The sequence below is a fragment of the Sphaerodactylus townsendi genome, linkage group LG03, assembly GCF_021028975.2.
Source record: "Sphaerodactylus townsendi isolate TG3544 linkage group LG03, MPM_Stown_v2.3, whole genome shotgun sequence".
In the NCBI taxonomy this organism is placed as follows: Eukaryota; Metazoa; Chordata; class Lepidosauria; order Squamata; family Sphaerodactylidae; genus Sphaerodactylus; species Sphaerodactylus townsendi.
In genome coordinates, this window is record NC_059427.1 from 9465272 (window position 1) to 9579579 (window position 114308).

Here is a 114308-nt window from a genome sequence, read left to right on the forward strand (position 1 = left end):
CCCTAGGTGGCACAGAGGTATGAAAAGTCACAGCTGCTAAAAATTTCTGTGCATCTGTTCATCACCCAAGGAAACTACTTATGTCTTTTGTGTTTGCTTTTGGCGATGTTGTCTGTAATGCATCCCATACATCAATTGTGTATCTTGGTAAGAATCGGATTCCGCCCCCACTCAGCACCATTTCCAACAGCAGGAGCTTGGGACAGAGGAAACGGGTTTCCTGCATCACAATGTACACATGTGGGGTTGAGAAAAGTAGCATGCTTGCTGATCAAGCCTGAGTTGAAAGACAGTCTGGTTTTTAAAATTTGCCAATTATTACACTCCTTAAGCTCCTAAAGGGTAAAATGGGATACAAAAGGGACCAGCGTTTTCATTAATAAAAACAATTCTAAAAACAACAGTATTGAGACCTGCTGAAAAGTCCTTCAGGAATGAAGCAAGCTTCTTAGATCAACAGAATTCTTCATCATGATTTGTGATGGATGCTAAGACAATGCTATTGGGGCATATCACCAAAGAATGTATTTTAAAAATTGGAAGAATTATTCAGATATTTGATGAAAGGCAGCTAGAGTGGTTCTCACAACAAAGTTGAAGGCAGAGGAATGTCCTAGTCTTGAGATTTGGGAAAACAGAACAAGAGAATTCTCAACAATTGCCAAGATAACAAACTCTGTGAACAGAAGAGAAAAATTAACAATTCTAAGAAAAACGGGAAATGTACTTTTTATGTTATTCAGAAAAATAAGATCAACAAGGAAGAAAGATTGGAGAGATTTACCGGTAAGTTATTTAAGTGTGAACAATATTATGGATTTAAAAAATTAAAAGGGAAATGTGTATGAATCATCAGAATAAGCAAAAATATGAAAACTCAGCATTATGATACATAAGGACTGTGACTAGAAACGAATGATAGCAATAATATATTAGTGTTTATTTTGTATTAATTATGTGTTAAAACATTTGATCAGTAGAATTTGCTTATGATTTTGTAGAACATTTATATGCTTAGAGTTGTATGTTAGAAAAGATCCATTTTTTCCCTTTTACTGTTCTACTCTATTGTTTCTATCCTCCCTCTTTATGTTGTTGTTATTTAAAAAAAATTAAAAAAAGAATTCATCATGGTGGATGTTAAACAAAAAAAATGAATAGCAAGAAAAGGAGGAGATATTGAAGCAGAGGCTTTCTGGAAAGTTTGTAGTAGTCTAAAATGGAGTGAAAGAGATAAATGGTCATCACTAAGGCAGTTCCTTGGTTTTGGGTTGCACTAAATCACAGAGAAGCGGCTGTGCGTTCTCTGAAAATATAAAAGCCAACAGTAATTTGGATCTGACCATCTCAGAATACCCAGGCCCCAGATAAGGAAACAGTAAAGCAAACCCCAAAATGAGCAGGTCTCCCACATTAAAACGTGCTCACGCTTGTTTTTGAGGCTTACTAGCATTTTCAGGGAGAATCGTGCACATTTTAAACCTAATTTGTGCATGGCAGAGCTTAGTTCAGCCTTTCCTGCTCCAGGCCAGGCGCCAAAGGGTTACATGCTGGCTTGTGGAGAAATTTGAGAAGGGAAGTGGGGGTGGCAGGAGAGAATCCCCCCCCCCTTCCTTTGGAGGGAGGCATTTGAATGGCTGTGGGAAAGGTGAGCGATTGGGGGAGGGGTGTCTTTGTGCCAAAGAAACATTGTCCAGCGAAGGGAGGCAAATTGTTGCAGGAGGGGGAGAGAGAGGGATAGGAGATGTTCAGCCGCCTGTTCTTGCGTGTGGGAGATTTGGGTGCAGCTTGCCCACCCTCTCCCCCCTTCTGGAAGGAGGCAGAGGACAGAGCTGAAATGGGAGAGGGGTGGTCTTTGCTGCATGCTTGGTTTCTGCAACCCTGATGGCCCCTTGTTGCCCCTTATGCCTAGACCTGCCTCCCGGATCACCTGCCGGATGCCACCCCCCACCCCTAATCCTCCTCCAAACCCACCTTCTCCATGAAACCTTTGGCATACACAGTCCCGCTCCCAGGCTCCAAAATGTGTACCCCATACCCCTCCCTTTCCACACACACACACACCGCTGTTAATCTTCTTTATGGCAGACTTCAGATTGCAAACTCCTCGGGGCAAAGACCTGCCCTCTAGTGCTCTGTGGAGCGCCCATCATTGTAATAGCTTCACGAGGAGAATAAGGGTCATTCCCCTGTTCGCATTATTTCCCTCCTTCCAACACTGCTGAAGGCACATCTCAGTCTCTTCAAAACTGTCCCTATCCCCTGGCAAATCACTGGTCACTTCTATGCTATAGTATAGGGCAGGGGTAGGGAACCTGCGGCTCGAGAGCCGCATGCGGCTCTTCTGCCCTTGCACTGTGGCTCCACGAGCCACCGGCCCCATCCTTGCCTGCCCTGCACACCAACTGCCCACGGTCAGCTGGGCCGTGGGCTTCCCCTCTCACCCGCCCCGTTGGAGCAGGGCGGGTGCTTTCCCGGCGGCCGGCGAGGCCGAGCTGCCGGCTTCATCCTTGCCTGCCCTGCAGGCAGCAGGGCGGGCGCATCCATGCGCTTCTCAGAATGAGCGGAGTAAAAGGTTAAAAAAACCCTATATATATAGTGTTATCTTTATTTTAAATGTCAAAAATTATTTGCGGCTCCAAGTGTTTTCTTTTCCCGTGGAAAACAGGTCCAAATGGCTCTTTGAGTGTTAAAGGTTCCCTACCCCTGGTATAGGGAAATCGCAATGGATTTAGAAAGACGCTTTCAATTGAACTGCAGAATAAATAAATCCCTGTTTGTTTGTCTGGGTGTTTGTGTGCTGCCATGTTTCCAACTCATGGCGACCTTATAAATCAATGTCCACCAAGATGTCCTGTCGTTAGCAACTTTCCTTATATGTGCTGCATATGATTGAAGAGACAGAGAGATAAAATACATCCTTGTCTAACATCTTTGCCAACTGGCAGTTTATTTATGGGTAAACTAAACAGTCAATATACTGATTTTACTTAGACCAGCTGTATGAGCTGCTTCTTTCATTCTTTCCTAGCCTTTGAGAAAAGATCATAATAGATTAAAATTACAAAGTTTATGCTCCTTTATTTGTCATTGTGTCAGTTAAAAGACCTACAGGCAGCTTTTCTTTCAAAAGCATAATGGGTTAAAAGCAGTGGTGGGGTCCAAAAATTTTAGTAACAGGTTCCCATGGTGGTGGGATTCAAACTGTGGCGTAGCGCCAATGGAGCTGGGTGGGGCACGATGGGGGCGTGGCCGGGCATTCCGGGGGCAGGGCATTCCTGGGCGGGGCTGTGGCAAGGACGCAGCCGCTGCGCCGGTCCTTGGGCGGGAAACGAATGCACGCAGGCGCAGGCTGCCATGCACGCCGGTGCACCTCCTGCTAGACCGCTTCAAGTTCTGCGCGCTACTGCTGAGAGGAGGGGCTTAACTAAGGCAAAAATCACGTGGCAAAATCACTAATTAGTAACCCCCTCTTGGCACACACAAATAGTTAGTAACCTACTCTCGGGAACCTGTGAGAACCTGCTGGATCCCACCTCTGGTTAAAAGCCTTTCACGCTACAGAAGAAAGCCAGCTTGTTTATCTGTTGGTTAGAAACATCTACTGATATAAAAATTATACCGTTACCATATGCTTGTTGCAAGACCACAGTTGAGAAATATGCATAGCTAAAAATAAATTTTGCGGTTGCACTTAAGAAACCAGTGACTGGGTGCTACTAAAACCGCTGCATTTGCTATTTTGCAAGAACCAGTAGATGTTTGCTTCTGAGTGCAGGGTCATCAGTAAGTACTGACCCCGTGCATTAAAGTATACAAGGATGGTTCACCCAACTAGTTAGGCTTTTTGCTAATTATACTTACTAAACAAAATTTATATGTAGCCCCATACGTAACTGAGTCAAATGATGCTGATTGTATTGTGTTAATTGTATTAATGACAATGTGCCTAAAAATGTATTTTGCTGATTGTGCTAATCATGTTAAAAGTTAAAATTGTAAGCCTGAGTGGACAGCTGGCTAAAATTGGCAAAAGTAGTCAGAAGGTCTAATAAAAATGTCTTAAAATGAGCTGTACTGCGATACAAGCTTCAGAGAGTTGGTACCATAGTACTGCTCTCTCCATATCCACCTGACATGTCAATAAATCTAGCTTGCTATTAGCCATCCTTGTGTGAAGTTTTTAATAAGTAAAAACTTCCATAACATCTACCATCCCACACTCTTATCTGATCATTCCCAAAGTGCCTTCTAAATCTTCCAAAAAGGCAACTCCATTCTTATTCAAAATAATAAATCATCATAAAAACAGCTCTTATAGATCTGAAAAACATACCCAAGCAGAGAGATGGGGGAAGGCAACATGGCTGGGGGTGGGGAGGAGGAGGGATGTGGGGGTGATTTTCCGCCCCCCATGTGATAAAATTGCTTGCGCTTGGGGACATTTGTTCCCATATTTCCCTCTGGCAGATCCGCCACTAGGCTGAACTGACCCAAGTAACACCCAGTGTATTTTTTGCTGGCTTTTTCATATTGTTTTTTGCATATCTTTTTCACATTGAGAGACGCCTTGAATGCAGGCCACTAATAGTCCCAGGAAATAGTTCTGGCGATCTCTGACAATTCCTCTGTGTTGTCATTCACAGAAATCCATCCATGCTGGCCGATTGAAAGTAACCAAGAGAGTCAAGGTTGAGACGTTCCCATTTCAGGCTTCCGCTGCAAACACTCCATCACCAAGATTGGGGGTGGAAAATACCATCAAGTCACAGCCAATTTCATAAGGTTTTCAATGCAAGAGACATTCAGAGGTGGTTTTCCATTCCTTGCCTCTGAGAAGTGACTCTGAACATGCTTGGAGGTCTCCCATCCAAATACTAACCAGGGTTGACTCTGCTTAGCTTCTGATACCTGGCAAGATTGAGCTAGACCAGGCCATCCAAATTCTAAAGCAGACCGATACCTACAGCCAAGGGTGGAGATGGAAGGGGAAAGCCCCACTGACCTTCCCAAACAGGAAGAGAGCATGGAAGGAGTGGGAAAACATCCCCTGACGGGTCTCACAGAATGCACAGTAGGACAGCCAAAGTGGAGAGTATCAGGCCAAGAATTATGTAAGGGCCAGCAACATCCCTGGGATGCCCGGTATCAGGATTTCCTGACAGGGCTGGAACACCCTCGCAAGGCAAGTGGGAATCTGCTGCTGATGGACTCTACCCCGTGCAATAACATCAAAGCTTTCCTGTCCTCCTTTGAACAAATCGCTGAAGCCTGTCGCTGGCCAAGAGATGAGTGGGTGAGCCGGCTCCTACCTGCGCTTAGTGGAGAAGTCGTGCGTTTCTTTTGCCATTTGGAAGCTGGAGACAGGGAGGACTACGGGAAAGTGAAGGCTGCCATCTTGCGAGGGAACACCATGCGCGTGGAGATGCAGCGCCAGCAATTCAGACAGTTCCGCTGTCAGGAGACGGATGACCCGCGAAAGGTTTACAGCCAGCTGAGAGAACTTTGCCACCAGTGGCTGAGGCCTGAGAGACACACCAAGGAGCAGATTCTGGAGCTACTGATCCTGGAGCAGTTCCTGGCCATCCTGCCTCACGAGCTACAGAGGTGGGTCAGGGAAGGGGGACCAGAGAATGGAACCCAAGCTCTAAGCCTGGTGGAAGATTTCCTGATGAATCAGCAAAAAGCTGAGACGTGGAAGTGGAAGTGGCAGGTCAGGCTGAGTGCTTAACCATTTTTTTTCTCTCTTTAAGAACAAAACGTTTGTGCATGTTCCGTTTCTTGTACCTCCAGTTGCCCTGGAGAAAAATGCCTTCGACCTTTAACAGAGACATAAATGGATGATATTTTCCAGGTGATATTATTGACCCCTATAGGCAGTGGTGGGATTCAGCAGGTTTGCACCACTTCAGCAGAACCAGTTGTTAAAATGCTGCTTGTAAACAACCAGTTGTTAAATGATTTGAATCCCACCGCCGGAACCGGTTGTTAAATTATTTGAATCCCACCACTGCCTATAGGAAATGTTGGGTTTCCAACTCCAAGTTGGAAAATTCCTGGAGATTTGGGAATGGAGCCTGGGGAGGCAAGGTTTGGAGAGAGGAAGGATGCCTTAATATCTGCACTCCAAAGCTGCCATTTTCTCTAAGGAACTGATTTCTGTAGTCTGGAGATCCATTGCAATTTTGGGAGATCTCCCGGCTTCACCTGGACAACCCTAGGGAGGTTGGAGAGTATGGAAAGAAGGCTGGTTAACAACTTGAAATCACAGGAAGGAAAGAGAGCTTTTAATCCTTGGCGCATTATGATGATGTCATCATCACAGCCAAGGCCTGTAGGTATCTCTGCTGTAGGGTTCTGATGTCCAGGCAGCATTTCACAAAACTTACCAACTGAAATGTTTTCATTTAAAAGTAGGGGTTTTAATAGGCTGACCAGACGTTCCGCTTTTGGCGGGACAGTCCCGCCTTCAAACAATTTGTCCCACGTCCCATTTCAATTGTCCCGATTTTTGGAAGGCTGCCGCACTGCCTTCTGGGGCGCAAGGCAGTGTGGCAGCCTCCCGCGCGTGTGGGCGTGTGCGCACGCAGTGCGCTCCTGCAGCTGTGTGCGCGCGCACGCGGCCGGCCGCCAACCCGCCTGTCCCGGTTCACAACGGTGACCATTTGGTCACCTTAGGTTTTAAGTGTGCTGAGACCATGAGTGATTGGGTTCTCGAGTGTCATCTCTGGGTTGCATACTGGATCTAAACAGTCCCATCATTCCACACTAAGGAAGAGGAGGCAGCATGGGCAGTACTAGTCTTAGGGTGTCCAGCTGGGATCTGGGAGGTTTGAATCTCCACTCTGCCATGGAAGCTCCCTGGTTGCCATTGGGCCACCCACACACTCTCTGTCTAACCTACCTCACAGGGTAGCTGTGCGGAAAAAATAGAGAAGACAGTAGTGTAAAGCTGCTTCAGGTCCATATTGGGGATAAAGGCAGAATATAGGTGAAATACATAAAATAGAGTGTTGGTCTAAGGAATCCCAGGTTCAAATTCTGATGTCCTTTCCCGCCTTCTTTATTTGGAAAACTTTCCAGCCAAAAAAAAATCCCTCCTGAACACCACTCTCCTTGGCCTTAAAGCTTGTTTCTTTCTTGCCCTTGAGCTCTTTCTCAGCTCAAATAAATTGAACTTTTGGTTTTGTTAGATTCTTCCCCCTACAACAGTGGTGGCGAACCTATGGCACTCCAGATGTTCATAGACTACAACTCCCATCAGCTCCTACCAGCATGGCCAATTGTACTGAAATGGATTTTCTTCACTGTTTCAGGTACCGATTCCAGAGGTAGCCAGGAGTTCCCTAGAGCTGGATAGGCCTCTGCCAGACTCTATTCAGAGTGTGACCTACACGGACAGAAAGCCAAAAGATGACAGGGACATTGGTTTGCTGGGTAAGAAATCAGTTGATAATGGTTGCTAGGATATTACTTAGCAGGAAAATAATTAGACTCATAGTTTCACAAAGAAACTAGAATGTTTGGAGGTTCTCCAGCATGAGGCAGTGACGAAGGGAGGGGGAACTGCGCCTAGGACAGTGGTGGCGAACCTTTGGCACTCCAGATGTTATGGACTACAATTCCCATCAGCCCCTGCCAGCATGGCCAATTGGAGTGGCTGATGGGAATTGTAGTCCATAACATCTGGAGTGCCAAAGGTTTGCCACCATGGGCCTAGGACATGAACTACCCGCAGACCCCCTCCCGCCCCCTCCCGGAAATGCCCCGCCCCCAGCACGTGACTGCAATGACAATGCCCGGGGCGAGCCATCCTGGATGTCCCCATTGCAGCTATGTGCCTGGCGTGAGGGAATTATATACCAAGAGAGTAGCCACCCAAAACACTTTTCTCTATACTTGGGTTTCCTTGGGATCCACCAAACTTTTCAGAAATGTAGGCAGGGCCCTTATAGTGCAGGGCTTGTTATTGGGTGCCATCATTCAAATGAAAGTGCTTTCTACCTCAGGCTGAGGAAGACGGGTAATCTATGGGGCTTTTCCTTAGTCGGGGTGAGGTTTTATTCCCCCTCCAAGATTTCCTTCTTCCCAGGAGGTGTCAGGTGAGAAGTATTCCCTCTGGCACCACTTCCTGAGGCAGCCATTTTGCATTTGGCTGTATGTCCTGTGGCAGCCATGTTGGTGTGGTTACCATGCAAAATTCCAAAGGTGCCCGGCTTTATAGCATGCTTGGCATCTTGCAGGGTGGGGAGGGGGGAGATGAACAAGTGTGAACGTTTCAGTTTTTCTTGCAGAGATATTATGGGGTTTGTTAACCCGCTCCAAACTTTCTTCTGCCTTCTTCCCTTACAGCCAGCGGAATAACATTCCCAAGTCCTCCCGACCAACAGGAAACAGCAGAAACAGGCCTAACAGAGGTACAGGGAGAGGTGGTCTGTGAGGAACAGGACTGGGGGTGGGGGGGAGGGGTTACAAAAGGAGAATCCAGTAACAAAGGAAGGGGATAAAGGCTCATTCCGCACATGCAGAATAATGCACTTTCAAACTGCTTTCAGTGCTCTTTGAAGCTGTGCAGAATAGCAAAATCCACTTGCAAACAGTTGTGAAAGTGGTTTGAAAACGCATTATTTTGCGTGTGCGGAATGGGCCAAAGTGAACCTCAGAAAAGCCCTGTTGGATCAGGTCAGTGATCCATCTCAGCCAGCATCTTGTTTTCCAAAGTCAGACATGACTGTTCCTTCCCAACAGCTGGTGTGCAGAAGTATAACCCATTTCCCTTGCATGCTAGTTTCCCATGCTTTCCATATGCAGGAGTTTTAAAGAAAAATGCAAAGTATGAAACTTCCCCAATGTGCCATCTGAAGTTGAGTTGGCCATTTTGTTGCTCATAAGGCTTTGGAAGGAGCAATGTTAGAGCAGAACAATGGCCCATCACATCCTGAGTCCTCTTTCCATCTGTAGCCAGTCAGATGCCAAGGAAATCATGCAAGCAAGTCCCACTGGAAACAGCCCTTAGTTGCTGACTTCTTCTCAGCATCTGATCCCTAGGGCCAAATTTGACCTTTGTGCCTGTTAGTCCATGAAAGACCCTATACTCTTTAAATCTATCTAACCCACCTTTATGCCAGTGGCCATCTTGTGGCAGGCATTTCCTCATGTCATCCACGTTTTGTGTGAAGGGGTACTTCTACAAACCCCTGCCAACCAGTCTCATAGGAGTGACTGAAAGGTCTAGTGTTATAGCAGAGGTAGAAAAAGGTGTCTCTGGGCGTTTCTCCACTCTAAAAATTACGTGGAGACTTACCGGTTTCGTCTGCTGCGGGACCTTTTCAGCGCGGGGTCATGTTCCCCACCGCAGCTTCCGCCCCTTCCTAAATGAGTACTGGCAGCCATGCAGCAGCCAGGCAGGACTCCCCACGATCCATTTGGGGGTGTCCTGATTGGCTGCTGCGTTCGCGATTTCCCCGCCGCCTGATGACGTGGACCCTCCCGTCCAATCAGGGCATGGCGGGGCGTTTGCGATGCGGCTGGATTTTTTTTAAAAATTTTCGACTGGATGAATCCACGACTATTTGTGGACACATCTTGTGTCCACAAATAGTCAGGGATTCGTCCAGTTTAAAATTTAAAAAAAATTTCCCACCACATCGCGAACACCCCACAATGCCCTGATTGGACGGGAAGGTCCACATCATCGGGCGGCAGGAAAATGGAACCCCGGGGTAACCACCCGGCCTTCCCCACTGCCCCGCGCTCTGTGCGGGGTTATCCAAAAGACTCTGTTCAAAAGAGGAGCAGAAATGACGCACGCTGAGGGGGCACGAGAGGGGCAGAATCGGGGTGGCTGCATTGTCACCGCCCCTGTAGTGGGGAGTGCCGCTGGACCCCGCGCTAATTGGCAAGAGTAGCGCGCAACAAAAGGTGGGTGGGGAAACCCCCTCTGTTACACAGGCCAGAGAGTTGTTTCTTTGTCCATGGGAGGAGTCTGAATGAAGAACATTTGTCTCTTTCAGGGTCCCACAAGCTTCAAGGAGATAGACTTGTCTTTCGACAAGGATGAGCAGACTCTGGTGATTTTGGGCCAGAGGACCATGTTCTGGCAAGTCAAAGAAGAGATCTCTGAGAACGCAGCATCTTTGGGTAATGATCTCTTCTGCCCATGCCAATAAATCCACCCACTGAAAAGATGTTTTTGTGCTGTGAGCATTACCATTTTGTGGCACAGAACTTGAATACAGTATTCATATTTTAAATACGTAGAAATAAAAATATGTGTCGTGATGTCAGAAGATGGACATGAGCCATTCAAGGTTATTCATGAACACATGAAGCTACCTTATACTGTCTGAGAGGTCCCTCAAGAGCCCGAGGTGCAGAGTGGAAAGCTGCAGTACTAGCTCTGCTCATGACCTGAGTTCAATCCTGACAGAAGTCGGTTTCAGGTAGCCGGCTCCTTCAGCTTTCCATTTTTCTGAGGCCAATAAAATGAGAGACAGGGAGGCCCACAAGCAGGACACTCAGTCCAAAGATCTTGTTGCCCCCAGCAGCTGCTGTTCAGAAGCATACTGCCTCTGAATGCAGAAGTTATATTTAAAAGTTGTGGTTAACAGCTGTTGGCAGATGGATCTTCTGCAAATGTATTTAAATCCGTCTTTGAAGCCAGCAAAATCTTGTGGCAGTGAGCTCCGCATCCTCCGACTGGAGAAGCATTTTTCTTTATTTTTATTTTGTGGTCATGAAACCTGTTGCTATTTATCTGCATTTTATGAGCATGAGGGAAACACCATAGAGCTGCATTGCAAGTCAGTCCAGAAAAGCACGTTTACAATAGAAGAGCTAGACTCTGAGGATGGGTTGTTTTAACTCAGGAAAGCTTATACCTTGGAAATCTTGTTGGCAACTCGAGTCTCACTTCAAAAAGTTTGAGAACCACAAAGTTAATCCACACTCCTGCATTTGCAGAGCCCAGGTAACTAGTGTTTGCTTTGAGACATTATTAATTCCCCCTTCTCTGTAGAAGGAGGGAGGAAATTTTGAACATATCAGCAAGCTAGGTCAGGGCACATCCTTGTTTAATGTGGTATCTGAGAGTAGCCATTTCATGATTCTTCCAAATATTCTGTTTCTCTTCTCATCCAAGAGGGACTTCTGAGTCCAAAGATTGACCCAGTTTTCCAGCCAGGGAAAGGGGAGATATTCTTAAAGGACCCAGATTCAGGTAAGAAATTCCTCAGTTGTCTCAGCATTGAACACTGTTATATTTAAGATAATTTCAGATGGTAGCCATTTTTGTGTAGTAGAACAGTTAAATTCAAGTCCAGCAGCATCTTGGAGACCAGCAAGATTTTCACTACTGATTTTTTTTTTTTGCTGGAAGTAACATAACACCACAGCCAGCAGCGCTTCTACAAAAACCCCAAAAAAACCTCTGCTGCTTCTCTGTGTGGTGATGGATAATGGAATGGGGTGGTGGTGGTAATTCCTCATTCCAACTGGGAATCTGGCAGCTCCGCAGAGAGCATAGGGAAGGAGAGATTTCAAAATCAAACTCCGCATTATACCATTGGGCAGTTCTTGTCCACTATATTTCTTTCTATACCCTGTGTCACAAAAAGATCAAAATGCAATTCTATGTTGTTCAGCCGAAGTGAAAGCATCATGCTTCTGCTGTAGAAAAAAATGTCCATTGTGAATAAAGCCACCTGTATATCTGGAATCCCTTGGACTATCACAGTGGTTTTAATTGCATTCTTCTTGCGGTCACCTAGGGATTCTCCAACTATCTGTTTTTCACAGCTTAAACCTTACCATTTCATCACTTTTTCCCTGGTTCCCTAAGATCTAGGAAGTGGCTTCAACATTGAGATTCTAGCTTTCTGTGAGACAAGGTATAGTATATATGTTTTAATAATCATACAGTAACAAAACTCAACAAAGGCGAAACTCAAAAAGGCAGATGCAGAACAAAATAAGAAGTTAAGCAAAAGGAAGGGAAGATAAAATAAAATGTGCAGAATGAAAACTACCAGACCACAGCCACACAGCCTGGAAAATGCATTACATTTTAGTTTAATTTAATGTATTTGATTTATATCCTACCCTATACCCAAAGGGGACAGTCTCTATATAGCATAATCTTGCTTGTCTTCCAAGGAGCTCAGAGCAGTGTCTGTGGGTCTCCCTTCTTCTGTTTTACTAGGCTGAGAGGGGAAAGGTTTATTTACTTCATTTATACCTTTCCCTTTTCCTCACTGAGGACCCAAAATGGCATTCATCATTCTGTTCGCAGCCATGTATCCTAACTACGACCCTCTGAGGAAGGCGAGGTTGAGACCATGTGGTTCACTTAATGTTTGCAATTATTTTCTTTGCAGGTGAAGGGACAAAGATCAAAGTGGAGAATTCTCATCCAGGAGGGGGTGGTCCAGGGCAAAAACAGACAGCATTACTGGCAAGCCCCCATGGGAATGTTTCCATGGCCACTGACATTCCAGAACTTAGTTTCAAGTCCAAAGAACAGCAAGGAGAAATTGACAGTGTTCTCAGGGATCGCACTGCGGCGCCCATGAATGAAAGTTTGATACACCTTGGGTTAGAACAGCCTTTGTCCTCTAAGGATGGGCAAAAATACTGCTACAAATTGGAACTGGTTAAAACACATGAAGGGGAGAACCTTTATGCATGCTCTGTGTGTGGGGAGAGATTCCAGGAAAAATTCTGCCTTGATGAACACCAGAGAATGCACACAGGCGATAAACCATATGAATGGTCAGAGTGCTCTCAGAGGGAAATCTGGACTAGACATCTGAGCAGTGATATGGAAGAGAAGTCTTGTGAATGCCCTGAGTGTGGCAAAGGTTTTAGCTGCAGAGCAACACTAACAAGGCACCAGAGAATCCACACTGAAGAGAAACCACATGAATGTTCTCACTGTGGTAAAAGCTTCAGCCAGAGAACAAACTTAATGAGCCACCTGAGAATCCATACCGGGGAGAGACCATATCAGTGTCCCCAATGTGGGAAAGGGTTCCGGTGGAAACTACATCTGAAGAGACATCAAAAAATCCATACAGGAGAAAAACCTCACGAATGTTCTGAATGCGGGAAAAGCTTCTCCCGGAGAGATACATTGATCAATCATCAGCGAACACATACAGGAGAGAAGCCCTATGAATGCCCTGAGTGTGGGAAGAACTTCAATCATCCATGTAACTTGATTGAACACAAGAAAACCCACACAGGAGAGAGACCACACGCGTGCTCTGTGTGTGGTAAAAACTTCTTGAGGAGAGATACGTTGATCAAACACCAGAGAACTCATACAGGGGAGAAGCCTTATGAATGTGTCGACTGTGGAAAAACTTTCAATCACCCATGTAATTTAATTGAGCATCAGAAAACTCATACAGGGGAAAAACCACATGAATGCCCTAAGTGTGGGAAAAACTTCTCTCGAAGAGACACGTTGATCAAACATCAAAAAACCCATGCAGAGGAAAAACCTTATGAATGTCTTGAGTGTGGGAAAACCTTCATTCAGAAGAAGGCATTCATTAGGCATCAAATAATTCATTTAGGTCATAACCCATTTTAATGCTTATGACAAGGCCAAATGCTACAGAAAATGCTACAAAAAAAGGGGAAGTTTTGATACCAAATTTATTCTTGTTCCATGTCAGAGAACCTGCACTGTGTCAGTGTTACATGATCAAACAAAAGGAAACAAAAAATGAAACACCATAAAAGTTCAAGAAGCATGAGAGAAACATAGAAACTTAATTTTCATCGGTAAAGAAATCCAGGATGTCTTGATAAAGTGGTTTTTAAAAATGTGATTATGAACTAAAAACATTCAAACAAGAAACTGTAAAGAGGATTGATGGGCAGTGAAGAATTCAGCTTTAAACTAACAACTCTAGCAGAAAAGATAGTGGAAGAAAATGAAGGAAATAAATTGGGGACCAGGATCTAGGTGAAAACCAAATAAGAAAGAGAGAGAAATTAGACACAGTGTTTTGATTATTAGGATAAGATTTTGAAATACAATAAATAGCTAATGAATTAAATTAGTATCTGGAGGTCTATGGCAATCAGGTTGGAAAATGCGATATAGATATCAGAAGAATGAAGGAAGAAGTGGAAGCCAGGAAGATTAAAGACAGAAAGAATTATTTGTGAGTTGCTTTTGTTTCTCATCTACAACTGATACAGAGACAGATTTTCTTTGTGGACTAATATTCAACCAGAGGCATAGCAAGGGGGAAAAGCGCCCAGTGCACTGGTGCATCCTCCACCCACGCTCCTCTCCGCCCCAGAATGCCCCCGCCCACCCCAGAATGCCCTCGCCACACCCCCACAGGGGCACGTGCCCGGTGCGTTGCGCCCTCTCCCCCCTGGAGCTATGCCTCTATATTCAACCCACCATAAGGCTACTTAGAATCATTATATTAAGGTTCATAATTTTCATAGTTCCACACTCTTAGGAAACATGAAGTCTTTATATGGACTATTCAAAAAGTGCCCCCCCTCCAAATCTTTCCGCAATTACAAGACAGAGCTTGACACTTCTAACAAGAAGATTGGATAAAAAGCTTTTTGTTCTAGTGATGTTTTGTATTTAAGCTGTTGACTAATCAAAAAAGAATGGACAGTCATTATCAGAATAGCAGAAGGAAGGGAATGTTGCAGTTTACTAAATTCAGAAGAGAAAGAAGGTGATATTACATAAATTAGGTTAATAAAGCCACGAATTTGGAAAGAGGAATGGTTCATGAGGAAACATTGGCTAGAATGAAATCCTAAATGTGAACTATAAAATTTCTGCCAAATTTATGCTAGTTACTGTTAAGTTCAAAAGGTAGAATATAATTTTATTTATTTGTTGGCTTAGATTCACTTTTATTTTCCTTTGCATGTTGAAGACATTTTAAAGGAAATTTTTGGTGAAATCCCCACTGAGAAATTAAAGCCAGATACAACCAGGTTTCAAAAGAAACAGAACCTTTTCATTGCAGTTTCTCCCTCCCCACTCCCCACTTCTAGTGAAGACCACGATGTCTATCATGGATTCAAACAATGTTACACTCCCCACGAACATGCGATTTAGCAGGTCTGTTCTGATTGGCTGTTGTGTGTGTTGGGGCAGGAATTTTTTAAAAACTTTTTTTGCGCAGCTACGTCACTTCGTGCATGCGTAGATAGAAACACCTCCCCCCCCCCGTTAAGCTACACTTATGCGCGACTTTGAGTTTTTCAGCACTCTTTACCCACACAGCTGTAAACTAATTTTAGTTTACAGTTGGCACTGAAATCACGTCGGTGCAAAACAAAAAAAAGGCTGCGTGCGCACCGCGTACAGCCCGCCGCACTCTGATTGGCTGGAAGGCTCCGTGTCACCCCCTATGGCGGGAAAAAAACAAATCTCGATGAAAACCCCGAATCTCCCCACTAATCTGGATTCAGCATGTGGTTTTTAAAAAGGTGCACTTCCATGCAGGTTCTTAAAAAACATGTGATGAGGGGGAGAGGGAGCGCCAGAACCGGGATGAATCTGTGTTCAGCGGTTCAGCAGTGGGGAGTTGTTGCTGAAACCTTGCTATTTCGCGTGAGTATCCTGCAATTAATTGACCATGAGGATTCCACCATTATCTGCAGTCACAGGACATAACAATCCCCTAAAGAGGAGGAGAACTAAGGAGGGCACAAGAAACTCGAAGTCTTATTTCTCCCAGAAACACAATTGAGAAAAAAATTAAATGGCTTGTCGAAGGCTTTCACAGCCAGAATCACTAGGGTGTTGTGAGTTTTCTGAGTTGTATGACCGTGTTCCAGCAGCAGTTTCTCCTAATGCTACTGAAACATGACCATACAACCCAGAAAACCTACAACACCCTTGTGGACTAAGAATGGGTACTCTAAACCACTGCGTGGATTCTGGATTTGGTTAACACACGGTCGATTCCCCACTGATGATTAGATGCGTGCTCGTCACTCCAAATATCCAGGTTTCCAACAGAACTCCCCACTACACCAGCGCCGAAGACACATTCATCCTGGCGCTCCCCCCTCCCCTTAGCACATGTTATTTTAGAACCTGGAATAAAGTAGACCTTTTCAAAAGCGCTGTGATCAATCCGGGATGGAAGGGAGCAGTGGGGAGGATCGGGGGTCGAATCTCCCACCCTTGCAAGTGATGTGGAGCCTCCCATCCAATCAGGGCACAGTGGGCTGTGTGCAATGTGCACGCAGCCCTTTTAAAAAATTTTTGCGGAGCTAAGATCCACGTCTATATGAAACTACGTGGGGCTGGTTTGAATGCTTCACAGAGTAAAAGGCAATACAAAGTAGTGCTAAACGTCGTATCCACGTGGATATGAGGGGACAAAGCAGCACAGGAACCGGGCTTGACCTTAATCGCCCATTTCTCTGTAGAGTTGCTCTGCACATGCTTGAGCGTCCCTTTTTCATTTCCTGTACCCGAGATCGATGTGGATATGAGGCAATGCGGGGCCGGTTTTGAATATTTCAGAGTAAAAGGCAATACAATGAAGCACTAAACGTCGGATCCACATGGATATGAAGGTACAAAGCAGCACGGAAACGGGGTTTTGTTTTAATCGCCCGTTTCCCTGTTTCCACGTATAGATGTTCTGCGCATGCTCGCGCAGATATGGATCTGCACGGTAAGAATTTTTAAAAATCCCGCCCCAGCACAACGCAGCAGCCAATCAGGAAAGCCCCTGTGCGGATCGCGCGTTAGATGGGAAATTTTGCGTTGCTGCTGCGTTGCTGGGACCGAGGGTCATTTGGGGGCCACAAGCTGCAGTGGGGACCATGAAACTGTAATCAAAAGGTGCCGATTCTTTTCAAACATGGATGTATCTACATTCATTTTTTCAGTGGGGAATCGACCACACGACACTCAGCCAAAAATTCTGATAAAAAGTCTTTTAGTTTATTGAGTGGCAATCTTTCCTCAACAAACAAAACTACATCATCAGTAATCACATGAGGTTAGCTGAAACAAAGCCAGTAACATCAAACTAATAGCTGAAACTAAAAGAATAACATTGAAATAATTCATGGTATAGCATCGCCTTCATTTCAAAGAAGAAAGCAAAGACAAAAAAAATACCTAAAAATGCAAACAGGCTAGAATAACAGCATCATGATGTCAGGTGGTTAGGACCACAATTACAGGAAAATTATAGGGTCAGGTTCAGTGGTGGGATTCAAATAATTTAACAACTGTTTGTTTACAAGCACCATTTTAACAACCGGTTTTGCCGAAGTGGTGTGAACCTGCTGAATCCCACCACTGGTCAGGTGACATATGCAAGCCAATCGCATTACATTGCCAATTAACAGTAACATTCTGCCGCTGGGCCTCTTTGACCTTCAGCTAATCAGCTACAACTTGAGAAGACTGGAAAAGGCCAAAAAACAACACATTATCTTGTGAATCAAAATCCGTCAAACATGGCTACTCCCAGGCAAACTTAGGCAATTTCTTCACAACCCTAATTAAATGGCTGTTTAAGATTAAAAATTAAATGCCTTTATCCAGACTAAAGGCATTTTGATAGGACTTCATTAAAAAGTTTTTGTGAATATAGTTGACATATGTAAAGATCAAGAAGGAAGGTATCGTTTTTTCTTTCTTTGTGAGGGTGATCTGGAATTATGTAGCTTAATATTAGAACGTGCGTGTGCATTGGACCATGAACGACAGGCTTTCTATAATGAGATGAGAGGACCTGTTTTGTGCACAGAAAGTCTGAGGCTGAATTCTCAGCCTCTGCAGTTACCAGTAAAAGGGCCAGATAGTGAGAGATTTCTGAGAACCCTGGAAAACTGCTGCCAGCCAGATTAGACAATACTTACCTCAATACGCTGATGGTCTTACTGAGGATACAGTAGCTTCACGGCTTTGTGAGGCAATCAGATTGCAGGACAAGAAGCTGTACTGTTTGGAATTTGCCAGCAAGACTGCAGCTGACTTCTTCAGTCTTTCTGCCTTCCAGAGGCAGAACTCGTGTTGGGGGGTTATCACTGTTGGGCAGCTACAAGAGCTGAAGACATGATGACATGAAGGTGAACGGCCCTTGGCCTCATGCTTGTGATTGGAATTTTTTTTAGGTCTCTGTAGCTGCCCAGCTGTGGTAACTGTCAATCACAGACCCTGTTTCTGAAAGCCAGAAGAGAGGACCTCTTTACTTCATATGAAATAGCTCAAAATATTCTTCAAAACACTTGCATGAAGTTACAGCTCAGTGGTGAAGCATCTGCTTAGTATGTAGAAGGTTCCGGGTCCAACCCCTAGCACCTCCCAGGAGGTGGAGCCAACATAAGAACATAAGAACAAGCCAGCTGGATCAGACCAGAGTCCATCTAGTCCAGCTCTCTGCTACTCGCAGTGGCCCACCAGGTGCCCTTGGGAGCTCACATGCAGGATGCGAAAGCAATGGCCTTCTGCGGCTGTTGCTCCCGAGCACCTGGTCTGTTAAGGCATTTGCAATCTCAGATCAAAGAGGATCAAGATTGGTAGCCATAAATTGACTTCTCCTCCATAAATCTGTCCAAGCCCCTTTTAAAGCTATCCAGGCTAGTGGCCATCACCACCTCCTGTGGCAGCATATTCCAAACACCAACCACACGTTGCGTGAAGAAGTGTTTCCTTTTATTAGTCCTAATTCTTTCCCCCAGCATTTTCAATGTATGCCCCCTGGTTCTAGTATTGTGAGAAAGAGAAAAAAATTTCTCTCTGTCAACATATTCTACCCCATTTTCTACCCCAACCACAAAATATCGGTGATTAAGGTTATACATAACTCTAACTTTTCCATGTTTCAGACAGAATCTCTGTTTAACAGGATGCCTTTAAAAGCAACCATGTTTTCTAAAATATGTTCTTAACTAGTGGCCAATTTGCTTTTGGTGGGTGATAAGTGGAATTAACTGGCTAGGTCAGCAACATGAGGTTTATATTAGGCGAGATCAATTTCAAGCTGTTGTGCATATTTCCCTGGGTTTTCACAAACTGAGGGATCCTCTTTTCCTTAGCTAGCTAAGCTGCTGTTGTGGGGCTTCCCAGCTGGATGGCCATAGTCTGGTAGCTTTTGCTCCTAACGTTTCATACCTGTCATGCCCTGCCCAGCTACTGCGACAACCCCACCCCACCCCACTCCAGAATGCTCCCAAACTCCCCAGCCATGCCCCCACACCGGGGCATGCCCAGAGCATCGCGCTCCCCGCTCCCCGCCCCCCGCCCCGTTTGTGCTATGCCACTCCTCTAAGGACTCTCTCAGCCCCACCTACCTCCCCAGGTGTCTGGGAAGAGGAAGGGAAGGAGTTTGTAAGTCCCTTTGAAACTTCTTAGAGAAAAGCAGGGTATAAAAACCGACTCTTCTTTTAAATACTGAGATGCAGTAGTTTATAGTTTATAGTAGTTTATAGAATGTGGTACAAACGATATCAGGTCTATAACACAGAGACCTCTCTCTAAAGTAGCAGGTTTGTTCATTCAGAGCCCTGTTTGCATCTCTCGCCTGTTAAAGCTGCCTCCCCTCCCAGTGTAATGACCAGGGTGAATAGACCTTGTTAGAACCAATCACTAACTGTTTGGGTGGAACATGCTATGCAAAGGTGTGATTGAGTGCATTGTATTGCGGGTGGGGTTATCAGTCCATTTTTTAAGTACTGGGAGCCAGGCCCTGCTAATCTTCAAAGTCTCTTCTTTCTTATTGAAGTTGTCCTGGTGTTTGTGAATTTAATGATTGGTTCCCCACCCCGGGACATGGACAATATATCACACTAAACTTTCCCTTCTCACTTAGACACAGTGAGAAACAGACTTTTCTCTGTGATACACCTCTGAAGATGCCAGCCACAGATGCAGGCGAAACGTTAGGAACAAAATCCATTAGACCACGGCCACACAGCCCGGAAAACCCACTAGAACCAGTTGAATCCAGCTGTGAAAGCCTTAGACCAGCCATTCTCAACCAGGGTTCCGTGGTACCCTGGGGTGCCGTGAGCATGTCCCAGGGGTACCATGGCAACACTACGCCCCCCCCCATTTTTGTGGTGTCTCCCACTGGCGCCAGCAAGGACATGGAGCTGGCCCTTGGGGCAGGGCCTGCCACAAGGTCAGCAGCCATCCCCACCCCCAGTGCTTCCCTTCACCCTGGGAGGGGAAGGTGGGGTGTGTGGCAAGCAGGGGCAATGGGAGGGGAAGGTGGAGGGTGGCGGCAGGGGTACCGTGAGATATGAAGAGTGAGGTCAAGAGTACCCTGACCTTGAAAGGGTTGGGACAAAAGAAGGACCATTAAGCAAAGCAAGTTTCGCAAGACCTGCTCCTATGAGATTTCCTTTGGAGGGCAACCTTATCTAGGGTGTGTGTATGAGAGCGTATTGTTTGGTAGCTTGATCCAATCAAGAGTACAATGGGAGCAGTGCAGACTGCAGAGAGCAATTACATGAGGGAGGAAACTAGTTTTTCAGGCTGCAGGAAAACCTTATAGGAAAATACCTTTTACAGAAACAGATTTTTAAAACTTAACAGAATATATCTAACTAAATAACAAGAAGACAAAATAAAATATGATTTTCTTTTGGCCACCGGTAACAATACCACAATGATGTTAAGGTAGAAAATAAAAGACACCACGAGAGAGAATCACAGCTGATGTTCGCAGGCAAAACAGGATGCTGAAAGCTATCCAGGACACCATGGATAAGAACATGAACATCATGCTGTCTGCTGTGAACACTCTAAACGCCACTGCTGAAGTATAGCACAAAGTGTTTCACAGCTGGAATCAGCAGGCTGTTGTGGGTTTTCCGTGCTGTGAACATTTCTGATCCGGCAGTTTTTGCTCCTAACATTCCATGGCTGCCCCCTTCAGAAGCTTGTGATGAGGTTACAGAAATTAACAATAAAATTAAGCATAAGTGTTAACATGGGTTAACCAATAAAGTAAAAGAAGCTCAAGAAAGCTCAAGCCGATACAGAATAAAATCAATTTGAATTTTATTCAGCCAACTGGGGGCAAAATAGTATCAGAGGAGCCTAGCCTAAATGGCAGTGTGTTCTTACTTTTATAACATTATAGCAGGTTACATTCAAAATGGCAGAAAAGAATACACCCAAAATGCCCACATCATCAATCAATCAATCATACAGAGAGGTGGAGATTTTCTTTTTCCCCAAAACATTTGGGGTTGTCTAAGACCCTTATTGGAAGGTGTCGGCACCTGATTCTTTGACGCAAGATGAACTAGGGCCTGCTTCTTTCTTATCTCTATTGTCTTTTGTTGCCCTTCTTCCTAGACAAAGAGCCTAAACATTTTCATGTTTCTTTCTTCTGTCTCCTAGAAGAAGGGCAAATTCAAGGTATCTAGTCGGGAACAGTGAGACCTTGAAACAGTTGAGTTTGCACATTCTGTATGATTCTGAACAAGGGGCCTTCTGTTGGGCTATCAAGCTTGCCTAGTAACAGAAAAAGAATAGATTCTCAGGCCTGCATCTTTACTTTGCTCAGCTGCATCATGGTTGCCAACTCCCCTTTACAGAAAGAAAGTAATGGGGGGGGGGGCAAGAAGAAAACCTTTGCTGTTTAACAGAGTATATCCTTCTTATGCCTTCTGCGCCTACATAAGCACAGTGATTTGCCTGTTTACTTTGCAGCAGAATATTTGTGATGGCACAGACAATGCTTAATGCTTGCCAAGAGAAGATCCATTTTGTTTTCCAAACATGAGCTAACAGAGAAAGCTCAAAACTGCAGAGGTGGCTGATTAATGGTGGGAGCGCTCCATCTCCCAAGGAGGCTGAGTGGGCCATAGAGACAAACATTGCACCTGGAGAAGCCTGAGGTTTTGCTTTTGAAGGAAAGGGGTGGAGGGCACATCTATCCAGAGTGATTCACTGTACGATAGTATTGCTTAAAAAGTGAGATGTATACAAGACCTCTTTGTGAAACCGTTTTGTGACATTAACTCTCGTTTCTCTGCCTGCGTTCTCTTTTTAAATTCAGTTTGCCTTCTTTCACCCCACCTTGCACGGTTGTCATTTATTTGCCACACGTGTGGAAGAATAGGAGCAAAAGCTACCAGACCACAGCCATCCAGCTGGGAAGCTCCACAACAGCCAGGCTTACCATGTTTCCCCGAAAATAAGACAGTGTCTCATATTAATCTTTGCTCCCAAAGATGCGCTATGTCTTATTTTCAGGGGATGTCTTATTTTTCTGTGTTCTGTTCGCCGGGCATGCTTCCAAACAGAAACATTGCTACCTCTTACTTTCGGGGGATGCCTTATATTTCGCACTTCAGCAAAACCTCTACTACGTCTTATTTTCAGGGGATGTCTTATTTTCAGGGAAACAGGGTAGCTAGTTTAGGAAAGGAAGATCCCTCCGCTTGTGAGAACCCAGGGAAATATGCCCAACAGTTTGAAACTGATCTCGCCTGTTATAAACCTCATGTTGCAAGCGGCCCAGCCCTGCCTTTTCCTGGGCGGGGAGAAATGCACGGGTCGGTTTTTTTTCCTTGCCAGAGAGAGATCTTGAGAAACCCGTAACGAGACTCCAGACTCTCTTCTCCTTTCTTTATCCAAGTGGCGGAAGAGGGCAGCTACTGGACATGCCTGCTGCAAAGGTGCGTTGGGGCGAAGGTGCGGGAGAATCAACAGGGAATGCAACCGAGGGAGGGATGCAAAGGAGAAGATGCAGTTTAGTAGCCCGCTTTTCTTGACTCCGAGGAGTTTCAAAGCAGTCGCCTTCCTCGCCCCCCCTTCCCCCCAGCAGGCACCTTGCGAGGCAGGAGGGGCTGGGAGAGTTTGCAGAAAAGTGTGACCGAGCCCAGGGCATGTGGAGGAGAGGGTGAAACAAACCCGGGTCAGCGGACTAGAGGCCGCCACTCATGCGGAGGAGGTGGGAATGGAACCTGGGAGTTCAGATCATCACAGTCCACCCCTCCTAACCATTACACCACGCTGCCTCCCTGGAGGTGCAGAGGCAGAAAGGGGCTGGCCGGAGGGAGCTCCTGGGGACAGGGAGAGAGAAGCCAGATTCCCTTCCTAGGCAAGATGTCCACACGAGGAATGCCTCTTTTTTTGTTTGAAAACGCCCGCTTGCTTGCTGGTTAGGTGGGTCCCCTAAGAGGTACCGGTGGGTTGGGTTTTTTCATGTCGTTTATGAAATGAGGCAGCTCATGAGAGGGAGGGCAGGAAGGGATGTGTCCCTCCCTGCTATGTTACTAGGTATGTTTTGATAACTCTCCAAGCGACATAGATCAGTTCCCCCCTGAGCTTGCTTCCCTCCCCAAACCTCGCCCTGAAGAGGCTCCACCACCAAACTTTGGGAAATCCCCAACCTGAAGCTGGCAGCCATAAGGGCGAAACTGATTTCTGTGGTTGAGAGATCTGTTGTGATTCAAGGAGATCCACAGGCCCCACCTGGAGTTTGGCAACCCCAGAAGGAGAGAAGGAAGCAGGAAAAGGGAAGAGACCAATTTTTAGTCCATAGAAGAACCTATCCTCTTATTTTATTTATTTATTTATTTATTTATTTATTTATTTATATTTGTATACCGCCCTCCCCAAAGGCTCAGGGTGGTGTCCATCAACATTAAAACAATTTAAAACATCAATATATAATTTACAATAAAATAATATATAAAATACTAACTACAGATGGCTGTACTATACTATAAAATACTAAACAACCCCTCCTTCCCCCTTTATGTACCCACGGGAGGCCAGATGTTCTTATGGCGGAGTTGACATCATCCCGTTGAGCTGGCCAAACGCCTGGCAAGGAACAGGTCCCTGCTTTTTACAGGCCCTGCGGAAACTTTGTAAGTCCCGCAGGGCCCTGATCTCACCTGGAAGCCTGTTCCACCAGGTAGGGGCCAGAGCCGTAAAAGCCCTGGCCCTTGTAGAGGCCAGCCGGATCGCCTTGGGGCCAGGGATCACCAGTAGGTCCACCTCTGACGAGTGGAGGGGCCTAGAAGGGCGATATAGGGAGAGACGGTCCCTCAGATAAGCAGGGCCAAGGCCGCGAATGGCTTTGAAGGTCAATACCAAAACTTTAAACATGACCCGGTACTCGATTGGCAGCCAGTGCAGTTGGTATAGGACTGGCGTAATCCGGTCCCTAGCTGTTGCCCCAGAGAGGAGCCTGGCTGCTGCATTTTGTACGAGTTTCAATTTCCGGATCATGGCTAAAGGTAAGCCCGCGTAGAGCGAGTTACAGTAGTCTAATCTAGAGGTGACCGTAGCATGGATCACCGTGGCCAGATCGGAACGGGAGAGATACGGGGCCAGTTGCCGTGCCTGCCATGACTGCTAAGTTTACTCAGGAGTCTTTGGTGAGGGAAGTAAGTTGTTAAAAACCTTTTGCAAGTCCAAATATAAAACGTCCACAGAGTTACCATTGTCTACATGCTTATTCACCTTCTTAAAGAACTCCAAAAGACTGGGAAGGCCGGATTTCCCTTTGAAGAAATCATGCTGATTCTCCCTCAGTTGAGTTTGTTCCTCTGTGTGCCTAACACTTCTATCTTTGATTACAATTTCTACTTTTTTGCCAGAATAGACATTTAGGCTGACTAGCCTATAATTTTCTGGTTCCCCTCTGGACCCCTTTTTTTAAAAAAAACACTGGTGTAACTTCTTGTCTTCTGGTGCAGTGGCTGAATTCAGTGATAGGTTACATGTACAGGTTAGTAGATCAGCTATCTCACATTTGAGTTCCTTACGAATCCTTGGGTGTCTGCCATCAGATCCTGAAGACTTATTGGTTTTTAATGTTCTCAGACTCCCAGATTTGTTTTCAAAGGAAAAGTAAATCTCTGGCGCCTTAATTCTCCATAGCCAAAGAAGCTTGAGACTTTTTAAAAGAGTGAGATCTGGGAATTCAGAGAACCTGGTACACACATTGTGATAATGGCATATTGATAAAATTATATTCAATTGCCTGTTTTTCCTGGTGGTGGGGGTAGGGGGAAGGATTAGGGAAAAAAATTAGGGAAAATGGCTGCCCTGTATGTGGCCAGGAAAATCCATACTTTCTTACACATACAGCAGCCATCCATGGTTTACGATGACTTTCCCCAAAACTTCTGAAAGCAGGTTTGAGAAAGATTGTAAAATAACCAGGGGGACCATGGGAGGTGTACAAATTTGCCATGATGCTCTGGATATGCATGGGGAAAAAACTGATTCTCAATAGCCTCAAGCCCAGGGCAACAAACACATGGAAATATCCAACATAGTAGATACGGAGGGGGTTACATTTAATTTTGCTCATGTTTTCAGTGAATCTGACCAACTGGTTCCCAGTTCTGTGCAATTTTCTGCATATATATTTCAGTAGAGTCTTCTTAGAATACCTTACAGAGCCTAAAACAACAACCCTGATTCATGTTTCCCCTTCCCATTAGCTTGATGTACAAATGATGGACTGATAGTATTCCATGAATGCTGAGAGATAGGAGATTCTCAACTGGGAAATGTTGTCCATTTTCAGAGACCCTCTGTGTCCTTTGAGGAGTTGGCTGTGTTCTTCTCACAGGAGGAATGGGCTCTCTTGGACCCAGGCCAGAGAGCTCTGTACTGGAAGGTCATGCAGGAAAATTTTGAGACTGTGGTCTCCCTTGGTAAGAATCTTTGCCTTTCTATTGTGAATATAGAAGAAAATACAGGAGTTAGCATCTCCATTTACCTCTCTCTGCAGAACATGCTTTCATTTACTAAGGAAAAACAGAATAGTAAAAATCACAAGTTCAAATCAGCATATGCCATTTGAAAATTGGAATTACAGTGCCTGCAAAAGAAAACATGAAATAAACGTATAACATAAAAAGAAATCTGCTGATGAAGAGGGCTCTGATGGGAAGGGGTGGGGACAATATGGTGTGTGCAGCCACAAAATGACTGCTGGAGGTGGAACAAACTACAAAATGGCTGCCACAGCTTACCTTTAGTCACTCAGTAAAGATCCTTGTGCTGTGAAAGCAGCTGCTGCTAAAACATTGCTTTTAAAATTCTGTTCAGCCAGTCAGTAGTCTGACTGGGCAGAAGCCCCACCTGGCCCTGCCCACTTGGTGGGTACCATGGTATCCACAGGCACCAAGTTGGGAACACCTGGGCTAGGATGTGGATGGGCTCAGTGGATATTTATAGGCAAAACCTTGGAGGAAGGAAAGATGGGAGCAGCCTGTGAGCTTTATTTCGTAGGACAGGGAGGGTCAAGAGTGTGTTATGGTGATCGAGTGAGAGAACCTGCAGCTGGGTCCCTAGGCAATGGGTGTGGATTTTTGTGACAAAACACTTCTTTTTGTGGTTGTTACCTCTTCCCTGCCCAGCTGGGACATGGTCCCAGTGGGACTTTGTCAGGCACTGCGGAAGTTGTCATTCACTTTATCCTAGAATGCCAGATACTCTTTGACCATTCAATGGGCTCATGAAATGTGAGGACCCCCCCACCCCCGCCCCAGTTTTGCAGTTCAGGAGATATCTATCTGGAAAGGATGGCAATGGGTGCTTTTGGCTTTTCCAGTTTAAATTTCCTGCCACTACAACAGTGATGGCGAACCTGTTTGAGACCGAGTGCCCAAATTGCAACCCAAACCCCACTTATTTATCGCAAAGTGCCAACCCGATTTTAGTTTAGAAAAACCGGTTGGCTCCCTCTTCCTCCGCCCCACCCTCTCGAGCAGGGGCCAGCCTGCTGTAGCCTCCAGCAAGTCCCGTGCGCACTGCTCCGTGCCTCTCTAGCATCTCTGCCTCCTCTGCCCCCCCGGGCAGCAGCCACCCAGAGCACAGGCACCAAGCCCACCAGCCAAGTCCTCCCTGCTCACCGCGGTGCGCGCACAGAGGCCCAGGCCAGCCTAGATGTGTGCGTGTGTGGGGGGGATTTTCCACCCCCCACATGACGAACTCTGTGTGCCTACTCTGTGTGCCTACAGAGAGGGCTTCGAGTGCCACCTCTGGCACCCGTGCCATAGGTTCGCCATCACTGCACTACGACCACCACCACCTCGGCTACTTCCTACACTCAAACCTCTAAAAAAGCCCCTCTTCCTTAGCTGAAATATCTGAAACCTGTATTGTCATAATCTACTGTCCACCCACCCACCTCACCCCTGGCCTTGTGCTGTGTCTGTTTCCAGCTGGGTGATTTCTGACTCTCGGGAGGAAGATCTTTTAGGCACTTTCCGCCCATGCAGAATAATGCAGTTTCAATCCACTTTCAATGCACTTTGGCTCGTTCCGTACATGCAGAATAATGCACTTTCAAACTGCTTTCAGTGCTCTTTGAAGCTGTGCGGAATGGCAAAATCCACTTGCAAACAGTTGTGAAAGTGGTTTGAAAACGCATTATTTTGCGTGTGCGGAAGGGGCCTTAGTAGCTGGATTTCACTGTGTGAAATAGCAAAATCCACTTTGCAAACCATTGAAATTCTTCGGGTGTGGAAGGGGCCTTGGGCAGATTAAATGGTAGAAATCACTCCCCTCTCTAAACGTTCTTGGCACACAAACATTACTAGAGAGATGAAGACCTTTCTGATAGTTTTTTTGTTCCCCCTTGGAAGGACTTTGGATTCCTGGTTCATTCCTGGGCTCTCAGCTGCATCTGAGGGAAATGTGGTTCCTCCACAGCTCTGAGGAATTAGGAAGATGTGAAGCTGTCATGTCAGGTAAGGATTAGGGTAAGCAAGAGCCGCAGAAGGCCCTTGCTTTCACATCCTGCATGTGAGCTCCCAAAGGCACCTGGTGGGCCACTGCGAGTAGCAGAGAGCTGGACTAGATGGACTCTGGTCTGATCCAGCTGGCTTGTTCTTATGTTCTTATGTTCTTAAGACAACAAAAGTATTGGGTATTTCCCAGTAATTTTTCTGTGGGAACTCTGGAGAGCCCTTTTATCTCCTCACAGGCTTAATCTGTATAAAAAGTGCCCAGTTTTTGAGGGGCCCATCTGATGTGTCTGGATCAAATTAGATAGGACAGCAAATGTACAGCTGCTTCAAATACAACTACCTCAGAACAGGTTTCTTCCTTTTTCTATGTGGTGACCTCCGTGCATCACAACCATATTCTGTGAGGAGTTGTCGCTCAGTGGTTAGAGCCCCTGTTTCGCATGCTGGAAGTCCCGGGCTCAATCTCGAGTGCCTGGATCTCAGGTCAGAGATTTTGGGAGAGACTTTTCCCTGCCTGGCATTTGGAGAACCGCTGGTGGTCAGAGTAAATATCTCTCAGTGGGCTGACTCCCTGGAGGGCAGGCTCACAATTTCAGATCACTCCCTTTGTAAAATGATGGTGTTATCTTAAGATGAGTTGCACTTTTCTATTTGAAGTCTGTGGGGTTAGAAAGATGTAGTTTTGCTGAGGATTCGACTGTAATTGCGGCAAGTGGAAGAAGACATGTTTGGGTTTATACCCCGCCTTTCTCTCCTGAAATGAGACTCAAGGCAGCCTACAAGCCCCTTCTCCTTTCCTCTCCCCACAACAGACACCTTGTGAGGTAGGTGGGGCTGAGAGAGTTCAGAGAGAACTGCGACTGGTTCAAACACATATAACGAACAGTAACATTTCCAAATGCCTAGCCAAAAAAATTCAAAAGCACATAGTATGAACTGTTACCCTAAGTACCAGCAGAACAACTGGAAACTATATAATTACAATTATAATTACAATTGTAATGAACAGAAACCAAGCATTAGTTGTAGTGCACAGAAAGTACAATGATGCTATGCCAGCTAATTTCCTGTTTTGATGTCTCTTCAAACTATGACCTCCTGATTTGAGGCTATCGGCCAGATTGAAAAAAAATTATCCTGTGTGAACTATGAGTAGTATAGATCAATGAAGCCATTCTTTCAAATTAGCGTATGTCATCTGGAAGGCAATATGGCTCAACTTGTACAAATGACACTGTATTAATTATATTAAAATATATTATGCACTTTTGAATTTTGGGCTAGCCATTTAGAAATTTTAATATTCATAATGTTTGTAATGTAACCCAAAAGACAGGACCTCAAGAGAAGAGGAAGGCCTTGCCTCAGAAGAAGCAAATGAGAGCTTATCAGGAGCATCTCAAGAGGATATTTCCTTGCCGAATGAGTTGGCTGAGGGTGAGTATCCTTTGAGGTTCTTTTGGGAAAACATGAGGCAGGTTGTACTTCAGAAGATGTTGCTAAATGTATTCATGTATGGTGAAAATGTGTTCATTACTATATTTGGCAAGACCGTCATAGTGTGGTGCCCAATATTTCTTTACCAAATATCAAGCCAACAGAAGAGAATTTTATTCATTTGCAAAGAAAGGGAAGACACCCGGCTGGGTAGACTCTGCCAAAAAAATATATCCACAGCATGTTTATTCCCTTCTCCCGAATTTGCCACACCCTCTCTGTTCTCCCATTGGCTAAGGGTAGTTGGTCACAACTTTCTGGTCTGTCTATTTACATGTTACTCCTTGATATGTTGCCCCCTCAGAAGCAGGATTTTCCCCTCCTTTTACAAAACCTGTTCCTTTATATCTGAGTGCGTCCTAGTAATGTACTAGGCTGAAGAATTCTGGCTATCACACCCTTAGAAAAAATTATATTTTGACTTTTCTCTCCATTGTTCTTAGCATTTAACTAACTCTAAAGGCAATTCTTTCAACACTCCAGACCAGTTTTTTCTCCGTCCCCTTTAGAGTAGCCAAAAAATCTCCCAACAGAAAAGACTGTTTATCAGTTCAGCTGCTGTTAACAAATCCTGGCTTGAAGCAGCCTGTTGCTCAAGGTTCTCTGTTGCTGTGGGAAATTAACTCTTCCCAGCCCAGTAGCATACTGCACAACCCACCTAAACCCTTTTTAAGAGTTAAGTCTGTCACAGATGGCTTTCCTTTATGCAAAACAAAAACTTGTCCAATAAAATTCAAGCTTAAAAAAAGGAAGCTTTGCTATCCCTCACCCTACTGAATAAACATCAGAAAGCACATTAACCTTGAGGTTTCCCTGCTAGCTGTTCTTTCTCTGAAGTCTGAAGAGCAACTGTGGGCAACGGGCACAACAAATCCTGTTCCCCCAGCTCTGGTTACCATCTTCTATCCATCCAAGACTTCTTGGCTCTGGTTAGAGAATGTAGAGACTTTTCTAGGACACAGGTTCTCATTATATAATGTATCCTTTCCTACAGAGTGTACCTAACAAGTGGTATTTGATACCTTTGATTCTTAGAAGGCTTCTGTCTCTCTTTTCCAGCAGCACACATGTGGGAGATGGCAAGTGAGAAGGAACCAGAAAGGGTGATTGAGGAGAGAGATGAAAATCTCAAGGCAAAAATGGAATCTGGAAATGAAGTGACAACAAAAATGCAGCAGAAGAGGAAAGTGAAGCAGAGGAAGACTTTGATTGCTCGTCAGAGCAGTAGTGCATGTGAGGTCTCTAGCCAAGAACAAATCCATAAGAGAAATATGAATGCAGGTGGACGAATCTGCAAATCCAGTATGAAAACACATCAGAACATTAAAACTAACCAGAAACCATGTAAATGTTTGGAGTGTGGAAAAAGCTTCTCTCACAACAGTAACCTAACTCACCATCAAAGGATTCACACAGGGGAGAAGCCATATAAATGTTTGGAGTGTGGAAAGAACTTCTCTCAGAATAGTGACCTAAGGATTCATCGAAGGATTCACACGGGAGAGAGGCCGTATAAATGTTTGGAGTGTGGGAAGAATTTCTCTCAGAATAGTGACCTAAGGATTCATCGAAGGATTCACACGGGAGAGAGGCCGTATAAATGTTTGGAGTGTGGGAAGAGCTTTTCTGCAGGAAGGCAGCTAACTAACCATCAAAGAGTTCACACAGGAGAGAAGCCATATAAATGCCTTGAATGTGGAAAGAGTTTATCTAGTCATAGCAGCCGAAATGCACATCATAGGGTTCATACAGGAGAGAAGCCGTACAAATGCATGGAGTGTGGAAAGAGCTTTGCTCAAAGGGGCAACCTAACCACACATGAAATGATTCATAATGGGGAGAAGCCATATGAATGCTTTGAGTGTGGAAAGTTCTTCCGTAAGAGGGACAAGCTTAATACACATCAAAGAATTCACACAGGGGAAAAGCCATATAAATGCCTTGAATGTGGAAAGAGTTTCTCTAGTCATAGCAGCCGAAATGCACATCACAGGATTCATACAGGAGAGAAGCCGTACAAATGCATGGAGTGTGGAAAGAGCTTCTCTGAAAGTAGCGACCTAACTAAGCATCGAAGAATTCACACAGGAGAAAAGCCATATAAATGCTTGACGTGTGGCAAAAGCTTCAGTCAGAAGAGCCAGGTAACAGTACACCAAAAGGTTCACACAAGACAGAAGCCATATAAATGCTGAGTGTAGAAAGACCTTCAGTCAAGCAAAAGCTTTAGCTTGCTCCCAAATATTTCCATACAGCATAGAGGACTAGAACCAAGGACTTGAGGGCATTGCTCCATTCTGCCTTCTTTGGGTATCTAAGCACCAACGGCAGTTGTAGTCCCTCCTTGTTTAGTAACATGCTATTTTCCTGCCTTTTCTGATCCCAGAGACTTTTTCTCTCCCCCTTTTGATACCGCTGCCACCAACTGGTCTTTGTGGGGATAACCTGTTGAGAGGACTCCTGCTCCCATCTTTTCTTCCCTGTCTCGTGGCTGCATCTCCCCCTATCCTGACCTGCTAATTACACTGGCAACAGCCTGCACTTGTCTACCACTGAGGGGTTAGCAGTTTGCCAACTGACAGCAAACTTCTCCTACCATCCAGTTTAAATAGTGTGTTTGAAAATTATAACATGTTTACTAAAAAGAAAATGTCCACATGAGGCTCCTCCCCACTCGCTAAAGAGGCATTGACACCTCCTGGACCCACCTAGCCAACCACCTCCTCCTTGTTAGCTTTAATTAGCCGTGATTGGCAAGGATCAAGGGAAAAAGGGGCTCAGCTGCAACCCTGCAAATTACTTGTCCATGTCTTCAGGCTGCCACAACTGAAACTGATGCCATACAACCTGACCAGATAGTTCCACCTCAGGATTATCCAAAACCATGGAGTCCAAATCCCTATGAATCTGAGTTACTTTGTTGCTCTGAAAATGCTTTGAAAAATCATCACAGCTGACTTCCGATGATGGGGCTGACTTCCGATGATGGACGCAATGAAGATGGAGCAGTCGGCTCTCTTCACTGCCATCTGCTAGGCTTGATAGTGAACTCTCACCGATGCCCAGTCAGATTTGCGGTGGGTTTACCTCCATGTGCACTCAAGCTGTCAGCCCAACCGCTTTATGGCCCTAAGTCCCCCAATAAAGCAGGGGGCCATCTGGGTTCTACCAGAGGGACGAGAACACTTTTTACTGACTAGTGATGTAAATAGTGATTTCAACTGATTTGACTTGAATCCATCCTGGCTAATATGCATTAAATGTATGCATTAAATGTATGGTTTAGTTCTCTATTACCTAGCAGAATTTCTACTGCTGTAGACTCACGTTTTATCTATTCATGCTTACGTGTTCCATATTATTAGCTGAAATCATACACATTTTTCTGGTGGTTTTGTATCCCTGCCTTTCGCATATTGATTCCCACACCAAGCATCTGATTCAGTTCACGATTTGCTTCTGTAGATCATTGTGCTGTGATGTCTTCCAATAAACTGTTTAATTCAGACTTTGAATTCTGCATTTTCTGACTCAGCTGCATACCCACAAAGGTGATGAGAACCCGTAAAAACAGAGGCCTCCCGCTGAAGGAGACGAAATGAAAACATTTCAACTGTACTTACTTCTCCATACATTTTTTTAAAATAGTGGACATCATGGATCATTCTTCTGAACATGCCTGGTGACCTGGAGAGGGTTGGCACAGAGCAAGGATACATGTAGAGATGCAACCGCCAACAGCTTTCAGGACAACAAATAATACCATCTTACGTGGAGATATAGTGCTCTAAGTCCACTGTTTAGAGTGGTCTGATTTTACTTAAGAGTAGCATTTTAGCGCTCCCACATCTCTGCATCAACAGTGATTCAATCTTGAAGTGGAAATAGAATTACCCGCCGCCAGATAAAGCTGATTGGAAGGAGGCAAGGCCAGAGCAGAGACTCATGCAGAGATACACAGACACACTCTTGTGCCCAGACAGGTGCTTTGGGATTACTTGAGCCTTTCATTTATATATTTTTCAGGCCACACAAGTTCCCTTCCGGAATGTGCTTTGGTGTATACCATGGAAGGAAAAGGCTTAAATCATGAACCACCATTTCTGAGAGTACTCCTTTTTAACTGTGCAATCCTGAGCAAAGTTATATTTTTCAAAACCGACCACCTTCAGTGGACTTAGAGGGAGATAAGTCCAGCTAGCATAGTGCTGTAATTTCAGAGGGACCTACTTCTGCAGGTCTTGTAATTTGTCATTCCATCTAGGCTTTTCATCATGCAAGTGAAGGCACCAAGAAGCCACAAATCTTTAGGTGAGTTCCGTAGGTGATGATCAGTATAGCAGCTAAGTTACGCAAGTGAAAAGCACCAACAAGCCACAAATCTTAGGTGAGGAGTTCTGCTGGTGGTGATCAGTATAGCAGCTAAGTTATACCAAACAAGAATGGTAAGAACCAAGGCAGGTTGTAAAGAACAACAGGAGGATCGTTCTTAAGTTGGGTGAATGGACACAAACCAAGTTCCATGGTGGCAAGTGTAAGGTAATGCACACTGGAACAAAAAATATGCTGATTGGTTCTGGACCGGGTGAGGCTGAGAGGCAAAGAGATCTGGGTGTTGTAGTGGATGATGATGTTATTCATTCAGTCGTTCTCGACTCTTGGTGACCCGATATGCAAGCTCTTTCCACATTGTATTATCGAAGGCTTTCACGGCCGGATTCAACTGGTTCTGGTGGGTTTTCCGGGCTGTGTGGCCATGGTCTGGTGGATTTTGTTCCTAACATTTTGCCTGCATCTGTGGCTGGCATCTTCAGAGGTGTATCACAGGGGGAAGTCTGTTACACACCATGTCACAGTGTGAAACAGACTTTTCTCTGTGATACACCTCTGAAGATGCCAGCCACAGATGCAGGCAAAATGTGTAGCTAACCTATGGTCCCCCTGCAGGCTTTTCAAGGCAAGAAATGAACAGAGGTGGTTTGCCATAATCTGCCTCTGCAGAGCAACCCTGAACTTGCAACCCTGGACTTGCTTGGCGGCCTCCCCTCCATGTACTCAACAGAGCTGACCCTGCTTAGTTTCTGAGATCTCACAACATCAGGCCAGACTGAGCCATCCACAGCAGGGTGATGTGTGGTTTGGAAGAATTTAACCAAACGTTTGTGTGTACATAACACAATCCTTGCATATGGCTAAAACTTTTTGCGTTATTTATTGCACTAGTTTTAAATACAGAATACTACTGGTCAAAGAACACAGCTCATAATTCAAAGCAATGTGTTGCCTTTAATTCCTTAAAGTATTAGAAGCAATATTATTTTTTAAAGACTGCCCAGGTGTCAGGAAGATAGTATTCCATTTCTCAGCACCCCCTCTCAACATGCCAAAGGTACGCACAGGCTCCAAAAGGTTGGGGACCCCGCCCTGAATTCTGCATGAGAAACCTCCTCCTTTTCTGCAAGCGAGCAATAATTAACAGCTATGTGGGTGGTTTGCCAGTTTCACTTGTGTGATCTCTGGGGCTTGAGGAAAAAAGGGTTTAGGAATTAGGAAGGAAACAGGAAACAGGGGTCTCCCTCCCTGCATCAAAATTTGCCCCCTTATTGTAGGGGTGCGTTAGCGAACCCAGTAGAGCTTCAGAAAGTGCACAGGAATGCCTGCGCCATCTGTCCCCTCCTGGGCTCACACGTACGCACATCATGAGATCCCCCAGACACCCAGGTCACAAGATACCTGAATGTGGATTCAACCCAGACAGGAACGTTTCTCCCTGCATGTATGCAGCCCTCCACTGAGTCATGAATTGCGCAACTTTCTCCCGCTCTCCCGCCTTCCCAAAACCCTTAATAAAGGTGCCAGGGACCCCAGCTCGGCAGACTAGCCAGACTAGCCAGACTAACCAGATCAGCTAGATCCGCCGCTGGCTTCTCTCCACCAGTTTCCTGATATCGCTGCGTCCCGTCTCTTCATTGCGTCACCATAACGACTTCACCTTATCACACTGCTGATGCTAGAACAGGATCGCTGTACAGCAAAGGGGGAAGGCATCCTGCTGCAACGAAATAATCATGGCAAAAGAATACAAACAACTCACAAGACAGCCAGGAAACATTAGCTGTTATTATGCCTAATTCAGCACCGTCATGTATTTGACAGAGTGACGTACTCAGAGAAGAGGGCATGTGCCCCCTTCTTGGAGTTTACAATATAAACTATAAAGCCCAAATGTATTCAGATCTAGTTCCACACAGAGCCAGATGAGTCTTCTCAGGCCTGAGCCTTAACACCTACATGAAACTATCACTGGGTCATGACCCTGGACTTCCTTGATGGTCTCTCACCCATGTACTAACTAGGACTGACCCTACTTAACTTCTGAGATTTGATGAGATCATGCCAGTCTGGGCCATTCAGGTCAAAGCTGGGCTATCCAGATCAGGTAGCTCCTGTTGAAAAGGGTCTTGAATGTTGGGAAGTGCTTCTCTCTACCAGAGAAGCTGGAGAGCAGCTGATAGGCAGAGCAAGCAGTTATGAAAGCAGATGGTCTGACCCTTGGGTATTTCAACTTCACATGTCCCACTAATCCAGTTTACTGCTCTTTTCTCCCCCAGGCTTTTGTAACCCTCAAATAATAACATAGTTTGGAGAATAGAACTATAGTTTATGAAATGGTTTCAAAAGAAGAAGAGTTTGGATTTATACCCCACCTTTCTCTCCTGAAAGAAATCTCTATGTGTGGCTTACAAACGTTTCCTTCTTCTCCCCACAATAGACAAACTTTTCCTTCTTCTCCCCACAAGGTAGGTGAGACTGAGAGAGTCCTGAGAGAACTGTGAGTAGCCCAAGGTAACCCAGCAGGCTTCATTTGTAGGAGTGGGGAGTCAACTCCAGTTTATCAGATCAGGGTCTGCCACTCTATGGGGAGATGGGGAATCAAACCTGACTCTAAGGAGAGTAGCTATGTCAGTCTGCAGTAGAAGAGTAACTCTACAATGATATTTTTGTGGCCGGTGATGTTGTCATTAATTGCATAGTGGTGTTCAAACACTGGACCTGAAATAGAAAGACTCTTTTTCAAATTCTTGTTTAGCAATGAAAATAATTTCAGAGGGTAGCTGTGTTGGTATGCGGTAAAAGAGTTAGATTCAAGTCCAGTAGCTCTGTGGAGGCCAACAAAAATGTTGGGACATGAGCTTTTTTAGAGTCAAAGCGCTTCTTCATCTGGGAGGGACAAAAGGAAAGCTTTCACCCCGGAAATCTTGTTCATCTTTTACGTGCTACTGGACTTGAGTCTCGCTTTAGTTTATAAACCACCAAATATACAAGAGGGAAAAAACTGCTCAAAACGGCCATAAATAAAATCACAATTGAAACCCAATCTTTAAAAATTGTCAGTGTATCTATTGTTGACACTTTTCAAAAATTAAAGTTCTATCAACTTAGCCTATTTAAGTATAAGAACTATTGTAGGCCTTCTGACTATAAGAGGACTCCAGCAAGGGTTGTCTAGTTTAGGTGGTAGTTTCCAGCAGCACCCAAATGGGTGCCTTCTGCAAGCACCCCATCCACCCCCAGTGATAACCCTCCCTCAAAATTTGCTTTCCAGGTCTGCTCTTCAGAGATACACTCCTGCTGAACATGGAGGTTTCCATTTTAGACATGACTTTATCCTCCACAGATTTGACTAACCCCATGTGAAAGATCTCTGAGAATACCTCAAGGAGCTCCATTGGATCAGACTAAAAGTCCGTCTAGTCCAACAAAACTCATTCTCACATTGGCCTGCTGGAATCTTTCTGGAAACCCAAAGCAGGAAGGTGAAGGCCACCAGTCCATTTCTTCCCTTTCCATCCCCACATCCAGGGTATAGTACAGCTTAGCACCAGTGGTGGGATCCAAAAATTTTAGTAACAGGTTCCCATGGTGGTGGGATTCAAACAGTGGCGTAGCGCCAATGGGGCTGGGCGGGGCATGAGGGGGCGGGGGCGGGCATTCCAGGGGTGGGGCATTAATAATTTCTCTGTTACTGTAAAAAACTCTTACTGTAAAAAAAAAGTTCCTAATTTCCAGCTGGTATCTTTCTGTCCATAATTTAAACTCATTATAGCAAGTCCTATCGTATACTGCCAACAGAAACAACTACTTCTCCTCTAATTGACTGCCTGCCAAATACTTAATATTTTCAAATACTTAATTTTGTTTCTAGAAATCAAAAGAAGGATACTTTCCTTAAACAAGGAACTTTACCATATTTCTAAAACATGTTTTTAAAACAGCCCAACAGGGAGAATTATCCCGTTTTCTACCTTCGCTAGCCAACCACATAGGAAACAACAGGACTTTATGATTTTTGGACCTAATGGAATTTCTAACGGAAAAGCAGACCCAATTAGTAACCCACTCTCGGGAACTGGTGAGAACCTGCTGGATCCCACCTCTGCTTAGCACATTGTTTTCCATACTGTGGATATTCCAAAACATTTCCTTCCATGTATATTTCCACATGCAGCATGAACACAGTCCTCACCCAAATCCTGTGTGGTATAGTGGGCAAGTCCTGGTTTCAAATCCTTTCTCAGCCACCAATCACTGGACGAATGCGGAAATCTACATGGCAGGATAGCTGTGAGGATAAAAATGAAGGGGAAATCATACACAAACTCCTTGGAGAATAAGTAGGAGAAGTATGTGATACCCCTGTTTCTCTGAAAATAAGACAGTGTCTTATATTAATTTTTGCTCCCAAAGATGTGCTACGTCTTATTTTCAGGGGATGTCTTATTTTTCCATGAAGAAGAATTCACATTTATTGTTGAACAAAAAAAATGAACATTTATTATATACTGTACAGTAGTTGTCATCACAAACCAGTCTGTTGGGGTGGGGCCAGGCGAGGCAGGAAGGGGGAGGGGTTGGGGGCGCACATGCTTCCAAAACAAAAACTTTGCTACCAGTACGTCTTACTTGCGGGGGATGCCTTATATTTAGCACTTCAACAAAACCTCTGGTATGTTTTATTTTCAGGTGATGTCCTATTTTCGGAGAAACAGGGTAGATGTTCCAAAAAGTTTTTTGCGATTCCTGTATATTTGTTTATTTTATTTATTCTTTTGCCCCAGTGCAGACCCAAAGCACCTACATCATTTCCCATTCTTCTGTTTTATCCTCACAACAACCCTATGAGGTAGGTTAGTCTGAGAATGTGTGACTGTGCTATTGAACGAGCTCTCTCACGTTCAAACCACCCCAGAAACTTTAAAAACAATCAAAGGCCAAGCTATGGAGTTCTACGTAACACCCTCAGCTCAAGTTATTTTAAGTAGAAATCAGCCCCTGAAGTCTGCAATCAAGAGCAGAAGGAAGGCGGGAGGGGAAGAGATTCCTAATCCTCTCTCTGTGCATGTTTGCTGGCTAGCTTCTCTCTCAAAAACCAGTCCACACTCCAACTTCTGTGCAACTCACAGCAAGCCAGCATGTTGTTCAAACCAGGCTTCACATCTGTGCGCAACAGCTACACCTGCAACATGAGCATGCCAGAGGAGCAACCATGGTAGCAAAGGGGTAGCTATGTTAGTTCGCTGTAGCAAAAGAAAATCAAAAAGAAGAGGAGTTTGGATTTATACCCACTTTTCTCTCCTGGAAGGAATCTCAAAATGGCTTACAAATTCCTTCCCTTCCTCTCCCCTTGTGAGAGGTAGGTGTGGTTGAGAGAGTTCTGAGAAAACTGTGACTAGCCCAAGGTCACTCAGCAGGCTTCACGTAGAGGAGTATGGAAACAAATCCAGTTCACCAGTCTCTTGGTTCACTTATGTCTTTACATTAGCTTAGAAAATTATTTTAGCTTAGTACATTGCTCATGTGGAGGCGTGGGGAATAAACCCAGTTCTCCAGATCAGAATCCACCACTCTTAACCACACCACCCAGCAGCACCGTGAAGACCAACAACTTTTGCTTTAAAGATCTACACTCAATCCAGCCAATGGATCTCTGATCACTAAATCAATTTAGTACCACATTTTATCTTGGCTGAAGATGACTTTGCAGAAAAAGCAGCTTATCTAAAAATTGACAACACTTCTGTTTTGTTTCTGCAGGTTAAAATGGCGCGCTTCCTTTCTGTAGTAATAAAAAACACCTTGGGAGAAGTTGACCTGGAAGCTTTTGTAGGGCTCAAGGTTTATCACCAGACACTCTCCAGCCTACTGAGATTAAGGGATGTTTGAACTGGTCTCACTGGTCTTCCCATATTTTTGCCTCTGGCCTGAGTGGAATGGTGATAGTGATTAAAACCAGAAATTTTCTAAGCTAATGTAAAGACATAGGTGAACCAAGAGACTGATGTTGAAGGGTAACACAGTCTATATAAAACCTATGGCAACAAGGAAATTAACATTGGTTTTGGTGGGTTTTCCAGGCTGTGTGGCCATGGTCTGGTAGATATTGTTCCTAACGTTTCGCCTGCATCTGTGGCTGGCATCTTCAGAGGTGTTATCACAGAGAAAAGTCTGTTACACACTGAGTCTAGTGAGAAGGGAAAGTTTAGTGGGGTATATATTGTCCATGTCCCAGGGTGGGGAACCAATCAGTAAGTGTTTGGGTGGAACTTGCTATGCAAAGGTGTGGTTGAGTGCATTGTATCATGGATGGAGTTATCAGTCCATTTTTTAAAGTACTGGCTTGGCTATCACAGCCCGGAAAACCCACCAAAAGCAATTGAATCGGCCGTGAAAGCCTTTGGCAGTAATTAACATTGTTCTTTTGAAACATGTACATATTTTCTAAGACATGTTTATAAAATAACTAGTGGGCCCGGCCACACGTTGCTGTGGCTCAGTCTGGTGAAGTGGAAAAGAAAGAAAAGGGGAAGTGAACAGTTCGAACATGTGTCATTGCACAATGCTTGCAAGGGAGGGGAGGGGCAAGGGGCCCCTCACTCCCCCCCTCTCTCCCGTTCCCTTGCATGGCACCCCGCCCCATCCCTCCCTAACATTCCCCTTCCTCTGCTAGGGTGGGTGGGCCATGTCCAGGTGGCGGACCCTGTCTCTTTCACTCCCTTCCCTTGCAGGCGAATTACACGCTGGGAGGCATGAGCTACGTTGTGTTCAAATTTCAGAGTGTTTGGTCCAGCAAACCCCCGGACCCTCCCTCACCTTCCCTTTCCTCCGCTAGGGTGGGTGGGTCATGTCCAGATGGCAGGCCCCATCTTTTTCACTCCAGATGGCTGCGGTTTTCAAGGAAGGCATGGTTGTTTCCCTTGTATCAGAGGGTGTTGCTTTGACTGCCAGCAGATGGTTCTGTTGCGGAAAAGAACTGCGGTTCCAACTGTCACAGGTATGGCATGTACACAATAACTGGCACAGTTGTGACATGTACACAACAGGAGGTGTGGAAACAGTATGGAAATGTGGCTGCACGTGAATGTGACGTTGTGTGAAAATTTCAAAGCAATCGGTCCAGTAGTTTGGGAGATTACCTGTCAGCAGAAAAACCCACAGATTTTTATATATTTAGATGTCTATAATGTATATTATTATATTTTATTTTTAATAGCCAAGCAGCCAGAAGACTTCTTTACAAGTCATAGTGAAAGCCATCAGGTTACTGACCAGAAGCATATTCCTCTCCTGAAAAAGCTGCCAAGAGAAACAAAGTTTTTCAAACTCTGGGACTTTGTTAAAGGAGAAAATATTTAGCATTGAATTGCAAACATCATGGACTAAGCCACAGACTCTGAATATTAAGGATTTTTACATAATGTTGAGTTGTACACCTGGAGTAAAGATTTTTTATTTTTACATATTAATGAGCCAAACTGTTGCAATTTAAAGTTGGTTTAAGTAGCTAGTAAAATGTCCTAGATTAACATTCCTTGTATTAGTGATACTTTCTTGTTGTTTTTAAGCAGAATGGAATAGTGGCAACAAAGGTTGACAGTCTTGACAGTCAGGACTTACTGTGAGTTCAAGTTCTGACACTGGCACAGATTCTCACATGTTTTACTAAATTTACCGACAGCTTTGCTATGGTTTCTCTCTTACATGAATGTTTTGGTGCTTAATAAAAGTCAATTTCAGACCAAATCCTTTCCCACCCTCAGAGCCTTTATATGGCTTATTTCCAGTGTGATTTTTCTGATGTCTGACAAGGTGATGGTTGTAAATAAAGCCCTTTCCACATTCTGAGCACATGTATGGCTTCTCACCGGTGTGGGTTCTCTCATGGGTTTTAAGCTGTGATGGACGGTTAAAGCTTTTCTCACAGACTAAGCATTTATAGGGTTCCTCCCCTTTGTGGGTCCTCTCATGGTTATGGAGGCTCGATGTCTGGTTGAAGTTTTTTCCACATTCTGAACATTTGTAGGGTTTCTCCCCTGTATGGATTCTCACATGTACAACAAGATTGGACTTCAAACAGAAACTTTTGCCACAGTCTGAGCACTGAAAGGGTTTCTCTCCTGTGTGGATTCTCTGGTGTCTGATGAGGCTTGCTTTCTCACCAAAACTTTTTCCACAGTCCGTGCATTTGTGTGGTTTTTCTTCCATGTGCACATCCTCATCCGCAAGATGTATTTGGTGATGTTTAATAAAGTAAGAGATTTGTCTGAAGCTTTTCCCACATTCTGGGCATTGATATGGTTTCTCGCCAGTGTGAGTTCTCTCATGTTCCTTCAGGTTTCCAGCCTGGCTGAACCTCTTCCCACACTCAGAACATTTATATGGTTTTTCTCCTGTGTGGATTCTTTGATGTGCAATAAGATTAGAGCTGGTAGTAAAGGATTTTTCACAACCCAAACATTTAAATGGTTTCTCTCCTGTATGGAATCTGTGATGCGTCATAAGCTCAGAGATTTTCCGGAAGCTCCTCCCACAGTCTAAACATGTATACGGTCTCTCTCCTGTGTGGGTTTTCTCATGCTCTTTAAGGGACCCTGACCGGCTGAAGCTTTTTCCACAGTTGGGGCAGTTGTAGGGTTTCTCTCCAGTGTGGATTCTCACATGCAAAACAAGGCTTCCTTTATGGCTGAAGCTCTTCCCACAATCAGAACACACATATGGTTTCTCTCCTGTGTGGATTCTTGCATGGGCAATAAGGTTTCCCTTCTGGTCAAAGCTTTTACCACAATCCAAACACTTATATGGTTTCTCTCCCGTGTGGATTCGGTGATGTCTAATGAGTTTAAAGTGAGCATTGAAGGACTTCCCACAATATAAGCATTGGTATATTTTCTCCTCCATCTGAGTCCTGCTAGATGCAGTGAGGTCTGAGCGGTCTCCCAACTGTGTTAACATTTCCTGTCTTTTACCTTCACAAATTCCTCCTTGGCCTGCAATTCCAGTTTCCCAGCAAGCAGTAGAATCAATTTCTCTCTTTTTCAGGCTATTTTCCTCTTTCCTCCATGGCCCATGTGGTCTCCTAGAAGCTGAAAGACTTTTAGAAGAATTTCCTCTGGCTGTTCCATCAGACATACATAGCTTCTCTTGCCTGGAGACTTCCAAGTGACAATTTCCATTTCTGCCATCATTTGCACAACCCCCACCTAACAGGGATAAGAAAATTCCGAAACAAGTTATTAGTAATAAAGCCATTTGTCCGATCAAGTTCAGCAGCACCCAGCAGTTGCTTTCAAGGTCTCAGCAGATAAAGATCTTTCCTGACTACTGACACTTGAAATTATTTTAGGAGGGTTGAATCTGAGACCCTGAGATACAACACTGGTCCATTTAACCCAATACAATCCATTTGCACAGACAACAGATCACCAGAGTTTCAGGTAGAGTTCTGTCATAGCATCTACTGTCCGAGATCAATTTACTAGACGATACCAGGAATTGGTGGAACCTTTTATATTCTAAGCACATCCTCAGCCACTGCATTATAGCTCTTCCCCAAGCTGGCAGCTCCCCAGGGATGTGTTTTCTATAAATCCTCTCTAAAAAAGGATGTCACTGAGCTAATCGTCTTCCCACTCCATTTCATTGGCTGCCACGTGTGATAGAGGGTGGAGAAATGTTAACAGGACGACATCACCATTGTAATGCCACAAAGTATAAGGGAGATGAACATTAAGGTGCACCAATTTGTCTCTCCATATAATTATGTCCAAGTCTTAAAAGCATACCTAAATTGAGAAAAACATGGCAGGATGCAACAAGTTTGTATTCTAGCTTTTATTTTCGGGGTGGGGGGGAGGTTAAAAGATAAACTTGTAAAACATGTGGAAAAGCAAGACCTGCTGAGGAAGAGTCAGCATGGCTTTTGTAGAGGCAAATCCTGCCTCACAAACTTACTAGAGTTCTTTGAGGGTGTAAACTGGCATGTGGATAAGGGGGAACCAGTGGACATTGTCTACTTGGATTTCCAAAAGGCTTTTGACAAAGTTCCTCATCAGAGACTATTGAGAAAACTCAGCAATCAAGGAATAAGAGGGGAAGTCCTCCTATGGATTAAAAACTGGTTGAGGAACAGGAAGCAAAGAGTAGGTGTAAATGGGGAATTCTCACAATGGAGAGATGTAGGAAGTGGTGTCCCCCAAGGATCCGTTTTGGGACCAGTGCTCTTTAACTTATTCATAAATGACCTGGAAGTAGGGGTGGGTAGCGTGGTGGCCAAGTTTGCAGATGATACCAAATTATGTAGGGTGGTAAGAACCGCAAAGGATTGCGAAGAGCTCCAAGGGAACCTTCATAAATTAGGTGAGTGGACTAAGAAATGGCAAATGTAGTTCAATGTAGCAAAATATAAAGTGATGCACATAGGGGCAAAAAATCCAAACTTCACATTCACGCTACAGGGGTCAGTGCTATCAGTCACAGACCAGGAAAGGGATTTGGGCGTCTTAGTTCATAGTTCCATGGAAATGTCAACTCACCTTAACAGACCAGGTGATCGGGAGCAACAGCCGCAGAAGGCCATTGCTTTCACATCCTGCATGTGAGCTCCCAAAGGCACCTGGTGGGCCACTGCGAGTAGCAGAGAGCTGGACTAGATGGACTCTGGTCTGATCCAGCTGGCTTGTTCTTATGTTCTTAATGCATGGCAACTGTGAAAAAGGCAAACTCTATGCTGGGGATAATTAGGAAAGGAATTGATAATAAAACTGCAAAGATTGTCATGCCCTTATATAAAGCAGTGGCGCGACTGCACTTGGAGTACTGTGTTCAGTTCTGGTCGCCGCATCTCAAAAAGGATATCGAAGAGATAGAAAAAGTGCAGAGAAGGGCAATGAGTATATGATTGAGGGATTGGAGCACCTTCCTTATGAGGAGAGGCTGCAGCGTTTGGGACTCTTTAGTTTGGAGAGGAGACGTCTGAGGGGAATATGATTGAAGTCTATAAAATTATGCATGGGGTAGAAAATGTTGACAGAGAGAAATTTTTCTCTCTTTCTCACAATACTAGAACCAGGGGGCATACATTGAAAATGCTGGGGGGGAAGAATTAGGACTAATAAAAGGAAACACTTCTTCACACGTGTGATTGGTGTTTGGAATATGCTGCCACAGGAGGTGGTGATGGCCACTAACCTGGATAGCTTTAAAAGGGGCTTGGACAGATTTATGGAGGAGAAGTCGATTTATGGCTACCAATCTTGATCCTCCTTGATCTGAGATTGCAAATGCCTTAGCAGACCAGGTACTCGGGAGCAACAGCAGCAGAAGGCCATTGCTTTCACATCCTGCATGTGAGCTCCCAAAGGCACCTGGTGGGCCACTGCAAGTAGCTGAATGCTGGACTAGATGGACTCTGGTCTGATCCAGCTGACTTGTTCTTATGTTCTTAACAGGAGCTTTTAGTTTTAGTTTTAGCTTTTAGTTAAAAGCTCATCTTTCCCCTCAAATCTTGCTCGTTTGGCCATGAAAATTCTGGATGGGTATTAGACCAGACACCATCTCATAGCCCAGCCTACCCGAACAAAGCCATTGTGAGGAAAAAACGGAACAAATCAATGTATACTACTCTGAGACTGGCAAAAGGGAAGGACAGGATACATATTTACTGCTGAGGCAGTGCAGGGCTGTGGTTAGAGACACAGCTTTGAACAAAAAGCATCTGGTTTGAATTAAGCTTGTGCCAGGAGCACCCAAGGTTATCTTAGGCAGGTCTCTCTGCCCTCAGCTTCAGCCTCTCTATCAGTTACTAGAATAACCCCATTGACAGGTGCAAATTTTACTGATACAGTGAATATAAATTAGAGCTGTTGCACAACTGAGGAAATCTTAGCTTGGTAATGGTGTTGATATCCAATGAACAGGATCCCACAGAGGGACCCCTAATATTTGGCCTTTTTATACTCTGTTCCACAGAAAGATGATAGTAGGGTTGGATATTCCTCCACCACAGAACAAAGCATGCCAGACCTTCTTTGTGGTAGAATGCTCCGCCTGGGTCCTAGTGCTTACCTAGCCCTGCTCCCCCCCCATCCATTTGAAAGTCATTCAATGAACTATAAATGCTCTAGTATCAAAGTACCATGTTGGATAATGCACAAAAGAATGGTTTTGACAGAGGCAGTGCGGAAAATAAATTATAATTCTCATATTCATTTGGGACTATATTCTAATGCGGAATCATACAATGTTCTCAACTTCTGCACCTCAACTGATTGTACTATCATCTTTCTGTGGAACTGGGTTTAGAAATCTTTCTAGCATGGCTGCCAGAGATGTGCATAAAATATCCCCACGGAAGAGTTTCATCAATGGCTTTTAGCCATGGTGACTAAAAGGAACCTCCACATTCAGAGGCAGTCAACCTCTGAATCTCAGTGCCAACTGGCAATACCAGGGGAAGGTTTAAGCCTCCATGCCCAGTTCCAAGACGCAACACTGGGGAAAGCCTCTGCCTCAGTACCTCAGTGCCTCTACCTCAGCACCAGAAGGTAACATCAGGGAAAGGCCACAACCTCTGTGCCCTGTTCTTAATGCCCCCTGCCCCCGGAACTGGGTGGCCACTGAATGAGACAGGATGCTGGACTAGATGAACCCCTGGTCTGGTCCAATAGGGTTCTTCTCATGCTCTTATATTCAGGTTAGTACCAATTTCAGGTTATATTCAGGTTAGTACCAAATTGAGGTCCCTGGACCGATGCAGAGGTTGCCCCAGGGGTGGAACTAGACTGCCAATCTGGAAGCCCATAGAAGCCCTATCTCGGGCTTCCCATCCCCCCTGGAATCTTTGCCACTATGGACAGGACTTCTCCTGATAGCCTCTCTTCTCTCTGGATCAGGCATCATTTTCTCCAGGACGAGGTGCAGCAGAATCTTCTCGGGCTCATTCCATTTTCTGCTAGTTTACTTTCTCCTCAAATCTCCCTCCAGCAGGAAGAAACTCATAGGTGGGTAGGCGGGCGGGTGGGCAGGCTTATGAAGACTTCCATTGCTTATTGACACACCCGTCCCCTTTTCAGATCCTTCATTCTTTAATGCCAGTAGCAATGGTGTAGTAGGTTTTTCCCCTTGTTTACAGTTTGCAGGAAGCCAGCTTTTCTCGGCAGAGGCATTCCCCATTCAACCTTTCAGGAGAGAAACTGCTTCTTCCAAGGGGACCCCTGCTACCTGCAGTTTTCTAAATGCTTACAGAGGCATTCCTTTCTCACTGGAGGTAATGCCTCTTGTAAGATGGCATCTACCACCTGTCATTAATAGATGTATTCAGAAGAAGCATTCATCCTTCGCTTTCACGTAGGAGGAATTCTCCTTCTAACATGAAGTTCAATACTAAAACCAGGGGGCATACATTGAAAATGCTGGAGGGGCGAGGGGAAGAATTAGGACTAATAAAAGGAAACATTTCTTCACACAAGAAGTGTGATTGGTGTTTGGAATATGCTGCCACAGGAGGTGGTGACAGCCATTAACCTGGATAGCTTCAAAATGATGGCCATTAACCTGGACAGATTTATGGAGAAGTCAATTTATGACTACCAATCATGATCCTCCTTGATCTGAGGTTGCAAAGGCCTTAGCAGACCAGGTGCTCAGGAGAAGCAGAAGGCCATTGCTTTCACATTCTGCATGTGAGCTCCCAAAGGCACCTGGTGGGCCACTGTGAGTAGCAGAGTGCTGGACTAGATGGACTCTGATCTGATCCAGCAGGCTAGTTCTTATGTTCTTAAGTTTGACATCTGCCAGTTTTGTAACTAGGCACCCTGATCAGGTGGAAAGACAGAATGAAAATGTTTAAAATGAATAACACTGGACATTTTAATGAGTCTGCAACACAATTAACTCGGTCCTGCCTTTCAGCTGACCAAAATGTTTTAATCAATTCATCTCAACAAGATGGTTTTAGAGGACAGGCATCTTCGTCTGCCATTAAACAGCTAAATTCTAGTGCAACAGCACCTTAGAGATCAGCAAGATTTTTGGGGTATAAGCTTTTGGGAGTCAAAGCTCCCTTTATCAAGTATCTGACAAAGGATGCCGTGACTCTCAAAAGATTATACTCCAAAAATCTTGTTGGTCTCTGAGGGCTTAAATCTAGCTCATCTAAACAAAGAGCTGGCTAACCATTATATAAACAAGCACCAAATGCAAAGTACCACTAATGAAGTATTTTATTTTATTCATTCACAAGAGAGAAGAAGATGGATCCTTACCCAGAGGCGTCACGTCCTTTGAATTCTCCTGCATACCTTCCCTGTGAAGCAGCTTCTTCCAACAGTGTCTAGTCTCTGGTAGATGGAAGGGGGAAAAATCTTGCACCCTGTTAAGGGTAACGGATACAAGTTATTTCTTTTATTTCAGAGATGCTGCCTTTCCTCCCAATTCAGGGTCCCCAAAGGCAGCAAATGTTAAAAACATTCCAAGCACTGAAACATCTCAGGCACGAAAAGCATCTAAAATATAAGTATATTCAAAATATTTAAAGCAAATAAAATCTAAAAGAAACACAATAAAATACAAACACACCCATACAAACAAACAGGGAGGAGGGCTAAGAAGAGTCAGTAAGGGGCTGTTCGCCTGATCCCCTCAGATCTCAGAAAGAAGCTAAGAAGGGTTGGCCCTGGTTAGTGCTTGGATGGCAGAATATCCAGAAATATTCTTTATTATTCCTTGGTCATTATTTATTTTATTTTATTTATTTATTGTTCCACTTATATACTGCCCTCCCCAGGAAAGCTCAGGGCGGTTTACAACAATAACAAGACAAGTGGATAAATAAAATACCATACAAAGTTAACATACAGCGCTCAATTACCATAAACCGATTAAAATACAGATGGCATCCAACTATTAAAACTCCTCTAAGAGGGGAACAGCAGGCCTTAGATTGTTTTCGGGCACGTATATCAGCAGCTGGTCTCCCCAAAGGCCCGGCGGAATAACTCAGGCCCTGAGGAACTCGTTAAGGTCCCGCAGGGCCCGGACAGATGGAGGGAGAGCATTCCACCAGGCAGGAGCCAGGGCTGTAAAAGCCCTGGCCCTAGTGGAGGCCAGCCGCATCATGGAGGGGGCGGGGATCACCAGCAGATTGGACTCTGCTGAGCGCGGAGACCGACGTGGGACATTATGCCAAGGAAAGCAATGGCAAACCACCTCCGAACACCTTTTGCCATGAAAAACCCTAATGGGTTGCTAATTCAGCTGTAACTGATCCGCACTTTACACACTTTGTTTTCATTTGATGAAATGAAACAAAAAAAGTCTTCACCCGTTGACAGAGGACAATGACCGAGGAAGACAGAGGAAACTCCCTGGGAAGGGAGTACCAAAGTTGGATTCCATCGCAGGAAAGGACCAGAGATCTGTCCCACAAATATTCACAGAGTCTCTCATTGAGAGGGCAGAAATAGGAGCGGAAGTATGTAAGGGCAATGATGCTGTTTTGTTCTTAGGAAGAATTGGTGAGGGAAGTAGTATTAAAACTGCCTCTCCATATCTAGAGGCAGCGAGATGTAGTGGTTAAGAATGGTGGACTATAATCTGGAGAACCAGGTTTGTTTCCCCACTCCTCCACATGAGCAGTGGGCTCTTATCTGGTGAACTAGATTTGTTTCCCCACTCCTCCACATGAAGCCTGCTGGGTGACCTTGGGCTTGTCACGGTCTTTTCAGAAGTCTCTCTGCCACATATATCTCACAAGATGCCTGATGTGGGGAGAGGAAGGGAAGGAGTTTCCTCTTTGAGTCTCCTTACAGGAAGGAAAGGTGAAGCATAAATCCAAACTCTTCTTCTTGTACATTGGTTGGGCCTAGAGAGAACTGAGTAACTCTCCACAGAAGTGACTAAGCTCACTTGATAAAATTGGGCCAGCTGCTTTCTCAAATCGCAGTCTACCCTGAAGGGTTGTTGTGAGAATAAAATGGAGGAGGGAAAAACAAGGAAAGTAAAGGCAGAGAGGGGAAATGGAAGAACAAGGTTTTTTTGTTTCCCCTTAGGTGATTTCCCCCCAGTTTTTTTTAATTAGAAAATTGGAAGGGGGGGGGGGAGGAAAAGCTCTTCACAGGAATACTTTCTCCTTTGAAATGAGTTGAAATGCTTTTCAAGACAAGATTTTACTCACTGAGAATTTTGTACTATGATGTTTTTAAAGAAAGAGACATATAGCATAAGTACAAGCATATATTAAATGTTCAAATGCAAACCAAAATTCAACCAAAACTGACAAAGACTTCAGGGTTTTTGGTCCTATGAAATTTAATTCGGCATCTAACTGGGACCTCTTGCAATTGCACAATACTGTTCCTGTTCCTTTACTACCAAAATTGGTTGTCTCTGTTTCTCAATGTGGGGGGGAGCCTACCACACAACACCCCAGTGATTCCGGCCGTGAAAGCCTTCGACAAAAAATACCACAGTTTACAATTAAAAAATCATTTCCAATTTTTACCCTTTTCTGTCACCAAGCAACGTGGTTCAACAATTATAGCATCACACTGTAAGCTAGGAAACCCCGGTTCAAACCCCCACACTGGGGCCAATCACTCTACCTTTCGAGCTGGTCTACCTCACAAGGTTGTGGTGGTGGTGAGGATAAAACAGAGGCACACAGTCCAAGATGTGCCACTCAAAATTCGCTGGCAAGAGAGCAGGATGAATATACTGAATAAATAAATGCACAGGGACAATGGAGGGTTCAGTAGTTAGGTTCACCTGCTGCTCTGGGTCTCTCATTCATATAACTGAAGAATTTGGGCTTTCCCTGCTAAAGTTACCACCTCTCCCTCTTTCCTCCAGCAAGCTCTTACCTGCTAGGTCTCTCTTGCTGTCAATTTTCTCTTTTATGCAAATTCTCACTTGTCAGTTTCCCACTCTGTCTCTCCCCACAGGTATGCACCCCCCCCCCCACCCCTTTTCTTCCCCCTGGAAGAGAGGAAGGGGACTCAAACAGGAAGGGGCAGTGGCTACATTGTTTCCATTCCCCTTCACACGTCACTCTAGGAGCGAGCACTCAGTCCCCTTAACTCTTAGGTGTCCAGATGGTGGCTTGTTTGTTTAAAGATAGTTTTCGCATCACGCTCAAGGTTGCCTGCCGCCGCTTCTTCCTCGGGTTGGGTGGAGATCTGAGGCTGCCTGCCACTGAATCAAGAAGTCTCTCCAGGTCAGTACTGTCTCCTGTGGCTGGCAGCAGCTCTCGGGTCGAGGTGGTCTTTGAAACCATCTATGACCTGATGCTCCTTTTTTTTTTCAGTAGAGATGCTGCTGGGGATCGAACCTGGAACTTGCTGCATTCCCAGCAACCTCCAGGCTTTGCAACTGATCTCCAGGGGACTGAGGTCGGGAGAAAACAGTCTCTTCAGGGAGAAAACTCGATGGTATATCAATGGTTCTAGGTGCAATCCCTTTCCAGATTCTCCCCTCCACAGGCATTGCCCACAGAGATCCAGGAATTCCTCAGGCTGGAGTTGGCAACCCTGTGTCACTCGGCCTGGCCTCTCCTTTTCCCCATTGCCTTTCATTTGCTCAGTGGACATTAGTGGGAATTAGAGGCTCCATCCTAGTTTGCACGTGAGGAGCAATAAGGTGGAGGAACAGGCAGGCTCTGGGTTCAAGACTGAACTTTGGTGCCCTTCCACTGGATTGAAGACAGACAGCCCTTGCAAGAAGAAAACCAGCCTCGTAAGCCAAGAGAAGGGGAGGGTTCTCCAGGCAACTTTTCTCCCCTGACAAGTTAGCTTTCTGTTTGCAGAGATTTTTAAAATAGAAAAGCAGCATTCAAAGCTAGCGTTCCTTGCCTAAACTTCAAAGGGATGCAGTCTGTTTTTGCCACTTTCATGCTTTGCCATCTGATCAGTGGACCCCTGACCACCCAAGAAAAAGCAGCGTTGGGACCACATACACCCGCAGCACTGCACAAACCAAACACCTCGTTTCCCTAAAGCAGTGGTGGCGAACCTATGGCACGGGTGCCAGAGGTGGCACTCAGAGCCCTCTCTGTGGGCACGCACAAACAGAGTGCCCCCCTCCCCCCATATATAGGCTGGCCTGGGCCACTGGGCTCAATTATTAGCATTAAACCTAAGACCTACTTTTGGGGAAGCAATGTCGGTAACCCTGTAAAGTGCGGTTAAACCCCACTGATTTTCATGCAAAGAACTAAAGTGTGATCCTTTACCTGGGAGTAAGCTCAGTTGCTGGCAATGGGGCTTGCTTCTGAGTAAACCCTCCTAGGGTTGTGATTCACCCATTGGAAGAGTTGCACGGTTGCTTCAAAGCAGAGCCACCGACTACCACCAAGCTTACTCCTGAGTAACCCACGGCTCGGAGCCAACCTTTTTTTCTAAACTAAAACATCAGTACTCGGGTTAAATTGCCGTGTTGGCACTTTGCGATGACTAAGTGGGTTTTGGGTTGCAATTTGGGCACTCGGTCTCGAAAAGGCTCGCTATCACTGCCCTAAAGTTTGGCAGAATTTTAAAAGCCAGAAGGGGGAGCCGAGATCATCATGTGGCCAACCATACCTAGTTCTTCCCTTCTCCAATTTACAGTGCAGTTCTGTAAGGATTAATTCACCCTCAGCCCATCAAAAGCAACAGGCTCCCCAGTTCACAGGTGACAAGGTCCTTGTCCTGTACCCCACCCACACGTGTCCGGCCAGCAGACATGCTCTGGGGAGTTTTCTTCAGAGCTTTCCTCCTGGGAGTGTGAGAGGGGCTTCAGCATCCCGCTTCTCCCACCGTTTTCTCAGGGTTGCCAACTCTGGGTTGGGAAATTCCTGGAGATTTGGGACAGAGCCTGATGAAGGCAGAGTTTGGAAAGGAGCTCAGCAGAGATGTGATGCCATAGAATCTTACCTCAAAATAGGGATGCCGGCCTCCAGGTGGGACTTGGGACCCCCTCCCCAGATTACAGCTCAGTGGCGTAGGAGGTTAAGAGCTCGTGTATCTAATCTGGAGGAACCGGGTTTGATTCCAAGCTCTGCCGCCTGAGCTGTGGAGGCTTATCTGGGGAATTCAGATTAGCCTGTGCACTCCCACACACGCCAGCTGGGTGAGCTTGGGCTAGTCACAGCTTCTCGGAGCTCTCTCAGCCCCACCTACCTCACAGGGTGTTTGTTGTGAGGGGGGAAGGGCAAGGAGATTGTAAACCCCTTTGAGTCTCCTGCAGGAGAGAAAGGGGGGATATAAATCCAAATTCTTCTTCTTCCTGGACAGACTGAATGCTTTGGGTGGGTGGATCCTGTGGAATTGTACCCCACTGAGGTCCCTGTTCTCCCCAGGCTCCACGTCCCAAACTCCAGGGGTTGCCCCACCTGGAGCTGGCAACCCACCCCCACCCAACCCCCTGCCAGTAGCCCGGGGGGGGGGGGGACGACTTGGCAACCATACCTCAAAAACTGACATTTCCTACAAGGAAACTGATCTCCGTGGTTTGGGGACCAGTGTTAATTCTGGGAGAATGGTAGGCCACGCCTGGAGGTTGGCATGGCAACTCTACCCTACATTTTCCTGACCACGAAGACCAGTGGTTCTCAACCTTCCTAATGCCACGACCCTTTAATACAGTTCCTCATGTTGTGGTGACCCCCAACCCTAACATTTATCCATTTTACAGATTGAGAACACTGATGCAGAGAGGTGTCCCCTGTGAAAGGGTCGTTCGAAACCCCCCCCCCCCCCGGACCCTTACCCTACAGGGGATATTTTTGTGCATTTGTGAAGTGTCATCAAGTTGCATCCAATTTATGGCAACCCCTCATGCAGTTTTGAAGGCAAGAGATGTTCAGAGATGACTGCCCAAGTGTGACCACAAATTCCTTGGTGGTCTCTCATTCAGATACCTGACCTCTGACATCTCATTCAGGGCTGACCTCTGACATCTGATTAGATCAGGTTAGTCTGGAATATCCCCATCAGGGCTAAATTTCACACAGGGCACAAACAAACAAACAAAAACAGGCAAACACAAAAAAACAAACAAGCAACCCAAAAGACTGAAAGCAAGGGAAGCTGAGGTAAATACATATGTAAGTATTAAACTATAAATCCAGTCAATTCTAAACTAAATATATAAATGTGCTTTAATAAATAACAGAATAATCATAATATTAAAAATGCTCCGATTTTGTCAGGCAGAAAACTGAAGTTCAACATTTTTAGATAAAAGTTGCCTTCATCTGTGGTCAATTTGTACAATTGTACAGTTTTGTGTGTGCGTATGTAGGGGAGATACAACTAATTCCTATGTGTAAAACTATTGCACACAAAATATGCAGAATTAAAACATCGATTCTATCGGCTGTGTATAACCTGTTGAACATATCCAGTGAATGTTCCTTCAAAAGGACATTTCCAGTAATCTAAAATTTTAAAAATCTTAATTAAAAAAAAATTTATACGTAAAAATAATTGAATAGATATATTTATCAAGGCAAAAAAAAGTTTCACTGCCATAACTTTATTAACATAATTCCTTGGTATTTTATTGAAAGGAGTTAAAGAATTCTCAGGGAACCCTTTGGTAAAACCTGTAAAGAGTCCTGAGCTATAGCAGCAAAAATTAAGCAGGAGTCCAAGAACCCCTGCAAGACTCCAGTCCTACTCTATCTGATGAAGAGAGCTTTGACTCTTGAAAGCTTATACCCCCAAACTATTGTCAGTCTCTAAAGTGCTACTGCACTTATATTTGCTGCTCTGGCTGGAGCAGCAGTGGCGCAGTGGTTAAGAGCAGGTGCATTCTAATCTGGAGGAACCAGGTTTGATTCTCCGCTCTGCCACTTGAGCTGTGGAGGCTTATCTGGGGAATTCAGATTAGCCTGGACACTCCCACACACGCCAGCTGGGTGACCTTGGGCTAGTCACAGCTTTCCGGGGCTCTCTCAGCCCCACCTACCTCACAGGGTGTTTGTTGTGAGGGGGAAAGGGCAAGGAGATTGTAAGCCCCTCTGAGTCTCCTACAGGAGAGAAAGGGGGGATGTAAATCCAAACTCTTCTTCTCTTCTTGTTCTACTGTAGACAAATACTGCTGCTCTCCAAAGCTAAAAGGCTTCTTAGTCTTGTCCTGTTCAGTTTTTCTGAGCCTCTTAAGTCTCCCCAGGACTCCTGTTTTAAATTCATAAATGAGCTAATCACTCCCAGATCCTGCTGAGTCCAAGGCTGATAAGATCAAATCTGCATATGAATTCCAACCCAGCATCTTCTGGATGGGGCCTCCCTTTGAAATTCCACTGGCCCCAGGGTGATCTTTTAATGTGAAAACATGAGTTTTACAACAGTCTCTTTGTTTTTTTTTCCTGTGGAGGATGGGTAAAGTTGACCTGCCCTGCCCTTCCCTTTCCCATCAGCACCTAGCTATTGTTCTGGAGATCTTGATAGGAGGAAGAGACTCAAGTCTTCTCTGGAGGGACTGATTTCTTTTAAACCTTTATTTTCTGACCTTTTCAGGAAGGGCCACCCTTTATGTGGCAAAACAAGAATCGCCCTAGAGGATGGTCTTGGTGGAAGCTCTGCATTGGAGGTGTCTTGGATAAGAGGCCCTGTGGACACTGGGTGAAGCCAGCTTTTTGGACTGATCTGGAGTCATCCGGAGAGGTAGAAGCAGGACCTGTGTCTTGCCACTGCGAGGATTTCAGGGACAATCAGATTTCTCTCAGGAAGATCTCTACTAGAAAGGAACAGGCTACAGGCAAGGGTGAAAATGGAAAGCAGAAATCATGTAGGGGGATCAGAAAAGAGAGTTGAGAGACCAGGAAATGTCCACCATGAATGGAAGATGGATTATTCACGGTGGACAACATCGGAATGGGAACAGTGCAACAGGCTTCAACAACGCTGGGAGGGTCAATGGCAGGACCTTGCAAAGACACTCCAGCCCCCTTGTTTGGGACTGAGGAACTCACTGCCACTGGAGCACGAACCGTGGGATGACACCAACGCCTTCTTGGCCTCCTTCGAGCAAGTTGCAAGAGCTTGCCAATGGCCCAGGGAAGAGTGGGCGGCCCGGCTTCTACCGGCCCTCAGCGGAGAAGCCCAGCAAGCCTTTGGCCGTCTGGAAGCCAGAGATAGGGAGGATTATGGGAAAGTGAAAGCGGCCATCTTGCGTGGGGAAGCCAACCGCATGGAAACCCTGCGCCAGCACTTCAGGCAATTCCGCTCTCAAGAGATGGAAGACCCACGCCGGATCTACAGCCAGCTGCAGGAGCTTTGCTGTCAGTGGCTGAGGCCGGAAAGGCACTCGAAGGAGCAGATCTTGGAGTTGCTGATCCTGGAGCAGTTTCTGGCCATCCTGCCACCGGAGCTGCAGAGCTGGATCAAGGCCAGCAGCCCCGAGAACTGCACCCAAGCTGCGGCCCTGGCTGAAGATTTCCTGCTGAGCCACCAAGGGGCCGACATGGGGGCATGGCCGGTCAGTATTTAATATTTCACACTTGGGGGTTCCAACATATGTTGGATTACTGGCTATACAGAAGGAACTTGGCTGTTTTGCCCAATACTGTGCTATTGTTACATTCGATAGTGATAGGCAGTTTAAATCGTTCTCCAGATACAGGATCAGCAGTTCCTTATCATCCCCTGCCAGCATCATGCTGGCAGGGGATGATGGGAATTGTGGTCCATAACATCTGGAGGGCCGTGAGTTTGACACCTGTGCACTACAGTAACCATTTGCTACTGAGACAGGTTGTCCATACAGGGCAATCCAGCTGCAAATGACAGTAGCACAATATCCAATTGTGTGTGGATGCAGTCTACCTGGGAAGAAGAAGAGTAGGTTTTTATACTCCACTTTTCTCTACTGTAAGGAGTCTCAAAGCAGCTTATAGTTGCCTTCCTTCCTCCCCGCTGCCCCGGCAATACAGGTGCCTTGTGAAGCAAGTGGGACTGAGAGAGCTCTGAAAGAGCTGTGACTACCCCAAGGCCCCCAGCAGGCTTCATGTGGAGGAACAGGGAAAGGAATCTGGTTCACCAGATTAGAGGCCGCTGCTCATATGGAGGAACAGAGAATCAAACCCACTTCTCCACATTAACCACTACACCACACTGGCTCTCCATGAGAGGGTCAAAAGGGTGTGTGTGTGCGTATGAAGAGGGAGTCCATGGGTTCACTTTGCCTTGTGTTCCCCCCAAAAGCTGGGGCTGGTCCAGTTTGTGGCAAACTTAGCTCTGTCTTTTTTCCCCAGAATGCAGTGGGAAAACAGAAATGGACCCAGGTCATGGTTGGAAGCTGGGTTGGTTGCTAGCCCTGTGCTGGAATCTGGAGTTTTCCTGGAATAACAGCTGATTTCCATGTTCAGGCCCCCCATGGAGACAACTTTGGAGGGTGGACTCTACCGCTAAAGTGTTCCCTGAGGCTGCTCCCCCAAATCTCCAGGAATTTACCAACCTGAAGTTGGCAACCATAGTTGGAAGGCACTAGTTCAACCTCATCCCCGCCCCCAATTTTGTTGATCTTGTAGGCACCTGAAGCATTTTGAGATCAGGATAGGATTGCCAGGTGCCCCCAGGCCCCTGGCAAGAGGTGAGGTATAGGGTGGCCAGATCCAGGTTGAGAAACACCTGGAGATTTGGGAATGGAGCTCAGGGAGGAGGACCTCAGAGGGCCCCAGAGCCCACCCTTCAAACATCCATTTTCTGTAGGGGGAACTGATTTCAGGAGTCTGGATATGTGCTGTAATTCCGGGGGATCTCCAGGTCTCACCTGGAGGTTGACATCCCTAGAACAGGAAGTGTTGCCACCGCAAAATGGTTGACAGTCCAGGGTCAGGGCCCAGTGGAAAATGGCTGCCACAGGGTACTGGAGCTAGTCACAAAATTTTGGGGAATTACAGAGCAAGCATCTTTCTGCTATGAAGTCACTTGTTTCTGGGGGTTTCTCCTCAGAGGAAGTAGAGAAAAGCTAGGCTTGGTTCTTTACTTTGTGGAAGAAGCAAATGAGCACCAGGAAATGGCTGGCAGGTGCTATGGTTAGGGCAGCTCCTGGGCTACAGGCTTCTGCTGTTACTCACTGGAGCATAAGGAACAGAAATAATAAATAAAATTTCTGGGAAAAGCAGTGTTGCCTCAACATCATTGTGCTCCCCAACGCCCTCCCCCCAAAAAGAACGTGGTTGGCAACCTTAGTTGTGATGTCCATTGAGAATTGCTGGACTAGTCAGTGCTTGGTTTCAGATCATAGGGTTATCAACTTCAGGTTGAAAAATTCCTGGAGATCTGGGGGCAGTGCTGGAGGGCAGAATTTGGGGCAGGGGGTGGTGGTGAGGGGGCTCAGCAGGGAGTCCCTTCCTACAAAGCAGCCATTTTCTCCAAGGGAACACATTTCTGTGGTCTGGAGATCAATTGTAATTCTAAGGGAAGGCCAAATCCCACCCTGTAGTTGGCAACCCTTCTTGGGAAGCCCATACAAGCCCCCTTGAGCTGCACAATGCAAGAAGGCAGAGCATAAGTATGTTAAACATAATCACAGCGGTTCTCCTCCCAGCTCTGTGTCACCAAGTCCAGAATTGCCTTACCTGGTCAGAACCGTGGTCTATTCAGTTCTGCATCCAGTGTCTGAGCAAATAACTCCAGCAGCAGTGGCGTAGTTGCTAAGAGCAGGTGCACTCTGATCTGGAAGAACCGGGTTTGATTCCCAGCTCTGCCGCTTGAGTTGTGGAGGCTTATCTGGGGAATTCAGATTAGCCTGGGCACTCCCACACATGCCAGATGGGTGACCTTGGGCTAGTCACAGCTCTTAGGAGCACTCTCAGCCCCACCCACCTTACAGGGTGTTTGTTGGGAGGGGGGAAGGGCAAGGAGATTGTAAACCCCTTTGAGTCTCTTCAGGAGAGAAAGGGGGGATATAAATCCAAAACTCTTCTTCTCTTCTTCTCTCTCCAGGCAAATACCTAAGAAGGGCATGGCGGTGAGGGTCAGCAAGGTGTAGTGGTTAGAGTGTCAGCATGGCCTTTGAGAGGCCCAGGATCAAATCCCCACTCTGCCATGGAAGCTTTCAAGGTGACCTTGGGCCAGTCACACACTCTCACGCAGGGTTATTGTGAGGAGAAAATTGAGGAGAAGAGAATTGTGTAAGCCACCTTGGGTCCCCACTGGGGAGAAAAGTGGAGCATAAATGAAGTACATATACAATGAAGAAAATAAACAGACCTTGAAAGATCGGTTGCTCCTCAGCAACTTGTATTCAGAGATATACTGCCTCTGAACTTGGTGGTTCCATTTTGCCACTGGAGTTTATGGCCATTGATCTTCATTGCTGTTTCAGGTGCCGCTGCAAGAGAAGGCCGTGAATTCCCTGGAGACACAAGGCACTCCACTGATTTTCTCCCAGAGACAGATCCAGGGTGAGATGAATGATGTGGAAATTGGTTCCACAGGTAAGGAAGGACTGATTTGTGAGGATTGTAGTTAAAAAGCAAAAAGAAGGCTCAGTTAGCCTGAGACCCCCTACCCCCAAATCTGATAGCTCAGGCTCCATCCTGCTTTGTGGGGGGCAGGATCTTATAAGAAGACTTTGTTTTATTTATTTATTTGAAATATTTCGATGCTGCCTTTCTGCCCCAATAGGGTGCCCAAAGTGGCAAACATCCAAACAAGAGAAAATTTAGAACATTATAACAGCATTGAAAATGTTTATACAGTTTAATACACAGGGAAACACAACTCAACAGTGGAGGACAGCCAGTAAGAGTTACTTTGTTTGGGGGTACGCCTGCTGGCAGTAAACAGTGATAGATAGATGAATGTCCCTATAGTGGTGGCGAACCTTTGGCACTCCAGATGTTATGGACTATGGGGGGGGGGTGGGGGGGGGGGGGGGTGGGGGGGGGGGGGGGTGGGGGGGGGGGGGGGTGGGGGGGGGGGGGGGTGGGGGGGGGGGGGGGTGGGGGGGGGGGGGGGTGGGGGGGGGGGGGGGTGGGGGGGGGGGGGGGTGGGGGGGGGGGGGGGTGGGGGGGGGGGGGGGTGGGGGGGGGGGGGGGTGGGGGGGGGGGGGGGTGGGGGGGGGGGGGGGTGGGGGGGGGGGGGGGTGGGGGGGGGGGGGGGTGGGGGGGGGGGGGGGTGGGGGGGGGGGGGGGTGGGGGGGGGGGGGGGTGGGGGGGGGGGGGGGTGGGGGGGGGGGGGGGTGGGGGGGGGGGGGGGTGGGGGGGGGGGGGGGTGGGGGGGGGGGGGGGTGGGGGGGGGGGGGGGTGGGGGGGGGGGGGGGTGGGGGGGGGGGGGGGTGGGGGGGGGGGGGGGTGGGGGGGGGGGGGGGTGGGGGGGGGGGGGGGTGGGGGGGGGGGGGGGTGGGGGGGGGGGGGGGTGGGGGGGGGGGGGGGTGGGGGGGGGGGGGGGTGGGGGGGGGGGGGGGTGGGGGGGGGGGGGGGTGGGGGGGGGGGGGGGTGGGGGGGGGGGGGGGTGGGGGGGGGGGGGGGTGGGGGGGGGGGGGGGTGGGGGGGGGGGGGGGTGGGGGGGGGGGGGGGTGGGGGGGGGGGGGGGTGGGGGGGGGGGGGGGTGGGGGGGGGGGGGGGTGGGGGGGGGGGGGGGTGGGGGGGGGGGGGGGTGGGGGGGGGGGGGGGTGGGGGGGGGGGGGGGTGGGGGGGGGGGGGGGTGGGGGGGGGGGGGGGTGGGGGGGGGGGGGGGTGGGGGGGGGGGGGGGTGGGGGGGGGGGGGGGTGGGGGGGGGGGGGGGTGGGGGGGGGGGGGGGTGGGGGGGGGGGGGGGTGGGGGGGGGGGGGGGTGGGGGGGGGGGGGGGTGGGGGGGGGGGGGGGTGGGGGGGGGGGGGGGTGGGGGGGGGGGGGGGTGGGGGGGGGGGGGGGTGGGGGGGGGGGGGGGTGGGGGGGGGGGGGGGTGGGGGGGGGGGGGGGTGGGGGGGGGGGGGGGTGGGGGGGGGGGGGGGTGGGGGGGGGGGGGGGTGGGGGGGGGGGGGGGTGGGGGGGGGGGGGGGTGGGGGGGGGGGGGGGTGGGGGGGGGGGGGGGTGGGGGGGGGGGGGGGTGGGGGGGGGGGGGGGTGGGGGGGGGGGGGGGTGGGGGGGGGGGGGGGTGGGGGGGGGGGGGGGTGGGGGGGGGGGGGGGTGGGGGGGGGGGGGGGTGGGGGGGGGGGGGGGTGGGGGGGGGGGGGGGTGGGGGGGGGGGGGGGTGGGGGGGGGGGGGGGTGGGGGGGGGGGGGGGTGGGGGGGGGGGGGGGTGGGGGGGGGGGGGGGTGGGGGGGGGGGGGGGTGGGGGGGGGGGGGGGTGGGGGGGGGGGGGGGTGGGGGGGGGGGGGGGTGGGGGGGGGGGGGGGTGGGGGGGGGGGGGGGTGGGGGGGGGGGGGGGTGGGGGGGGGGGGGGGTGGGGGGGGGGGGGGGTGGGGGGGGGGGGGGGTGGGGGGGGGGGGGGGTGGGGGGGGGGGGGGGTGGGGGGGGGGGGGGGTGGGGGGGGGGGGGGGTGGGGGGGGGGGGGGGTGGGGGGGGGGGGGGGTGGGGGGGGGGGGGGGTGGGGGGGGGGGGGGGTGGGGGGGGGGGGGGGTGGGGGGGGGGGGGGGTGGGGGGGGGGGGGGGTGGGGGGGGGGGGGGGTGGGGGGGGGGGGGGGTGGGGGGGGGGGGGGGTGGGGGGGGGGGGGGGTGGGGGGGGGGGGGGGTGGGGGGGGGGGGGGGTGGGGGGGGGGGGGGGTGGGGGGGGGGGGGGGTGGGGGGGGGGGGGGGTGGGGGGGGGGGGGGGTGGGGGGGGGGGGGGGTGGGGGGGGGGGGGGGTGGGGGGGGGGGGGGGTGGGGGGGGGGGGGGGTGGGGGGGGGGGGGGGTGGGGGGGGGGGGGGGTGGGGGGGGGGGGGGGTGGGGGGGGGGGGGGGTGGGGGGGGGGGGGGGTGGGGGGGGGGGGGGGTGGGGGGGGGGGGGGGTGGGGGGGGGGGGGGGTGGGGGGGGGGGGGGGTGGGGGGGGGGGGGGGTGGGGGGGGGGGGGGGTGGGGGGGGGGGGGGGTGGGGGGGGGGGGGGGTGGGGGGGGGGGGGGGTGGGGGGGGGGGGGGGTGGGGGGGGGGGGGGGTGGGGGGGGGGGGGGGTGGGGGGGGGGGGGGGTGGGGGGGGGGGGGGGTGGGGGGGGGGGGGGGTGGGGGGGGGGGGGGGTGGGGGGGGGGGGGGGTGGGGGGGGGGGGGGGTGGGGGGGGGGGGGGGTGGGGGGGGGGGGGGGTGGGGGGGGGGGGGGGTGGGGGGGGGGGGGGGTGGGGGGGGGGGGGGGTGGGGGGGGGGGGGGGTGGGGGGGGGGGGGGGTGGGGGGGGGGGGGGGTGGGGGGGGGGGGGGGTGGGGGGGGGGGGGGGTGGGGGGGGGGGGGGGTGGGGGGGGGGGGGGGTGGGGGGGGGGGGGGGTGGGGGGGGGGGGGGGTGGGGGGGGGGGGGGGTGGGGGGGGGGGGGGGTGGGGGGGGGGGGGGGTGGGGGGGGGGGGGGGTGGGGGGGGGGGGGGGTGGGGGGGGGGGGGGGTGGGGGGGGGGGGGGGTGGGGGGGGGGGGGGGTGGGGGGGGGGGGGGGTGGGGGGGGGGGGGGGTGGGGGGGGGGGGGGGTGGGGGGGGGGGGGGGTGGGGGGGGGGGGGGGTGGGGGGGGGGGGGGGTGGGGGGGGGGGGGGGTGGGGGGGGGGGGGGGTGGGGGGGGGGGGGGGTGGGGGGGGGGGGGGGTGGGGGGGGGGGGGGGTGGGGGGGGGGGGGGGTGGGGGGGGGGGGGGGTGGGGGGGGGGGGGGGTGGGGGGGGGGGGGGGTGGGGGGGGGGGGGGGTGGGGGGGGGGGGGGGTGGGGGGGGGGGGGGGTGGGGGGGGGGGGGGGTGGGGGGGGGGGGGGGTGGGGGGGGGGGGGGGTGGGGGGGGGGGGGGGTGGGGGGGGGGGGGGGTGGGGGGGGGGGGGGGTGGGGGGGGGGGGGGGTGGGGGGGGGGGGGGGTGGGGGGGGGGGGGGGTGGGGGGGGGGGGGGGTGGGGGGGGGGGGGGGTGGGGGGGGGGGGGGGTGGGGGGGGGGGGGGGTGGGGGGGGGGGGGGGTGGGGGGGGGGGGGGGTGGGGGGGGGGGGGGGTGGGGGGGGGGGGGGGTGGGGGGGGGGGGGGGTGGGGGGGGGGGGGGGTGGGGGGGGGGGGGGGTGGGGGGGGGGGGGGGTGGGGGGGGGGGGGGGTGGGGGGGGGGGGGGGTGGGGGGGGGGGGGGGTGGGGGGGGGGGGGGGTGGGGGGGGGGGGGGGTGGGGGGGGGGGGGGGTGGGGGGGGGGGGGGGTGGGGGGGGGGGGGGGTGGGGGGGGGGGGGGGTGGGGGGGGGGGGGGGTGGGGGGGGGGGGGGGTGGGGGGGGGGGGGGGTGGGGGGGGGGGGGGGTGGGGGGGGGGGGGGGTGGGGGGGGGGGGGGGTGGGGGGGGGGGGGGGTGGGGGGGGGGGGGGGTGGGGGGGGGGGGGGGTGGGGGGGGGGGGGGGTGGGGGGGGGGGGGGGTGGGGGGGGGGGGGGGTGGGGGGGGGGGGGGGTGGGGGGGGGGGGGGGTGGGGGGGGGGGGGGGTGGGGGGGGGGGGGGGTGGGGGGGGGGGGGGGTGGGGGGGGGGGGGGGTGGGGGGGGGGGGGGGTGGGGGGGGGGGGGGGTGGGGGGGGGGGGGGGTGGGGGGGGGGGGGGGTGGGGGGGGGGGGGGGTGGGGGGGGGGGGGGGTGGGGGGGGGGGGGGGTGGGGGGGGGGGGGGGTGGGGGGGGGGGGGGGTGGGGGGGGGGGGGGGTGGGGGGGGGGGGGGGTGGGGGGGGGGGGGGGTGGGGGGGGGGGGGGGTGGGGGGGGGGGGGGGTGGGGGGGGGGGGGGGTGGGGGGGGGGGGGGGTGGGGGGGGGGGGGGGTGGGGGGGGGGGGGGGTGGGGGGGGGGGGGGGTGGGGGGGGGGGGGGGTGGGGGGGGGGGGGGGTGGGGGGGGGGGGGGGTGGGGGGGGGGGGGGGTGGGGGGGGGGGGGGGTGGGGGGGGGGGGGGGTGGGGGGGGGGGGGGGTGGGGGGGGGGGGGGGTGGGGGGGGGGGGGGGTGGGGGGGGGGGGGGGTGGGGGGGGGGGGGGGTGGGGGGGGGGGGGGGTGGGGGGGGGGGGGGGTGGGGGGGGGGGGGGGTGGGGGGGGGGGGGGGTGGGGGGGGGGGGGGGTGGGGGGGGGGGGGGGTGGGGGGGGGGGGGGGTGGGGGGGGGGGGGGGTGGGGGGGGGGGGGGGTGGGGGGGGGGGGGGGTGGGGGGGGGGGGGGGTGGGGGGGGGGGGGGGTGGGGGGGGGGGGGGGTGGGGGGGGGGGGGGGTGGGGGGGGGGGGGGGTGGGGGGGGGGGGGGGTGGGGGGGGGGGGGGGTGGGGGGGGGGGGGGGTGGGGGGGGGGGGGGGTGGGGGGGGGGGGGGGTGGGGGGGGGGGGGGGTGGGGGGGGGGGGGGGTGGGGGGGGGGGGGGGTGGGGGGGGGGGGGGGTGGGGGGGGGGGGGGGTGGGGGGGGGGGGGGGTGGGGGGGGGGGGGGGTGGGGGGGGGGGGGGGTGGGGGGGGGGGGGGGTGGGGGGGGGGGGGGGTGGGGGGGGGGGGGGGTGGGGGGGGGGGGGGGTGGGGGGGGGGGGGGGTGGGGGGGGGGGGGGGTGGGGGGGGGGGGGGGTGGGGGGGGGGGGGGGTGGGGGGGGGGGGGGGTGGGGGGGGGGGGGGGTGGGGGGGGGGGGGGGTGGGGGGGGGGGGGGGTGGGGGGGGGGGGGGGTGGGGGGGGGGGGGGGTGGGGGGGGGGGGGGGTGGGGGGGGGGGGGGGTGGGGGGGGGGGGGGGTGGGGGGGGGGGGGGGTGGGGGGGGGGGGGGGTGGGGGGGGGGGGGGGTGGGGGGGGGGGGGGGTGGGGGGGGGGGGGGGTGGGGGGGGGGGGGGGTGGGGGGGGGGGGGGGTGGGGGGGGGGGGGGGTGGGGGGGGGGGGGGGTGGGGGGGGGGGGGGGTGGGGGGGGGGGGGGGTGGGGGGGGGGGGGGGTGGGGGGGGGGGGGGGTGGGGGGGGGGGGGGGTGGGGGGGGGGGGGGGTGGGGGGGGGGGGGGGTGGGGGGGGGGGGGGGTGGGGGGGGGGGGGGGTGGGGGGGGGGGGGGGTGGGGGGGGGGGGGGGTGGGGGGGGGGGGGGGTGGGGGGGGGGGGGGGTGGGGGGGGGGGGGGGTGGGGGGGGGGGGGGGTGGGGGGGGGGGGGGGTGGGGGGGGGGGGGGGTGGGGGGGGGGGGGGGTGGGGGGGGGGGGGGGTGGGGGGGGGGGGGGGTGGGGGGGGGGGGGGGTGGGGGGGGGGGGGGGTGGGGGGGGGGGGGGGTGGGGGGGGGGGGGGGTGGGGGGGGGGGGGGGTGGGGGGGGGGGGGGGTGGGGGGGGGGGGGGGTGGGGGGGGGGGGGGGTGGGGGGGGGGGGGGGTGGGGGGGGGGGGGGGTGGGGGGGGGGGGGGGTGGGGGGGGGGGGGGGTGGGGGGGGGGGGGGGTGGGGGGGGGGGGGGGTGGGGGGGGGGGGGGGTGGGGGGGGGGGGGGGTGGGGGGGGGGGGGGGTGGGGGGGGGGGGGGGTGGGGGGGGGGGGGGGTGGGGGGGGGGGGGGGTGGGGGGGGGGGGGGGTGGGGGGGGGGGGGGGTGGGGGGGGGGGGGGGTGGGGGGGGGGGGGGGTGGGGGGGGGGGGGGGTGGGGGGGGGGGGGGGTGGGGGGGGGGGGGGGTGGGGGGGGGGGGGGGTGGGGGGGGGGGGGGGTGGGGGGGGGGGGGGGTGGGGGGGGGGGGGGGTGGGGGGGGGGGGGGGTGGGGGGGGGGGGGGGTGGGGGGGGGGGGGGGTGGGGGGGGGGGGGGGTGGGGGGGGGGGGGGGTGGGGGGGGGGGGGGGTGGGGGGGGGGGGGGGTGGGGGGGGGGGGGGGTGGGGGGGGGGGGGGGTGGGGGGGGGGGGGGGTGGGGGGGGGGGGGGGTGGGGGGGGGGGGGGGTGGGGGGGGGGGGGGGTGGGGGGGGGGGGGGGTGGGGGGGGGGGGGGGTGGGGGGGGGGGGGGGTGGGGGGGGGGGGGGGTGGGGGGGGGGGGGGGTGGGGGGGGGGGGGGGTGGGGGGGGGGGGGGGTGGGGGGGGGGGGGGGTGGGGGGGGGGGGGGGTGGGGGGGGGGGGGGGTGGGGGGGGGGGGGGGTGGGGGGGGGGGGGGGTGGGGGGGGGGGGGGGTGGGGGGGGGGGGGGGTGGGGGGGGGGGGGGGTGGGGGGGGGGGGGGGTGGGGGGGGGGGGGGGTGGGGGGGGGGGGGGGTGGGGGGGGGGGGGGGTGGGGGGGGGGGGGGGTGGGGGGGGGGGGGGGTGGGGGGGGGGGGGGGTGGGGGGGGGGGGGGGTGGGGGGGGGGGGGGGTGGGGGGGGGGGGGGGTGGGGGGGGGGGGGGGTGGGGGGGGGGGGGGGTGGGGGGGGGGGGGGGTGGGGGGGGGGGGGGGTGGGGGGGGGGGGGGGTGGGGGGGGGGGGGGGTGGGGGGGGGGGGGGGTGGGGGGGGGGGGGGGTGGGGGGGGGGGGGGGTGGGGGGGGGGGGGGGTGGGGGGGGGGGGGGGTGGGGGGGGGGGGGGGTGGGGGGGGGGGGGGGTGGGGGGGGGGGGGGGTGGGGGGGGGGGGGGGTGGGGGGGGGGGGGGGTGGGGGGGGGGGGGGGTGGGGGGGGGGGGGGGTGGGGGGGGGGGGGGGTGGGGGGGGGGGGGGGTGGGGGGGGGGGGGGGTGGGGGGGGGGGGGGGTGGGGGGGGGGGGGGGTGGGGGGGGGGGGGGGTGGGGGGGGGGGGGGGTGGGGGGGGGGGGGGGTGGGGGGGGGGGGGGGTGGGGGGGGGGGGGGGTGGGGGGGGGGGGGGGTGGGGGGGGGGGGGGGTGGGGGGGGGGGGGGGTGGGGGGGGGGGGGGGTGGGGGGGGGGGGGGGTGGGGGGGGGGGGGGGTGGGGGGGGGGGGGGGTGGGGGGGGGGGGGGGTGGGGGGGGGGGGGGGTGGGGGGGGGGGGGGGTGGGGGGGGGGGGGGGTGGGGGGGGGGGGGGGTGGGGGGGGGGGGGGGTGGGGGGGGGGGGGGGTGGGGGGGGGGGGGGGTGGGGGGGGGGGGGGGTGGGGGGGGGGGGGGGTGGGGGGGGGGGGGGGTGGGGGGGGGGGGGGGTGGGGGGGGGGGGGGGTGGGGGGGGGGGGGGGTGGGGGGGGGGGGGGGTGGGGGGGGGGGGGGGTGGGGGGGGGGGGGGGTGGGGGGGGGGGGGGGTGGGGGGGGGGGGGGGTGGGGGGGGGGGGGGGTGGGGGGGGGGGGGGGTGGGGGGGGGGGGGGGTGGGGGGGGGGGGGGGTGGGGGGGGGGGGGGGTGGGGGGGGGGGGGGGTGGGGGGGGGGGGGGGTGGGGGGGGGGGGGGGTGGGGGGGGGGGGGGGTGGGGGGGGGGGGGGGTGGGGGGGGGGGGGGGTGGGGGGGGGGGGGGGTGGGGGGGGGGGGGGGTGGGGGGGGGGGGGGGTGGGGGGGGGGGGGGGTGGGGGGGGGGGGGGGTGGGGGGGGGGGGGGGTGGGGGGGGGGGGGGGTGGGGGGGGGGGGGGGTGGGGGGGGGGGGGGGTGGGGGGGGGGGGGGGTGGGGGGGGGGGGGGGTGGGGGGGGGGGGGGGTGGGGGGGGGGGGGGGTGGGGGGGGGGGGGGGTGGGGGGGGGGGGGGGTGGGGGGGGGGGGGGGTGGGGGGGGGGGGGGGTGGGGGGGGGGGGGGGTGGGGGGGGGGGGGGGTGGGGGGGGGGGGGGGTGGGGGGGGGGGGGGGTGGGGGGGGGGGGGGGTGGGGGGGGGGGGGGGTGGGGGGGGGGGGGGGTGGGGGGGGGGGGGGGTGGGGGGGGGGGGGGGTGGGGGGGGGGGGGGGTGGGGGGGGGGGGGGGTGGGGGGGGGGGGGGGTGGGGGGGGGGGGGGGTGGGGGGGGGGGGGGGTGGGGGGGGGGGGGGGTGGGGGGGGGGGGGGGTGGGGGGGGGGGGGGGTGGGGGGGGGGGGGGGTGGGGGGGGGGGGGGGTGGGGGGGGGGGGGGGTGGGGGGGGGGGGGGGTGGGGGGGGGGGGGGGTGGGGGGGGGGGGGGGTGGGGGGGGGGGGGGGTGGGGGGGGGGGGGGGTGGGGGGGGGGGGGGGTGGGGGGGGGGGGGGGTGGGGGGGGGGGGGGGTGGGGGGGGGGGGGGGTGGGGGGGGGGGGGGGTGGGGGGGGGGGGGGGTGGGGGGGGGGGGGGGTGGGGGGGGGGGGGGGTGGGGGGGGGGGGGGGTGGGGGGGGGGGGGGGTGGGGGGGGGGGGGGGTGGGGGGGGGGGGGGGTGGGGGGGGGGGGGGGTGGGGGGGGGGGGGGGTGGGGGGGGGGGGGGGTGGGGGGGGGGGGGGGTGGGGGGGGGGGGGGGTGGGGGGGGGGGGGGGTGGGGGGGGGGGGGGGTGGGGGGGGGGGGGGGTGGGGGGGGGGGGGGGTGGGGGGGGGGGGGGGTGGGGGGGGGGGGGGGTGGGGGGGGGGGGGGGTGGGGGGGGGGGGGGGTGGGGGGGGGGGGGGGTGGGGGGGGGGGGGGGTGGGGGGGGGGGGGGGTGGGGGGGGGGGGGGGTGGGGGGGGGGGGGGGTGGGGGGGGGGGGGGGTGGGGGGGGGGGGGGGTGGGGGGGGGGGGGGGTGGGGGGGGGGGGGGGTGGGGGGGGGGGGGGGTGGGGGGGGGGGGGGGTGGGGGGGGGGGGGGGTGGGGGGGGGGGGGGGTGGGGGGGGGGGGGGGTGGGGGGGGGGGGGGGTGGGGGGGGGGGGGGGTGGGGGGGGGGGGGGGTGGGGGGGGGGGGGGGTGGGGGGGGGGGGGGGTGGGGGGGGGGGGGGGTGGGGGGGGGGGGGGGTGGGGGGGGGGGGGGGTGGGGGGGGGGGGGGGTGGGGGGGGGGGGGGGTGGGGGGGGGGGGGGGTGGGGGGGGGGGGGGGTGGGGGGGGGGGGGGGTGGGGGGGGGGGGGGGTGGGGGGGGGGGGGGGTGGGGGGGGGGGGGGGTGGGGGGGGGGGGGGGTGGGGGGGGGGGGGGGTGGGGGGGGGGGGGGGTGGGGGGGGGGGGGGGTGGGGGGGGGGGGGGGTGGGGGGGGGGGGGGGTGGGGGGGGGGGGGGGTGGGGGGGGGGGGGGGTGGGGGGGGGGGGGGGTGGGGGGGGGGGGGGGTGGGGGGGGGGGGGGGTGGGGGGGGGGGGGGGTGGGGGGGGGGGGGGGTGGGGGGGGGGGGGGGTGGGGGGGGGGGGGGGTGGGGGGGGGGGGGGGTGGGGGGGGGGGGGGGTGGGGGGGGGGGGGGGTGGGGGGGGGGGGGGGTGGGGGGGGGGGGGGGTGGGGGGGGGGGGGGGTGGGGGGGGGGGGGGGTGGGGGGGGGGGGGGGTGGGGGGGGGGGGGGGTGGGGGGGGGGGGGGGTGGGGGGGGGGGGGGGTGGGGGGGGGGGGGGGTGGGGGGGGGGGGGGGTGGGGGGGGGGGGGGGTGGGGGGGGGGGGGGGTGGGGGGGGGGGGGGGTGGGGGGGGGGGGGGGTGGGGGGGGGGGGGGGTGGGGGGGGGGGGGGGTGGGGGGGGGGGGGGGTGGGGGGGGGGGGGGGTGGGGGGGGGGGGGGGTGGGGGGGGGGGGGGGTGGGGGGGGGGGGGGGTGGGGGGGGGGGGGGGTGGGGGGGGGGGGGGGTGGGGGGGGGGGGGGGTGGGGGGGGGGGGGGGTGGGGGGGGGGGGGGGTGGGGGGGGGGGGGGGTGGGGGGGGGGGGGGGTGGGGGGGGGGGGGGGTGGGGGGGGGGGGGGGTGGGGGGGGGGGGGGGTGGGGGGGGGGGGGGGTGGGGGGGGGGGGGGGTGGGGGGGGGGGGGGGTGGGGGGGGGGGGGGGTGGGGGGGGGGGGGGGTGGGGGGGGGGGGGGGTGGGGGGGGGGGGGGGTGGGGGGGGGGGGGGGTGGGGGGGGGGGGGGGTGGGGGGGGGGGGGGGTGGGGGGGGGGGGGGGTGGGGGGGGGGGGGGGTGGGGGGGGGGGGGGGTGGGGGGGGGGGGGGGTGGGGGGGGGGGGGGGTGGGGGGGGGGGGGGGTGGGGGGGGGGGGGGGTGGGGGGGGGGGGGGGTGGGGGGGGGGGGGGGTGGGGGGGGGGGGGGGTGGGGGGGGGGGGGGGTGGGGGGGGGGGGGGGTGGGGGGGGGGGGGGGTGGGGGGGGGGGGGGGTGGGGGGGGGGGGGGGTGGGGGGGGGGGGGGGTGGGGGGGGGGGGGGGTGGGGGGGGGGGGGGGTGGGGGGGGGGGGGGGTGGGGGGGGGGGGGGGTGGGGGGGGGGGGGGGTGGGGGGGGGGGGGGGTGGGGGGGGGGGGGGGTGGGGGGGGGGGGGGGTGGGGGGGGGGGGGGGTGGGGGGGGGGGGGGGTGGGGGGGGGGGGGGGTGGGGGGGGGGGGGGGTGGGGGGGGGGGGGGGTGGGGGGGGGGGGGGGTGGGGGGGGGGGGGGGTGGGGGGGGGGGGGGGTGGGGGGGGGGGGGGGTGGGGGGGGGGGGGGGTGGGGGGGGGGGGGGGTGGGGGGGGGGGGGGGTGGGGGGGGGGGGGGGTGGGGGGGGGGGGGGGTGGGGGGGGGGGGGGGTGGGGGGGGGGGGGGGTGGGGGGGGGGGGGGGTGGGGGGGGGGGGGGGTGGGGGGGGGGGGGGGTGGGGGGGGGGGGGGGTGGGGGGGGGGGGGGGTGGGGGGGGGGGGGGGTGGGGGGGGGGGGGGGTGGGGGGGGGGGGGGGTGGGGGGGGGGGGGGGTGGGGGGGGGGGGGGGTGGGGGGGGGGGGGGGTGGGGGGGGGGGGGGGTGGGGGGGGGGGGGGGTGGGGGGGGGGGGGGGTGGGGGGGGGGGGGGGTGGGGGGGGGGGGGGGTGGGGGGGGGGGGGGGTGGGGGGGGGGGGGGGTGGGGGGGGGGGGGGGTGGGGGGGGGGGGGGGTGGGGGGGGGGGGGGGTGGGGGGGGGGGGGGGTGGGGGGGGGGGGGGGTGGGGGGGGGGGGGGGTGGGGGGGGGGGGGGGTGGGGGGGGGGGGGGGTGGGGGGGGGGGGGGGTGGGGGGGGGGGGGGGTGGGGGGGGGGGGGGGTGGGGGGGGGGGGGGGTGGGGGGGGGGGGGGGTGGGGGGGGGGGGGGGTGGGGGGGGGGGGGGGTGGGGGGGGGGGGGGGTGGGGGGGGGGGGGGGTGGGGGGGGGGGGGGGTGGGGGGGGGGGGGGGTGGGGGGGGGGGGGGGTGGGGGGGGGGGGGGGTGGGGGGGGGGGGGGGTGGGGGGGGGGGGGGGTGGGGGGGGGGGGGGGTGGGGGGGGGGGGGGGTGGGGGGGGGGGGGGGTGGGGGGGGGGGGGGGTGGGGGGGGGGGGGGGTGGGGGGGGGGGGGGGTGGGGGGGGGGGGGGGTGGGGGGGGGGGGGGGTGGGGGGGGGGGGGGGTGGGGGGGGGGGGGGGTGGGGGGGGGGGGGGGTGGGGGGGGGGGGGGGTGGGGGGGGGGGGGGGTGGGGGGGGGGGGGGGTGGGGGGGGGGGGGGGTGGGGGGGGGGGGGGGTGGGGGGGGGGGGGGGTGGGGGGGGGGGGGGGTGGGGGGGGGGGGGGGTGGGGGGGGGGGGGGGTGGGGGGGGGGGGGGGTGGGGGGGGGGGGGGGTGGGGGGGGGGGGGGGTGGGGGGGGGGGGGGGTGGGGGGGGGGGGGGGTGGGGGGGGGGGGGGGTGGGGGGGGGGGGGGGTGGGGGGGGGGGGGGGTGGGGGGGGGGGGGGGTGGGGGGGGGGGGGGGTGGGGGGGGGGGGGGGTGGGGGGGGGGGGGGGTGGGGGGGGGGGGGGGTGGGGGGGGGGGGGGGTGGGGGGGGGGGGGGGTGGGGGGGGGGGGGGGTGGGGGGGGGGGGGGGTGGGGGGGGGGGGGGGTGGGGGGGGGGGGGGGTGGGGGGGGGGGGGGGTGGGGGGGGGGGGGGGTGGGGGGGGGGGGGGGTGGGGGGGGGGGGGGGTGGGGGGGGGGGGGGGTGGGGGGGGGGGGGGGTGGGGGGGGGGGGGGGTGGGGGGGGGGGGGGGTGGGGGGGGGGGGGGGTGGGGGGGGGGGGGGGTGGGGGGGGGGGGGGGTGGGGGGGGGGGGGGGTGGGGGGGGGGGGGGGTGGGGGGGGGGGGGGGTGGGGGGGGGGGGGGGTGGGGGGGGGGGGGGGTGGGGGGGGGGGGGGGTGGGGGGGGGGGGGGGTGGGGGGGGGGGGGGGTGGGGGGGGGGGGGGGTGGGGGGGGGGGGGGGTGGGGGGGGGGGGGGGTGGGGGGGGGGGGGGGTGGGGGGGGGGGGGGGTGGGGGGGGGGGGGGGTGGGGGGGGGGGGGGGTGGGGGGGGGGGGGGGTGGGGGGGGGGGGGGGTGGGGGGGGGGGGGGGTGGGGGGGGGGGGGGGTGGGGGGGGGGGGGGGTGGGGGGGGGGGGGGGTGGGGGGGGGGGGGGGTGGGGGGGGGGGGGGGTGGGGGGGGGGGGGGGTGGGGGGGGGGGGGGGTGGGGGGGGGGGGGGGTGGGGGGGGGGGGGGGTGGGGGGGGGGGGGGGTGGGGGGGGGGGGGGGTGGGGGGGGGGGGGGGTGGGGGGGGGGGGGGGTGGGGGGGGGGGGGGGTGGGGGGGGGGGGGGGTGGGGGGGGGGGGGGGTGGGGGGGGGGGGGGGTGGGGGGGGGGGGGGGTGGGGGGGGGGGGGGGTGGGGGGGGGGGGGGGTGGGGGGGGGGGGGGGTGGGGGGGGGGGGGGGTGGGGGGGGGGGGGGGTGGGGGGGGGGGGGGGTGGGGGGGGGGGGGGGTGGGGGGGGGGGGGGGTGGGGGGGGGGGGGGGTGGGGGGGGGGGGGGGTGGGGGGGGGGGGGGGTGGGGGGGGGGGGGGGTGGGGGGGGGGGGGGGTGGGGGGGGGGGGGGGTGGGGGGGGGGGGGGGTGGGGGGGGGGGGGGGTGGGGGGGGGGGGGGGTGGGGGGGGGGGGGGGTGGGGGGGGGGGGGGGTGGGGGGGGGGGGGGGTGGGGGGGGGGGGGGGTGGGGGGGGGGGGGGGTGGGGGGGGGGGGGGGTGGGGGGGGGGGGGGGTGGGGGGGGGGGGGGGTGGGGGGGGGGGGGGGTGGGGGGGGGGGGGGGTGGGGGGGGGGGGGGGTGGGGGGGGGGGGGGGTGGGGGGGGGGGGGGGTGGGGGGGGGGGGGGGTGGGGGGGGGGGGGGGTGGGGGGGGGGGGGGGTGGGGGGGGGGGGGGGTGGGGGGGGGGGGGGGTGGGGGGGGGGGGGGGTGGGGGGGGGGGGGGGTGGGGGGGGGGGGGGGTGGGGGGGGGGGGGGGTGGGGGGGGGGGGGGGTGGGGGGGGGGGGGGGTGGGGGGGGGGGGGGGTGGGGGGGGGGGGGGGTGGGGGGGGGGGGGGGTGGGGGGGGGGGGGGGTGGGGGGGGGGGGGGGTGGGGGGGGGGGGGGGTGGGGGGGGGGGGGGGTGGGGGGGGGGGGGGGTGGGGGGGGGGGGGGGTGGGGGGGGGGGGGGGTGGGGGGGGGGGGGGGTGGGGGGGGGGGGGGGTGGGGGGGGGGGGGGGTGGGGGGGGGGGGGGGTGGGGGGGGGGGGGGGTGGGGGGGGGGGGGGGTGGGGGGGGGGGGGGGTGGGGGGGGGGGGGGGTGGGGGGGGGGGGGGGTGGGGGGGGGGGGGGGTGGGGGGGGGGGGGGGTGGGGGGGGGGGGGGGTGGGGGGGGGGGGGGGTGGGGGGGGGGGGGGGTGGGGGGGGGGGGGGGTGGGGGGGGGGGGGGGTGGGGGGGGGGGGGGGTGGGGGGGGGGGGGGGTGGGGGGGGGGGGGGGTGGGGGGGGGGGGGGGTGGGGGGGGGGGGGGGTGGGGGGGGGGGGGGGTGGGGGGGGGGGGGGGTGGGGGGGGGGGGGGGTGGGGGGGGGGGGGGGTGGGGGGGGGGGGGGGTGGGGGGGGGGGGGGGTGGGGGGGGGGGGGGGTGGGGGGGGGGGGGGGTGGGGGGGGGGGGGGGTGGGGGGGGGGGGGGGTGGGGGGGGGGGGGGGTGGGGGGGGGGGGGGGTGGGGGGGGGGGGGGGTGGGGGGGGGGGGGGGTGGGGGGGGGGGGGGGTGGGGGGGGGGGGGGGTGGGGGGGGGGGGGGGTGGGGGGGGGGGGGGGTGGGGGGGGGGGGGGGTGGGGGGGGGGGGGGGTGGGGGGGGGGGGGGGTGGGGGGGGGGGGGGGTGGGGGGGGGGGGGGGTGGGGGGGGGGGGGGGTGGGGGGGGGGGGGGGTGGGGGGGGGGGGGGGTGGGGGGGGGGGGGGGTGGGGGGGGGGGGGGGTGGGGGGGGGGGGGGGTGGGGGGGGGGGGGGGTGGGGGGGGGGGGGGGTGGGGGGGGGGGGGGGTGGGGGGGGGGGGGGGTGGGGGGGGGGGGGGGTGGGGGGGGGGGGGGGTGGGGGGGGGGGGGGGTGGGGGGGGGGGGGGGTGGGGGGGGGGGGGGGTGGGGGGGGGGGGGGGTGGGGGGGGGGGGGGGTGGGGGGGGGGGGGGGTGGGGGGGGGGGGGGGTGGGGGGGGGGGGGGGTGGGGGGGGGGGGGGGTGGGGGGGGGGGGGGGTGGGGGGGGGGGGGGGTGGGGGGGGGGGGGGGTGGGGGGGGGGGGGGGTGGGGGGGGGGGGGGGTGGGGGGGGGGGGGGGTGGGGGGGGGGGGGGGTGGGGGGGGGGGGGGGTGGGGGGGGGGGGGGGTGGGGGGGGGGGGGGGTGGGGGGGGGGGGGGGTGGGGGGGGGGGGGGGTGGGGGGGGGGGGGGGTGGGGGGGGGGGGGGGTGGGGGGGGGGGGGGGTGGGGGGGGGGGGGGGTGGGGGGGGGGGGGGGTGGGGGGGGGGGGGGGTGGGGGGGGGGGGGGGTGGGGGGGGGGGGGGGTGGGGGGGGGGGGGGGTGGGGGGGGGGGGGGGTGGGGGGGGGGGGGGGTGGGGGGGGGGGGGGGTGGGGGGGGGGGGGGGTGGGGGGGGGGGGGGGTGGGGGGGGGGGGGGGTGGGGGGGGGGGGGGGTGGGGGGGGGGGGGGGTGGGGGGGGGGGGGGGTGGGGGGGGGGGGGGGTGGGGGGGGGGGGGGGTGGGGGGGGGGGGGGGTGGGGGGGGGGGGGGGTGGGGGGGGGGGGGGGTGGGGGGGGGGGGGGGTGGGGGGGGGGGGGGGTGGGGGGGGGGGGGGGTGGGGGGGGGGGGGGGTGGGGGGGGGGGGGGGTGGGGGGGGGGGGGGGTGGGGGGGGGGGGGGGTGGGGGGGGGGGGGGGTGGGGGGGGGGGGGGGTGGGGGGGGGGGGGGGTGGGGGGGGGGGGGGGTGGGGGGGGGGGGGGGTGGGGGGGGGGGGGGGTGGGGGGGGGGGGGGGTGGGGGGGGGGGGGGGTGGGGGGGGGGGGGGGTGGGGGGGGGGGGGGGTGGGGGGGGGGGGGGGTGGGGGGGGGGGGGGGTGGGGGGGGGGGGGGGTGGGGGGGGGGGGGGGTGGGGGGGGGGGGGGGTGGGGGGGGGGGGGGGTGGGGGGGGGGGGGGGTGGGGGGGGGGGGGGGTGGGGGGGGGGGGGGGTGGGGGGGGGGGGGGGTGGGGGGGGGGGGGGGTGGGGGGGGGGGGGGGTGGGGGGGGGGGGGGGTGGGGGGGGGGGGGGGTGGGGGGGGGGGGGGGTGGGGGGGGGGGGGGGTGGGGGGGGGGGGGGGTGGGGGGGGGGGGGGGTGGGGGGGGGGGGGGGTGGGGGGGGGGGGGGGTGGGGGGGGGGGGGGGTGGGGGGGGGGGGGGGTGGGGGGGGGGGGGGGTGGGGGGGGGGGGGGGTGGGGGGGGGGGGGGGTGGGGGGGGGGGGGGGTGGGGGGGGGGGGGGGTGGGGGGGGGGGGGGGTGGGGGGGGGGGGGGGTGGGGGGGGGGGGGGGTGGGGGGGGGGGGGGGTGGGGGGGGGGGGGGGTGGGGGGGGGGGGGGGTGGGGGGGGGGGGGGGTGGGGGGGGGGGGGGGTGGGGGGGGGGGGGGGTGGGGGGGGGGGGGGGTGGGGGGGGGGGGGGGTGGGGGGGGGGGGGGGTGGGGGGGGGGGGGGGTGGGGGGGGGGGGGGGTGGGGGGGGGGGGGGGTGGGGGGGGGGGGGGGTGGGGGGGGGGGGGGGTGGGGGGGGGGGGGGGTGGGGGGGGGGGGGGGTGGGGGGGGGGGGGGGTGGGGGGGGGGGGGGGTGGGGGGGGGGGGGGGTGGGGGGGGGGGGGGGTGGGGGGGGGGGGGGGTGGGGGGGGGGGGGGGTGGGGGGGGGGGGGGGTGGGGGGGGGGGGGGGTGGGGGGGGGGGGGGGTGGGGGGGGGGGGGGGTGGGGGGGGGGGGGGGTGGGGGGGGGGGGGGGTGGGGGGGGGGGGGGGTGGGGGGGGGGGGGGGTGGGGGGGGGGGGGGGTGGGGGGGGGGGGGGGTGGGGGGGGGGGGGGGTGGGGGGGGGGGGGGGTGGGGGGGGGGGGGGGTGGGGGGGGGGGGGGGTGGGGGGGGGGGGGGGTGGGGGGGGGGGGGGGTGGGGGGGGGGGGGGGTGGGGGGGGGGGGGGGTGGGGGGGGGGGGGGGTGGGGGGGGGGGGGGGTGGGGGGGGGGGGGGGTGGGGGGGGGGGGGGGTGGGGGGGGGGGGGGGTGGGGGGGGGGGGGGGTGGGGGGGGGGGGGGGTGGGGGGGGGGGGGGGTGGGGGGGGGGGGGGGTGGGGGGGGGGGGGGGTGGGGGGGGGGGGGGGTGGGGGGGGGGGGGGGTGGGGGGGGGGGGGGGTGGGGGGGGGGGGGGGTGGGGGGGGGGGGGGGTGGGGGGGGGGGGGGGTGGGGGGGGGGGGGGGTGGGGGGGGGGGGGGGTGGGGGGGGGGGGGGGTGGGGGGGGGGGGGGGTGGGGGGGGGGGGGGGTGGGGGGGGGGGGGGGTGGGGGGGGGGGGGGGTGGGGGGGGGGGGGGGTGGGGGGGGGGGGGGGTGGGGGGGGGGGGGGGTGGGGGGGGGGGGGGGTGGGGGGGGGGGGGGGTGGGGGGGGGGGGGGGTGGGGGGGGGGGGGGGTGGGGGGGGGGGGGGGTGGGGGGGGGGGGGGGTGGGGGGGGGGGGGGGTGGGGGGGGGGGGGGGTGGGGGGGGGGGGGGGTGGGGGGGGGGGGGGGTGGGGGGGGGGGGGGGTGGGGGGGGGGGGGGGTGGGGGGGGGGGGGGGTGGGGGGGGGGGGGGGTGGGGGGGGGGGGGGGTGGGGGGGGGGGGGGGTGGGGGGGGGGGGGGGTGGGGGGGGGGGGGGGTGGGGGGGGGGGGGGGTGGGGGGGGGGGGGGGTGGGGGGGGGGGGGGGTGGGGGGGGGGGGGGGTGGGGGGGGGGGGGGGTGGGGGGGGGGGGGGGTGGGGGGGGGGGGGGGTGGGGGGGGGGGGGGGTGGGGGGGGGGGGGGGTGGGGGGGGGGGGGGGTGGGGGGGGGGGGGGGTGGGGGGGGGGGGGGGTGGGGGGGGGGGGGGGTGGGGGGGGGGGGGGGTGGGGGGGGGGGGGGGTGGGGGGGGGGGGGGGTGGGGGGGGGGGGGGGTGGGGGGGGGGGGGGGTGGGGGGGGGGGGGGGTGGGGGGGGGGGGGGGTGGGGGGGGGGGGGGGTGGGGGGGGGGGGGGGTGGGGGGGGGGGGGGGTGGGGGGGGGGGGGGGTGGGGGGGGGGGGGGGTGGGGGGGGGGGGGGGTGGGGGGGGGGGGGGGTGGGGGGGGGGGGGGGTGGGGGGGGGGGGGGGTGGGGGGGGGGGGGGGTGGGGGGGGGGGGGGGTGGGGGGGGGGGGGGGTGGGGGGGGGGGGGGGTGGGGGGGGGGGGGGGTGGGGGGGGGGGGGGGTGGGGGGGGGGGGGGGTGGGGGGGGGGGGGGGTGGGGGGGGGGGGGGGTGGGGGGGGGGGGGGGTGGGGGGGGGGGGGGGTGGGGGGGGGGGGGGGTGGGGGGGGGGGGGGGTGGGGGGGGGGGGGGGTGGGGGGGGGGGGGGGTGGGGGGGGGGGGGGGTGGGGGGGGGGGGGGGTGGGGGGGGGGGGGGGTGGGGGGGGGGGGGGGTGGGGGGGGGGGGGGGTGGGGGGGGGGGGGGGTGGGGGGGGGGGGGGGTGGGGGGGGGGGGGGGTGGGGGGGGGGGGGGGTGGGGGGGGGGGGGGGTGGGGGGGGGGGGGGGTGGGGGGGGGGGGGGGTGGGGGGGGGGGGGGGTGGGGGGGGGGGGGGGTGGGGGGGGGGGGGGGTGGGGGGGGGGGGGGGTGGGGGGGGGGGGGGGTGGGGGGGGGGGGGGGTGGGGGGGGGGGGGGGTGGGGGGGGGGGGGGGTGGGGGGGGGGGGGGGTGGGGGGGGGGGGGGGTGGGGGGGGGGGGGGGTGGGGGGGGGGGGGGGTGGGGGGGGGGGGGGGTGGGGGGGGGGGGGGGTGGGGGGGGGGGGGGGTGGGGGGGGGGGGGGGTGGGGGGGGGGGGGGGTGGGGGGGGGGGGGGGTGGGGGGGGGGGGGGGTGGGGGGGGGGGGGGGTGGGGGGGGGGGGGGGTGGGGGGGGGGGGGGGTGGGGGGGGGGGGGGGTGGGGGGGGGGGGGGGTGGGGGGGGGGGGGGGTGGGGGGGGGGGGGGGTGGGGGGGGGGGGGGGTGGGGGGGGGGGGGGGTGGGGGGGGGGGGGGGTGGGGGGGGGGGGGGGTGGGGGGGGGGGGGGGTGGGGGGGGGGGGGGGTGGGGGGGGGGGGGGGTGGGGGGGGGGGGGGGTGGGGGGGGGGGGGGGTGGGGGGGGGGGGGGGTGGGGGGGGGGGGGGGTGGGGGGGGGGGGGGGTGGGGGGGGGGGGGGGTGGGGGGGGGGGGGGGTGGGGGGGGGGGGGGGTGGGGGGGGGGGGGGGTGGGGGGGGGGGGGGGTGGGGGGGGGGGGGGGTGGGGGGGGGGGGGGGTGGGGGGGGGGGGGGGTGGGGGGGGGGGGGGGTGGGGGGGGGGGGGGGTGGGGGGGGGGGGGGGTGGGGGGGGGGGGGGGTGGGGGGGGGGGGGGGTGGGGGGGGGGGGGGGTGGGGGGGGGGGGGGGTGGGGGGGGGGGGGGGTGGGGGGGGGGGGGGGTGGGGGGGGGGGGGGGTGGGGGGGGGGGGGGGTGGGGGGGGGGGGGGGTGGGGGGGGGGGGGGGTGGGGGGGGGGGGGGGTGGGGGGGGGGGGGGGTGGGGGGGGGGGGGGGTGGGGGGGGGGGGGGGTGGGGGGGGGGGGGGGTGGGGGGGGGGGGGGGTGGGGGGGGGGGGGGGTGGGGGGGGGGGGGGGTGGGGGGGGGGGGGGGTGGGGGGGGGGGGGGGTGGGGGGGGGGGGGGGTGGGGGGGGGGGGGGGTGGGGGGGGGGGGGGGTGGGGGGGGGGGGGGGTGGGGGGGGGGGGGGGTGGGGGGGGGGGGGGGTGGGGGGGGGGGGGGGTGGGGGGGGGGGGGGGTGGGGGGGGGGGGGGGTGGGGGGGGGGGGGGGTGGGGGGGGGGGGGGGTGGGGGGGGGGGGGGGTGGGGGGGGGGGGGGGTGGGGGGGGGGGGGGGTGGGGGGGGGGGGGGGTGGGGGGGGGGGGGGGTGGGGGGGGGGGGGGGTGGGGGGGGGGGGGGGTGGGGGGGGGGGGGGGTGGGGGGGGGGGGGGGTGGGGGGGGGGGGGGGTGGGGGGGGGGGGGGGTGGGGGGGGGGGGGGGTGGGGGGGGGGGGGGGTGGGGGGGGGGGGGGGTGGGGGGGGGGGGGGGTGGGGGGGGGGGGGGGTGGGGGGGGGGGGGGGTGGGGGGGGGGGGGGGTGGGGGGGGGGGGGGGTGGGGGGGGGGGGGGGTGGGGGGGGGGGGGGGTGGGGGGGGGGGGGGGTGGGGGGGGGGGGGGGTGGGGGGGGGGGGGGGTGGGGGGGGGGGGGGGTGGGGGGGGGGGGGGGTGGGGGGGGGGGGGGGTGGGGGGGGGGGGGGGTGGGGGGGGGGGGGGGTGGGGGGGGGGGGGGGTGGGGGGGGGGGGGGGTGGGGGGGGGGGGGGGTGGGGGGGGGGGGGGGTGGGGGGGGGGGGGGGTGGGGGGGGGGGGGGGTGGGGGGGGGGGGGGGTGGGGGGGGGGCGGGGTGGGGGGGGGGGGGGGTGGGGCTGCTAGAACACGGCCATACAGCCCGGAAACCACACAGCACCCAAGTAATATTAAGTGTGGTGTATGTGTATTAAATGCCATCAAGTCGCTTTCAAGTCAAGGTGGCCCTATGAATAAACATTCTCCAAAACGTCTTATCAACAGCCTTGGTCTTGCAAACTGAGGGCCACGTCTTCCTTTATAGAGTCGATCCATCTCATGTTGGATCTTCCTCTCCTCTTGCTGTCTTCAACCTTTCCTTGCATTATTGTCCTTTCTGGTGAGTCTTCTCATAATGTGACCAAAGTTCAGTAGCCTCAGTTTAGTCCTTTTTGGGACAGTTCAGGCTTGATTTGATCTAGAAATCTCTCATTTCTTTTTTGGTGGTCATTGGTATTTGTACGTTCTTCCAACACCACACTTAAAAGGAACCTAATTTCTTTCCATGAGTTTTTTTCATTGTCCAACTTTCACACCCATACCTGTTAATAGTGAAAACTATGGCATGAATTGACTTGACCTAGGTTGCCAGTTATACATCCTTACACTTAAGAATCTTTTCCATCTTCTTCCATGGCTGCCCTTCCCAGTCTGTCTTCATCTGATTTCTTGGTTGTGGTCTCTTACAACAAACACAAAGCCTTGATACACAACACATCTGTTGTGGTATCAGAGGCCCTTAACAATTGTGAGATATGAGTCCAAATGTAACTAAAACCTCCTCCAACCTCGATTTTTTTAGTCCTCTTGACCAAAAGTTTTTTTTTAACTTTAGAAGTACCCTGTTTCCCCTAATATAAGACATCCCCTGAAAATAAGACGTAGTAGAGGTTTTGCTGAAGTGCAAAATATAAGGCATCCCCCGAAAGTAAGACGTAGCAAAGTTTTTGTTTGGAAGAATGCCCGATGAACAGAACACAGAAAAATAAGACATCCCCTGAAAATAAGACATAGCACATCTTTGGGAGCAAAAATTAATATAAGACACTGTCTTATATTCGGGGAAACACGGTAGCAGTTGGCTTCAGTGTTATATAGAAACTTGTGTTTGTAGAGAAGCAACTTGAAAAAATAACCTCTGTAACAGTGCATACAACATCATTTATTGGAAAAATACAGCCACCCCTTCAGACTTTTCAGGATTTGGGGTGACATCTGCAATGTTTGGAGGCCATTCTTTCTTAAAACTGCCCTTCCAGTCACGGGTTTATTTTGATTTAATGGTTTTTACATGTGTTTTAAAGCTTGTTTTAATGTTTTGATTGTTTTCTGCCTTGGGGGCCCTAATTTAGGTGGACAAGTCACTTTAAAATATTTCACATAAATTTGTAGTATGCTCATTAAATGTTTCTTGGGGAAGTTCTGTTGGCCACATTCAGAACTAAGAGATCCCCCTGGATGAAGGAAGAGATGGGACTGGTCAGACTGTAACAGATAAAGGGTGAAAAGCATTTGTGCTTAAAAAAAAAGGTTTCTACTCCCGGCAGCAAGTCCACCATAGCAAGTGTGGGGAGGGTGTGTGTGGCTCAGTGGAGAAGCCACTACTTTGCATGTAGAAGGTCCCTGGTATTGAAGATCCACGGGAGGCATTTCCACTTAAAAGGATCAAGTATAGGTGATTCAGAAGACCTCTGCCTCACACTGTAGAGGGCTGGTGCTGGTCTGAGTAAACATTACTGACCTGCATGGACCGAAGATGGGAGTCAGCAACGGCAGCTTTATGTGTGATGGTAGACCAGTGACTGGGTTGCATTTGGCTGGTAATTGTTTCTGGATGCAAATGTGTGGTGCTGCTTTTTTAATACTTTTAGAGCACAGAAGCATCCCTTTCCCCACATAACACTTCCTTGGCTACAAGAATGACTTGTTCTCTCCCCCTCCCCCTTTCTGACTCCTGTCTGTCCCAGTTCCATTCTCAGGTAAGGCCCAAAGTTATCAGGTTGCCATATTTTTCCTTTTGGTTTGTAGTTCTACTGGTAGAAATGAGTTGGCTGTGAAGGAGAGATCTGCACCTGGTGTGGGTTGTGGAGAGCTGTGTGTTCTCTGTTGGCTGGGGTGGCTGGAATTTCAGGCAGAAGTCTAGGGGCAGTGCTGATTTTTTTTGTGGCACATGAGTAGCTCACTTGTCTTGCTCCAGGTTTTCAGTTCTGTTGGCACTTTGGAATAGAACAAGTTTAAGTTTTTGGCTTGGCCAACTTATCTGACTTTCCTGTTAGGCCTACAATGTGGTCATCAGGCAGAATTGTCGAAGGCTTTCACAGCCGAAATCAGCCGGCTGTTGTGGGCTTTCTGGGCTGTGTGGCCCTGGTCTGGTAGTTTTTGCTCCTAATGTTTCACCCACGTCCGCCCAGACACCCCTTGTGAGGTGGACAAAATATATACTCCACTACACAATCACTCCACACTGTGTTACACAAAGAAACATATCTTACCGTGACATGCCTCTGAATAGGCCAGCCATAGATGTAGGTGAAATATTAGGAGCAAAAACCACCAGACCACAGCCACACAGCCTGAAAAACCCACAACAGACTAGTAGCAGAGTATTTCTTTCTCTGGTGCATGCAAGGGAGACTGGAGGCTTGTGTGTACCATTATCACTCACTATGCCTCTTGTGTGTCTCAACCCCATCTTCCACGCAACTTGGTAGGAAAATGGTCATAACTTGTGGGTTTGTTATGTGTGATCATGTGTTTTTAAAAACCCTGAAACTAATGTGGAAATGTGGGATGCAGATATTTTTAGACCATTTTAACATTTTCTAAAATTTGTTACGCACTACTGCTGATAGCTAGACTTGGCTTCAGTTCTGGGGTTCATTTGGGAGCTTTAGGGTGGAAGGGAAGAGGGACTCGTGAAAAGATAGCTGATTTAGATGAACACATTTTAATATGCTTACACAGTAATCCCCTGATCAGTTTGCTGAGGCCTAGATAATACTAGGTCTGCTCACTTGGTAACAAAAGGGCTGTGACTTCCCTTTTGTTTTCGGAAAGCAAATAAGGAGGAAAAGATCTGTCTCCACACACTGGAATTTCCGTTCCCTCATTAACCTTTATCTAATGCTGTCCAGGCATCCAGACACTGGATGAAAGGATTTAAAATGGCTTCTGTCACACTAAAGTCTCACTGGGTGCTTAATTTGTGACCTACTAGAGAGCATTTAGCTTTAAGGATAACACAGTTTAGTGATTCTTATTTACCAGGTCATCCTATGGGACTGTATGCATGGCTTTCTACCTGGCACGGGTTTTTAGCCAAACATGGCTCTGACCTCTGAATGATCTTCCAGGGGAAGTGAAAAAGGAACCTTTTGTGTTGATTATTCAGAAGCAGAGATAAAATGGTTTTATTCCAGAGGGCTTTTTATGGAGTTGAACGGTAAGCTGCCATGTGTTGTTTTTTTGTTGCAATGCTGGTGTTTGGTGCGTGGTGATGGTGCCTGATTTATAACAGGGGGGATCCCATGTGGCAGCTTTGGTGAGGGCCCCATATGCCTTACCATTGTTCTTCCTGCTGCAGATTCACATTCTTCCGTGTCCTTTTTCTCTGGCTGCTCCCATGTTCTACAGTAGCCAACTGGAGGAAGTGAGCAGATTTTCATGTTTTTCTTAGTGTGGAAGGACTTATAAAGCAGAACTCCTGGAAGACATGGGGGGGGCACTTCAAAATGATGGCTTTGGGGGGCTTTATTTTCCGTTTGCCGTTGGTTTAAATTTTGTTCTTCGCATGAAGTAATTCTTTGCTGAATTTTGTTGCTACCCGTCTTGGGTCTTTTTTTCTGTCAGAAGAGCGGACTGAAATGTGTCACTGTGTTTTGAAATTGATAGGCCGAAAGGGCGTGAATGCTTATACAGATATAGGTAAACATACCACATAAGTGGATGGCCTCACAGGAGGATTGTCAGGCACAAACTCAATCTGCCAGTGACCTTCTTAACCTAATTTACCTCATGGGGTTGGGGTAAAGATAAAATGGCAAAGGCAAGAATGTTGTAGGCCGTATTGGGGAGAAAACTGGGGTATAAATGGAGGGAACAAATATATAGCACATCTTAAATGTACTTCAAAAATCCTCAAATGTATTAAAACTGCCTTCTCTAATATACCCCCCAAAGAGCCCTTCATTCTTCCACTGGCCATTTTCTGGTAGTCATGGCCCAAAGGCCATTCGACTGTCCTTAGCTAGAGCCAGAGCCTTATCAGCCGTGGCCCCGCGCTGGTGAAACTGTCTAAGGAGACCGTGGGCGATTCCCCACTGCAGAGTCGACCTAGGTTTGACACGGTTCCTTTAACTGGTACTGACCCTAGGTCAACTCTCGTCACTCCCCACAGCAACTGAGTTCAACTCAGTTCGTCCAACTTGAACCGAGCTAATAGGAAGTTTTGTAAGCCTGGACCATGTATAAGCATGGGGCTGGGGTGAGGTCCATTCTTCATCTTCACATCTAATCCATCTAGCATGATTGATCTGCAACACAACAGCAGGGACAGCTAGATAAACTACGTGGGGAGGAAAATTTTCCAGAGGAAAATATGGCATCAGAAGACTTCCTGCCCCATATCACTGATATAGGTTGCCACAATTTTAAACTGGCCATGCTCTTGTATATGTTAAGAGCAGGATATGTAGACATAAGTTACAGGGGAAACAGGAATGTAGCCTGTTTTTTTTATATAAAAAACAAAATGGCAACTGTAATTGTGTCTCACAGGCACCAGGTTGGAAGAACTGATGGAAGAGAGTAAACATGCAGGAAGTAGCAAGGGAAACCCTTCCAGCATATTGAGAGAAGTTGTGGGTTTTAATTAAACATGCTAAAATTCTGTACATTCGGGGGGGGGGGGGGTTTCTAAAGATATAAATGTGTATTCAAGAAAGGCATCATATAAATGAAGTTAATAAAGCTATCACTTTAAGTAAGGCAATTTGAACCATATTCACACTTGGATGGGGAGAGTTTTTTTTTGTAATCATGCTTACATTCATTTCTATTCTAATTTGCCTTTCTGTTTTATGCAGGAAACATCCTTGCTTTTAGGAAATCCCTCCCCTGGGGGGGGGGATACTTTTGGAAGGACGGATTTAAGATTTCCAACATCCTTTGAAATATAACTGTAGGATCAGCCGATTGAAATAAATTCTTACTGTCAAAAGCCAGCACTTAGCTGGAGTTTCTGGTTCCAGACAAAGCAGGTGATCCTAAAATGAAGACGGACATGGAAAAGAGTTTGGAAGCCTCAGGGAAGATCCCACGCATCGTCCAGGTGATGTACTTCAAAGACGTCCCAAGGTCATCTGCAAACCAGCAGCCGGAGCAGAGCTTGCCCCAAGTGTGGGAAGCCCAGTGGCAACAGTTTCTCAACACTGTGCAGCACTCTCACGCGGGGTGGGGCAACCCACAACTGTCTGAAGTGGTGCCGTGGGATGATACCCAAGCTTTCCTGGCTGCCTTCGAACAAGTGGCCGAAGCTTGCCGGTGGCCTAGAGAAGAATGGGTTGGCCACCTCATGCCGGCACTCAGGGGAGGAATGGAGCAAGTCTATTGCCGGCTGGATCCCAGGGAGAGGGGAGACTACGGAAAGGTGAAGGCCGCTCTCCTGCGTGGTGATGCCATGCGGTCGGAATCCAAGCGGCAGCACTTCCGGCAGTGCAATTACCAAGAGTTAGAAGGGCCTCGTAGGATTTACGGTCGACTCCAGGATCTCTGCCGTCAGTGGCTGAAGCCAGATCACCACAGCAAGGAGCAGATCATGGAGCTAATTATCCAGGAGCAGCTGTTAGCCATGTTGCCTCCAGAAGTCCAGAACTGGGTGCGAGAGTGCGCGCCAAAAGACTGCATTGAGTTGGTGGCGCTGGCAGAGGACTTTCTGATGGGCCGTCATGCAGCCCAGATGTGGAAATGGCCGGTGAGGATTTGGTGTTTCATTCTGGAGTTTGGCAGAGGCAGGGGGTGGGGGCAGGGGGGGGATTCAGCCGGTTCGCACCACTTCGGCAGAACCAGTTGCTAAAGTGGTACTTGTAAACCACCAGTTAAATTAATTGAATCCCACCACCGGGACCGGTTGTTAAATTATTTGAATCCCACCACTGGATAGGGGGCCGCAGCACTTCTGCGTGTTTCCCCAAATATAAGACAGTGTCTTATATTAACTTTTGCTCCCAAAGATGCGCTATGTCTTATTTTCAGGGGATGCCTTATATTTCGCACTTCAGCAAAACCTCTACTATGTCTTATTTTTAGGGGATATCTTATATTCAGGGAAACAGGGTATTACAGTCACCAGCTTCATGACGGGTGATAATATCTTTCCCTTTTGGTCAAATTTCAAGGAAAAGGACAGGAGGAAGGATTTTCTCCCTGTCTTCCCTGTTCAGCAATTGTATATGTGGGATTACAAAGTGGGGGCTAATCCCTGGCCCATTGCGCATGGAACACTTACCTCGGGCCTTTTATCTGGCTGAAGTGGAGTCTCCTTGTGTTTCCCTGTTTACACATGAGGAGGTAGGCCAGGTCTGTTTGCAACTTGTCTCAACAGGCCTCTGTTTCCTGTTTCTCTTAACTCTGCTCTTCTTAAAGGCACAGATCTCATAATACTCAGTAGTCCCAATACTATAGAGCTGATATTCTCCCCCACCTTCCCCTTCACACACACTTTCTCTATCCCACCCACAGCCTCCCTCTTGCTGCTGCCGCAGGAGAGAGACTTGTTTTAAAAAAGAGACATGTCTGAAAAAAGTTTTTAAAAGCCCTCATAATCATCTGGGAGGGCTGAAGTAGAGTGGGGGAGGTGGCTGGAGCCCTCCTTGTGCTGTTCCTTGCAGAAGCCAACTCTGTTATATCGATACATTGATATATCGATATGAGTGTTTATAGAAGAAGGAAGGAGCTGGCAACATGGAAAGGGGTGAGGAGATGGGAAGGTATGGGCAGCAGTGCGAGGAGCGGGAAGGGTGGAACTAGGCAGCCTGGCCATGGGGAGAGGGAAGAGATCCGGGGCAAAGCTCTTCTCACTGGAAAATCCCATTCTGGTGGCGAAGCAGAATTAAATTAGTGCTAGAAGTGGTCTTGCTTGCTGCAGAGAGACTAGACGGTGAAAGCGAGGCTTGAGGAATATGTCCGTACAAGAAATCTTGCTGCAACAGACATTTGCCCTCATTGCACAGCAGATGCCTTGAGCACAATTGGCCTGTGTTTGGAGATGTAGGGGTTTATTTGAAGGACCGTCTCCTTCCGCCTTCTGATGTCCCTGGGCACGTTCTAACGTTGTTAGGCTTTCCCACCTTTAAGGGTGGCCTGTCTGGAACTGGCCAGAGCCCGGGCTTCTTCCATCATGGCTGTGGAATAAGGTCCCTGAAGAGGTGATGGGGACTCCTCCTTGGGGATCTTTGGGAGGTACTGCAAGGCTTGCCTGTTCACCAGGGCTTTGGAGGAGGCTTGAAAGGCAGGGGTCTTTAGAAGGGGGAAGAGGTTTGGCATTGGCTGTTTCATCTTTGGTTTTAGCTGAGGCTACTTTAACTACTATTGCAAGCCGCCTTGAACTCGGATGACAGGCAAGATATAAACATTTTAATTTACAGATGTATTCTGTCATTCCTGTTGACTTCTGGTGGGGTCCTACATACAGAGTTGCATCCTTCTAAGATAATTGGCTTCAACAGACTTAGAAGAATGTAACTAGGTAGGGGTGCTTGGTAACTGTGGAATGTCAAGTTAAGGACGTGAGGATGCTGTTAATTCATAAGACTCACCCAGACTTTCCTTGCTTTTCTCAGGTGTCTTTGCAGCAGATTACTGTAAATTCCCTGGAGGCAGAAGGGCCTCTGGCAGAGGCCGCTGCAAGACAGCACTACACAGGGATTTGTCAAAACCGCGAAGGTGAGTCAAAAATTCAGATGCTCTTTGGCACTGCAATAAGAGATACAGTGGAACCTTGGTTTTCGTCCGTGATTCGTTTGGAATCACGCGACAAAAACCAAAATCGGCGTAGTCCGAGGTAAGCCGTTTGCGCACGCAGGACACCATTTCCACATGCGCGATGCAAACGGCGCACCGGATTTACGCAAAAGTCGCCTCGGAAGCTGATGGAATCCGAGGCAACCGATGATCACCAAGGCAACAAAACAGCCGGGGGCAACCAGCAAACACCGAAAGCTGCGATCTCCGAGGGCAACGTTAACCGAGGTTCCATTGTACTAAGTTGTAAATGAGAATAATGCCACAAGGCAAACATTATCTGAAAGATGGACTGAAGTGACTGAATGGTTGTCTTATTATATGACAGTTTTGAATAAAAATTGGCGTTTTATACATAAACGGACAGTAGTGTCTGATTTTGCAGTAGGGTTGCTGACTAATTCTTGGGAACTCCAGGCCTTACCTGGAGGTTGGCCACCCCATCTTACAGAGATAAATTATTACTCTACAATGTATTGATGGTAGCATGAAAGAGGCAATGAAGGGAGTGGGCAAAACATTAATCATCTCTGCTGTCTCTACATGAAACCTGCTGGTGACCTTAGGTTAGTCACAGTTCTCTTTAAACTCTCTCAGCCCCACTTACCTTACAAGGTGGATCATGAACATCCTTTGATCCCTCAGACATTGCAGCATCATTGGCACATCGACTTTCTGTAAAAGTGAAGAGAAAAATTCACCTATATATTTTACACGAGGCAACTATAGTCAAGTGTCTGTTGTGGGGAGAGGGGAAGGGAAGGGGTTTGCTTTGAAACTCCTTAAAGGTTGAGAAAAGCAGGGTATAAAAGCCAACTCTTCTTCTTCCTGTGTTTTGCAGCTAATGAAAGAATGTCCACAAGGAATGCTGGTTTCATGATTCCTCCTGACAGACATGAAATGCCGGGAGTTAGTCGGTCTGAGGTACGCTTTCTGCTAGCTTCTGGGAGCACCGAAACCAAGCAAAACTCACTTTTCTGTAGGCTCTTAGATGGTTTTGGTGTGTTTATGTTTTGTTTTGCACAGCACCCTGGCATTTGGAAAACAGGCCGTTGAGGCCAGAATGTAGGCTTTAAGTCTAAAAAATTTATTGCTCCAGCACAACCTGCAGTGGACTAGAGTCAACTTCGGCAGGTGCATGTAGAGGTCAAATGTGTAGACATGAGGTCAAAGAGAAAAAAATTGCCAATGGGGTCAAACAGTTACTAAATGCAGGAAGTGCAAGATAGAACATATTTACACAAAATTATCATGTGTTCTTGTGCCAATGAACACTGTCCATAATGAGGTGGATTGTGTCTCTTCTACCACTCACTGAACAAAGTTTGAAGCTTTGGCCCAACTTAAGGAGAACTCCTTGGAGAATGGTTGAATCTGCCCCAGAAGCCTGGGGGAGGGAGATGGGATGCGTGTGACCACCCAAGAGTTGAAATATGTGTAAAATAGCATATTAGCACAAAGTGCATGAATGCACTATAGCCACCCCGTTGCTCAGCTGTGAACTTGCTGGGTTACTGTTGGGTCTGTTCCACAGGATTCAGTGTAGGCTGTGACTCTTGAATGCTACTCTGAACTCCTTGAGGGTCAGGATAAAAATGTGATCAATGTTTGTGTAAGACACATTGAAACCTTCTGCCCAAATTATGGTCCCCCAGGACATGCCAATTAGAGCATTATCATGGTTGTTGGAGTTGCCCAATTGCTAAGGAACTCATCTCCGTACTGAAGCTACTTGAAAATCTTTGGATGATAGCGATCCTATGCAAGCAATGGGCATGAACATATGTCAGGAGTGCTTTGATTGTGTGTTCCTGCATTGCAGGGGGTTGGACTTGATGGCCCTTGGGGTCTCTTCCAGCTCCATGATTCTGTTATTCTATGACAGCAGTTATTTATTGCTGATGAAGGAATTATTGACCATGTGCAAAACAGGATTTTATCTGGACACCTGTCCTTATTTAGAATCTGATTTGGAATTTGCACTTTGGACTGTGCGATAGGACTCTACTGATTTGGATATGTTATAGAACATTACCTACTTCTTGAATACTAACTGGTTGTTCATTACATGGTCTGGATTTCTACAGTGTTTTTGGGACGCTTTTATGCAGTATTACTATGCACTTTGGATGTTTAGAGGTTGCACTTTATTACATGTGCATGTATAAGCATATGAACAATATGTGCTAACTTGTTAGCCATAGTATAGTGATGTGGTTTTTTTTCCCTTTTAGTTGAGTTCTTGTGCCTCACTATATTTGTTCTTTGTTTTCCCCCCACAAGGCAGCAAACCGTAAAAGTGCTAAAATAAGTTTAGAATATGGGAATGAGGAGCATGGTCAATAAGAATGAGTCAGGGAACTCCAACTAGAATAGGAAAGTCTTATTCTGCTGGTGGAAGAAAGTGATCGACTCTCCCTGGGTAGGGAAGTCAACAGTTTTGGTGCCCCTAGTGGGAAGACGCTTTAGAATGTAAGAGAAGCCCTGTTGGATCAGATCAGTGATCCATCTAGTCCAGCATCCTGTCTTACACAGTTACTCTCAAGAGCCAACAACAGAGCTGACAGGCTGAGGTTTTCCCCAGTGTTGCCTTTTGGCACTGGTGTTCAGAGGTTTACTGCGGTCACAACCTGAGATTTGATCAGTGAAGGAATCAATACTTCAAAAGCAGAATTCTCATGTATTGATGGTAAGCATAGCAAAGCTGTTGTATTCTCAGAACTGAGTACATTAAAACAGACAAAGCATTATATCTCCCAGCACAGATACATCAGGCCCACAGCTCCGCCCCCCTTCCCTTTCCGGCAATGGAAAGGTACTGTTTCACACTCTCTTACACACACATTCCTCAGCCAGTGAGAACTGGGATGAAAACACTTCAGCTTCCCCCACCCCCTTCTGCAACTGCAGAGATAAGGTAGACTAGTACAGGGAAACGTTCTTAGGCCTGCTTAAGCAGTAAGCATTTAGTAGACAGAGATATGGCAGTAAGCATTCCGGAGACAGAGATATGGCAAGACCCAGGCTAAGACACGGTTCTCTTTAATAGTAGCCACTGACAGACCTGCCCTTTGTGAATCTCTCTGATCTCATTTTAAAGCCAACACTATAACCTCTGGCAGTGAATTCCAGGTTTTAATAACTTGTTGTGTAAAGAAATATTTCCTTTTGTCTGTCCTGACTCTGCTGCCTGACTTCATTGGATGCCCTCATAGTATTTTGGGAGAGGAGGGAAAAAGTTCCTCTACTTCCTGCATGATTTTAGAAACCTCTGTAGTGCCCCCTTTAGTCATCTCTTTTCTGAACTTAAGCCTCCCCGGCTGTTTAACGCTTCCTCATAGGGAGGGTGGTCCAACCTCCCCATCCCCTTGTTTTTCCAGCTCCACAATGTTGTTTTTGAGATGAAGGTGCACACAGTATTTCAAAAGATGTTGCACTGTAGATATTTACAAATGCATTACAGCCCCTGTTGGGTTATTCGTTCCTTTGTTCGTTCGTTCATTCGATTTGTTAATCGCCCCTCCCATATTTGGCTCAGGGTGATGTACAATCCACAGCGCAATACGTAAAACTGTTTCAGCTAACCCATAATTTAAATCGAAATGGTACCCAAATAAAAAACAAAATGACCAACGTAGTCCATCAATCAGAAGTTAAGTAAAACGAAATACACTAAAAGCTACAAAAACTAAGCAGAGAAGAAAACCTACCTATGGCTAAGAAAACACCTAGCCCCAGGGAAGACTGGCTGTCAGAAATTGGCCTCAACAAAATGCCTGGTGGAACAGTTCCATTTTGCAGGCCCTGCAGAACTTCGCAAGATCCCTCATCTCCTCTGTTCCACCCGGAAGGGTGACCAAAAAGGCCCTGGCCCCGCGTTGAGGCCAAACAGACCTTCCGTGGGCCAGGGATGATAAGGAGTCCCTTAGCTCCAGATTTTAATGTCCACTGGGGGTTATAACAAAAGAGGCGGTCATGCAAATGTTCTCAGATGACAGTGGCATTTGTTGGAAGGCCTCGGAAGATGACCATAGCGGTCTGGTAGGTTCAGATGGTCGTCCTTAACATGTCCTGCTCCTAAGTCATATAGGGTTTTTAAGGTCTGCTTAAAAGACAGATGGTACATGTTCTTTGGGCTGGTTTCTGAGGTCTGAGAAGGGCCACATTTTCTCATTCTTTTCAGGGTCGTGCGAATTTGAAGGATAGGAGTGGGGCTTTGGAGAGGAACGACTGGGCCATGGTGAGCCCTGATCAGAAGCCCTTGCACTGGGAGGTGGCCCAAGGGAACTGTGGGAACTGCAACAGTTCAGGTGAGCCTTTTCTCCTTGGGGAAGAGGGCCAGTGTTGGGAACAGGCTGTGCGGAGGGGTTGGTTCACAGGGCTTTACGTTTCAGATTAAAAGTTGTACCATAGTAAGGGCTGAAAAGAGAGGAAGTCTGCAGTGCTCTTGTCAAGCTATCCGTGTTCATAAGGGCAAACGAGAGCGCCTTTGCTAGGTTGGCCCAGAGGTCTCGCTGGTCTGCTGTTGTCTTCCTCCTTTGGACGAAGCCCTTTCCCAGCTTCGTGTCCCCAGAGTGTCCCCCAAGGGGTGTCCCCCAGCTTCGTGTCCCCCAAGGGGTCCCAGAGTGGATCCGGGCGGCCATCTAGTTCACCTCCCCCACCCCCCGCATGGTTGTTTCTAAGATATACTTCTTCTGCACATGGAGATCCCACGTAGCTGTCATGGCCGGCAGCAACCGAAATTTCCATGGATTAGTTTAATTCTTTTTTTTTTAATAGCCATCCGAGAATCGTTGCACCCACGTATCTGTCGTGGCCGACAGCCACCTATAGGCTGTCATTTCTGTAGATCCGTTTAATTTTTTCAAAGCCATCTGAAAATCACTGCCTCCGTAAACGTATGTGTCACGTGAAGGTATTGCTTTCTTTATTAGTGCCTGTTTATTTTGGCGGAGAACCCCAAAACACTCAGCTTCCCTCTTGCCTGCCTCAGCTTTAAGCAACAAGATTAAAAAGCTGCAGGTGCACCTGTCCTCATAAGCAGGTGTCCTGCCATTTTCTGCTCTAGTTCTGCCCGTGCTACCAAGGACAGCCCCCTGTACAGAGCCCTGCAGTAGTCTATTATTCAGAATTGTGATGGGCATTTTTCTCATTGGCGTGATTTTCAGGCAGGAGTCTATTTCTCACTACAATAGGACAAGAATGGTCTGATCTTTTCTTCTTTTTTTCCTGTTTGTCTTTTGTTCTCCCATACCCAAGAAGAACTCTTGGTTCCCACGCCAGACCTCCTGTCTCAGCCTAACCAAGAAGGAGGTGTCTTCTATATTACTGAGACAGGGCAAACTGTTACAACTTTTCTTCCAGGTAAGAGTTTGATGCTGAGAGTGAGAAGCTCCAGATTTGCTCAGCCAAATTTCTTAAATGCGGCCATTACTTAAGAGTCATTTGAATAGGAATTCCTTCTGTTGCAGCCTATGTACACACGGCAGGTAGAGGCGAGGTCAGCTTATGTAACTTAAGAAGAAAAAGAGTCTGGATTTATACCTCCCTCCCTTCTGTCCTGTAAGGAGACTCAAAGGGGCTGACAATCTCATTTCCCTTCCCCTCCCCCACAACAAACACATGTGAAGTGGGTGGGTCTGAGAAAGCTGCACAGAGTTGTGACTAGACCAAGGTCACCCAGCTGGTGTGTGTTAGAGTGCACAGGCTAATCTAGTTCCCCAGATAAGCCTCCACAGCTCCACAGAGCCCTCCGGGGATGGGGCGGTATAAAAGCTTAAAAAATAAATAAATAAATAAATAAAATAAAGTGGCAGCAGGGAATCAAACCCGGTTCCCCAGATTAGAGTACACCTGATGTTAATCACTGTACCACTGCTGCGCATGCCACTGACATGCGGAGACGTCCAGAAGCTCCACATTCAGAGTCAGTTTACCTCTGAAACCCAGTACCAGGAGGCCACATCAGGGGAAGGCCTCGGCCGCTATCGTTGGCCTTCCAGAGGAACTGGTTTCTATCTGTGTAAGGAAGGATCCTGTACCAGATGGATCCCTCATCTGATCCAGCAAGGCTCTTCTTACAGCCTTAAGCATTTCCTTTTGTTTGCCCTGCGCCTGTTGCGTGTCTGCTTCTTCCTTCTTGTAATGAGCATGACCCCACACACCTTATGAATTGAGGAGAAGTTGGAATCACTGCTTCCATAGTTATCACATCTTTTGTGTTTTTTTTAAATAATAAAGTTTATTAGAGTTAATAATTATATACATATAAATGTCACTTCATCAACAGTACGTCCATCTACTTACATACTCAGTCGTTCAAAACATCAATAACAAAGGGGGGAAAACAAAACAATCACCTAACACTATACAATGACATTATCTATAACATAATTTTAAAAGTCTTACTTCCCCATTTGGAAGTTTGATATTCATTATTTGATATTCAGAAAATTTCTCTTTCCAAAATTAAAATGTTGTCATTTTACAATTCATAGTGGAAAATAATAACATATGGGTAGTTAACTATTAATTGACATCTTTTGTGTTTTAAAAGCTGCCCAACCGTGGATTGGGGGGGGGGGGGGGGGAGGAATCCCTCTAGCTCTGGCATAGGAAAGGGGCCAGCCACTTAATATGTTCATTCAAGATGTCTTCCTTTCTGTAAAATGGGAAGCACGGTGACAATCAGCAGTCGAAGGAATCCGTTTGAAATCTTTCCTAGGCTTAAGCTCAGCTCCCTCACTTCTGAGCCAGCCTATCTTACTTGCTAGCGAAGTGACTCCTTGTATATTCATTTTCCTCTCTTCCACCAGAGAGCAGACCTCTGGGCGAGATCAAAGTAGAAAATTACGAGGATGCGTACTCGGAGGCGGAAGACTCGTATGAGGCGTTAACAGAAGACTCCTCGGAGATTGTTCCATCAAGCCCCAAGGTGGGTGAAGAGAGTCCCAGGAGGAAGCTGCGCCCAAGAGAGCCTCAAGAGGGGAAGCAGGCGAAATCTGTACCGCAAGGACCCTCTAAGAAGCTTCGCAAGAAAGGAGGCGCACTGGCCACATCCAAAAAGCAGAAGGAGAGAAAACACAAGTGTGCGGTGTGTGGCCATTGCACATATTACTTGTCAGACCTGCTGAGGCACATGAATACCCACAGTGGGAAAAGGCCCTTCCGGTGCTCAGACTGCGGGACGACTTTCTCGAAGCTCACCTCTTTCGAGGCTCACCAGAAGATCCACGTGCCCGCCAGCAGGCTCAGACCTTTGAGGAAAGCCTTAAACTGTCCAGGAAAAGGGAGCAAGGCCAGTAGTGCTGTAAGTGAGAAGAGGACGACCACGTCATCCACCCCTGCGAAGAGTCTGGACATCCATGCAGGAGGAGGACCTCACACGTGCCATGATTGCTCCAAATCCTTCATTTGGGTGTCAAGCCTCTTTCGGCACTGGAGGCAGGGTGACTGCCAAAGGAACCAAACGAGGCAGGTCAAGCGTAAAGGTGAGTTGCAACGGTTGATATAATCTGTTCTACAGAAAGATGATAGTAGGGTTGTATATTCCTCCGCCACAGAACGAAGCATGCCGGACCTTCTTTGTTGTACAATGCTTGGCCTGGGTCCTGGTGCCCACCTAGCCCTGCTCCCACTTCTGTTTGAAATGTTGGCATAAATGCTGTTGTATCAAAGTGTCATGATCAGTCATAAGGACATAAGAACAAGCCAGCTGGATCAGACCAGAGTCCATCTAGTCCAGCTCTCTGCTACTCGCAGTGGCCCACCAGGTGCCTTTGGGATCTCACATGCAGGAGGTGAAAGCAATGGCCTTCTGCGGCTGTTGCTCCCGATCACCTGGTCTGCTAAGGCATTTGCAATCTCAGATCAAAGAGGATCAAGATTGGTAGCCATAAGATTGGTAGTCAAGCACAAAATAATGGTTTTGACAAAGGCAGTGCATCAAAATGAACGATAGTTCTCATATTTGTTCGGGACTACATTCTAATGCGGAAGCATACAATTTTCTCGACTGCTGCACCTCAACTGCCCGAACTATTATCTTTTTCCTGAGACAAAGTATAGCCTTGTGGCTGCCTAACCAGTTTGCTTGTTTGGCAGAAACTCTCCCTGTCTTCTGGAGTTCGTTTTATGTTTTGTTTTATTTCTTTACTTTATTTATATCCCTCCCTTCTCCACAGTGGGGCCCAGAGCAGTGGTTGCCGCGAGGCTTGCTTCTCTCTACTTTTTCCCTCTCTTGAGGGAAAAAAAGATGTGTGGGTGTGAGAGGAATTCATAAGAGCAGCTGTGCTGAATCAGTCCAGTGGTCTGTCTACCCTGTTTCCCCTAATATAAGACATCCCCTAAAAATAAGACATAGTAGAGGTTTTGCTGAAGTGCGAAATATAAGGCATCCCCCGAAAGTAAGACATTTCAAAGTTTTTGTTTGGAAGCATGCCCGACAAACAGAACACAGAAAAATAAGACATCCCCTGAAAATAAGACATAGCACATCTTTGGGAGCAAAAATTAGTATAAGACACTGTCTTACATTTGGGGAAACACGGTAGTTCTGGAGCTCCCAGTGAGGTGCCCGTGGGCATCACGGCGTCCACCAGCACCTTTCCTGGCACCTGCCAAGTATACTTGGAAAGTGAACAGGGTCAGGTGAGATTCTTGCCCAGCGAGCCTTCTGAATGACACTGCTGATTTTTTAAGATGTTTCTTTGGCAGCAGGTGCCAATTGGACACAAGGGTCGTCGCTATTCATGGAAGTAACCTGCAGCAGCCATTTTATGGCTGGCTCTTCCTCCCAAGCAGCCATTTTGTGGATGCGCCTGAATCAGAATTCTGAAGGTTCCCAAGGCTCAAAAAGAAGGGGCCCCCTGATCTAGTTCATCATCCTCTTTCACTGGCAAATCAGATGTTCCCCCGCCCACAAGCAGAGTCCAAAGGCCAAAACATCCTCTGTAGCTTTCCCCCAGCACTGGTATTCAAAATTATTTCCTTTGAATGTTGAGGTTGATCATTGTGGCTGATGGCTGTTTATAGACCTGACCTCACATAAATTCATTTCCCATCTTGAAATTATCTGTCACTGCAGCTGTTGAAGAGATCAAACCGCATTCTCGTCGGGAAAGGCCTGCATCAAAATGCAGGCTTGTCTCTTTATTAGAAAAATCCCCAGAAATCCGTTCACAGACGGCCTTTGCCTCCTCCCGGCTGCGTCCAAGGAAACCTCAAGAGGTCATCCCAGAGCCATCGGAGGCAAAATGTTCAGAGGTTCAAGACAGAAGGAAGTACGAGTGCCTAGAATGCGGGCGAAGATATACCAAGATAGCAGTCCTCGATCAGCACATGAGGATCCATACAGGCGAGAAACCCTTTGCGTGCCCGAAATGTGACAGGACTTTCAGATGGTCATCGAACTTCCGAGCGCACCGGCGAAAATGTTGCACAAAGAGACCTGCTCCCCAAACCCCTCTTGCAGAAAATCAGGCAACGAACACAGGTAGGTGACATGGAATTATGTGGGCGCTTGACCTAACTCACTCGGTCTGCAGTGTTTCAGTCTGTTAGAGATCAATTAAGGGCCTCCCAAAATGCAGGGCAGCAGATTTTGAAAGCAGTAAAAATTAAAAGGGGAGGATGTCTGGATTCTGTGTATCATTGCCCATTTTGACTTGTCCCATGATGTTCAAATGAGAGAAACAGATTCAGCCCCTAACTGCATAACTCTGCTCCTTCATTTGCACTGCCGTAGGCTGACTTTAGTATCTTGGTATGGCCCTACAGCTCACTTGCTGCCTGCCTATAGTCCAGAGGTCTGCAACCTGCGGCTCTCTAGATGTTCATGAACTACAAATCCCATCAGCCCCTGCCAGCATGGCCAATGGGGCTGATGGGAATTGTAGTCCATGAACATCTGGAAAGCCGCAGGTTGCGGACCCTTGCAATAGCTCTTCTGAGCACTGTTCCTTGTGGCACCCTATCACAAGTCTTCCAGGGGAGGGATCAGTATCCTTAGAAATGCTGATGATTTCCTCATTACTATGGGCCCAAAAGAAAACTTTAACAACTTTTTAAAGGAAACACACACACGCTCTCGCTCTCTCTCTCGCTCTCGCGCTCTCTCTCTCTCTCTTTCTCTCTCTCTCTCTCACACACACACAACTACTTCATTTAAGACTGAATTTAACTAGTGTAGTTTTTATTTATCAGTGGTCCTAATTGAGATTTTTTTTTTAAAATTGTTTGCATTGAAAACCCCCTTAGGTTCTGCAAGATAGAAAGGTGGCTAATGTTTCAAATAACTAAAATAAGCTTATCTATTTCAGATGTGTAGCCATACACATCTGCAGCAGTCAAACAAAACGAGAGCCCCTTAAAGACAGACAGCATAGTTTGGACCTGGGAGAGTCAGGTGCGAATCTCTGTTCTGCTACAATGAGTCTTACACTCTCAATCTCACTGTCACAACCCCAGACTTGTTCAGTACTTTGAAAGCAGGATTCTCATTTATTGGTGTCAAGCAGAGGAAAGCTGTTGACTTGTGTTGTCAGAACTGAGTACATTAAAACAGGCCAAGCATTATATGCCCCAGAACAGATACGTCAGCATGGATTCTCATATCAAATCTGTGAAGCTTCAAAGACACAGCCTCTAAAATAAAAAAAAACTATATATTGCCTTCGCAGCATAGCCTCTACTAACAATAAGCAATGGACAAGTCGTATGGCTGAATCCCTTTGGCAGATCAGATGTTATGGACTGCAATTCCCATTTGGCCATGCTGGAAGGGCTGATGGGAATTGTAGTCCATAACATCTGGAGTGCCAAAGGTTTGCCACCACTGGTCTAGAGCCTGCTGTATTGTTTACCACAGTGAAAGTAATGGAATTTGTCAGATTGGCTAGATCAGGGGTCGGGAACCTTTGACATTCAAAGAGCCATTTGGACCCATTTTCCACGGGAAAGAAAACACATGGAGCTGCAAATACTTTTTGACATTTAAAATGAAGATAACAGTGCTTATTTTGTTTTTTTACCTTTACGCTTTGTACAAAACAGCTATAGTGTGTTGCTTGAAGAATCCATGAGCCAGCACCCACTTTCTCTCCCTCCGTTCCATACGCCCCCCCGTGAAGAACGGGAGCTTTCGCAGCGGCGACCCGCCTGAGCTGGGCTTTCTCCCTCCTGCAGTGAGGGTTCCCCACAAGCTCCCCGGGTGGGAATGGGGAGCTTGCAGGTGGGCGACCTCGCCCGAGCTGGGCTTCTCTCCCACAAGTCTGGTAGGTGGGAACAACAGTTTAGCCGCTTAATTCGCCTGCCGGCCATTCTCCCCTGCAGGAGAAAGCACAAGCTCCCCATAGGAATGGGAGTTGACGCTTTAAGCGCGACCGGCCTGAGCCGGGCCTGCTTCCTTCCCCTGGTAGAGGGAAGCCAATAAGTTCTTCGCGAAGAACGGGAGTCGAGCGCTTACCCGCTGCCGAGCCGGGCGCTCGTTTCTCCTCCTTGTAGGAGTGGTTTCCTTTGACAAGCTCTCGGTAATAGAACGGAAGCTCAAGAGCGCTAATTCGCCTGCTGGTTGGCGCCGTTTTCCTCCCGGCAGAAAGGGCAGCTATGCCGGAAAGCTTCGCACTAATAAATGCAAGATACCGCTTATGCCTCGAGCCGCAGGTTCCCGACCTCTGGGCTAGATTGACGGGTGATGCTTTATGTACACCTAACAAGGCATTTAGATTGAAATGGAAGAATGGGTAGATTATACAGTGCAAGATTATAGGAATGATAATATTGTAGCTGGATGTGAAATGTGATGATTTGATAGATTGTCAAAGGCAACTGGAAGTAGAGAAATTTGGATCTTTGTTTATGGATTATGTCCTTTTTCTTTTTTCAAAGTGATATTGGTTTTTTAAAGATATATTAATAATTATTGTATATTTAATATTGTTATGTAGTGGTATTGTGATAAGTATAAAGGTTGACGAAACATATGTGGTACTTATGTGAATAAAAATATGGAAATAAGAAGAGGGGGCGGGGAAAAGAAAACTGGGAAAAATGGTAAGAGAGTTTGTCATAATGGTTAAGTAACCTGGTAAATACAAGATCAAAACAGGAGTTTAAGGAGAAGTGGGAATTACACTTTTTTCATTGTTCTGAATCATCCATATAATGTTTAAATTTAATGAAATTTTATTTATTTCTTCATCGTCCTTCCCTGAAATGCTCAGAGTGATTTACAAGCTCAGTGAAACAATTCAACAACAAATACATTAAAATTATTTGCTAAAATATATCTGAAACAATAAAAGTATCACAGCCACCAGACCATATATGTCTAAATCTCACCCTTTGCCATCACTGTGTAGATCACAAGAGATATAAAGATATTTACTTATGTGTATAAATGCTAAATGTTGTAGTAAGAATAGATAGAAAATTGTTAAAGATTTAAATTATGAAAACATGAGGTTGATACGATTTATTGTACTGAGATTAAGTGATCATAGAATGATAAATATAATGGTAAGATTATATAAGGTAATAGAATATGTTGTAGTAGAAATTAATATAAAAGCTGGTGTGTTTTACTTCATAGAATTATTATAGAAAAATACATCAATGAATAACTGTAATCTCTTATAATGAAGATCTTTTGTAAAAGCTAAGACCCTGTGTACTTTTTATGATTTCTTACTTTTCACTTTTCTTACTTTTTCTTACTTTTCTTACTTTTCACTTTCATCTTTTTTATTCTGTTCCTCTTTTTTGCACGTTTGATTAAAATGAGAGAGAGAAAAAGAATTGGCCTTCTAGTCCTGATGAGCTGATCAGTCAATTAATTATTTCAACTACCAGCAGTTTCAAACTAAATTATTAATTTTAACTAGTGTTTTTAATGGTTTTATATTGTATTTGGTTGTTTGCACTGATTGAATCTCATTGAATTCTTGTATGGTAAAAAGGGTGGCTGATATTTTAAATAAAAAATGCAGGCAATCCAGTAGTTTTCAAGGTCATTTCCATCTTCTTACTCTGATAGGCTTACAAAGATTTCATATATTCGTTTACTGTCCCCTGTAGATGATGAGCAGCCGTGTAAAGTGAAGCAGGAAGAGATCAAATCGGAAGATGAATTTGGGATGTGGGTTAACAGACTTCTCCGGTAGCTTTCGTGTCCTCCCGGCGCCGAGGCCTTTGTCGGAGCAGCCTAATGATCTTCAAGATGGGGGACTGGAGGAGTCTGACCCACCTGGCAGGGAGACCTCTTCCACGACAAGACCAGAGGGCTATTCAAAAAGGAAGAAATACCCATGCCTGGAATGCGGACTCAAGTTCGAAACGTTATCGGACATGTTTGACCACAACAGCGTCCACACTGGAGAGAAACTCTACGAATGCCACGATTGTGGGGAAACGTTCCGATGGGCTTTGAAGCTTTCTGAGCACCAGAAAACTCACAAGGGCGGCCAAAAGGAGCCCGCTGCTAGCCCCATTCTGGCAGAATGTGATGTAATATTGGAAGGTGGGTGTTTGCCAGGGTCATACACCACATGACTGTTTGTCCTTTCCCCCATCCCTTGAGTCCTGTTTGGCAGGGCAGGAGTTTTTTTGGCCAAGAATTGTGGTTTGTGTTGCGGCACGCAAGATTGACTGATTCGCACTTCTTGTGTTTCAGTTTAGTGCAATTCTTTTCAAAAGCTGCTTTTCTCAGGGGATTGGGTCCCTTGAATGCATCTATGAACTGTGAGGGCTTCTTACATCCCAAGTTACAGAATTAGGGACCTTGAGAACATTTGACCTTTTTTAAAAAAGGAGGGGGGGGGAGGTTCCTAGCTTTCATGGCTTCAAGGATATATTTGAAAAAAGTAAGTGAGCCATTGTAAATACAGAACGTTGTGGAATTCTTCTTTTAATGGAGGCCAGGTTAGCCCATTTCTTACCTTCCTTTCAGAGGAGGGTGTATACCTTGAAACCCTTTAAGTTGGATCTTGATACCTTTACAGCGGAGCTTGTATTGGACAGAAGATTGCATGATAGAAAGAGCCTTCCCGATGTTTAGCATCTGTGGCTATGGCATCTCTGAAGACATGCCAGCCACAGATGGTAGCTTAAAACGCCAGGAGAGAATGCTGCCAGAACACGCCACATTGTGCCCGGAAAACCACAATTGCAGCACCCCAGAAGGATTCTAATGTGAAAGCTCTCTCGACAATATATTTTCCTGCTGCTACCCTCTAAAAATATCATGTGTATAAGGCTGTATTTCAGTTTTGTTTTTCAACCTGACAGTTTCACCGTTTATATGCTGTTCTTTGCTGGGTGGGGTGGGGTGGGGGTAATTGGTGATCACTATGTTTTGGTGTGTTGTGAAGCATTAAGAACATAACAACATAAGAACAAGCCAACTGGATCAGACCAGAGTCCATCTAGTCCAGCTCTCTGCTGCTCGCAGTGGCCCACCAGGTGCCTTTGGGATCTCACATGCAGGATGCGAAAGCAATGGCCTTCTGCTGCTGTTGCTTTCGAGCACATGGTCTGCTAAGGCATTTGCAATCTCAGATCAAGGAGGATCAAGATTGGTAGACATAGATCGACTTCTCCTCCAAGCCATTTTTAGAACTATCCAGGTTAGTGGCCATCACCACCTCCTGTGGCAGCATATTCCAAACACCAATCACACGCCAAGTGAAAAAAATGTTTCCTTTATTAGTTCCCAATTCTTCCCCTTAAGCATTTTCAATGTATGCCCCCTGGTTCTAGTATAGACTTCAATCATATCCCCCCTCAGACGTCTCCTCTCCAAACTAAAGAGTCCCAAATGCTGCAGCCTCTCCTCATAAGGAAGGTGCTCCAATCCCTCAATCATCCTCAAGCGTTCCAGTTCTTCTGCAGAATTTCTTTCTTATCTTCAATATCCTTTTTTGAGATGTGGCGCACTCAGGAATTCGAACACAGTACTCCAACTGGCTAAGGCTCGCATCTCACTGCTTTTATAAGTAAGGGCATGACAATCTTTGCAGTTTTATTATCAAAGCATTCTTAAGAAACATTCAGAGTGAGAAAGCAGTTTTTTCAACAGGTTTTAGTAAATCAGCTATTAGTCTGTTTCTGCAGAAGGAGAGGAGAAGGGCGTGGATCAGTTGCAGAGCATTTGTTTTTCACGCACAAGGTCCCAGGTTCAATCCCTGGCAGCTCCCAGTTGAAAGGATTAGGGAGGAAGTGATGTCGGATGCCTCTGCCGGAAACCTTGGAGGGCCACTTCCACAGTACTGACCTTCATGATCTGATTCAAAATAAGGCAGTATCATGTGTATATATGTGAGGAGATGCCGCGCCCCTTAATTGTTTCTCTGTTCTTGCAGATGAAGAAGAGTTGATCCACACCGTCGAGAGGAGTTTTAAGAAGGAAGGAACCAACTCAAGTACCTTGCTGAGGACATTGTCAGAAGATGCTGCCTCTGGGAACACGGAGTATTTCAAGGCCAGGGCTGCCACAAAGCTGCACCCAAGGCTGCGTGGGAGGGGGCGGCAGGGCATATCTGCTCAGTATCTGAAAACAGCTGCGGTTGCAAAGAAAAGCGTGTTCAGCCAAAAAGAAAGAAAACAAAAGTGCGTAACGTGAGCGGGCACAGAACCTTTTACTTTGTCTTTCGATTTATCTCGGCACATCATTACGAGCAAGCACACAAAGGACCATCCCTTCAAGTGTCTTGAGTGTGGCAAAGCCTACACACAAAAGTCAGCCCTCATTTTTCACCAGAGAAGTCACTTGTCTGTCACTGGTTCCAGCAGTAGGAAAAGCCTTGTGAAGAGAGGTCCCAGAAGCAGGAAGAGAATACACAAATTAGCAGGCCTTGTTAAGCCAGCCCAAAGCCTCCCAGACGAGAAACCCTTCAAATGCAACGAGTGTGGCCTGGGCTTTAGATGGGGCTCAAACCTCTCCAGGCACCGGAAAATACACTATCGAGATAGAAAAAACTCGCTTGCAGGGAATCAAAGGATGCATGCAGGTTGGTTGGTCTTCTGTTGCTTGGTGAAATGGGTACTTGACATTTTTCTTTCTGCAGATATTTGATGATTGGTTCTGGCCTACCATCAGCAATTCTCTAGGATTTTTCATCCCTACGGTGGTCTTTGGGCCTCAGACTAGAAAGGAAAGGGATTTAAACTCATCCCATTCCTTCCTGGTGGATATATCTCAGGTGCTGGTTTAATACGGCCTGTTGCCCTTCCAAGACAGTCTGGGTAATCCGGTGAGGTCTCTTTTCCCTCCACCCTGACTTTCCATAATCCAGTGGTCAGTTTACTCATCTTGCCACCTTTGGCTTCCTGAGAAGCACTGCTCTTTTCAGAGACCATTACCAACATTAATTTCTAAGAATTCATTAAGGGATTCCATATTGATTTGAATTGGCAGTAACCTTTTTCCCTTTTCAAACAAGTTAATCATAACACAAGCTTCTTTTGACTTTGCATATTTATAATTGGATTTTTGGAAATGTATCCTGTTTCCAAAATCTAGCAAGCACGTTGGGAAGGATGGAATAAAAAATTCTGGTGTCAGGAAGCAAGGTGTAGGCCTGCGTCTTCCTGCTCATTCCTACCTTCGCATTAGAGAATTCCTAAATATATAGACATTGCCTGATAAAACCACAGTTTCTGAAGGGGTTTCAAGGGTCCATTAGAGGTTAGAAGTCCAGCCGACTTGTCGCAGCAGTGGCGTAGGAGGTTAAGAGCTCGTGTATCTAATCTGGAGGAACCGGGTTTGATTCCCAGCTCTGCTGCCTGAGCTGTGGAGGTTTAGCCTGGGTAGAACTCCGTGTTTTCCCAGGCTTTAAATGATGTCCAGGGACCTTCTTATCAGCTTCGCCAGCATGGCCAATTGGCCATGCTGACTGGGGCTGATGGGAATTGTAGTTCCTGAACATCTGGAGAGCCACAGGTTCCCTACCCCTGATCTGGGGAATTCAGATTAGCCTGTGCACTCCCAAACACGCCAGCTGGGTAACCTTGGGCTAGTCACAGTTCTTCGGAGCCCTCTCAGCCCCACCTACCTCACAGGGTGTTTGTTGTGAGGGGGGATGGGCAAGGAGATTGTCAGCCCCTTTGAGTCTCCTGCAGGAGAGAAAGGGGGGGATATAAATCCAAACTCCTCCTTCTCCTCCTTCTGTGTTTTTAGTAATTCCTTGACTGCAGGATGATCTCATGTCTGGATTGTTTCTCTGTTCCTTCAGGCCACAGTAAGCCAAACAAGGTGGTGCTAGAGAATTCTTCACAGGTAAAAGCCACTCTAAAGAGAACGGGTGGTACATCAATGGAAATAACCCGAGGGGTTGCTTCTGTGACGGTCGTGATGAACGACGGAGGGTGGAAGTCCAAGAACCATCCCAATAAGCAACTGGCGGAGGGTAACCTAGTGGTGAAGGAAGCCGTACCAGCAGGAAAATTCTTGCATTCAAAAAGTAGGGCACCGCATCACTACAAATCTGGATTTGCGACACACCAGAAGTCCCTTTCAAAAAACCTTTATCAGTGCAGCGTGTGCAGCAAGACCTTTTCGATAAAAAGTCAGTTCGTTGATCACGGAAACACCCACACAGGAGCAAAACCGTACAAATGTGATGAATGTGGGAAATGCTTTGGTTGGAAGGATAAGTGGCGCCAGCATATGCGGATGCACGCCGGAGTGAAACCCTACCAGTGCCCTGAGTGCAAGAAACACTTCTTTCGGAAAGACAACTTGATGATCCACCTGCAGTCTCACAGCTCCTCCTATTTGTACAAATGCTTGCAGTGTGGCAAGAAGTTCAGCGACAGGGATCAGCTGTTCAGACACCAGAGAGTCCATATGGGACAAAAACCTTACGAGTGCGAGGAATGTGGTCAGGGTTTTAGCCGGAAAGATAGTTGGATTAAACACCAGCAACAGCATGCCGGGGAGAAGTGATATGAGCGAGCAGAGGCCTGAGTAAATTTACAGAGGTGTTTGCATGTGTTGTAATAATGGCCTCTGTCCCGTTCACTTCTTAACTTGTGTACTTTCCCTAACTTAGGTGGGCGCTCTTGTATTCTACAGTTAACCAGCACTTCAGTAGTGCTGCCTGCTCTGTTCTCTGGTAAACTCTTCTGCCAACAGCCCATAATCTCACTTGTCCCTAAATCTTGTGAGCTAATAGGGTTGGGGGTGTGGGTTTCCACTTGTGAGGAATTGGAGTATTTCTGAAGATTCTGTACCACTTTAGCAATGGCTCCCTTAGCAGAAGCCAATAATTGTTAATTGATAGGGAGAAAATGAACACTGCATTTGACATTTACCTCAGTTTCTTCACTACCCCCTTACTGGGAGGCCGTTTGCACGTACACATATGGTTCCTTGTGCGTATCCTTTAGTTCGAATTCCAGCATGCCCTAAGACTTTTTCCGAATCTGGCTTCCTCTTAACAGGGTTCTTCCATCAGGAGGAACATTCCTTCGACACTGGAGAATTCATAGTTAGGGAGAAGCCCTGTTAATGGTCAGAGTGGGGCCCTTTGTCCGATCTCAGAAGAGAAGTTATGGCTCAGGAAAGATGCTTATGGACAGCAACCCACAACAGACCAGAGGATCCATATGGGAGGAAAAGCTTAGGGATCACGATAGGGCACTGCCACATGGACTCTTCCCATAGAACACAATGCTCTCCCTGCCCCAAATCAGGGAGAAAGCTCCGGCACACCTAGTTAACATTGGTATGAATGTCTGATCTCTTTGTGCCACTAGATGAAATGGCAAAATCGGGAGTAGAATGGTTATGAGTATTTCATTGACCCCGTTTGTGTGCACTTCCAATGAAAGATGGTAAAACCCGGCCACGCAGCCTTCAAGTATATACGGCTGGAAGGTATTCAGCATTCATTTTCTTTGAGAAGGGGATTATGGAGACAGCAGGAAACCATTTCTCCACCCTTTCTGCAGCACTCTCAGGTTCAGGAGCCTTGTTAAGCAGTCTCGCTAGTTACCAGCATCTTTGACTGTCTTCCTTACATGCTTGTGTTCTTCAAACTTCAGTAGGCATAAAGGTAGGATACCTGTTCTCCCACACTGAAAAAAATTACTGGCTTGAGTTTCTGAAGGATTTCACAACCAGAATCAGCAGGCTGTTGCAGGTTTTCTGGGCCGCATGTCTGTGATCTAGTGTTTTTTGCTCCTGACGTTTCGCCCGCATCTGTGGCTGGCAACTTCAGAGGCATGTCACGGTAAGGTCTGTTTGGAAACATAGCTCGCCGGGACATACCTCTGAACATGCCACCCGTAGCTGCGGGCGAAACGTTGAAAGGAAAAACTACCAGACCACGACCACGCAGCCTGGAAAGCCCACCACAGCCAAATTACTGGCTCACTTTGCAAAATGCTGTCAGTAACAAAAACAGAGCAGGAAACTATTTCCCTGCCTTGAAACTCTTCCATGTACTCGGAACTTGACTAACTTCAGTGGTTTTTGACCTTCCTTATATACTTCCCTTTTTCCTTTTATTGGGGTTTTTTTTTTAATCATGTACTGTGAGCCTGCTGATTTTTTTCTTTTAGATGTTTGTGACTGTAGTATGTTTTAGATGCGGTTAGAAATATTCAGGGATGGTGGGAAAAGCTTTTGCCTGAGTAATTCCTGTGTCTCGTGGTTCGGTGGAAGGCACAGGATTGGGGCCAGATGAGAAGCTATATATAGTTCTTAGAAGACTGAGGTGTACACGCTACGGTTAATTTTTTTTTTTTTTTACATGTTGAGCCACACAAATCCGTTGTAATCAAATCTGGCATGTTTGGTTTAGTTTAATAAATTGGTGTTTTACAACCTCTTGGAATTTTGTGCCTTTAAAAAAAATTAACTTCTAGTATGTTTTTATAATTTTTTGGAAGCTTGGCTTTAAAGATGTATGGCTGTTATCCCATTTGAGAGTCAGTTACTTTGAACTCTGTGCACATTACATGCGAGCATTGGATCTGGAGTGGCCAAGCCCAATCTCCCTTTCCCTTCTTCTGTTATCTCTGTTAACAGCAAAAGTGGGCAAAGAAGGCAACTAACACAAGGTGGAGGCAGGTGCATACCTGCCTTTGAATCAGAGGCCCCTTCCGCACACGCAAAATAATGCGTTTTCAAACCACTTTCACAACTGTTTGCAAATGGATTTTGCCATTCCGCACAGCTTCAAAGAGCACTGAAAGCAGTTTGAAAGTGCCTTATTCTGCATGTGCGGAATGAGCCAGAGTTTCTTGTCAAAGAAGGAACAAGAGAGTTTCAGGATATACGGGAGGGGCCTGTGGCTCAAGATAGAGCTTTGCACGCAGAAGGTTCCAGGCTTGGGACCGCCCAGAAAAAGGGTCTTTTGAGAGTTGCTATACTCTGTTTCACGTAAAGATGTTAGTAGATTGGATGTTCCTCCGCCACAGAACAAAGCAGGCCCGACATTCTTTGTTGAAAAATGCTTTGGCTGGGTCCCAGGGCCTACCTAGCCCTGCTCCCCCATCTGAAAGTTTAAAAAACCCCACATTTTGGCATAAATGCTCTTGTACAAACATAAACAAGGTCAGAGTGTGAAGGAAACCCTAGTAACACAAGTGAGTTCACACCCTAAGAATCTGAATGGTGCTATGTGTTTTGAAATATCTAATTTTTTTACTTTTAAACAGGACCCACAGGATAATAGTATAATAACATGAAAACATGTGCTTGACTTGGAAATTATTTTCATATATATGTATTTTCCTATTGCTTCATAGGAATAACAACATAAACAAAAATTTATTTGTACCAAAGTTGTACAAACCTATTGCTTCATAGAAAAATTATATACAGAAAAATCATTTCATAATTAACAACAAATATTAGGTAACAAACACTATTTTTTAGTCACAATATAACACAGCAATTTTAAGGTCTCATTCAAAGTATTTTACTGTGGTGTAACACACACCTAAATTCCCATTCATAATACTTTTGTCCAAGTCAAAATAGGCACTTCATTCATAATAGGTAACAACTCTTTGTAAACTCAGTCCATTCATGAAATTGGCTCTCCAGCTGACGCTATCCAAGAAGTCGCTCATAGAAAGTCAATTCAAGGACAACCTTGTACGGTAGGACGTATATTGCAAGCAAGCACCAAACAGAACGCATTGTGCTTGATATTGCATTTTCGGCTTTAAAAAGCCTTCTTCAGTAGATCTGCAATCATTTTCAACTTTTAGAATGTCATTGTTTAATCTCTCTTCTGTTGCAGTTTCAATTATTAGAAAGCATTAGGTCAAGAGAGCATTTATTTTGTAGGGATGAGCTGCTGACCCAGCAGCACCGTAAGTAGAGCGCTAGAATGCTGGCGCTCCTACGGCCTTCTGGTGCACCCGCTCCCCCCATCCTCCATTCCCCGATGAGTCACAGGTCATGAACTACCTGGCTCACAGCCACCGGGTGTCCTAGACAAAGGGACAATGGAGCCTTCGCCCCCAGGTGTGGATTAGACCCAGACACAGATGCTTCCTCCTGCACATAGCAGCCCGATGAGATCATGCATCACATGATGATCTCCAGGTCTCCCGGTCTCCCGCTCATCTCCCTACCCGCCTCCTTTACACGCCCACAATGAAACCCTAATAAAAGGTGCCAGAGACTAGCACACGGCAGAGTCGCCATGTCCACGGGATCCCACGCTCCTGTTCGCTGGCTCTCTCCACCAGATGAAATCCCCGCGTCTCGTCTCATCCTTACGACGACCCTGTGGGCGTGACTACATTATTTAATATATTTGACCAATGTATTTTAAAAGGTTCAGAATCAGTAAATAAGGTGGGTCCTTTCTGCATACGAAGTCCTCTTGGGATTCTATTAAGTCTCACGTACTCAATGAGAGAAGCGGCATGTTGGTGTATTCTCACCTTACGTCTTTAAAGATTCATTAAAGACATCCAGTTATTGTCTAAAACAGGACGGTTGTCCATGTCATCTACTTTAACCGTTTTCAATATACGTTCAACATCTTGTGAATTATAAGAAAAACTTTTTTGCCATTCAGAATGTCAACTCAATGCATGACAGCTGTGAAAAAGGCAAACTCTATGCTGGGGATCATTAGGAAAGGAATTGATAATAAAACTGCAAAGATTGTCATGCCCTTATATAAAGCCGTGGTGCGACCGCACTTGGAGTACTGTATTCAGTTCTGGTCGCCCCATCTCAAAAAGGATATTGAAGAGATAGAAAAAGTGCAGAGAAGGGCAACAAGGATGATTGAGGGGTTGGAACACCTTCCTTATGAAGAGAGGCTGCAGCATTTAGGACTCTTTAGTTTGGAGAGGAGACGTCTGGGATATGATTGAAGTCTATAAAATTATGCATGGGGTAGAAAATGTTGACAGAGAATTTTTTTTCTCTTTCTCACAATACTAGAACCAGGGGGCATTCATTGAAAATGCTGGGGGGAAGAATTAGGACTAATAAAAGGAAACACTTCTTTACGCAACGTGTGATTGGTGTTTGGAATATGCTGCCACAGGAGGTGGTGATGGCCACTAACCTGGATAGCTTTTAAAAGGGCTGGGACAGATTTATGGAGGAGAAGTCGATCTATGGCTACCAGTCTTGATCCTCCTTGATCTGAAAAATGCCTTAACAGACCAGGTGCTCAGGAGCAACAGCCGCAGAAGGCCATGTGAGATCCCAAAGGCACCTGGTGGGCCACTGTGAATAGCAGAGAGCTGGACTAGATGGACTCTGCTCTGATCCAGCTGGCTTGTTCTTATGTTCTTATTGGCATTTAACGGTAAAAAAGAAACAAGCTCCACAGCATACAAAAGCTACAGAAATATATGGTGTTAATACATTTTTTTAAAAGGCTGTTATCCTTTCATTATTTCTAAAAGAAAATTTGCAAGTCTCACAGAATAGCAAATCATTATTATTCAGTAGGTGAGGTATTCTGTAGTACTCCGGCAATTGGAAACAGTTCGCCAAAATCATGTCCTTATTCTTTAGTCTTTTCAAGTCTGGGACATTCGAATAAGGAATGTTTAAGCATTTCCACACTGCCATTATCACAGGGACCTAATCTTTTAGTATGTTCAATTTTCTTCTATCTTCCAGTTGGAAAGGCTGGTGGTAATACATTAAACCTTGCAATTGCCAGGGCTTGTGGTTGTTTAGGATTTGGCAAAATTGGAGGTTCATCATTTAGAGCAATATGGAACCAGAAAAAAGCAGATCTGATCCAGACATTTCAGATAAGGAAGCAGGTGAGTGGTCTGGGGAAAAGGAGGCCCCAGGACAAATCTGCCAGGCTTTTTTCAAAGGAACACTTCGGGAACTGCTAAATTACAGTCATTGCCATTTTAAACTTGCAGCCCAGCAATCCTGACTTTTCTGCGCCACCTGCTGACATAAAGTGTTATGACTGGGACCTTCAAAAACCCAGCTAATCCATAATTAAAGGATGCCTCTTTCCAAGCTGTTTCCTAAAAGTTATAAAGGGAGAATGGCCTGCACCAGGGACCAGTAATCCCCTGGGTGCTATTACCCAGTGCTATTATTCTCTCACAGATGAGGCAGTGGAAGAATTAATTGATGAACCAGTTACTGCACTTCATTCAGGAGTCATTCTGACCCCAAGGATGTCGAAAATGCCTTAAAAGACTTTTTCAATAGGAAAAATGAAATTGCCTTCAAAAAGGCACTTGAAGTGGCATCTCTGGCTATTAGAGCTCGGCACTCTATCTAGCTTTGCTAGAGGCTTTTATCATCTGGGCAGATAAATTTTGCAAAGGAACCAGAGAAAGATCCAGCGGCTCTAAAATGCTTCTTACTAAAGATACAGCGCACATTGCAGTTTATTGCAGATGCCTCTCATATCACGATGCAATTCTGCACAGGGTCTCAGGCCGCAACAGTTCTGGTTCGGAGGAATCTCTGGTTCAAGGCCTGGAAAGTGGACAACACCACTAAGGCCAACCTGTCTGAAGAGAAGTTTGCAGGCAAGCTGTTATTTGGGAGCACAGCCCTGGACTAGGTGCTGGCAGAAACAAACGATCTTTAAATAATATCCATCTGAGGCCATCCCGGTAGTAATCGGCACCCTGGTCGCCATTCCGAAAACGCTAGGGCAGCACTTGAAATTACTTCAAATTGACAAAATCAACATCTGTTAGATTTAGAAGGCAGCCCTGCTGGGATCCACATGAATATTATGCCGATACAACTTCCTAGGCCTCTGGGTGAGGCTTGAATTGTAATGAAAGGCCAACAACCAGCTAAAGAACTGGTAGCTGTGGTATCAAACAAAATAATGTTTTTAAAAACCTTGCCAGCAGTGTTCTCTTCTAGTTCTTCGTTATATAAGGACAGATACTATAAAGGCAAGGTTTCTCACACCAAGACCCTTTCCACACAGGTCAATAAACACAGGTGAAAGGCGGGTTACATGAACCCGTCCCTGCCCCGGCCTGGGGAAAGCCAACCATGTGAACAGGCTGCGTCCCTTCACAAGGCGGCATGTCTTTTGTTGTGGTTCTTACCTCCCCCAAATGTGCAGCTTCACAGGCAGGCACAACCAACCCCCAGGCCATGATTCAGCCCTTTATCCAGAGGTGGGATCCAACCAGTTCTCACCACTTCTCTAGAAGTGGTTACTAATTTTTTCTGAGTGCCGAGAAGGGGCTACTAAAGCAACCTCCCTGCCCAATAGGGACTGGAGGTGCGTGTGTGCAGCGGCGGCGCCACTGTTTGAATCCCACCACCATCGGAACCTGTTATTAAAATTTTTGGATCCCACCACTGCCTTTATCCCTGTGTGGGTCTGCAGATGTGAGCCAGGGACCGATCCAACTAGAGAATCGCACCCATATAATGTGCCTCGCAGCCATTTGCTCAGCCATGGCTGCGAGGCACGTTAAAGCAAAAGAATTGCGAAAATCACGATTCTTGAAAAACTCGGGTTGGGGGGAAAACCTGGGGCATTAGGAATGGGATCCATGCAAAGTTTCCTCAACCCAGGTTTTACCCCACCTTTAATCCATGTTGATTGGGCTCTGCGAAAGGACCCAAAGACAAAGCAAAGGCAGAAATTCTACAGGGGGCAATCCAACACCTCATAGATATAGGTGCAATTGAATCAGTCCCTGTAGAACAGGAAGACCAATGGATTTACTCTCCACTCTTTATGAAGGCCAAATATTCGAGGGAGTAGAGGGTGATCCTGAATCTGAAGAGACGGAACTTGTGGGTGACCTATAAGAAGTTCTGGATGGAGTCGCTGCGTACCATCTTACAGGCCATCTAAGCTCGAGATTTCTTGACCTCTGGACCTAAAGAAGTGTATCTCCAGGTTCCGATCCATCCTCTACCTCAATGTTATCTACACTTTGCATTAGGGCAGCTACACTATCAACACACAGCTTTGCCCTTTAGTCTTTCTGTGGTTCATAACTTTTTAAAAAACGTTGAAAGCAGACATAGTGGTTTCCAAGCAGTGGGGGCAAAGGGAGAAGAGGTCAACCTTCATCTGCTGTGTTGCCAGTTTGCCCTGTTTTTGGGGGGGGGGCACAGGGAGGGGTCTCTGCTGGAGACTGGTTAGTCACTCAGTTCTTTCCAAGCACAGAAACAAGACTCAGAATTGCTGAATGTGGGGATCTTAAGACTTAATGCTTTGCAGCCGGATGTTGAGAACCTGATATCCCTGCACCAAACACATCCATCCCATTGAAACTGTGAAGGCGTGACAAATTAAATGCAAAGATACCCTTTCATATTGCTGAAATAGCCCAATAAATTGGTTTTATTTGTGAAACACATAAGTGTGTTTACAGTGTTAAAAGTTGTTTTGAATTTGCAGTAGACCTAATACCAAGAAAGAAGCGTGTGTTCATGTGTGTGGAAGGAACACTATGATTGTGGTCTGGGAGCCAAAGGGGCAGCAGTCCAAAACAGTTTGGGAACTACTGAATAAATGTTGAGGAGGTGGTCTGTTTCCAGGATTTTGGCAAGGCACAGATTAACAGGAGGAAAATATTGGAGACTTCCTGGTGTAAAGGTTTCAATGGTGTTGATGGTAAAGTAACCTTGAGTGCATTCCACAGCCCGGGCGATGGGCCAGCTTCAACTGCGGAGACTTTATCTCTGCGCGGGAGATGAAGTCTCCGTTCCCATGGGAAGCCGGGAGGGGGATGGGATGGATAGAGTTATAACCTGTGCTTCTGGCGGGAAGTGTCATTCCTGCCACTGCGTGTACTTGAGCTTTCTAAGATGTCTGAATAAACGGTCTTTTTTTCACCAAAGAGCCTTTTATTTCTGCTTCTATGGAATTCCTTACATTGTGGCAGGAATCCTAATTCATCAATATTCCTATAGTGCAGTGGACCTCTGGTGTCTCGCGCATGGAGAGGTTGAATGTTGCTGCGGAAGGTGCGCGGTAGCCTCAAAGAGGGTTCCGACCTTTCCCTTCTGGATCTGGAGGAGCCGGCGGGTGAACGTGGTCTCGCTGGTGACTTCCTTTTCCCGCCCTCGTATCAGCATCAACGAAGTCTTCCTTTACTTGAACGAGTGGACGGACGACGCATCACTCATGGGGACTTTACATGAGTCAGCTTGGGGCGCTGTCTATGGATCGGAGCGCCTGTGGATCGTGGGATCTCTACCCGCTGTCGGTGGATTACAAAACCTCAGATGCAACCTGGTCATGGAGGAGACGGGCCTGACCACCTTCATGGCGCGGCAAACTCCAGGAGTCCATTGAATCCATTCCTGGACTCGTGATTTTGGTGATGTTCCCAAAGAACCACCGTGGCACAGTTATCACTGGGGCCCTCGGGCCGAAGCGACACTGGGATTAAACCTGGGATCCTGGGAGGGGTATCCGTGCATCGCTCTTCCAATCGGACCCCCTGGATCCTCGGCTGTGCTGAAGCGACAGCACCTGAGGTGCCCGGGAGCCACCGGTGGCTACGGTGTTCTCGATGTCTCGCTTCCAGATCACGAAGAGTCC

The 114308-nt window shown here is 53.7% G+C and overlaps 4 protein-coding genes and 1 long non-coding RNA gene across 6 annotated transcripts; 3 read left to right on the forward strand and 2 right to left on the reverse strand.

Moving 5' to 3' along the window:
* Nucleotides 1-1603: 1603 nt before the first annotated feature.
* LOC125429906 (zinc finger protein 184-like) lies at nt 1604-32717 on the forward strand. Its single transcript, XM_048491490.1, has 13 exons — nt 1604-1648; nt 4647-5713; nt 7317-7437; nt 8353-8417; nt 10014-10140; nt 11141-11218; nt 12375-13592; nt 16645-16682; nt 22495-22659; nt 25533-25662; nt 27601-27705; nt 29038-29142; nt 30262-32717. Exons 2-13 carry the CDS (start codon nt 4982-4984, stop codon nt 31395-31397), a joined length of 4020 nt encoding a protein of 1339 aa, XP_048347447.1. The 5' UTR covers nt 1604-1648; nt 4647-4981; the 3' UTR covers nt 31398-32717.
* A 1678-nt stretch (nt 32718-34395) lies between these two features.
* Nucleotides 34396-37887, reverse strand: LOC125428932. Of its 2 annotated transcripts, XR_007243901.1 has the most exons (3): nt 37730-37887; nt 35195-36255; nt 34396-34801 (listed from the first exon to the last, which is right to left on the reverse strand). It is a non-coding gene; the product is annotated as an uncharacterized LOC125428932 (long non-coding RNA). The 2 variants fall into 2 exon arrangements; XR_007243900.1 differs by lacking the exon at nt 37730-37887 and having other exon boundaries at nt 35195-36461.
* Nucleotides 37888-40974: 3087 nt separating this feature from the next.
* Nucleotides 40975-50520, reverse strand: LOC125428736 (zinc finger protein OZF-like). Its single transcript, XM_048489342.1, has 3 exons — nt 50397-50520; nt 47802-47908; nt 40975-42740 (listed from the first exon to the last, which is right to left on the reverse strand). The coding sequence occupies exons 2-3, from the start codon at nt 47833-47835 to the stop codon at nt 41224-41226; spliced, it is 1551 nt and encodes a 516-aa protein (XP_048345299.1). The 5' UTR covers nt 47836-47908; nt 50397-50520; the 3' UTR covers nt 40975-41223.
* A 102-nt stretch (nt 50521-50622) lies between these two features.
* Nucleotides 50623-83175, forward strand: LOC125429909. The gene is made up of 8 exons (XM_048491494.1): nt 50623-50749; nt 55032-55992; nt 58846-58957; nt 80047-80052; nt 81061-81083; nt 81261-81272; nt 82877-82942; nt 83143-83175. Exons 2-8 carry the CDS (start codon nt 55285-55287, stop codon nt 83173-83175), a joined length of 960 nt encoding a protein of 319 aa, XP_048347451.1. The 5' UTR covers nt 50623-50749; nt 55032-55284.
* A 1050-nt stretch (nt 83176-84225) lies between these two features.
* Nucleotides 84226-107137, forward strand: LOC125428525 (zinc finger protein 845-like). Its single transcript, XM_048488723.1, is given in 11 exon segments — nt 84226-85264; nt 87132-87234; nt 88154-88236; nt 91496-91622; nt 92572-92676; nt 94128-94802; nt 96398-96805; nt 100387-100498; nt 100500-100828; nt 102669-103316; nt 104541-107137. Coding segments are annotated over 11 exon segments (4005 nt in total). The 5' UTR covers nt 84226-84562; the 3' UTR covers nt 105254-107137.
* The last annotated feature ends 7171 nt before the right edge of the window (nt 107138-114308 follow it).

Coding starts and splice junctions, on each gene's coding strand:
- LOC125429906 (XM_048491490.1), top strand. CDS start 4,982: ATGGAAGGGGAAAGCCCCACTGACCTTCCCAAACAGGAAGAGAGCATG. Junction 10,141..11,140: donor TGAGAACGCAGCATCTTTGG/GTAATGATCTCT, acceptor TTCTCATCCAAG/AGGGACTTCTGAGTCCAAAG. Junction 16,683..22,494: donor CGCAGATATGGATCTGCACG/GTAAGAATTTTT, acceptor TCATGTTGCAAG/CGGCCCAGCCCTGCCTTTTC.
- LOC125429909 (XM_048491494.1), top strand. CDS start 55,285: ATGGAAAGCAGAAATCATGTAGGGGGATCAGAAAAGAGAGTTGAGAGA. Junction 55,993..58,845: donor CCGACATGGGGGCATGGCCG/GTCAGTATTTAA, acceptor TTGCTGTTTCAG/GTGCCGCTGCAAGAGAAGGC. Junction 82,943..83,142: donor ACAGTAGCCAACTGGAGGAA/GTGAGCAGATTT, acceptor TTTTTCTGTCAG/AAGAGCGGACTGAAATGTGT.
- LOC125428736 (XM_048489342.1), bottom strand. CDS start 47,835: ATGCAGGAGAATTCAAAGGACGTGACGCCTCTGG. Junction 42,741..47,801: donor AAAGGACGTGACGCCTCTGG/GTAAGGATCCAT, acceptor TATCCCTGTTAG/GTGGGGGTTGTGCAAATGAT.